General features: G+C 36.8%; 1 protein-coding gene across 1 annotated transcript; it reads right to left on the reverse strand.

Annotated features, from left to right (window-relative positions):
- Window positions 1-23,707: 23,707 nt before the first annotated feature.
- Window positions 23,708-120,582, reverse strand: FGF10 (fibroblast growth factor 10). Its single transcript, XM_040262463.1, has 3 exons — window positions 118,797-120,582; window positions 30,930-31,033; window positions 23,708-26,641 (listed from the first exon to the last, which is right to left on the reverse strand). Exons 1-3 carry the CDS (start codon window positions 119,119-119,121, stop codon window positions 26,444-26,446), a joined length of 627 nt encoding a protein of 208 aa, XP_040118397.1. The 5' UTR covers window positions 119,122-120,582; the 3' UTR covers window positions 23,708-26,443.
- Window positions 120,583-144,179: the final 23,597 nt, after the last annotated feature.

Raw genomic sequence — 144,179 nt, forward strand, 5'->3', positions numbered from 1 at the left:
ATATTTAAATTGGTGGCAGCATTTCTACTGACTCAATTATTTCTTTTCCCCTAGGAATTACTATTTATTTTCACTACTTTAATTGAAATGGTGAGTTAAACACATTTCCTTCTTTATTTAAATCATGTATATTAAATATAATAAAAAATACAAATGGGATCTATTCAAATGTTGAATATATAATATCTATTGGCTTCTCGGACTTTGTGGATGTTAAAACACCTGAAGATTATCTTCAAAATGTAAATTCAAAATATCAGCATTCTACACAATTTTTAATTAATCAAACAATAGTGAGGAAAGGTAATATACTATAATGTGATTGCATGAAAAAGGGAAAGAAGACGTGATTGCAAGGATCTTCCACAGGGATTTAATGTAAATATTTTAAAAATACTTTTTTGGTATGTAGTTTAAATGGACCCAGAACATGAAAAATCAGTTGTGGTGGAGGAATTAATAATAGAAAGTACTGCATATTTGAAGACGTGGAGGCGACAATATTCATGGCTCCTTCAGATTATTGTTCAGTCACTCAGATGTATCCAGCTGTCTGTGACTCCACGGACTGAAGGATGCCAGGCTTCCCTGTCCTTCACCATCTCCCAGAGTTTGCTCAAACTCATATCCATTGTGGAGAAGGCAATGGCACCCCACTCCAGTACTCTTGCCGGGAAAATCCCATGGGCGGAGGAGCCTAGTAGGCTGCAGTCCATGGGGTCGCTAAGAGTCGGACACGATTGAGTGACTTCACTTTCACTTTTCACTTTCATGCATTGGAGAAGGAAATGACCCACTCCAGTGTTCTTGCCTGGAGAATCCCAGGGATGGGGGAGCCTGGTGGGCTGCCTCTATGGGGTCGCACAGAGTCAGACACGACTGAAGTGACTTAGCAGTAGCAGCCGCATATCCATTGAGTCAGTGATGCCATCCAATCATCTCATCCTCTGCCATCCCCTTCTCCTCCTGCCTTTAATCTTTACCAGCACTAGAGTCTTTTCCAATAAGTTAACTATTCACATCAGGTGCCCAAAGTATTGGCGTTTGAGCTTCAGCATCAGTCCTTCCAATGAATATTCAGGACTGATTTCCTTTAGGATTGACTGGGTTGATTTCCTTGCAGTCCAAGGGACTCTCAAAAGTCTTCTCCAACACCACAGTTTGAAAGCATCAATTCTTTGGTGTTCAGCCTTATTTATGTTCCAACTCTCACATTAATACATGATGACTGGAAAAACTATAGCTCTGACTATATGGATGTTTGTTGACCAAGTAACGTCTATGGTTTTAAGGTGCTGTCTAGGTTTGTCATTGCTTTTCTTCCAATTAAAAGAGCAAATGTCTTTTAATTTCATAGCTGCAGTTACTGTCCACATTGATTTTGGAGCCCAAGAAAATAAAATCTATCACTATTTCCATTGTTTCCCTATCTATTTGCCATGAAGTGATGGAACAAGATACCATGATTTTAGTTTTTTGGATGTTGAATTTTAAGCCAGCCTCTTTCACCTCCATCAAGAGGATCTTTAGTTCCTCTTCGCTTTCTGCCATTAAGTGAGTCACTCAGTCGTGTCTGACTCTTTCAGACCCCGTGGATGGTAGCCTACCAGGCTCTTCCGTCCATGGGATTTTCCAGGCAAGAGTACTGGAGTCGATTGCTATTTCCTTCTCCATGGGATCTTCCCAACCCAGGAATCAAACCCAGGTCTCCCACATTGCAGGCAGACACTTTACCATCTGAGCCACCAGGGAAGCCCTTCTGTCATCAGGGTGGTGTCATTTCCATATCTGAGATTATTGACATTTCTCCCAGCAATCTTAGCTCCAGCTTGTGCTTCATCCAGCCTGGCATTTCACATGATGTACTCTGCGTATAAGTTAAATCAGCAGAGTAACAATATACAGCCTTAATGTACTCTTTTCCCAATTTTGAACCTGGTGTAACAGGCAAGTTTGGCCTGCTTCATTTTGTACTCCAAGGGGCACCTTCAGAATAAGTTCATTGTGGCTAGGACCTATGTTTGATTTAACAGGATATTAAGGATGATTCCATGTGGATATAGAGCAGAATATTATGACTGTTTTATATTATGATTTGTAAATATTTGTGTGATTACAAACTATATTTTTCTTAAATAACAATTAATAAATTAATCTTAAATTGCTTATCAAAATTTAAGAAGTTTAAGGGTAAGCTCATGTTACCTTTTCTAGTTAGAAACAAATATTCTAAAAAAAAAAAAAAAAAGAAACAAATATTCTTATAGATCCAGTATAAATGATAAGGAAAACTGAAGTTAAATAAGAAACATATTCTACTTTGTTTCTACTGAATCATTTATTAATACAACCTTAAGAGATTCAAAGCAACATTTTCCAAATAACATTAGTTTGGCTTTCAAAATTCTTAGTTCCCTAAGAAAAATAGATTTTGCTGTAATATTATTCACTGTTTGATAGAATTCACATAATGCTGTTTGACTCTTCATTTATTCACTAGTGTAAGAAATAGTTGTTGAGGACAGACCTTATGTCATGAATGACCTATATACATTGGAAGTGCTGATCTGTATTAATAACTGTGGAAATAATTTAATAAATAATTTTCCATGATTATTAATGGTAACAGTGCATTACCATAAATGCTAACAATGAGTTACCAAGACACAGATGGGTTGTTAAAATATTTTTTTAACGTTCTGCAAATACGAAGTGTTAGTGAAGGTATGTTGTGATGAGAACACTGTGGAAATGTAGTTATTACCATAGTGTGAAAACCAGTTAAGGAGTAAATGTTCATTTCCAAGCAATTCTGCTCTTAGGTGTGTGTATACTAGAAGATATGTTTACAGGAGCCAAAGACTGAAATAAATAAACAAATAAAACTAAGTCCTTTACTACTAGAATAACTAAATAAATAGTGATATCTTCATAGAACTATAGAACAATGGATATGAATTAATTGTGGCCAATTTATCAACATGGATGAATCTCAAACTGAAATTTGGGGGAAAAAGTAAAAAACTACATACAATTTGGTTCCTTTCATACATCAAAAGTAAGTTTATCTACACAATAAGTTGCTTGGAGATACATTTATATGTGGTGAAACTATTGGGAAAAATGAGGCCCTGATTACCCCAACATTCCTTTCTCTTAGTTTTTTTCTCTTCCTTCCTTTGGTGCTACTGTTATTCTTTTTGCCTTTCCTCTTTCTTTTCTTCTAATAATAGCCTGTTCAAATCTGACTTGTTTTTAATATCCTTTCACCATATTCCAGAATCTATCCAGACTTTTCTGTAATAAGTCTTTATACAATTATTTATCACATTATAACTTTTGCAAGATTATCTTGTTGCCTGTGGTTCATTTATTTATTTTTATTGCTAATTTCTCAAAGACAGAGATCATAAGGCCTTAATTTTGATTGCCTCAGAGCCTTCAGCAAAGGATAGAGAATATATACAAATGCTGATACATTTTTATTGAATTATATTTTGACTGAAAGTCACATATAAAATTATAAAACCCTTAAAGAAAGTCTCATAATGAAATTACAAGTGGGAAGAATTCTTTGTTGTGTGTCTTCAAAATTTTAAATATAAAGAGAATTATATCAGAGGTAAAGGTATGAAAGTTAAAATAGTGAAGATGGAATTAAGAAAAAGCATTCACAGTGTGTATCTATGCATGTGGGCATGACTTGTTAGAACTAAGTACAGAAATTTGACATGTGTTGTCTTTATTCTGAAATATTTATAAAAATCATTTAAAACCATGTATCCATCTTAGAGTTAAATTAAAACTAGATAATATAACCTGTAATTCTACTTAATTGGCCACTTATAAATTCTACAGTATGCTAATATTTTAAAAGCAAATACATTTTCAAGGTTTCACTGTCCATCTTCTTTCTCTGAGGGCACCTCACAATGTAAATGCTTATGACCAATGGGCAAAAGGCACTGGGGAAGGTTGACAGGGTCTGTTAGATATTAGGAAAGCTTAGTTTCTGTTTTACTTTTTCATTTAAAAGATATACCACACAGATAATTTTGTGCCTTGTATGCCCACTTTTGAAAGCCTTTGAATTAATCTAGTGATTGTCAATGGAGGATGGGGAGAGGAGGAATTACCCAAGAAAAAATTTCACAGTTGACATGCACATACCCCACCACTACCCTTGGTGAGAATTGTGATAGTAGATTGTAATGATCTTTTACTCATATACAGAGAAAAAGAAAGCTCCATAAATGTAAAGACAATTATCTATCTAGAACTGAAGATTATAAAATACAATAATTCCCCCCAAAGAATATATTTTTCTGTATTCTTTCAATTCCATTTCTTCTTCTCTCACTTATTAAATTATAGACTTTTGAAAAAATCTTGCAAAATTATATGTAGTCTATAATTCCAATACATGAGAAGAAATATCCACGTGAAAAGACTTGGGAAAAACAATATCAAAAAATGAAAGTGCTATGTCATAGAATTATGGATTTTGTCTATTATGAACTTTTCATTATAACTGTAAAGCCAGGCTGCCAACATCTGAACCGTCCATTACTTAATTTCTCAGAGCCTCTGTTTCATTCTAAAAAAACAAATGAGTTGAAGTAGTTGATGTTTAAGGTATTCAAGTGTTAACATTACAGTAAGTTGTATGTGTCTGAAAAATTTAGGGGCCCAGTTTTTCATTTGAAACAAACACTGGTCAAAAAAAAACAAAACAAAACTTGTAGATGTTCTCAGAATTCTTTTGATTTTGTATTTATTGAGCTAGGAGTTTGCATGTATTATTTCCAATCTTTATAACAATATTCAAGAACAGAATTACAACCCGTCTTTTATTACAAGTTAGTTGACATTCAGTTCAGTTCAGTTCAGTCACTCAGTCATGTCCAACTCTCTGCACCCCGTGGACTGCAGCACACCAGGCTTCCCTGTCCATCACCAACTCCTGGAGCTTACTTAAACTCATTTGCATTGAGTCAATGATGCCATATAACCATCCCATCCTCTGTCATCTCCTTCTCTTCACACCCTCAATCTTTCCCAGCCTCAGAGTCTTTTCAAATGAGTCAGATCTTTGCATTATGTGGCCAAAGTATTAGAGTTTCAGCTTTAGCATCAGTCCTTCCAATGAATATTCAGGACTGATCTCCTTTAGACTGGACTGGTTGGATCTCCTAGAGTCTCCAAGGGACTCTCAAGAGTCTTCTACAACACCACAGTTCAAAAGCATCAATTCTTGGATGCTCAACTTTCTTTATAGTCCATCTCTCACATCCATACATGAAAAACTGTGTCTTTGACTAGATCGACCTTTGTTAGCAAAGTAATGTCTCTGCTTTTTAATATGCTGTCTAGGTTGGTCATAGTTTTCCTTCCAAGGAGCAAGCATCTTTTAATTTCATGGCTGCAGTCACCATCTGCAGTGATTTTGGAGCCCAAGATAATAAAGTCTGTCACTGTTTCCATTGTTTCCCCATTTATTTGCCATGAAGTGATGGGGCAAGATGCCATGATCTTAGTTTTCTGAATGTTGAGCTTTAAGCCAACTTACACTCTCCTCTTTCACTTTCATCAAAGGCTCTTTAGTTCTTCTTCACTTTCTGTCATAAAGGTGGTGCCATCTACATATCTGTGGTTACTGATATTTTTCCCAGCAATCTTGATTCCAGTTTGTGCTTCATCCAGCCCAGCATTTCACATGATATACTCTGCATATAAGTTAAATAAGCAGGGTGACAATATGCAGTCTTGATGTACTCTTTTTCCAATTTGGAACCAGTTTGTTGTTCCATGTCTGGCTCTAAATGTTGCTTCTTGACCTGCATACAGATTTCTTAGGAGGCAGGTAAAGTGATCTGGTATTCCCATCACTTGAAGAATTTTCCACAATTTGTTATGATCCATACAGTCAAAGGCTTTGACATAGTCAGTAAAGCAGAAGTAGATGTTTTTCATCTTGATATTGAATTCAGCTAATAAATGACTGAGCAGGGATTTGACTATAGGTATGGCAGACTCTAATGTTTATATTCTCTCTACTACTTTGAGATTGTTGAGGCTAGTTCTTTAATTATGTGTATGTGGTCAGTTGTGTCTGACTCTTTGCAACTGCATGGATTATAGCCTACCAGGCTCCTCTATCCATGGAAGTTCCCAGGCAAGAATACTGGAGTGGATTGCCAGTATTCCAAGGGATCTTCCCAACCCATGGATTAAACCTGAGTCTCTTGTATCTCCTGCATTAGTAAGTGGGTTCTTAACCATTGCACCACTTGGAAAGTTCTTTAACAGGACTGTAAAATAGATAATGAAAAACTGTATTCTCTTACTTTATTTTGGATGTGTGTGTTGGCGGGGGGAATAATGAGAAGATGCAAAAAAATGGTAATGGTTTTCATCACTATACAGTATACAATTATATTCCTGAAAGGAATGAAAGATAGTTCTTTCTCAAACTTGGCTACTAAGTTTGGTTTTAGGCTGACCTGCATAGCAAGTAACATGAAAAATATTTCCTACAGGTGTTTTTATTTTCGTATATCTTTGTAAACTATTGTATATGTGTGTATACTCTCATATGTACTTATTTTTGAATCTGTAATTCTACATAGGTGGCAACAAATCTGTTGCATATTTCATGCTCAATTAAAAAGAAATCTTACATGATTTCCATGTATTATGGAAAGATAGGCATCTGTCCCCTATTTAATTATGTCCATCCTGATTATGTTAAATGTGTTCTGGCCCCCATTAAGAAAATATTCTAAATATACATGAAAAAAAACTTTGTTAAAAATGAATTCCCAGCAAGAAACAGAAGGGACTTAAACAAAGGAATTCTAAGGAAAGCTTAACAGAAATATCTCAAATCTGAATTCTTAGACTGAATAAAATAATAACCCTTCCCTTCACCTCTCATGACTAATCCATACCAAAATGCAAATGTAACTTGAAACCAATTGTTTTGGAGGCTTCAGTAGTTTTGGTTAATTTTTCCTTCCTGTTACTTTTCACTTTGAAACACCTTTTGGCTTTTGGAATCTGACTGGAGCTAGGAGGGGAAATGCCAAAATTCTATGGGGAAAGCTTGTTCTTGGGATAAATTAGACCTGACTTGAGGAAGTCAACTTTTGTTATAAAGTTTATGTTAAAAAAAACTCTGAAATTTCCAGGGGTTGAAAAAATGCAGAAATTGCAAATAATAAAACAAAATTTTAGTAATAATGCAAAAGTAGGAAATTGTCAGAAGCTCTATGAGGGTGAAGGGTGCAGTTTAAGCTTTAGAACTTAAAGCTTGGGTTCTCCACTTTGTTTACCATTAATTCTGCTATTGTGTTCAAACTTTTCCTCTGAATTGCCCCAACTTAAAAATACGAAGCAGTAAGATCTCTTCATGCTCAATCATTAAGGACATACAAGAATTTTCAGTTCAGTTCAGTTCAGTCACTCAGTCGTGTCCAACTCTGCGACCCCATGAATCGCAGCATGCCCTGTCTATCACCAACTCCCAGAGTTCACTCAAACTCATGTCCATTGGTCGGTGATGGCCTCCAGCCATCTCATCCTCTGTAGTCCCCTTCTCCTCCTGCCCCCAATCCCTCCCAGCATCCGGATCTTTTCCAATGAGTCAACTCTTTGCACGAGGTGGCCAAAGTACTGGAGTTTCAGTTTTAGCATCATTCCTTCCAAAGATCACCCAGGACTGATCTCCTTTAGAACGGACTAGTTGGATCTCCTTGTAGACCAAGGGACTCTTAAGAGTCTTCTCCAACACCACAGTTCAAAAGTATCAATTCTTCGGCACTCAGCTTTCTTCATAGTCCAACTCTCACATCCGTACATGACCACTGGAAAAACCATAGCCTTGACTAGATGCACCTTTGTTGGCAAAGTAATGTCTCTGCTTTTCAATATGCTATCTAGGTTGGTCATCACTTTCCTTCCAAGGAGTAAGCGTCTTTTAATTTCATGGCTGCAATCACCATCTGCAGTGATTTTGGAACCCCCCAAAATAAAGTCTGACCCTGTTTCCACTGTTTCCCTATCTATTTCCCATGAAGTGATGGGAACAGATGCCATGATCTTTGTTTTCTGAATGTTGAGCTTTAAGCCAACTTTTTCACTCTCCTCTTTCACTTTCATCAAGAGGCTTTTGAGTTTCTCTTCACTTTCTGCCATAAGGGTGGTGTCATCTGCATATCTGATTATTGATATTTCTCCGGGCAATCTTGATTCCAGCTTGTGTTTCTTCCAGCCCAGAGTTTCTCATGATGTCCTCTGCATATAAGTTAAATAAGCAGGGTGACAATATACAGCCTTGACGTACTCCTTTTCCTATTTGGAACCTGTTTGTTGCTCCATATACGTTTCTCAAGAGGCAGGTCAGGTGGTCTGGTATTCCTATCTCTTTCAGAATTTTCCACAGTTGATTGTTATCCACACAGTCAAAGGCTTTGGCATAGTCAATAAAGTAGAAATAGACATTTTTCTGGAACTCTCTTGCTTTTTCCATGATCCAGCAGATGTTGGCAATTTGATCTCTAGTTCCTCTGCCTTTTCTAAAACCAGCTTGAACATCTGGAAGTTCACGGTTCATGTATTGCTGAAGCCTGGCTTGGAAAATTTTGAGTTTTTGAATTTTGGGTTTTGAATTAAACCCATTAGCAAGGAGGAATTTTGGACTTCCTGATCCTATGTTGTGGGAAGCTTCCTCTAGGGTATATGTGTGGCTCAACCACTTATTTCCATCAAGTTTCTGCTTAAAGGTCACTTTTCAAAACGGTCTATCCTAACCACTCTGTATAAAATATTTCTGTATGTAGATTTATTTTTCTACATGGCACTCAATACAATCTAATATATCATATATTTAGTTCTTTGATTTCCATTGGAATTTAAGGTACATGAGCACAGATTATTTTCTTTTTTTTCCCTATTATATATCCAGAACTTAGACTAGCTCCTGGCATGTAGATTGCAAGCAAATATTTGCTGATGGAATGAAAAAAGTATATGCAGGTCAGGAAGCGACAGTTAGAACTGGACATAAAACAACAGACTTGTTCCAAATAGGATAAGGACTACGTCAAGGCTGTATACTGTCACCCTGCTTATTTAACTTATATGCAGAGTACATCATGAGAAACACTGGGCTGGAAGAAATACAAGCTGGAATCAAGCTTGCCAGGAGAAATATCAATAACCTCAGATATGCAGATGACACCACCCTTATGGCAGAAAGTGAAGAGGAACTCAAAAGCCTCCTGATGAAAGTGAAAGAGGAGAGTGAAAAAGTTGGCTTAAAGCTCAACATTCAGAAAACGAAGATCATGGCATCCGGTCCCATCACTGATTGGAAATAGATGGGGAAACAGTGGAAACAGTGTCAGACTTTATTTTTTTGGGCTCCAAAATCACTGTAGATGGTGATTGCATCCATGAAATTAAAAGATGCTTACTCCTTGGAAGGAAAGTTATGACCAACCTAGATAGCATATTAAAAAGCAGAAATATTGCTTTGCCAACAAAGGTCCATCTAGTCAAGGCTATGGTTTTTCCAGTGGTCATGTATGGATGTGAGAGTTGGACTATGAAGAAAGCTGAGTGCCGAAGAATTGATACTTTTGAACTGTGGTGTTGGAGAAGACTCTTGAGAGTCCCTTGGACTGCAAGGAGATCCAACCAGTCCATTCTATAGGAGACCAGTCCTGGGTGTTATTTGGAAGGACTGATGCTGAGGCTGAAACTCCAATACTTTGGCCACTTTATGCAAAGAGTTGACTCATTTGAAAAGACCCTGATGCTGGGAGGGATTGAGGGCAGGAGGAGAAGGGGACTACAGAGGATGAGATGGCTGAATGGCATCACCAACTCGATGCATATGAGTTTGGGTGAACTCCGGGAGTTGGTGATGGACAGGGAGGCCTGGCGCGCTGCAATTCATGGAGTTCAAAGAGTCGGACAGGACTGAGTGACTGAACTGAACTGAATGGGTTTAAGAAGCCTTGAGAACAATGTGCTGGGTAGGAGTGAGCATAAAGCAGAGTGATAAAAGACATGGTCAGGGTATGAGCAAGAAAAAGATATTCAATTTTGAGTCTAGAGTACATGCATATACAGGAAAGTAGTAACCAGCACATTGACTGAAATTTTTAGTATTCTACTGTGATTTAGGAGCACGGTTGAAGGGGATCTGGTACTTGAGTTTAGAACTTCAGTCTTCTCTTCATTAAATTTGTCAGGACCATTGGCAGGAATGTAGTTTAAAAAGAGGCAACTGAAACACACAGCAAGAGGTAGACAACTTGTTTAAACAAGAGAAGACAATTGGGAAACATTAATTCCAGCTTAATTAAGCTATATATTTTGAACAGTTCAATCAAAATTCCAAAATGATGCTTCTAATTCCTCTTCTCTTTCTGTTTCCTTCCCTAACATCCCTTCCTCTTTACCTCTCCTCACTTTCCATTTCCTCCCCTTCCAAAAGGTACATACTGTATGATTTCATTATATAGCATCCTTGAAATGATAGAATTATAGAGAAGGAAAGAATATAGATGAGAAAAAGTGAGTGTGGTTCTAAAAGGGCAAGAAGAAGGATGCATGTGGCAATGAGATGTTCTCTCATAGTGACTCTTAATTCCGGTATCACAGTTGTTATATTTTGTACTACAGTTTTGCAAGACACCCCATTCAGGAAAATTCAGTAAAGAGATACAGGTTATGTCTGTATTACATTTTCTACAACATCCAAGTGAATCTACATGTCTCTGGAAATAAAGTTTAAAATTTTTAAATAATGAGCATTATGATGCTAGGGAACAACTGACACTCTTCCTCTAGCATCTTCCTGTTAAGGCTGTCCTGACACCAAATATTCTATGCACGTTTTTTCCTAAATGCAATAAAGCAATATTATCCATGATTTAAATTCACTGGTAGTCTCCTAGGTAAGCAAGTTGTGATGTACCTATTTGAGAGTAGAAAAAACATCCAGAAGAACCAAAATAGTTTTTAGAGGAACAAGATAATCTGAAATTTATATAGAATAGAAAAGGGCCACAAGGTACCTTGAAACATTTTTGATGAAGAACTTAAACAGATCTCTGTTTCCCCCCTCTGTCTGCCAAAAGACCAGAAGCAAATGTGATTGTCCATTACACCAACTCTTCTCTAACACTTTCTGTTATCGGAATTTCTAATTTTTCCTAATTTGATGGGTGTGAAGTGGTTTCTTTTTGTTTTATTTTCTTAGAAAATCTTAGTTTTTTATATATCTGCATACTAAACCTCTCAATGCTATGTGCCACACATGTTTCTCCATCTGGAAAGTTGAAATTATGTGAAATAGTTTCTATGCTACACATTTTACCTTGCTTAAAATGTTGTTAAAACTTGCCTGAAACTATCAGGCATTCTAAACTTTTAATCATTACGATTGTGCTGCAGTTGTAGGAATAAACAAAAGTTTTAACAGAGGAAGGTAGTAAAAAAAAAAAAAAACAGACGCACACATATTTAAATTTTATTTATGATTAAAATGAGGATGTGTCTCAGTTTGCCTGGGACTATTCCTGAGACTTATGCCTATGGTCCAAGTATAATTGTTAATAATGTCCTTTTCAATTTCAAACACTTTTTGGTTTGGATGAAAAATATATAAAGTCGTCCTATGTAAGTAAGATAGGTGGACCTAGAAGTAAATAGAGATATCTTTGGCTATCCATATTAAAGAGAATAAAATTTTATCCATAGTTGACACTAGAAAAATATTCCATATGAACTGAAAATCTAAATATGAAAGAAATCTTCACAGTTATTAGAAATGATTATGAGAAAATCTTCACAGTATTATGAGAGAGACGAATTTCTTTAAAATGACATGAAAACACAAATCACATTAAAATAAAAAAAAATTCTTTTGAAGAAACTTTAGAGAGCAACTTGACAATGTGTGTAGAAGTTCAGAGATGCTCAAACCCACCACCAGATACACAGTGAAGAGATCTTTTGACTTTGTGCTCTAAGGCACATGTATGGCAACAGTTTGAGGATCGATAAATATGTTGTGGTATTTTCATAAAATGGAATGCCATGTAGCAAATAAAACAAATAATATACCAAATAAAACATTGCACAGAATTGTATAGGATGGGGATATTTGCCTTTTGAAATTGACTTGGTCACTTGTTTCTGTTAATACATCTGCATCCCAAGGTTGCTGAAGACAAATGCACATCTCATCAAACATTATTTTTGTGAAAGTGAGAAAAAGGGACATTGTATATTTTTATATTTTAAGATCTATTAGCAAACAGCCACTCAAGGATATCTTAGACATAACAAAGAGTGAGGTCTTCAAAAAATTCAAGGGCACATATTAGAACTTAAAACATTGCCAAAATTGCTAGCTTATTCTATGTTGAACTCATTAAGCAGTATTAAAATATAGTAGTTCATAAAGTATTTTAGAGCCCCCATAAAAGAAACATTGCACATATAAGGTGAATTAAATATATACTAAGTTTTCTCGGATCAAACTGTGAGTTGTACCATGTGACTACATCTAAGACTCGTTTTAATCTAAGTTTATTTTTACATCAAAAGGCTTTGTAATCCCTATGTCTATTTCTGGCTTTTGCTTATTGAAATATTTCCTCTAATCCATTAAATGAATAAATCCATTAAACTAATATTTACCCTTGGTCCCATGGAGGGTTGTGTATTTCCACTGGGCTTGAGGAGTCTTTCGATTTTTCATCTTTGGTTTCACTACGGGCCGCTGTAAGTTTACCTCAGTGTTAAAACTGCCTAAAGGAATTTCAGTCCTGAAGCAAATCATTTGCTTCCTGAAATTGGCAATTTGAATTTGAGGAACCAATCCAAGGACTAAAACTCAAGGATCTGGGTCAGTATCTAAGGTGAAGGGGAGTGGTAGTCTTGTTCTTCGCCAGTTCTCATTTTGCCTCTCCATCTCTGAGCTGAATATCTGTGTCACGTGTCCCCCTATTCCTCCTTCTCTTTTCCTGCCCCACAGATGGTCGAGTGGTAGAGTTAATGGGAGGGCCTTGGGGCAGGGATGATGGTGATGAGGTTTTCAGTAGAATAATTAAGGGCCTATTTCACTCAATTCTCATTGAAATACTTCATATTTCAATGAGAATTGGATTATATTGCTGATACTATGAATGGTTCTTTTTGAGACCAATTTGAATAATTTCTTTAAACATGTCTTCCATAGCCATAACCATACTCTGCATGTTCTGCGTTTCTTCAGAGGCATGCAGGGTGTGCTCATCAGAATATAAATATAAACTGACAAATACCAACATGCTAAATAACAGTGTGGAGTGCCCTTTGACTTGTGAGAAGCGCTGTACCTCATTTCTTTGACTGGATTTGCTGTGTGGTAATTGTTACGGAAACATCTGGTTACTGTCACATATTTTAGTATCCGATCTCATTGCATGACATTTTGTTCTGTGACATTCAGTTCCCACTTGGGACTTGGAACTGGAAACCTAAAATTAAGTTTCATTTCCAACATAATAATAGAGAATTGTCCCGGGTAATGATGTTTGAGGTTACAAGTAATGGAATTTCAACATAGCACATTGGAAAAAATAATAGTAAATTGTTATCAGTGATTTTCTTTACAAAGATACAAATACTTACACAGGTTCCAGAAACTGTTTGGAGGGGCTGCTCTGAAAATTTTCTTAGTCCTGAGGCTATAATCCTTGGCTTTTTGAACTCGTAGTAAATAGAAATGAACTGTCTTATGGTGAGGTTCATATACCTACATATCTCTCATTTACCCTTTATATGGACTTTTTTTTTCCTGTAAGGAAACATTTAGAAATATTCTTTTGGAAGAGTTTGGGTATATTTTTCTAAGCTTTAGGTTTTCCACAACAGAATTGTGTCTATCATCCTTTCTTTCTGCTGGTTCTTTCATAAAATAAAAAGACTTTAGACAAATTCCCATTTTGCCTCTTCTCAATTTTGGCAATTAGCTTAGTGCCCGTGTGCCTCTAGTTCATATCCTGGGCTTGATGAGAAACCCGTTCTTATGTTCCTATGCTGTTGACTCAAGCTGGTCCTAAACGTTGCTGCTTTCCTCCTCATTTTGTTCCTTGTAAGTGTTGTGAGCCCTTCACTATTGGACTTACTCGACTCACATGTTATTTAAGTTAAACTGATGCAACCATACTTCAGAAGAAGGAGTAGCTGGTTTGTTGATAGTTTTGTCACATAGTCTACACCTTGAAAACAAACAAAATGCGCTGACAGATGTTTTAGATCTAGTTGCAGAGAAAATAGACTCTGTGATGGAGATTTGCCTGTAGGGAGTTCACTGGGCAGTGTTCATGGGCCATCTTTGAGAGGTGAAGGAAGCAAGGTTAGCCAGAGGGGAAAAAAGTTGATCTGAGATGAAGTCACAACAAATGTTTCAGCTGATGACCCCACTGAATTATTCCAAATTGAGCAAGAGGACAAGACTTTTATACTTGCACTGAGCTGTCACTGAATATGGCTGCCACAGTAGAGGCATGCAACTTGCTTTCTGCAGCCGGGGAATGAGTGCCTAGGTACTGAGAAATGGATCATGGCAGTGCACCACTCATTCACTATGCAGGATTCTAAAAGCTGAATTGTCTTGGAAACAAAGATGATAGACGTATTTTCCCTCATTTCCCAATTATTTACAAAAGTATTAAGAATTTATCAGAAGATAAATGACTACACAGTGCAGAATATGTATGATAGTCTTATGTTTGTGTGTGTGTGTGTGTGCATGCCATGTTCCCTATACATTTAAGAGCTATCACTTTCATTTTCTAAGAAAATGAGGCTTTGATAGGGGGAAAAAAGTTCAAATATTGCTAAGCTATTGCTTTGGCCACCTGATGTGAAGAGCTGACTCATTGGAAAAAACCCTGATGCTGGGAAAGATTGAAGGCAGGAGGAGAAAGGGGTTACAGAGGACGAGATGGCTGGATGGCATCACCGACTCAATGGACCTGAGTTTGAGCAAGTTCTGGGAGATGGTGAAGCACAGGGAAGCCTGGCGTGCTGCAGTCCATGGGGTCACAAGGAGTCAGACACAGACTAAACAACAACATTGCTATGCTAAGACATATATAACTTTTCTAGACACTTATGCTCACAGTATGTATCCTTACTTCCAAATGAATATTTTAATACATCAATCCCTCTTGATTCTTAAACCAAACTTCCCACAGACAGTGTCATCTCCAAAACTGAAGTAAGACAGCTATGTCCATGCTTAAGTTATCTTGGCCTCCTTTGTTCTGATTCCTCAGATAGCCCATCTTTCCAGAGGAGAAAATTGTGATTTAAAACCAAACTACCTCCTCATGAGCTTGCCAAGGGCCTGGTAATCCACGGTGCTGAGAGAAGCATCATTTTGGTGTACATTGATGGTCTAGTCATTGGTCAGAAAATGATTTTCTGGGAAGAAAAAAATAATACTCAAACCGAGTCTGAAGTCCATGTAGTGAAGTAATCTCTTGAGTAAACATAGAGATTTTGAAGGTGACACAGACATTATTTACAGACACAAGGAAATTTTTTACAAATGTCCACAATTGACCAATAAGAGGGTAGAAAATCAACATATACTGAGTACTTATGACTTGCCAGTCATTATACAAAACAATTAACTAATATAGTAGCATTCAATTCTTACTACTGTCCCAAGTGTATGAATAATTATCCATATTTTTTGTTCACTCATTTTTATCTTAAATGAGGTAAATTTTGTACATTTACATTGCTAGAAAGTGGCAGATCCAGGATTAAAAAATGATCTCTTTGATTCAAAGGTACATGCTATTTCTCCCCAAAAAGTATGTATGAAGAGAGATGTGTCATTTAAAATAAAACATCTTACAATTTAATTTCTGAAAATAATTGAAATATAATATTGGGCTGTAAATGGTGTGGTTCTGATTTTAATTTTTTTTTTAATTTTGGTAACATGCCAATGTAATAGAGGGAAGCCCTGGAGTAGGAAATGGCAACCGACTACAGTATCTTTCCTTGGAGAATCCCCATGGTCAGAGGAGCCTGGTGGGCTTCAGGCCATGGGATCGCAGAGTCAGACACGACTGAAGTGACTGAGCACAATAAGAGTAATTTTGGAATCAGGAGACCTGCGTTCATTTCCTGGCAGTAAGCTCTGGGAAAGAAAATTAACTTCGACTTTATCATGTATAAAATTAGGACGTAAAAGTAGTATGTAAATGTAGAATTTAAGCTAAGTTACTACAGTCAATCCCTTCACAAAGCTTGAGCAAATCAGAACTATGATATGTCCCAGGACCCATCTGTGATGTTTTGAATATTAAGTACATGAATCACTGGGTTAGCACTGGGTTATCCCAGAGTGATTTTATCTCTGTAGCAGATGTCTATTTTGTTGAAGGCTGTTAGCTCCTTGCTTGTTTATTTACTAGTTGTACAAAAGACGACGGAAGTTCAGATGGTAAAGAAAGCAGGGTAAAATACTGAGCTCTGTAGAAATCCTGGATATTACTGGCTTCACTGGTAAGAGAGCAGAGAAGGGAGGATAAACAAATGAAAGAAGGGTTGGCAAGTGTGACTGTAGTTACAAAACATCCTTGTTGTTTTTTGGTGCATAACACAAGTAGTTCATTGTTTCATACATCATTGGTTCTAGAGATGGATTTACTAAAATTTTTGGAAATGGGACCCTTTATACACATCAGTCTTGTAGTTGCATACAAGTAGGATGACAAGAACAAATTCAGTCATGGATTTGGATTCAAAAGTTGATTCTGCAGTTCTACTGGGAAGATTAAGATTCAAAAATGGAAGCTAAGATTATAAATTAGAATGCATCTAGGTAACAACCTCTGGTGCAAACTGCTAGGATAGCATGAAACAGAAAGTCACTTGGATCAAAACATGCCCTGGAAGGAGGTAGGATCTGGATAAGAGAACAGCTGATTTCTAAGGTGAAGAATATCAGTAATGTAAATATAGTCTCCTAATGTTCTATTCTGAAGTGAGCAATATTCCTTTATAAATATAAATTTTGATATATTAGCCAATTCCATTATTTAATAGTCATATCTCCTTTACTGTTTAATTCCAATTTTTTTGAAATAAATATAATTATGTAGTTGTCAACTCATAAAATTTGTTATAAATTATCAGTAATTAATGCAGGCTAGTATAAATAGCTTTATATTTGTATGTACTAGTTTTTTATTGTCTCTTTAGTTATAAAGTGCCGATATAAATAATAAGAACTCCCAGTAGAATATCTATTCATCATTATAGTTTTGGCCTACATCAAGAGATGGGAATACCAGACCACCTGACCTGCCTCTTGAGAAATCTGTATGCAGGTCAGGAAGCAACAGTTAGAACTGGACATGGAACAACAGACTGGATCCAAATAGGAAAAGGAGTACGTCAAGGCTGTATATTGTCACCCTGCTTATTTAACTTATATGCAGAGTACATCACGAGAAATGCTGGGCTGGAAGAAGGACAAGCTGGAATCAAGCTTGCCAGGAGAAATATCAATAACCTCAGACATGCAGATGACATCACCCTTATGGCAGAAAGTGAAGAGGAACTGAAGAGCTTCTTGATGAAAGTGAAAGAGGAGAGTGAAAAAGTTGGCTTAAAGCTCAACATTCAGAAAACGAAGATCATGGCACCGGTCCCATCACTTCATGGGAAATAGATGGGGAAACAGTGGAAACAGTGTCAAAATTTATTTTTTGGGGCTCCAAAATCACTGCAGATGGTGACTGCAGCCATAATATTAAGAGACGCTACTCCTTGGAAGGAAAATTATGACCAACCTAGATAGCATATTCAAAAGCAGAGACATTACTTTGCCAACAAAGGTCCATCTAGTCAAGGCTATGGTTTTTCCAGTGGTCATGTATGGATGTGAGAGTTGGACTGTGAAGAAAGCTGAGCACCAAAGAATTGTTGCTTTTGAACTGTGGTGTCGGAGAAGACTCTTGAGAGTCCCTTGGACTGCAAGGAGATCCAACCAGTCCATTCTATAGGAGATCAGCCCTGGGTGTTCTTTGGAAGGAATGATGCTAAAGCTGAAACTCCAGTACTTTGGCCACCTCATGCAAAGAGTTGACTCATTGGAAAAGATCCTGATGCTGGGAGGGATTGGGGGCAGGAGGAGAAGGGGACGACAGAGGATGAGATGGCTGGATGGCATCACCAACTCGATGGACGTGAGTCTGAGTGAACTCCGGGAGTTGGTGATGGACAGGGAGGCCTGGCATGCCGCAATTCATGGGGTCGCAAAGAGTCGGACACAACTGAGCGACTGAACTGAACTGAACTGAAACTCATCTAAATTGCATATTGAGACTTAGATATAGTTATTTGATTTCTGTCATATTTGGGGTCATTGAGCAAACAATAAAATACATTTTTGGAGAAAAATGTGACATGATTCTGGGGCTATTACAAAAATCCATAGATTAAGTAAAGATTTACTAAGAAAAACTGTATATTGGATTTTGTGGTGATATGACTTAGGAGTTTGTTGTGATTGTATGATGTGAAGGTTAGAGTCAAACAATTCTGTTGTATTGTTATGATTCCCACATATGCCTGAGCACCTCCTAAACTTGAGTTCTATGGGTCTTAAGTTCAGACTATATTAGTTTCCTCTGGCTACCATAACGAAGTACCACTGTCTTGGTGTATTAAACAACAGAAATTTATTGTCTCACTGTGCTGAAGACTAGAAGTCTGAAATCAGGTACTGGCAGAGTTGATTCCTTCTGAAGACCATGAGAGAGAATAGCTTCTATGACCTCTTGGCAAAATTTGGTGTTTCTTGACTTGTAGACTCATCACCCCAGTCTCTGCCTTCATGTTCATACTGTGTTCTCCCTATGTGTGTGTGTTCAAGTTTCCTGTTTTTATCAGGATATCAGTCATATGGGTAGGTGTCCACCCTAGTCTGGTTTGACTTCATCTCAACTAATCATATCTGCAAGGACTCTACTTCCTAATAAAGCCACATTCTAAGATACAGGGACTTCAACCCTTCCTAGGGCCTATGTTTAAATTTTAATTTTTTTCCCAGTGGTAGGAATGAACAACTCCGATTTCTCAGAACTATTAATTTTTCACTAGGGAATATTTATAAGCATGGAAGAAATGTAACTTTAAAAACATAGAGGAATATAACAATAATTTCAGGTACTCAATTGCCTCCAATAATCTCTACTAATTTTACTGTAGAGTCTATACTCATTTGATACAGTTGAAGGAAGGGAAAGTCTCTCAGTCGTATCTGACTCTTTGCAACCCCATGGACTATAGCCTACCAGACTTCTCAGTCCTTGGGATTTTCCAGGCAAGAGTACTGGAGTGGGTTGCCATTTCCTTCTCCAGGGGATCTTCCTGACCCAGGAATCGAACCTGGGTCTCCAGCATTGTAGGCAGGCGTTTTACCCACTGAGCCACCAGGGAATAACATACAGTTGAAGTAGGTATTAGTTTAAAGTCCATACTTTGTAAGTCATAAACTTCTGCAGTTGAAATGTTGTGATTTGACTGTTTTTTTTAGGAGATCCTTGAGGCTGGAATGCAGAACTTTCCTAGGGTAGGATGCAGAGGAAGGATGGCAGATACTGACTTTAAAATACTAGTATTTAAAAAATAATAATAATACTTAATTTCATTTGTTTTCTTTAAGAAGGTAAGCTTTCATTGTGAAATGCATTTTATTTCAAATTTTCAATTTATCAGAAAAGCAAGTAAGATGTTTGAATATTTATTTGCAATACCATTTGTCAGTGTTTCTCTTTCATTTTTCCCAGCTGGAAATCTCCCAAATAAACAGACATTTTTATATAATTTTTATAGATATTGGCTAAATATCATTGTCTAAGATATTTATTGATCATGTCTCTGAAAAAAAAAAAAAGGTAGTAGAAAAGTCTAGTGTTTTGGAGAAGGAAATGGCAACCCACTCCAGTACTCTTGCCTGGAAAATCCCATGGAGGGAGAAGCCTGGTAGGCTACAGTCCATGGGGTTGCAAAGAGTCAGACACAACTGAGTGACTTCACTTTCACCTTTTATTCACTTAAAGTGTAATTTTTACTGCTTTTGTCCTTCACTTTTTAAATTTAAATTTAAAAATAAAGATACTTGACTAAAAAAAAGTCTACTGTTTAAATACCAGATGTTAAAATATTTATGATGTTGAGTTGATAAGTGACCCCTCACCTAAATGCCTCCTGTAGCCATAAAAAAAGTCTTTTTTGATTTATAACATCTTATGAAATACTGATTTTAATTTTCCATTCCTTGAAAGACCTCTCCATGAATATTTTCATTGTCAGCATTTTAAATTGACCCAGAAATGATCATTAAATAATTTCAAAAATTGTAAGATTATCTATGCATTTAAGATGTGTATAAGGTAATTAAAACTAAACTTTAGGAGGGTTAAGACCCTAGCGTAGTTGGTTATTCTACAACTAGGGTCACTGCCTAAGTTGTACAAAGGCATATGTTCAATTTACAGTTGTAATGAAGAACATGGGATGTTTTGATTCTTCATTTGCTGTTCTCCTCTCTAGAGGATACAGTTGCCTATATTAAATAATGAACACGGGCTCTTTTGTGGAGTATAATAAAAATGTGTAAGATAATACAGGCCACATGCATAGATGGTTGGTATAAGGCTTTTGTCTTTGTGTATGGAATTGTTGCTCTTATCATAGAACAGCCACTATCATGGAACAGCCACATGGAAATATTCAGTATTCGGCACTTAGGAATGAGACCAGCTCCTCTGATCTCATTAGTTTGATCACGATTATTCCATTTTAATGTGGTGTTTGTAAAGGTGTTTCCAGTAGATTGTGCATTTGCAAGAGCATTTTGTGTTTTATTATTTTCTAATTAGCAACAGAAAAGAGAAATTCATGTTATAAAGCTTTCGTTTCTCTTATATTGAATATACATAAAGCCTAATGAGAGATATAGAGCAGGTTTTTACTTTTGTCCTTTTTTATTTTACAATTTTTGAAAATTGAATGATATTTGAGTTTCAGATTTTCCTCTTCACATTGATATATTTGAAAATACTAGTACATACTCGGGATAAATATAAAGAAATATTTATAATGTCATGCTATTGTAATATAGACTGACACTTAGTATGAGAGCTATGTTTTGACTTAGTGCAAACTTGCAAAAGTGAAAGAGGAGAGTGAAAAAGTTGGCTTAAAGCTCAACATTCAGAAAACGAAGATCATGGCATCTGGTCCCATTACTTCATGGGAAATAGATGGGGAAACAGTGGAAAGAGGGTCAGACTTTATTTTGGGGGGCTCCAAAATCACTGTAGATGGTGGCTGCAGCCATGAAATTAAAAGACGCTTACTCCTTGGAAGGAAAGTTATGACCAACCTAGATAGCATATTGAAAAGCAGAGACATTACTTTGCCAACAAAGGTCTGTCTAGTCAAGGCTATGGTTTTTCCAGTGGTCATGTATGGGTGTGAGAGTTGGACTGTGAAGAATGCTGAGTGATGAAGAATTGATACTTTTGAAGTGTGGTGTTGGAGAAGACTCTTGAGAGTCCCTTGGACTGCAAGGAGATCCAACCAGTCCATTCTAAAGATCAGCCCTGGGTGTTCCTTGGAAGGAATGATGCTAACACTGAAACTCCAGTACTTTGGCCACCTCATGCAAAGAGTTGACTCATTGGGAAAGACTCTGATGCTGGGAGGGATTGGGGGCAGGAGGAAGAGGGGATGACAGAGGATGAGATGGCTGGATGGCATCATCAACTCAATGGACTTGAGTTTGAGTGAATTCTGGGAGTTGGTGATGGACAGGGAGGCCTGGCGTGCTGCAATTCATGGGGTCGCAAAGAGTCGGACACAACTGAACAACTGAACTGAACTGAACTGAACTGAAACTTGCATTCATCTCAGTGACCAGTTGCAGAATTATGGTTAGCATGCCTGTATTCAGGACTCTATTCTTGGCTTTGATACAAAAAAAAAAGAATGCTATTTCTCTCTTTAAAAAATGCCTTCAAAAATCTTGAGATCTCTCTATTTGAAGGAAAGGATGAAGCCTAGTTAGCGTTAGCAAATAATGCAAGATTAAGTCAGTAGTCTCATTTAGATAGATGACAGGGATGCCTGGCATGCTGAGATTCATGGGGTTGCAAAAAGTCGGAGACGACTGAGTGACTGAACTGAACTGAACTGAGCTAAGAATTGTTTCTGATTTTGTATATGCCCAGCACCACCCTCTATTGGCACACCGTTTTTCACCAGTTCCAGTAGAATGGGCTGCCAAAATCCACACCATGGAACTGTGGGACACGTGACTAAAGCTTGATCAATCATAGTGCCCATATGCCTTGTCCTACTGATTGCTCTAACGGTTAGTACCTTACCCAAACTTGGCATACCTTGGATGCTCCCATTTTGGAATCCTGAGAAAAAGAGATTTGCGATTTAGGGCTTTACAATTAGAAAGACATAAAATGGATACAGGCAGTAGTCAAGCAAATAAAACCAATCAGAGGTAAGAGGAAATGAGTGCCTAGGAGGAAGAGGACTTTAGTTGCTTCATCTCTCAGTTCTGGTGGAACAAAATTGCCCTTTTGTTTCCAGTATCTTTCCAAAATACCCCCATTTCCCCTTAAATCTTACTTTAAGTTAAAAAGTCTTGTCTAGTGAAACTGACAAGAATCCTTAATCAACAGGATACTTGTTCTCATGTAACTGTGTTACTACTTCTAATACTCTAGGTATCTCCTCTTAAATATTTCATGACTTCTACAAATAACTTTATTTAAACAAAGCTTAGATAAGCTAAAATCTTTGCTGATAAGGCAAAGGGAATTTTAATTTTTGCTGAATGATCATAAAACCTGAATTAAGAAACATCCAAATTATAAACTGTGTATATTAGTGATGATATATTTAAATGTGTCCATAACCTTGCTTGGAGCTTCCCTGGTGGCTCAAATGGTAAAGAATCTGCCTGCAATGTGGGAGATCAGGGTTCAATTCCTGGATCAGAAGGATATCCTGAAAAAGGGAAAGGCAACCCACTCCAGTATTCTTGCCTGGAGAATTTCATGGACAGAGGAGCCTGGTGGGCTACAGTCCATGGAGTCACAAAAAGTCACACAACTGAGAGACTAACACACACATGCACGCGCACACACACATACAACCTTGCTTGAATCCTGGCCCCAACTTGCAATATTATGTATTTTTTTCTCTCTACTTTTCAAATCAAACTCATTGGCTTACTCCATCCCCTTGAAATCAGATTTTGCAGGCTCCTGGCTTTCCTCCAAAAGTCTTTCATTGTTTCACAAGCCATCCTTGTTTTCAATTCATCCTTCTTTATCCACTGTGTAAACTAGGTGGACCTGAATACTTAGAAAAAATCGAAAAGCATTTGGTTGTTATTAGAGTAAGGATAGCTGACTCACACATGTAAAGCATTAAAGAAACCTTACAAATGTTTAAGTGACTTTTTTTTCTGTTGTTGTTTGGGGCTGTGGGGCATTTAACCACATCCTGCCAAGCACACAACACGTGAGCGTCTCTCTTAATTACCAGGTATAGTTTTAGGCTAATAAAACAAACAAGGACAATATTTTTATTTTCTTTACCCAGTATTTTTATTGATTTATTTAAATGTAACATACTATACACTGTTCAGCCTTTTGGGAGGTAGGAGGAGGGAGGGAATCTATATCTTTATGAGGAGTCTCCTTGAAATCAACACTCAGATGGATACACATTTGTGGCTGATGCACCTTGACGTTGCAGCCAGGGCTCACACTTCCTACAGAGGCAGAACTACCAAAATCATGATTTAAAAAAAAAAAAAAAATTCAGGACTAGAGCCGCTTTTCCTTCAGTAGCACAATCCAGCTGCAAGGGGACCAGAATTCTATCTCCATATCAAGCAAAGATGCCATTTTAAATGCAGGAGAATCTCACTACTCTTTACCAAACTGTTTCTCTCTTTTTTTCTGTCCATGTGTTTATTCTGGGGGTGAGACAGGGGAGAGGTATAGGAGATGTTTCCTATTTTTGGCTTCTGCAAGCTTTGATATATTTTGCTAGAAGCTGTTTTAGTGTTTTGAGTACTAAGATGATGACTGTTTACACATAGTCTCTTGGTAATCTAAATGGCTGTGTGAAATACGAATCCAGTTTGTGCCCTATTTGCTGTTACCATGGTCATCTAATACTATATTTGTCTCACCAAACATTTAATTTTGGTTGCGGGTGGTCCAGGTTCATGTGTCAGGGGCAATTATTATTTTAAAATAAAACAACAGAGATAGTCTAGTTCTCATAGGAATGCATTACCGTATAGCTTTCAGACTCAGTTACCAATTAAATTTTAACATACAGATTCCAACCACAAAATTAAACACTTTTAGAATCCCATTTGTCAAAAAGCAAGTTGGAAGCCAAGTACCATAAAATGCAAGTTTATCATAAGCCAAAACATTCTGCCTCAAATGCATTTCCTTTGAAATCCCAACTTGTTTAAGGAATGAGAAAAATATGATCTTTAATGGAATTACTTTATGGGAAAGTTTCTTAATAAAGCTGATTTTTCAATAACAGATTAACTGGAAGTGTTGGTTAAGCATCGACACAATTAAGTTATTAGAGAAAATGATAAAACACCAGACTTTCTAGAGCTTAAACTTTAGTAAAAAGACACATTTAGTAAGTCTTTCCTTTGTACCAAAATACTGTGTCAAATAATAAAAATAAACAGACCTTTTCAAAACAAGAAACATTAAGATAAAACTGCAGTATCGGTATAATCTTATAGTTATCACTTAAAGTATTTAGAACAAATAGTATTTTTCTACACTTTTAAAAATCACTACAGACACTGCAAATAAGGTTTAAGTATTTATTTAGTGGAATACAATGTGATGATGACTGGTATGCTTTTCTGTACTGTTTTCTATACCTGCTCTAACAAAATGAATTTCAATAAGGTTACATTATGGAACCTTCCAAAGCTGTTAAAATTTACAGAAAATAAGTTTTATTTGGTTTTGCAAAGACTAGATCATACCATTTGAACAGATTTCAGCATATAGTTACACATATACCAGGATATATTTGCTCAGTTTAAGCCCCTGTGGGGGAGGGGGGTTGCACTTCATACCAAATTCCTTGATAGTCCCTGTCGGGGAGATACACTATGTGAGACCTGTAAAGTGTTCTTATATAGGCAGACAGCCTCTTCATCATTTACCACTGGGACATATGGCAAAAAATCATTAGTAAATAATGAGCCTATGCTACTAAAACATATTTGACAATTAATTTTCTTTCTTTTACTGTACTTTTGGAGGCCCACTGATTTATTAAAAGAGAAGAATTTGGTTTTGTGGTCTGTTGCTTAGGAAAGGAAGCCTTAGGAGTGAGGTATGTTTTTAAACGATGGCAGATATCTCTCACTCAGGCCATGTCGTAGTATGGTCATGTTTACCGTTGATGGTTCTTATGGCAGAAGTGCAGATGAACTCAACAGACAGCGCATGGGGGATTCACACTCTTTCCCCAATTTTATCTCCTATTCTTGAAGTGTTTGCCAAGTTTTAAAAACACTTTGTCATGAGTATGCATGTGGTGTGCTAAAGAAACAGAAAAGGTAAAACAGAGAGCAGCTGCTGAGGATACTCTTTAAAACCCCAAAAGATATTTAACATCCTATTAAATAAATAACTTAGAAGGAAATAGAAAAGGATGAAGGCAGAATGCACAAGCATACCATTACTATTTGTTTGGTTAGAACAGTTTTACACTACCATGTTTATATTTTGTAATCCTATGTGATTCTTCCATGACGTCACGCGCAAAGCTCCTTTGGTTGTGCATATGATATGACCCAAGTGCTTTCCAGTAAATGCTTGCATGTCTTACTGCTCATTGAATCATTAGGCTTGAATGAGCAACGAAAGTCTTTGATATGAGTTCGTATTCCATAAATAACTTTCCCGAAGATCATTCAACAGATTGTTCCTTGTCCTTTAAGTTCTATCTCAGAGGATAAAAACAAAAACATAAACAAAAACTTAACCCCAAAACTCAGCCACAATATTGTTCACTTGGGAATAAATTCCATCCATTTTATCTGCTTATATTGTGATCACAAGGCAGGACACAGAACTAATTAAGAGAACATCATATGTCAGTAGGGAGTACAAAAACCTTCAAAGGCCTCCTTTCTTTCAAGCAAGCAGACATTTGCAGTGTGTCTTTGCCTCGTGAGTACTGTCTTCATAAAGAATACCAACTATGCCTCATACAGAGCCTTTGGTTATACTGCATCTGCAAACACTGTCTTCTTCTATGAGTGTACCACCATTGGAAGAAAATGAGCTGAGGTGTTTTTCCTTCGTGTTTTCTGTCCTCTTCTAGGAGCTCCTTTTCCATTCAATGCCACATACATTTGCCTCCCATTGTGCTGCCAGTTAAAAGATGCATAGGTATTGTATCCGTTTTCCTCTATCCTCTCCTTCAGCTTACAGTCATTATTAAATTCTTTCTGCAAGGGAAAAAGAAAATCTTTTATTTCTGTGGCGATGACACTTGGTTCCATTTTACACAAACCATCCAGAAAACTCCACTTCCTGGGTTTTATTTGCTTTTGTCATCTGTACATAAGTTGTGTACTTATACAAAACATCAACAACAGAAGAGTAAGACAAAAGGACAAAACATTCTACATTAGAAGGCACATGATTTACTTTAATCGATCATCATAACCACATTTGGGGCCCTTTTAAGGAGCTGATGTGCTTTGAGTATGACATGTTTAAGTGCCTAGAATGATTATTAAGAAACAAGCATTCTAGTAACAATGTTTATGATGAATGAATAATAAAGAATGTTATTATCATCCTTTTTTTTTTCAGAGTAATAATTGAGGTTCCATGGGAAAAACAGAATTACAGGGAAAAGGTAGGCTTATCAAGTTTGCAAATTTTATTTACCTATAAATCCACAATAAATATACATACATTGCTAAGAAAGCAGATCTTAATAGCTCATAATAGATCATAATAGCTCTAGATAAACAAGAGACCCTGGGAGTGGGGGATATCCTTTTCTTTTCCAAATACCAGATTTCTCAATTTTGTAAATTATTCACAATTTTCCATAATTTGGAATTTTGACCAATTTTATTCTGAGGTTTAGGAATAGTTGAACAGTAAGACACGAGACAACCTTGCTTTGTGAATTCCTGGGTCAGAGAAACTACAAATCTGTTGACTAGAACAGCTTATATAGTATAAGTCTGAAGACTTGAACCCTGAGAAATTTCACTTTATAGCCATAGTCCTTTGGCTTCATTTCAAATGGCAAAGTTTTTTTTAAGGGGATCTTTTGTGACAAAGATTGATATTCATTTTAGAAATCTGGATTGCAGAAATCCAGATTTTCTCTCAGGAGGGAATAGCAAAAAGGAGATACCTTACTAATTTCAAAACTCTGACTTTAGAAATATTCCTTTTCCTTTATACCCAATCTAAAGCAGTTAATAAGGAACTGGGGCTTTTTTCCTTCTGGATCTATCTTCTCTATGGAAACCAAGGGCATCTATATCTATCTATCTATCTATATATATGGAGACTATAGGCATCTTTCAGTTGAAACCTCTACTGCAGTTCAGTATTTCTCACTTCAGGACTTTTGGAAATTTTGACTATGTGTATATTTAAATAATTCAAGTTTTCTGCAGAGTAGATCCTAATTTTGAACATTATCAGAACCATAATGAGTAGGTATAGTTTAATGTTATCAGTTTAAGCTTTGTTTTCTGGAATCTATCCTCTATGCTTCTCCTCTATAAAGAATATTTAAATGTAATGTTCAAGTGATGACTTATTTGGCTGAAAGTAAGAAGAAAAGGTAAATTATTAAAGGTAAAGATTTTAACATAACAAAATATTATGCATTAGAGATGATCTGAATTCTTAATTTGAGTTTATTTTTTCTCTTAATTCATCCTAGTTTGTCTGAAACTATATGGATTTAAAAGCAAAAAGGATTTTTTTACATGAGCAATTATATTTTTTCAATAAAGAAGGTATAGTTTAGAGACTATGGAAGAATTTATATTTGAAATGGAGCTATATATAAAAAAGTATGAAGGGATGCTAAATTTATTTTTCCTTAAAAATTAATTTATTGAGAAATGTTTATGAAAGTGAATTATACTTGTATCAGACTCCTCATCTCTGGTGTTTAGACCATTGAATATTTAGACCATTGGTCAAATTTTTCTATCAGAATCTCTGGAGGAGACCTAGGAATCTATAGTTGTTTATAGCATTTAGGTAAATAATAAATATTAAAGGTTTTTTAAAAAATCTAGGCTAAAGCAAGATCTCAAAAGTAGAGTTTTGATAGTTTAAAAAAAGATTTTTAGATTTTCTCAGGATTACCTGGGAAATTTCTTCAGTTTTTAAATCATGCCCTATAAGCACTTATTCTATATAATTCAGTTTTATAAACTATCAGTATTTACTTAAGTCCATCAGTCAGGAGAAAACTCGATATACAATATGATACAATAGACACATTGATTAGAAGGCAAATAATGAAAATATACGGGAGATATATGTTTCCCAAAAGGGAATCAAGGAAAGTATTTAAGAGAATAGAATTTATAGAGTTGGTTTAATCAATCACTTTGGGCTTTTACCGAATTGCTATTTTCAAGAAGGCTATGGAATCAGTGGAAATTATCTGGAAAAAATACAGAGGAATTACAAGAGTTGTTACCTGATGAAAAGTGAAAATGCAAGTTAGTTGCTCAGTCATGTCTGACTTTTTGCAACCTTAGGGACTGTCACCTGCCAGGCTCTTCTGTCCATACAGAATTATATAGAACATGTACTCATGAATAATTTTGGTAGCTCCTAGTCCTATTTTACCCTGAATAAGACACTGAATTTTAGTAGATTTTTAATTTAGTTTTGAAAAAGCATACTTTTTCACTCTTCTTGGTGGTAATGCCAAATAGAAACAAACAGTGCACAATGGTTAGAGAAAGAGCTCATTTCTGAGACAGGCTAAAAGTGGAGTGTATTAGCTGTGATGAGTTAAACTACTTGGAGAGGTAGTTAGGTTTATGCATTGTACTATCTGTTTATTGTACGGTTCCAAGTGCTGAAAAAATCATGTGGGACAAGGCAAACCTTCTCCTCTCAAATTTCACAATCTAGTCTGAGAAGACAGTCAACAACAAGCACATTATTGAGAGAACTATCTGATAAATCCCATTGGAGATCATTAAAATGGTACGATGTGATAGAAAGCAACTGGGCATCTACGTTAGAAGTAGAGAATGAAATAAGTCACAGGCCTTAGAGCTCAAGAAGAGGCATAGACTCAGGGCATGAGCTGTGCTGGAACAGAAGAAAAAGTGGGGGGATGGAAGGAAAAGTATTAAATATTTTTATGACATTTGAAAGTCATTCATTTTTCCTTGATGTCACTTTTTAAAAGAAGTATACTTTATCAATTAAAAATCATTTCAATCTTTTATTGTAATTAAAAATTTTACACTTGCTCTCAATCTAAATTTTTATTAGGTTTTACTTTAAAGCATTGGTTTTTACTGTGTATTACTATGTCTTCAAAGAATATACACCTGGACCTCTTGCTCAGTAATTCTGATATAGTAGATTAAGAAGGGAAGGGACCTCTGCAGGTTTATTGAAAAGAAAAACAAGAATATCTCCAAAGTGGTTATGCTCTGAACCCCCAAATGGAGCCTCATTTTTAAATGGTCCATTAGTTTTCTAGGTTCAGTAGTAGAGCTACATACAATGAAAAACTTTAACTAAAATTTTTCTGACCCATTCACCCAAAAAGCATTTACTCTAATCAAAGAAATTGACCCAAAATATGCCTGATTCTCCAATTATAAGTGGGTTTTACAGGAATGAAATACAAAGCTATTGTATATCCAGACCAATGACAGGACCAATCTCCAATGATTCTCAAATTGGGGGTACCAATTGGTAAAACCTGGAAACTCAGAAATGCAAAGTCTTACAGACTTAATTGAATCAGAAAATCTGGGAATGTGTTTTAACAAATTCACTAGGTGATTCTGACACTCAAGTTTGAGAGCTGCTGGCCCTAGGCAGGCACTGCAGTCATCCTTATACTAATCAACAAAATAAGTTTATTTACACATTTTAAAGTAATATTCCCTGATACTTGCTATGGACCACAGGGGTGTATGTACCCAAAGCACTGGCTGGGTAACAGCTCCATCAGTGAATTAATAATTATTGTTCAGATAAATAAAATTCTGAGGTCGACTGAACAGCACAGAAAATTATGAATTTCTTGATTTGTCTCTCCATTTCAGATTTTAACAGAATACAAAACACTTATGCCCCTGTTTTATCTCTTGCTATAACACACAAACATACATAGCATGTGGTTTTCTGCTCAATCCAAGATCTTTATTTTCAATGATTCTTCAAGTTGTCTGCAGCAACCATGGCAATTTGGCCAAATGCTTCCGTGAGAGTCTGACTGGCTAGCTCAGAACATTTAGAATATTAGCATTCAAAATTTTGACTGATATGAGTGCCAGCCTGTGTGGTAGACTAATGAGTGAACAACAGAGGAGATTATAGAGTTGGAAGAGCTGCTTTGCCAGCCCTTGAAACTCTTGGTGACCAGCCCTTTGTGGTTCTATTTACTAGCGACAGAATGATAACAAAGCTATTTAATGTCTGGGGAAACACTGCAAAACTATGGTAATAATTTACTGAATTGGATTTTTCAATTAAAAGCAGAATACTTACCGAGCCATAGAGTTTCCCCTTCTTGTTCATGGCTAAATAATAGTTGCTGTTAATAGCTTTCACAGCAACAACTCCGATTTCCACTGAAGTTATCTCCAGGATACCTAAAACATACAATTTAAAAAGGCTGAACTTAAAGAGTCACATATACTTAATTGAAAGAAATAAAGGTCAGAAGAAGCTATTATTCATTTTTAATGGTTCCAAAATCAAAAAGATGGGAAGAGGGGCAGGAAACACACCTTTTTCACTGTGCCTAAAAACACAGTCACTATATGGGAAAAAAAAATGAATTCCCCTGCATTTTACTCTGAGCACATAGGGGAAAATATTGTTTTAATTAAAATACTTCCTTTGCTAACTCTGCATTTTCAACCCTATAAATATTGAAACAACTCTACTCATCTTAGCCTAGATTTCACAAAAAAAAATTATCAGAGCACACATCTGTACTATGGTATTAAACTAAATCTATAGCATATGTCAATAATATGTCAGATTTACTTCAATCTGTAAAAACACTGGTAAACTATTTCTTCTTTATAGGATTCAGATAAACTAAATCTCTTGGCTGCATTTAACTGATAAATTTATTTTTCACAAATGTGTTGACATTCTAAAATACAGAGAGACTAATCCCAATGTCCACATTGTCTTTAAAATAGCAGAATTAGTAGTCTGGGTTGGGAGAGAATCCATCAGTACTTTTGAAAGATTTAGTTTCCTTTTTTCTTAGAAAGAATGAAAAACTAAGGGAATTGGGAATTGATAGATAAGAGATCTTTTCTCCTAATACACAAGTCTTGGTTAGTGCATCTAAAGATAATTTCCTCTGAAAAGCTGGCACGTACACTATCTACTTAAAATGCTGCACTAGCTTAGGTAAAGAGACCCCAGGTACTATACCTGCTTCTTATTTTTGAACTCTTGGGAAAGCTGTCTCAGGGAAGAGAAGTACACTGTGATTAGCAAAGGCCTCTGAATCCAGACCGCATTTGAAACCTGGCTTTGCACTTAGTGAATGGCCACAGGAGAAGTCACTGAACTGCCTGTGTCTCAATTCCATTTGTAAAATGAGCAGCATATTAGTCCCGCCTTTCTAGTTTTATGAGGATTCAATGAGAGTACATATAAAACAATTAGAAATTGCCTAGAGCTCAGTGCTTTCTTAATTATTATAATAGGAAAGTTTTCCTCTAACAGTCACAGAGTTTGAAACTTCTTCTTCAACAGGTTAGGTAAATCCTGAATAAGACACACAAATTCCCACTGGCTTAGCCTATAAAATCAGAAAGCTGATATAAGTTAGCATGTATCCTGTACTTCCTATCATTAGAAACACCATCCTAAATGTGGTCAGCATATTGTGTGCTTATACTTTTCCCAAAAAGAAAGAGTGTCCTTTAGACACGGACACCTGTTTTTCTTTCTTCACATGCTGACAAGCCATGTTATGGCCAGTAGAAGGGCTTTCATGCCCTAGAGCAAAGCTGACATCACTAGAGAGACTTGCGCCAGACTACATGCCGTAGACCATTCTGTTCTTATATCCTATAGGAAGCCTGTGACCTAACACAGCACACCTTCTCATTGATAGAGTAAGACAGATTTCTTTTGGCAAGCTCAACAAGGAAAGAATGTGAAGAGTGAGGGAGACAGTATCTGTACTTTTGTTCTGTTTTGCTTTATTGAAGTGTAGTTGATTTTACAATGTCACATTATTTTCAAGTATTCAGCAAAGCAATTCATATAAATATGGTGTTGCAAAGAGTCAGATATGACTTAGCAACTGAACAACAACAATATATATGCATATATATGTGTGTGTGTGTGTTTCAGATTCTTTTCCATTATAGGTTATTTTGGGCTTCCCTAGTAGCTCAGACAGTAAAGAATCTGCCTGCAATGCAGGAGACTCGGGTTTGGGAAGATCCCCTAGAGTAGGAAATAACTACACATGTACATGTATGTTTTTCAGTTTCTTTTCCATTATAGGTTATTACAAGATATTAAATCAGTATCTGTATTTTTGATATCCCATTCCTTATGCTAGTAGTTGTCCTCAAGGGACAAACACATACATTTATTTGCACATGTTAAAAAGTACTTTATTTTACTTTATTTCTTTAATTTTCACAATGGTCGTCTAAGCAGGTTGGATTATTCTCAATTACAGATGAAAAACTGGATGAAGATACTGAAGTTTTATAACTTACACACAAGGTGAGAAAGTGACATAGGTCAATTATGAGGGACCCAATACCTATGTCCTCTCACTTTCAGATTGTTTTTGTCTCTATCTCTGACTGTGTTGCCTCTCCATCAGATTTCTTGCTTCTTTCCTGTTTCCAAAAGGGAATTCTGCTGGAAAAACAACTGACAAAATGACTCATCAAGATAACAGTCTTTAACAACTTAATAATGTGCTTTTCCTCCCAATGATTTGGCATGCCATGGACGATGATGTCTGAGTCTCAGGGAAAGAAATCTAATATGCTTTATTTCTGTCACAAGCAGAGGAGATAGAACAAGGCAATGATAGGAATCTGGGACAAATATTTAGGCTGCTATTTGTTTTACCTGCCAAAAAAGGCAAGTAAGTACTATCAGTAAATTATATGATAAGCCTTTTGTTGGCTTTTTAACTGGAAATTGTTAGAATGAAAAAAGTTGATTTCAGCAAAGAATTAAAGTTTTTAAATGAGAACAAGTAGAATTAAGCTCTAGTAACAGACTGAGTTGGCAGAAGCAAAAATGTTCTGGTGAAATAAATATTGGCAAATAAATCCTTGACTGATTATTTCTGAGAGTGCACTGCACTTGGTAGATTGTATTTATGCTCAGAAACTCTTGGGTTTCTTTCTGTTTTGCACAAAATAGGAACACAATATTCAAAGAATTCATCAATCAGTTAACCATTTTTCTTACTCTATAATCAGTTAGGGAGAGCTTGAAAAGCTTCAGTATGCTTCAAAATACAAAGAGGAAGACCTGGATGATTTAAGTTCTTTTGAGTTCTAAAAAAAACTTTTGGATACATCATATATCAGTAAGTCAGAATTCAATAATTTTGTGGGTAAAGGACAGTTCAGTTCAGTTCAGTTGCTCAGTTGTGTTCAACTCTTTGTGACCCCATGGACTGCAGCACACAAAGCCTCCCTGTCCATCACCAATTCCCAGCTCAAACTCATGTCCATTGAGTTGGTGATGCCATCCAACAATCTTATCCTCTATCGTCCCCTTCTCCTCCCACATTCAAACTTTCCCAGCATCAGGGTCTTTTCAAATGAGTCAGTTCTTCACATCAGGTGGCCAAAGTATTGGAGCTTCAGCTTCAGCATCAGTCCTTCCAATGAATATTCAGGACTGATCTCCTTTAGGATGGACTGCTTGGATCTCCTTGCAGTCCAAGGGACTCTCAAGAGTCTCGCCAACACCACAGCTCAAAAGTATCAATTCTTTGGTGCTCAGCTTTCTTTATAGTTCAACTCTCACATCCATACATGACTACTAGAAAAACCATAGCTTTGACTAGACAGACCTTTGTTGGCAAAGTAATGTCTCTGCTTTTGAATATGCTGTCTAGGTTGATCATTACATTTCTTCCAAGGAGCAAACATATTTTAATTTCATGGATGCAGTCACCATCTGCAGTACTTTTGGAGTTCCAAAAAATAGAGTCTGTCATTGTTTCCCCATCTATTTGCCATGAAGTGATGGAACTAGATGTCATGATCTTAGTTTTGTGAAAGTTGAGCTTTAAGTCAACTTTTTCACTCTCTTTCACTTTCATCAAGAGGCTTTTTAGTTCTTCTTCACTTTCTGCCATAAGGGTGATGTCATCTGCATATCTGAGGTCATTGATATTTCTCCTGGCAATCTTGATTCCAGCTTGTGCTTAAAGGATAATGACTTGTTATGAATTTCTTTGAATGTGCGAGTGAGTTTCTAAACTTTCAAGTCTAAAGGACTTGTCTATTTTTTAAGAAAGAATCTCTCCCATGTTCTCTGTTCTTTGTTAAGGATGATCAAGTTTGCCTACAAAATACTTTTGGAAAGTATTTTCCAGAGTTGTTGCATTAATAACTTATGGTTCTACAGGTGTATGCTTTAATGCAAAATTGAATGCCAACTGGACAGCCTCCTAGGGGAAAGTGAGAAACAAGGCAGGAAGCTGTAAGAAGTAAGGGTGGGGAGTTGTCAGAGTCAAGGTATCAACCATCTTCTACTGACTCTAAGGATTCTGGCAAATAGGAAATATTTTATCTGAAAATATGTAACAGTTTAAAGAATATATTCAGTTCAGTTCAGTCGCTCAGTCATGTCTGACTCTTTGCGACCCCATGAATTGCAGCACGCCAGGCCTCCCTGTTCATCACCAACTCCCGGAGTTCACTCAGACTAATGTCCATCGAGTCAGTGATGCCATCCAGCCATCTCATCCTTGGTTGTCCCCTTGTCCTCCTGCCCCCAATCCCTCCCAGCATCAGAATCTTTTCCAATGAGTCAACTCTTCGTATGAGGTGGCCAAAGTACTGGAGTTTCAGCTTTAGCATCATTCCTTCCAAAGAAATCCCAGGGTTGATCTCCTTCAGAATGGACTGGTTGGATCTCCTTGCAGTCCAAGGGACTCTCAAGAGTCTTTTCCAACACCACAGTTCAAAAGCATCAATAGAAAAAGCTAATTTTAAAGCAAATTCCTTCAAGTAAATAATAGCAACATATGGTTTATTTTGAGTGATATGTAAAATCTTAATCAAGTTTGATAATCTAAGAAGAGTTATTGTGACAAAAAAATTAGCTCCTATTAATTAGCGAATTCTACCTAATGGTGCAGCATCACTGTAGTAATGGGGAGGATTTTGAAAACTGATGAACTCCAAATGGAAATAATCTGGACATCATAATTTTCATGTAAATCAAGTTTTTTTTTTTTTAACTTTAGGGCAAGAGTTATGTTTTGATGAATCACTGAGTTTTCAGTCTCAGGATGCAGCCATTCAGAAACATTATTCCCAGTTTCTGTCTCTCATCCATCTCCAGAAAAGAAGCATCTAAGCTGTTTTTTCTCCAGCAGTTACAATTGACCAAGACTACTCTTTTTGGTCCATGATAATACACTAGCTATTGGCTAGATGGTAACTTTCTCCTTAAATAACTTTTCATGGGTGTAACAGGAAAGAAAAGTAAAAGTGATTTATTAATAACAGAATGGATATATACAAGGGGGCAGTGAAATGCAAAAAATGGATGCAAAATCTGATTATCCTCTCCTGGCTAAACAGAGCTTGCATATATAAATCAAGCCTGGAGATTATTTGAGTAAATTAACTCTGCTAGAATATTCAGTTCAGTTCAGTCTCTCAGTCCTGTCCGACTCTTTGCAATCCCATGGACTGTATCACGCCAGGCTTCCCTGCCCATCACTAACTCCTGGAGCTTGCTCAAACTCATGTCCATTGAGTTGGTGATGCCATCCAACCATCTTATCCTCTGCTAGCATGTACTAAGCACCCATGTGCAGGGCTTGTGATAGCTGTCACTATGGAGGATGAAAAGACAGATGAGACACAATCTTTACCTGCAAGGAGTTTTAAAACTGGTTAGGATAAAGATAGAAAAATTTAAGTAATTACAACACAAAGTAAATATGTTAAGTGCTCTATTAGAGATAAAATATGCTGCCTTGGTTTTTAGTAAAGAAGTCATCCTGAAGAAGATGGTTGGTATCTGAGATGAATCTTTCAGGGGGTAGGATTTTAATAGGTGGGAACTGAGAAGTTGAGGGGAACATTTTAGGGGGAGAAAAGTGAATGAGTAATGAAAGGCATGGAGGAGGGGAAAGAGCTCAGTGCGTACCTGAGCCGCTGTGGGCTCTCGCCACTGATTGCACTTTGTGGGGGACACTCAGTACATGTAAGGGTTCTGCTTGAGTAGAAGTGGTGCTCTCCTGGATGAGTAATGGACTTTTCAAAAAATGCTTTGTGAAATGTGGAAGGAGGTCAATAAATGTCAGAGACTTATGAATTCAGAATTAGTCATGTATAATTTTTTTCTAAACATTTTAACACAAAATAGATCATAATGCTGTATATGTAGTTTGATAGCTTTAGTCAGTGTGCTGAAACATGTCATGATTAGTATGTTACACAAATCCCATCCTCTCTAAACTAAATCTGTCTCTTTCTTTCCCATGAATTGTTTAGTGGCCCAGACAGATCTATTATATCCTACTACAGAAAAGCCTATAGACCTCCTTGGCTTGTTATCACATTTATACTGTATATCTCTGAGATTATGGGCCATACCCAATAGCATGGGCCTAACTGGCTCCAAATATGGTATTCAGTTTAGGATCACTCTGGGTCTATCTCCTTAATTGTGTATCTTACTCAAAGAATCATAGCAGTCATAGTGATCTTTTTAAAAAAAATTATTAGAAAAGTATATAGTTCATAATGTATGTTCAATATGTATTTATTGAATGAACAAATAAATCATAAGTGGTTAGTCCAGCACTGGCTGAGTAGATAAAATCTGGATATGTATTAAATATATTTTTTCTTTGACAGTAATCTTTGTAAAATCTTGAGATGAATTAGTAATTCCATATCCAAATAAAATGAAAATAAAAGAGGATGTGCCAAAATGTGTGCTTCAAAGGAAAAGTTGGCAAATTATAAAATATAAATGTTTAATATTACTTTTAGGCAAATTATAACAAACTCAACAATAAAAGTTGTTTTATCTATTTAGATACTTTTCTCCATATTCTAGCAAACACTTGATTATTAGATTTCAAAAGTATTTTAGACAGGCATACCATTTAGTCTGCACAAAGGGATTCACTTCCATATAGAATAATTTTCTTGATAACTAAAATTTCTTTTATAACTTTATAGAAAAAAAAACTTGGCCCCTATATCTTCATGTTCTTTCATTTCCTTCTTTATATATGGAGATCGTGTGTGTGTGTGTATGCGTGCGTGCTCAGTTTTGTCTGATTCTTTGAGACCCCGTGGACTGTAGCCTGCCAGGCTCCTCTTCCGTGGGATTCTCCAGGCAAGAATATTGGAGTGGGTTGCCATGCCCTTCTCCAGGGGATCTTCCTGACCCAGGGACTGAACCTGCATCTCTTATGTCTCCTGCATTGGCAGGCAGGTTCTTTACCACTAGCACCATGCCAGGCAGTGAACACTGGATAGATATTTACTGTCTGCTGAGTCAGAATGGTGCCAAGTTAACTAGTTTTCTACACCTGTAGTTCTAAAACTTGAGCATTTGCACCAGAATCATTTGGAAGTCTTGTTTAAACACATATATTTTGGATTTTTGATTTGGTAGATCTGGGGTTGCTGCTGCTAAGTCGCTTCAGTCATATCCGACTCTGTGCGACCCCAGAGACGGCAGCCCACCAGGCTCCCCTGTCCCTGGGATTCTCCAGGCAAGAACACTGGAGTGGGTTGCCATTTCCTTCTCCAAGGCACGAAAGTGAAAATTGGAAGTGAAGTCGCTCAGTCCTGTCCGACTCCCAGCGACCCCGTGGACTGCAGCCCACCAGGCTCCTCCATCCATGGGATTTTCCAGGCAAGAGTACTGGAGTGGGGTGCCATTGCCTTCTCTGAGATCTGGGGTAGGACCAGAAAATTTAAATTTCTAGCAATTTCCCAGGCAGTGCTGATTTTGCTGGTCCCAGGACCACACAGTGTTCTATATACTGCATTCAGACACAGAGCAGGACTCTGAGATATATATATATATATAAAGCACTGATAGAAACACATGCAGAGAAATAAAATTGCAAAATAATGGTAACAACTTAACATCAAAGCAAATTGTTAAAGAGTGTGGAAAGAAGTACTGGGTTTTTCTTTTGCTTGTTTTTGATAGGTGTGGGATTCAATGTCTGCATAAGTGAGATAATGTGGATTTAGAGTTTACAAATAAATATAGTATACTGTTGTCTGTGGCCAGTTTTTTGACTTATAACAACGTTATTAGCAGAATCTTTATTTTCTTCTCCTCAATAAGGGTATGGAATGCTGGTGGAAACTTAAGTGCCTTAAACTATTCCTAAATAAGTATTTTATAGGCATTTTCATAGGGTAATTGTGTTGACATTGGACACTCTAAGAATTAAATGATTGTATTGTTCCCTTAAAATTGTGCTGATGGCCATGAAATTGTTACAAATCTGTAGGGATCCCCTTGATCTCCCACCCTCTAGAATAATCTCACTACCTTTAAAGGGATGATACCAGAGTGGGCTGCTCATTGATCTAAAGCTGGTCCACCTTGTACTATATTAGACTCTGGCTGCCTTTTCAGCATAATGCAAAAGAGATATTTAGTTTCTCTATCAGCCACAGTTCTTTCAGATACCTCTGACATTCTTTTAGAATTGCAGACAGAAACAGGACCTACATTAGCAGAAAATCCTTACCACCCCTATGTAATATAATGAGATATACCTTTGCCAATTTGCTACAACACACAATGACCTTTTACATTCTCACCTGGTACTTCAAGTCAGAGGCTAAACTCTGACTAGCTTGGTCTGATTTATGAGTATGGTGGCAAATTCTAAAACATTTCTCAATTTAAAGCTATATTTTAATTGACTTATGCTGTAATTTAACCACTGTCACTGACCTCACATCAAAAGTATCAGAAATAATACAATCTAGACACTTTATTCCCTAGTTATAAATAAATTTGAAGTGTGTTAAAGATTCGTCTCATTATGGTATTTTTATTACAAATGAAACATGACTCTGAAGTTTTCCATATTGATCATAAGTCAATAAATATTTGCAGATGACCATCTAACGTGGCTCTTCATGACACTGTGCTAGATCAATAGATTTAGTAAACTTAATATTTTCTAAGTTTTTTCCTCACTATCAGAGGTTTTTTGGCCATTCTTTTAACTTTATTGAACTGTATCAGGACATGGATAATTATTAATATTTTGTGTTTTCAGATATTACCTTCTGTGTTCTTAGGGTAGATCGATAATGAGATAAATTACATGTTTCTAAGGATAAGAATTTATTTGAAATTCCTGAGTATTGTCCATAGTAAGTACTGATATAAATTAAACTAATTTGCAATATGAGGTAAAATAGTAAGCCTAGTAAGCCTAATTTTGCATGAAATAAAGACCTAGAAAAGCTTGTGTGCCCCTTGCTCTACTCCCAACTGCCAGTAATCCTGGAAAAAGAACACTGGAAATACTTACATGTTTGAGTCATTTGCTGTGACCCAAGATAATTGACACTGGATCCCATTTTACAATGGAATAAACGGTGGGAAATAGCATAAAACAGAAAGAGTTTAGAAAGGGAGACTGAAGATACTCTCAGGAAAATCCAGCACGATTCATTTGATTGGTAGGTAATACGGCCATAATAAGGCAAAGAGTAAATATGGAAAATATTTCTTCTTGAAAGGTAAACTTTATTTCTCTGTCAGAAAATATATATAAAGTTTATAAAGCTATTTATTTATTTTTTTCTTTAGTAAACTAATTCTTCCAAAAAATTCTAAAGTGTTAGAATCCCTGATTTCTTGCCTGGGCATCCAATCACATCCTACTTTGGCCCTACTCTATCTTGTCTCCTACATTCACATTTTGGGGAAAAGCCTGAGAGAAACCTCATGTGGTTTATGTCTCTTCACTGAGCATTGGAGGGAAGGAAAGTCCGTCATTCTGTGTAGAAATGGTGGTCTAAATACCAACCATATGAAAATAAAGGACAATCACTGCAATCTTACTACTGCTGGATAAATCTACAGACAATGCAAAATAATACTAGAAACATGTTATGCACTAGAAAAGGCCAGCCAACTCCCTAAATTAGATCTATTACAATAAGGAGGCTTCGGTAAGCATATCAAATGTGATATTCCCTTCTCTCACCTCCCAGATGAAGCATCATAGATTATTTTGAGAAATATTTTTGGTTCAAACAAAACTTCTGATTAGTTTAAAGATTTTAAAGCCTCAAAATTGGCTAAAACTACTAAATAACAAAGCTTCATGTCATTTGTTTTTGTGAGGAAAGTTCAGGTCATTTAAGGCTTAAGAAAAAGCTAGGTCTTAATAAATTGTAGACTCAGAGACGAGCTTGATGAAATCTAGAGATTGTCTGGTTTATCTCTTTCCCTTCTGTAATAGATGACACCAGGGGACCTAGGGATATACAGGGACTTATCCAAGCACCTCTAAAAGATTACTTAGAGCCTGAAATAAATAGTTAGTACAAGTTCTTTCTACTACAACATGAGGCTCCTATAAACATTTAAAAACTGTTGGCAGCCAGGCAAAAGTTTTCTATCTACTTAATGTTTTATAGACTAATTTATCTTACTCATTACACAGAAACAATACATTCTAGCTGAGCTTGACCGCTGCATTTTATTTATAAAGTAAGAAAAAATTTAAAAGCCAACATAAAGGATTAGAGGAATTGTTCCATGACATATTTTGCTAAATGATCACCATGTCAATATAGAAAATTACTCTAAAGTTATTCTTATAAAATGCCTATCACATTTACTAAATTTAATAATTTTCTTTAATACAACTAAATGTAATATCTAAATATCTTTTTTTCCTCAATATAATGAAAAGAATAAAATGGGTTAGTAGAGCACATCTTAATGTTGGATTTCTAGTAAGAAATAGTCTCACTTGATGTATTGAAGTGTTCACAAATTAGCTAAAACAGCCCTGAGTAACTTAAGCTACTTACTGTACAACAATTTTTAGAGTTCAAGCTCATGGATCACTTTGAACATGTATTTTGTAAATTAATAAAGCTTTTGTATGATATGGAATAGTATATAATGTTTCTTTATTCTTTCAAAGATTCCTCCCATAGTTACTTAGATAGTAGATAGTTATAATACTAAGAAATACAAACATGACTATTTAGTATGTACATTTTTATTTGATTATGCAAAAAAATTACCTATTTATAATACTTGTCAAATTAAAACATTGATTCATTTGTCATATATAAAATTATGCATATCTGTAACTCATCATACTGCAATAAAGAATTCTGGCTTCTGCTGAAAAGGGAAAGTTTAATCAAGATATTCAGGGAAGGTCATGGTTCTGTGGGTTTTGACCAAAAGGACTGGTTTATTTTGGTCATATACTAAGGTGGTGGTGGTGGTGGTATAGTCGCCAAGTCATGTGCGACTCTTGCGACCCCATGGACTGTAGCCTGCCAGGCTCCTCTGTCCATGGGGCTCTCTAGGCAAGAATACTGGAGTGGTTTGCTAATTCCTTCTCCATGTACTAAGGCTGAAGTGATTTTATCTCCAAAGTTCATGAAAATGCCCTGTTATTTTTCACACAACTGGCAAAGAAAACAGGTTTCTCTCAGGTTGGAAATAGAGGAAGACAGCGCCACACATTCATTACTAATCACTAGTAATGCACACAGCCAGTATTTTGCAAAGTACATTGAAAGGAATACTTGCATAAAAATCAATATAAGGGATTTCCTTGGTACTTAAAAAGAGTATTTTGAGACAGTATAAACATAAAAATGAGCATAAAAGTCAGACAGAACATGGGAAAAGCAACATTGGACTAGGAAGAGATGTTTTAAGAACAGATATACCTTCACCATGTTGAGGAGTAGATTATTACTCCTTTAGTGAGATGCATCTGATCATTGATATTAGAACCCAACATATATCCTCTCTTATTCTTTGTATTTATATATGTAAAATGAAATATTATGTAAGGTTTTTTAAACTCTACTTTTATTGTTTCACTGTCTTAAGTTAACAGACCATCTATAAAGGTATTACTAGACAGGATAAATTTTACCTGACGCATGATTTATGTTTTCCCATGGTTGACAAAGACCAGGGATTATCTTAATATACATCTTATTTTAAAACCAATGCTTAAATTGGTTTAAAATAGTATACTTTTGAGAAGGAACACACACCCTTTAAATGAAAACACTATCTGATCCAAGTTTGAAAGTGAAAACTGTCAGTTAAGGGAACATTAAATGTAGGTGCTGGTCCCAAATAATCAGCAGGACCTTGTAAGAGAGTTTTAAAAAATGTTGAGAGGCAAATAAGTAGACTAATATATAATGTGTGTATGTATAATATATATGCTTTTCAGACAAGTGTTGTTTCATAATCATCTTGATGCAAGTCTTAGTAAACCGTTCTGAATGAAGCACACTGAATGTTCAGTATTTAAGTGCAATTGATAGCTTATAACTACTATGTGCTTAAGTTTTCATGCATATAAGATATGCTTTCTTGTATCCAAATTACAGGGGACAAAAAAAGAGAGAAAATCAAAACTAAAAGTTAATAGAGAAAAACCACTGAATTAAAATTATTGTACTGACTTGATTTTGTATATTTTGCATTAAAATACATATCCAAACCATGCTAATTGCAAGTAGCTCATTTTATTCAATTAAATTTTATTCCAAATTGTTAAAATCTTTAAAAAATTGGAAAAAACATTCAAAGAAAAGTTAACTTAAACTTCTTTGTAGGGACTTCCCGGTGGTCCAATGGTTAAGACTCTGCATTGCCAATGCGGGGGGCATGAGTTCGCTCTCTGGTCAGGGAACTAAAATTCCACATGCTGCAAGGTGTGGCCAAAACTTGAAAAAAATAAATAACAGGTACATTTAAAAAAAAACAAAAAGCCTTCTTTGTAGTATCCTTCAGTTCAGCTAGATAAAATTCCATATATTATAGTTTGAAGAACTGTTTCTACTTGATGTTTATCTGTTGAAATCTGAAAACATTTCCCCCAAAATGAAGACTCATGATATTATTTAATTCATATACTAAATTGCAAGGAAGCATTTGAATGGATTTGCACAATTCTGACTAGCTTGTTTTGTCAAATAATTATTAAATTCAACAGAAATAAAATAATTTATAAAATTTATAGTGAGTAAAATTTTAGTGCATGGATATAGGTAGAGAAAAACAGAAGCTTAAAAAGACAATACAAATTTGAAAATAATTAGTCAAATTGTCATCAGATTGGCAAAACACATTTAGGTAAAGTGGTTGATTGTTATTTAAGCAAGACAGGTTAATAAATTACTGGAAACATCTATAAAGAATGATCAACATTCAACATTTTCATACCATTCAAATTCTATTGTAAATGTTTCTTCTCCCACTAATTTAAGAAGGTCAGAAAAAATAACATGATTGTAATATAACTTGATTTAGTACAAACCCTGAAATATTTCACTGTATATTATTCTTGGGAAATATTCAAAGTAAACCTTGTTTATTTGTTTTCATATAAGAATTTTTATAAATCATGTCCAAATAGATGTCAAATTTAGAGTCATGATTTATGAGGGCATATATTTGATGTTTCTATATTTTACCAAAATAGACTCAGAAATTCAAGTGCCATGAGATGATATATATTTCATAGTAACTGTTATTTAACAGATAAATGAATAGAAACATATATCTATCTTATATAAATAAACCAGTTAGAAAAACAATTTTTTAAATGTCAAAAAGCTAAAAACTAGCCATGCCCTTAAAAGCTTGAACATTTTGATTAAACTATGGCAGAATATGGACATGGAACTCAGGATTAGAACTCTTTTAGGAAATTTTCACATATGGATAGGTTACAGTCACCATGGAACTGGACTTATTTCTTTATGCATTTTGATACAAGGACTAGGCATGTCAAGGCGAAGTTCAGTATGCAGATAAGAACTATGGTGAAGAAAGAACTATAATGCCTTTGGCTGGAGGTAGGGAGAGCTTTAGCTTGCCTTTAATTTTTTGAAAGCATGACTCTTCTATTTCTCCAAATGGGCCACATCTGTACCGCCAGCACCTAGCCCATAACAGGTATCCAACATATAATCATGGAACAAATTAGTAATTTATCTGAAGGAACTCACGTGCAAAGTACCAGTTTCAACTTTGGCAAACTTATTTTTCTCTGGAAAGAGGAAAAGAAAGCTCTTCTCCATTGGCAAGTATTCTCTCTTTGAGCATGCCAACTCTCCATAGGTTACACAGGGGGGTAAAATCACAAGCCAGTTCATCTTCACCTTCCATGGCAGGAATATAGAGGAACACACCACCCTCTGCACCCCAACATCCTGCCCCAGTTTGTCTTCTAACCTCAGCATGGTCTCTATCCTGGAGACTGATTCCTCACATTATTTTTGGATGCACAATCACCAAAGTAAGGCACAGGTACCTTGAGGGACTAATTACCAAATGTAATCCTATGAAAATCACATCGACAAGTATTTGATGTTTTCTGTGTATGAAAGCCATCTACTGAACATAAAGAACCACTGTCAAGAGTAAAGTGGAATCTGAAGCCTAAATTGTTCTGCTCAATCTTTTCATACTAAATTTTATTTGCTTCAATCACAGCAAAGCCAAAGATTTCTGTTTTCTTTCCCTTCACAGGTGTACAATCATGGGAACCTATTTAAAAGTTAAAAAAAAAAAAAAAAGAATCCCTTTACCACAAAGTCCAATATCTCAGTTGATAACCTGGATGTTTTTTTTACCTCAAAAACTTGGTCAAGGATGTTAAGGTAATGAGGTCTGCTGCAAATGTCCAAACATAAACAATTGCTTGCTGACTCTAAAACCCTGAGTGTTTTCATCTTGAGTGCTTAACAGCCTTCTGGCTGGCTGTGATAGGAGATCCTATCTTTATTCTTCCAGCCAACAAAAAGCCGTCTCATCCCTCTTTGCTTCTCAGTCAACACTTGAAGTCTGGAGAGTTTGACAAAATCTTTAAGTTGAGAGTTAAAAGCTACTGAGAAGAGTACAACCATTTCATGCCCTTCCTCTTTCATCATCATCAGCTCCTCTTTTTATTGTTTCTGTAACCTGCCAGTTGACAAAAACAGCTGCTAATAATTATGTTTGTGGTACTAGGCTATGTGATCTAATTTCATAGACTTGTGCCATATGTCTTGTCCTGTTACACAAACTTGATTTTCAAAATGAGAGTTTCAGAGACATTTTCTTAGCTGTCTTCCCATTCACAAACTTCAAGGGATATACACACTATGATGTTAAATGGCTATGCTTGAAAATTATATTCATGGTTTTTTTCTTTCACCTTCATTCAACCCCCCCAAAATACTGGCAACCCTGCAGAGAGAGCAGTGTACTATTTTTTTGGAATATGATAGTTTTCTTTTTTTCAATTGCCCTGGCTAGCAATTGAGGTAGCAAGGTAGCATGTAAGGTAATCACATGAAAAGTCAGAAATATTTTTGACCTTTAAACTGAAGCAAAATATCGACACACTAACTTTTTTGGTAGACAAGATTTTCTGGCAAATTTATTATAGGCAGAAAAAATATATAATATATATATATCAGTTACTTGCTTTGCAAGATATTTTTTTCAGACAGATTCTTTACATTTCATTTATTTCTTACTACAACCTGAAAATTTCATCTATGCTAATAAATAATTTTTAAAAGTCTAAAAAGGAAAAAACACATAAGGGAAATTATTTCCAGTAGATTTTTATCCAGAATAACTTGACATATCTGAGGAACTGATATTATTGAAGATTTTGTTCTCACTGTTGGCAAATAAGTGCACTGGATTGATTTCTTATACGATTTGGACCATATCTAATTTTCATTGTTTGTTGAAGCAGGTCTCTTCTTAAAGGACTGACACATTTTGATCATTGGCTTTTAGCTTGATATCACTGTCTTCTACTTTGACACTACCAATCTAAACCAATACCCATAACCAATGATGATTCAAATGAAAAATATCACAAAAGGAGCATGTACCCAATATCAGAAACATTTGCTTTGACATTTATGGCTCAGATGTTCTAAGTAGTTCTGGCAAACTTACCATCTAGTAGTCTCCAACACAAAACAGCTGTTTTAGGTGGCAAAATCTTGTCAAGTTAAAGCACCCAACCCCTAAGAATGAATAATTGGCAAGATGTTGTTCCAATTCATCTTTAGTCTCTTCTGAATCTGGACAAACAACTGTAAATTTGCGCCAAATTCCTCTTCCTAAACTGGACAGCCTGGCTTCCCACGGAGACATAGAGTTTCAGAGCATTAGTGTCCCCAGGGTAACTGTCGGTACAAAGCTAGTCCAGGATAAGCCACATTAATAGCAGTTTCCTCTTGTCATTCTTATTTTTTTTAAATTCATGAGCTCATCCATAGGAGTTAAATGTTTCACATTTTTTTGCTCCTTCAATATTTATCTGATACTTATTCAAAAATGTAAGGTGCTTCACCCTTTAGTAAACAACTTTTCAACATTTCCCAGAATATTAGATTTTCAAAAGAAAGTTGGCTAAAAAAGCATTATAAACAAGGTGAAAGCAGACACTGGTAGTTGATACTTCTCTTTCTCAACATATGGCTTATGTTACAACTGAACATGTTCCCAGCTTTTATCTCTGGGAGCTGTGAAGTTGACTGCTTATAAGGTCTCACTGTCTAATTAATCCTTACTTAAAATTCACCTAAGTAAGTCTAACATGGATAGGAAGTTGGTTTCTGTTAGTTGTTCCACCTTTCACCCTACTACACATCTGGGAAATATTCAGTTAAAGATCAGGTCCAAGCCTTTTGGCATTAAGTACCTCAAAACATTAAGATATCACCAGCAATTTGTCTCTGCTTCAGAAAATTAAAAGCATATTTGAGATATAAACATGAGTATGCCACTAATATTACTGGGAATAATTGAAGGCTATTATTTTATTATAATGTGAAAAAGGATATTCTCAGATAAAATAGGTAAAGTAAGTGCAAATGGTAATATTAACCTCCTAAAATAATTGTATATATATTTTAATATGAATACTAAAATATAGTCTATTAAATGCTACCGATTTTATTTATGGTTTTTGTACTATTAATGGTAGAGAAAATACATATCCTATACAAATAGTACATAATTTGTTTATCCCTTAGGAAAATCAATATTACAATTTAAGTTGTTTAAATTACAGATTATGGATACTAGCTCACTTGATCAGACATCATCATTCTTTTGCTAAGATTATTTCCTTTTCAGTTCAGAATAGGAAGAACAAAACCTACGTAGGCCATTTACTTCAGAATCTGCTCCAATCTTAGCAGCTATGTTTTGGAGTCATATTCTGGATAATTTAAGTGAGCTTGTGGGTAACTCTCATCATAAACAATTATGACAAAGTTATAACAGTTGATTATGACATCATTTATATACTGTTGCTAAAAGTAAGAGAAGAGATGAGTAAGTCAGGATTCTTAAACATTTATTTGGGAGCTAGATTTAAATTTCTTTGACAAGGCTGATATTGAATAAGACTGGACATTCCTTAAAAAATGTATGCTGTTATTTTTGGAGTACTTTTATTGCTCCACTGAAACTCTGCTTCACCACGTTTTCTATCCTGGAACTTTGCTCAAAAACTTAACCTCTGCCTAAGAAACTGCTTGTATTATATCCATCAACATTCAACTGCTTATGCCTAACTATTTTAATGTGGTGTTGGTTTTTATTAAATAATTGCGTCGACACGTTAGAGAAAGAAAAAAGGAAGAGGAAATTGAAAATGTGGCTCTTTGTGCCTTTAATTGGAGATTCAGAAATTCTTCTCATGCAATTTCCATGTTTGGCTCAATGTTTTCTAAAAAAGCTATGACATTTAAAGCATTCTTTTAAAGGTCATTTTGAAGACATGTGAGACTGAGGGTGTTGTATGTGCAATTAGAGTTCCTCTTTCTGTAAAGCCTTTCCAGCTTATTAGATGAATGAGGATCCACCAGCTCAGTTTTCATCACCTTCTGTATCTTTGGGTCTGACATAATGTTGTTGATCCTATTTTGCATGCAAAAAACATATGGGATTGAGAATTAAAAACAGTTACCAACTAAGCTATAATAACATACATAACTAAAGACCACCAAGAGTAGAAATGATGCTAGCATCACATTAAAAGGAATGTGAAACTGTGCCATGAATATTATAGTTACTCAGTACTTAGTGAGTGGTTGATATTTACATGTGGACACTTATAGAACTGGAGCTGGAGACATCTATGCTGTGTTCTGATGGTAGTACAACTGAATATAAATAACTGAAGAAGAAAAAAAGACAAGTGCCTCCACTGCTATCCGCCCCCCTCTAAAGAAAACAACAGCAATATTAAACCCATCGTCTGCGTAAAGTACAAGTATGAACTTCATTTTACCATGGAATACTACAGAGATATGTTTTGCATCTCATTAAAATCTTGTTTTACTCTTGGTAGGGAGTCTGTTGGTAGTAGTTCCAGATTTGGCTTGGCAAATTGCGAGCTGTATGAATTTGAAAGAAGCAGTTAACCTCTTGGAGTATCCTTCCTCATCTGTAAAGTAAAGAGGTTGCCCCAGAGGTGATTATCAAAGCCTTTTCCAGCTTTATAGTCCTATAATCTATGAAAGAGAGCCAACATTACAATTTCGGATTTGGCACCTGATTTTATACTAGCTAGTGTCATAGAACTGCTTATTTCATTGATCTCACATGTTGAACGTCTCTATGTAATCTGGTTTGACTTGGTTGTTTTTCCTTTAAAGGAACTAGGCATACTGCCCCTTTGGCAACTACAGGTAGTTAAACTGTTAATCATGCTTGGGGAAATACATGTGGTGCCTAGTGGTGTGCATGTCTTACTGCCCTCTAGTGGGTGAAACCACATCTTCGCTCGGCTACCCATAAGATAGGCTAAAGAAAGAGCAGTTCAAGCTTTATGTAAATCACCTGAGGCTGGGAGCCAACTTCTGCATTACAAACTCCCAAGTGATTTCAATGCTGCCAGTCCTAGAACCACACTCTGAGTAGCAAGAGTTTAAGTGATTAGTGTTCTTTGACACATACTTGGTTGAAGTAAGGAAGGAAGTATGTTGAGAAAGAAGGACGAGGAAAAGGAGGAAGAAAGAGAAGGGCAGGAAGATAAGAAAAAAGGATGAAATCAGTCCACCAGACTGAAAGGTCTCATGTGGCAAAGCCACACTGCTCTTGATCTGGCCATCTCTAGAGAGTTTCTAAGTCTTAATATGATATTATATGCATTTGGGTTTACATAGTCTCCCTCCTAATATTTTATTGTATTTAGGTTAATTGGCAGAAAGTGAAGTCAGCAGATAGGCGTATTAAAAAAACAAGAACTAGTGGTACTTAAGTCAGGATTTTCAATTCTATAATTATGTGAAAACACATTAAAGTCAGTCTAGACAGAAAATAGTCACCATATTTATGTAATTTATTACAGAAGTAAGCTGTATTGATGGAACAATGAATACATATGGCAGATGAACTAAACTCTTGCATAGTGGGATTTCTTTCCAGAAAGCAGAGTGGTCTAAGTTTAGCAGCAAAAAAACTACTTATGTTCAAAGCACAGTGCTAGGTACTAAGAGTACAAGTTGGTGTTTTGTCCAAAAGTTCATTTCATAGAGAGGAAGAAAGAAAAATGAATATGTAACTATGATAAACTCCAACTTATAGTGTATCCCCTTGTACTGGACCCTAGGTTTAGAACACTGTGGTCATAAAGATTTATGGCTCCATTATATATCCTGTTGTACAAAAGAAGAAGCTAACATTGAAATAGCTAAGCATCAAGGTGCAAACTCTTATATGACATCAAATATGCAGGCTCTTAAGTACTAAGAGCATTTTATTGGTTTTCAAAATGTTAACTAACAGACTCCCTCTGTGTGATTTGCTTTCCATATTGTCAACAGCTGCCTCCTTACTCTTTTAGCAATGGAAGGAGATAATGCTGAGGCTGCCAGTTTGAATAATAAAAGATGTGTGTTGGATTCCACTATCTCTATGTTTGTGTTCTATGAGTGGGGCGTGTTATTGTTGGAAGAGGGAGGAGCTGGCAGGAGGAGGGAAGGCACAGCCTGACACTCTCATCTGTGTTTCAGCTCTGGTTTCCCACTCCATCAGAGCCTTCCTTCTCTTAGAGTAATTCTTCTCGGTCTCACTTTTTTTCAGAAACTAACGGTCAACTAGTACAAAAGGTGATTCTCATCTCCTGCTCTTTCAACTAGGGAATGCAGCCCAAAGCAGATGGTAAACTCCATTAAAGCTAAATACCAAAAGGGCACTATTTCCTTTCAATAATAGTAAATGTTACTTCAAGTTTTTTTTTTTTTTTTTTTACCAGTAGTTGGCTTTAGTAAACCTCAGTTGCTCAAAACTTTGTGATGCTCTAAATCATTTTTCTGAATGAAGACATAAATGCCTTATTGTTATGTCTACAACTTCAGTCTTTCCATCTTTGCCCACTTTAACTTGTTATCCTTGCATTCTAGAGGGAGAATCCATTTGAAAGATACTGCTTCCACCGGCCTTTCTTCAAGTGTGTTTGGAATATTCCTAGGCCGCCTCTATAAAAATTTCTTGAAATCCAGCAAGAACAGACATTTTCTGCCAATTCATTAAAAAGGAATGCTTGTCACTGCCTCACCCCAGCTACAAAGGGGAATGTGGTCATTTCATACAAAATGAACTGAATTCAGTAATGTGCTTATCAATAGACATGTTATTAGTGGTCATATTAAAGAATGTTAACAATTTAGCTTACACAGAATGACATAATAGTTAAATGAATTATCTGACTTTACACAACTGATGGTTAGCACAACTGAAATTCCAATGCAGATTTTTTTTTTCAATCCAGCTAAAATTCTTTCCACCAGCTTTAGAAAACAAAGGTGCTCTGCAGGGTAGCTACCATCTGAAGTGGCAATGCCAGGCATACAGGAGTGCTAATGCCTGGTATTGCTTAGTTGATTAGAAAATAAAGATGCGGTCATAAACAAACCAGAGAAAGCTCAGTGGAAATTGATCATAAATACTGGGGGTAAATAACTGTCTGTGAGAAAAATTACTATAGCAAAGAGGACCTTTCCTCACTTGAATCATTCTCACTTCAACACTCCCCCCTGTTAACAGTAGAAGATTTTTAATCATATAATATTGTATTTGGTTTAATTTAATCTCTTCCACATAGTTCCAGACTCAGAATTTAACTTCAACGTAAAGAATTATGAATAGCAAAGGGATAAGTTAAAGATCGAAATAGCTTGTATTTTTCTTACAATAAGTTATAAGAATATACCTATAGGTGGGACTATGTAGATCACAGCATGATAAGAATTATTCACAACAACAGTTGCTCACCAGAGATACTTATGCATTTTAATTATAAGAGGAAATGACCTACTCTATTTTCTCTTTAAGTAAGTACTATCCCACTCAAAGAGTTTCCAGATTTCTTTTTAGATCAAGAAGTGTTAAAAATGTTAATAATTGTAAAGCTTCCATTTGGCTGCATCTCCAATCCTGTTCCTAGCTAGTGTTCTCCTTAGTATATATCTTAGCACATAATAAAAACTCTCTTTTTGTATTAAGGATACTTTATCAAAATAAAATTTAAACAAAGGTCTTGGGAATTTTACTGTGAAGAAACATTCAGATTTTATGATCCCAGAGCTACAGGCTAAATATAACTTTTGGCATACTAAATTTATTCAGTGATCTACATCTTAAACATCATTAATAGAAGTCAATGAAGTTCTATTTAGATCACTATTTTAATTCATTGCATAACACAAGCTAAGCATGCAAAACAAATCCTCTATACAAATTTATATTGCAGTTAAGTTTTATGTTTATACTTTGCCTGTATGTTTAGCTTTAACGTACTGTTTTCTTCCCTATTTGCATATTGGAAAAGCACATATTGTGAAAATGGAAAAAATTCTGTAAATAAACACTATAGAATATTCTATATTACTTATGCATACCAATTTAGGAACTCATATAACTGTTCACACTCTTGAATACTGTCAGAATATAATGAATGTTAATAGTGATGAATGACTTCAGCATTAAAAATGACCCTCAAATGTCCTTAGGACCTATATTATTCATCACCTGATTCAAACTGAGGAGAGGGTCTATTTTTAATAAAATACTACCATTACTACCACTACTACTGTAAAACAACTTCTCCAATCCTAAAAATGGCTCTAATTTCTGCTGGTTATACTTGTGAAAGTTGTTAAATATTCTAAAACATGTTAACCAATTTTGTATTAATAATTCAAATTTATTTTGCAAAAAGAATATATCTCTGATGCCAAAATATGAAGAAACATAAAACTACAATTGAATCGTAAATAAACTACTAATTAGCTGATTTCAATAGTATAGTACAAGAAGATGCCATTATGATCAAATGAGAGTTATTTAGCAGTTCAAATACAGTTTGATATTAGGTAAACTAAACCTGCCTGAGTAGCAGGCAAATTTGGCCTTGGAGTACAGAATGAAGCAGGGCAAAGGTTAATAGAGTTTTGCCAAGAGAATGCATTGGTCATAGCAAACACCCTCTTCCAACAACACAAGAGAAGACTCTACACATGGACATCACCAGATGGCCAACACCAAAATCAGACTGATTATATTCTTTGCAGCCAAAGATGGAGAAGCTCTATACAGTCAGCAAAAACAAGACCGGAAGCTGACTATGGCTTGGATCATGAACCTCTTATTGCCAAATTCAGACTTATATTGGAGAAATATCAATAACCTCAGATATGAAGATGTTACCACCCTTATGCAGAAAGTGAAGAAGAACTAAAGAGCCTCTTGATGAAAGTGAAAGAGGAGAGTGAAAAAGTTGGCTTAAAGCTCTACATTCAGAAAACTAAGATCATGGCATTTGGTTCCCTCACTTCATGGAAAATAGATGGGAAAACAGTGGAAACAGTGGCTGGATTTATTTTTTTGGCCTCCAAAAGCACTGCAGATGGTGACTACAGCCATGAAATTAAAAGACGCTTACTCCTTGGAAGAAAAGTTATGACCAGCCTAAACAGGATATTAAAAAGCAGAGACATTACTTTGCCAACAAAGGTCCATCTAGTCAAGTCTATGGTTTTTCCAGTAGTCATGTATGGATGTGAGACTTGGACTATAAAGAAAGATGAGTGCCGAAGAATTGATGCTTTTGAACCGTGGTGTTGGAGAAGACTCTTGAGAGTCCCTTGGACTGCAAGGAGATCCAACCAGTCCATCCTAAAGATTAGTCCTGGGTGTTCATTGGAAGGACTGATGCTAAAGCTGAAACTCCAATACTCTGGCCACCTGATGCGAAGAGCTGACTCATTTGAAAAGACCCTGATGCTGGGAAAGATTGAGGGCAGGAGGAGAAGGGGAGGACAGAGGATGAGATGATTGGATGGCATCACCGACTCAATGGACATGAATTTAGGTAAACTCCAGGAGCAGATGATGGACAGGGAGGCCTGGCATGCTGTGGTTCATGGGGTTGCAAAGAGATGGACATGACTGAGTGACTGAACTGAACTGAAACTAAACCTGTTGAAGAACTAGTATTTACCATTAACTGAGAAGTTCAGGTCAATGCAACACAGAAAAATTAAACAAAGGATATGTTAGAAAGGATATGTATTGAAAAGAGTAAGCAACATCATCACTACTTTTGAACGATAGGATTAGCTAACTTAAACAACAAAACCTACTGAAAATCTTCATAGTTCTTTAATTTAGATCATTATAAAATATTTAAAATTAATAGTTTTTAAATATTCCAGCCACTATTTGAAAAGAAAATGAAAATAATCCCTTTGTAAAATCATAAGAAATAGAAAACAAGAAATAATCATAAGAGACATATACAGAAGCTATAAGAAAAGATAAAATTTTGAGAAGTATAAAGGAAAGATGAGTATTAAAGATAGAAATATTGTAAACATTTCAGTTTTTCATTTATTATACTTTTAAATTTTATACAATTTAACCACAATTTCAATGTTTTAATTTAGCAAAGTGGTCTTATGCTTCATTAAGAAAAATAAATAATTAAAAATAGTCAAATTTTACCTTTAAATATAAAATTTTGAGGAGAAAATTTTATTTTCAAATAAAATATATTTTATAGATACAATAATTTTCAAAATGTAAGTGGTACAATGAAATTGATAGATGGAATAAATGTCTCAGACACTAACTTCTGTATGTATAAAAATTTCCCTCTAAGAAGAGGAGACATGGACTTCCATTCAGAAACTCGGCAGGACCTTTTAACACTCTTCTATGTCCTCAAGAAGATGTCAGTTTTCCTAATTCTTCAAATTGTTAATTCTTGTTCTGCCCTCAACTAGATGGATTCACTAGTGTCGCCCCCCGCCCTCCCACCGAGGCTGAATACTCTTGAATTATGGCAACTCAGTATCTGTCAAAAGCTTATATAAGAGTATCAATGATTATGAGGGATATGGAATACATTCTTAGAAACATTTTAAAAACTATACTTGAATTAATCAAAAGCCATTGGCGTGAAATTAGCAAGTTAATACAACAAATTTCTTTTTGAGTATTGTTCTGTTTGTTATAAAGATACAGCAAAAATGTATTTCAGCATAGTACACAATATTCTTCTTATTGGTTTCATTGGGTGGATAATTTGTCATTTTTTAAAAATTTGTGATGTTTAAGGTAATTAGTTTTTTTAATATCTGTGAATTCTGATTTCCATAACACACTAAGCTTGTCTCTCTAACTTGAAAATCTAAGGGGCACTATTTATGGTCTACTCTCTGCATAGGTATAACATCTGAAGGCAGAAAATCTGTGTTAACTCATTCTTGAATCCTAAAGGAGATCAGTCCTGAGTGTTCATTGGAAGACCTGATGTTGAAGCTGAAACTCCATTAAGTTGGCTACGTGACACAAAGAGCTGACTCATTTGAAAAGATCCTGCTGCTGGGAAAGATTGAAGACGGGATGAGATGTTTGGATAGCATCACCACAGAGGATGAGATGGTTGGATAGCATCACCAACTCAATGGAGATGAGTCTGAGTGAACTCCGGGAGTTGGTGATGGACAGGGAGGTCTGGTGTGCTGCAGTCCATGGGGTCTCAAAGAGTCGGACATGACTGAGCACTGAACTGAACTGATTCTTGACTCTATCTATGATTTCATTTTTTTCTTTGCTTCATTTTACTTATTCTTTTTGACATTTTTTTACCTTTTATATTTCTTTGTAAATAATTTGAAATTACACAGTATAAAGAAAAATAACAGTATATCAAATATAGTTTGCAATTAAGATAGTATATAAATTAGAAATAGGCTCATTACATTTCTAATGGATAATTAGATAATTACCAATTTGGTAATTACTGATTTAGGCAAAAAGATGAATGATTGGATCTCTTTATCTTAAATCAATAATAAACTCCAAGTTAATGAAATATTACCTGTGAAGAACAATATCATAATCAGAAGTAAACTTATAGGAAAATAGTCTAATCTCAGGTTATAAGAAACATAAAACACATGGACAAACTCTCAAATTGAAAATTCTGAATTTGAATATTAAAAATTAATGATACTCTACATCAAAATACATAATAAAAATAAAAGATGTTAAAAAATAGAACATTTTCTACCACAGACTTGACAAGGGAAGTAACCTAAGTCTTTTAAGCACTCACAAAAATTGGTGAAAAAATAATAAACTAAAACAACAGAAAACTGAGCAAATGACATAAAAATACAACTTAAAGAAAAACACAGGTTTTAGGCAGTGGGCTTCCCAGGAGGTTTGGTGGTAAAGAAGCCACCTGCAAAGCAGGAAATGTGAGTTCAATCCCTGGGTTGGAACGATCTCCTGGAGAAGGAAATGGCAACCCACTCCAGTATTCTTGCCTGGAAAATCCCATGGACACAGAAGTCTGGTTGGCTACAGTCCATGGGGTCGCAAAAGAGTGAGACACAACTTAAGGACTAAACAACAACAACAGTTAATGAAATAAATCCAAATTAAAACAAGATAAAATACTTTGCTTATCAAATGAGCGAACATGAAAAGAGTATGATGATAGCCAGTATTGATGTGGATTTGGTGAAAATGCTGATAGGCCTCTGTGTGTGTGTGTGTGTGTGTGTGTGCGCGCGCGCGTGTGTGTGTGTGTGTGCGCACGCGCGCTCAGTCGTTCAGTAGTGTCCAACTCTGAGACCCCCACGGACTGTAGCCCGCCAGGCTCCTTTGTCCATGGGGATTCTCCAGGCAAGAATACAGGAGTGGGTTGCCATGCCTGTAAAGTGGAACATATTTAAAACAAGCAGCTTACTAGAATAACCTTCAACCTTTGCCTTTAACCAAATAATTTTAGTTTCAGAAATCTATGCTGAAGTAATGGTTGCTGCTGCTGCTGCTTCTAAGTTGCTTCAGTCGTGTCCGACTCTGTGCGACCCCATAGATGGCAGCCCACCAGGCTCCGCCATCCCTGGGATTCTCCAGGCAAGAACACTGGGGTGGGTTGCCGTTTACCTCTTCCAATTCATGAAAGTGAAAAGTGAAAGTGAAGTTGCTCAGTTGCAACCCCATGGACTGCAGCCCACCAGGCTCCTCTGTCCATGGGATTTTCCAGGCAAGAGTACTGGAGTGGGGTGCCATTGCCTTCTCCAGAAGTAATGGTTACAGTTGCCAAAATCAGATTTATGTGTTAAATATACATTGAAATTATTATATAACACTAACAAACTGAAAACAATCCAAATGTCCAACTAAAAGTGTTCATTAAGTCATTTTTCTAACTTAAAAGGATGTGTTTTATTTCCACTGGCAATCATAGAAAATGTCAGAAAAATGTTAGAGATACCATTACTTATTGATTTGAGGAATTGCTAATAATGTACTCTTTAAATATGGTACTGTAAGATCACAGTTCTATAAAAATGGTAATTTGGCATATAACATACAGTTATACATCAGAAAGGAGGAAGATAAGCTAAAATAACTGATTATTTCTGAGTGATGGCCTTATTGGTGATTTTTATTTTTCTTTAAAACCTGTATTTTCTACAACCAGTATTTAAAAGTTTTTCCCAAGCATAAAATCAATTTTCAGAAAAGATGACTTAATAGAGAGATACTAAAAGAAACAGAGATCATGAAGTTCCATGTAAACCCTGCAGAGTTCCTACAGTGGCAGGAGCTCCTGTCTGCCTTATAGGAGATACGGATCTTCATAGGAAGACAGGGTACAGACACCATACAGGCTGACAAAAGTCAGTCAGTATGGTCCAGTATGCTTAGCTTCCTAAGGCTTTGACATGTTTAAAAAATCAGCAGAGCTTCCCCTTCGCTTTCCCTCACTGCAGCACAAGTTCAAAGAAACATTTGTTATGAAGAGGCTAAATTGCAACAAAACCTCTCTCTAGCTTTGAATTACAATGTAAAGTTTATCCATAACTTTATTTATCAGACATGCCCCAACAGCTGAGTTAGAGTACTCTATTAATTTTCATTAACCACTTGTAATTTATGTGTTCTGTTTCAAGTATCAAAGACAAATAATAGAGATATTTTATTGTTCTTCAGGGAGGAATGCAAGAAGATAACATAGAGAATTAATGTAGAAATGAAAGCTATATTTAGGTTGAGATTATCTAACCAGCTACTTAATAATAAAGCATGTTAAAAACGTCAATTAGAATTTGGATAGATGTTCACGTAAAGCCAAATTAATGAATCTAATTTCCTGTTTTTTAGGACCAAGTATATTTAACTTTAAAAAGCCTCTTTCTGTTTACTATTTTCCTTTCAAAAAGTGACCCAAGAAAACAATAAACATGATTTAAATAAGGTATTTGAAAATTTCCAAAATATCTAGTCTCAAAACTGAGATTAAAATCCAAGCACATAGAACATTTTAAAAAAATAATTATTTTTATTTGAAGCTTGTACATCTAAGAGTCTACATGTTGCAAAGTGATGATCAAAATAGATAAATCATTTTAGAATTTAGTAATACAGTAAATGTAGATTGGCCCACCCTTCAAATATATCACACATAATTTGAGTAGTGTTTAACTTAAAGTACAAATCATTCTGTCCTTAAAATATATTAAATAAATGTGAGGTTGGGGAAAATAGAAAAACAAAACACAAAATAAAAGTTTAGTATAAGGCATTTTATTAGGAAAAGTATCTCTCTTTTATATGAATGGCTCGTGCTATGCTCTAGCAAGAGAATTTTCCATGTTGTGTATTTGCAAATGATCTAAAATGCAGGGATAACCTACTATCAACACTCTGCATGTGAAACTGTAACTTATTAGGCCCATGCTGAGAAATTCCACTGATTTCTTCCTTTTACACTTTGAAATTCATTGAAAGGTGGCCTCTTATATGAAAGATCTCCTCTCATCATTTGACCCCTATCTTTAATACCTTGTTTTCTGCTCTTTGCTCTTCAGCATCCCACTTTCTCACTTTGACTGCATTCTTCCCCTCTTACATACTACTTATTATTTTGAACAAAAGATTCTGCTCCAAGCCATCTGCTCCTATTCTTTTTACTCTCCTATCAACACCTATCTTTACCTCTGAAGACTTAGGTCTCCATTCTTACACACTGTTTAAAATAAGGTAAAACTTTTTCATTTCCCTTAACTTTACATGTCTTTCTCCAGTATTTGGTTGATAGGACAGAAAATGGTTGAGAAATCAGAATTCATGGGAAACTGGGAGTAAGAAGTTTTAGACTGTAGTCAGGCCTTTGCCACAGTTCACCAATTGCTAGTCTTGTCAAAGTAATCATAAAATTTTCCATTTCACACATATTCCTTGTGGCTCAGCTGGTAAAGAATCCACCTGCAATCCAGGAGACTTGGGTTCAACCCCCAGGTTGGGAAGATCCCCTGGAGAAGGGAAGGGCTATCCACTCCAGTATTCTGGCCTGGAGAATTCCACGGACTGTATAGTTCATGGGGTCACAAACAGCTGGACATGACTGAGCAACTTTCACTTTCACCAGTTCACACAATTAAGGAAGAGTGGCAATAAAAATGAGAAGGATATCTTTTCTTTTTACTTTTAAAAAAATTTTTATGTTTACTTTATTTTGCTTTACAATACTGTATTGGTTTTGCCATACATTGACATGAATCAGCTACCAGTGTACATGAGTTCCCAATCCTGAACCCCCCTCCCACCTCCCACTCCATATCATCTCTCTGGATCACCCCCGTGCACCAGTCCCAAGCATCCTGTATCCTGTATCGAACATAGACTGGCTATTCGTTTCTTACATGATAGTATACATGTTTCAATGCCATTCTCCCAAATCATCCCACTCTCTCCCTCTCCCACAGAGTCCAAAAGACTGTTCTGTACATCTGTGTCTCTTTTGCTGTCTCACATACAGGGTTATCAATACCATCTTTCTAAATTCCATATATATGTGTTAGTATACTGTATTGGTGTTTTTCTTTCTGGCTTACTTTACTCTGTATAATAGGCTCCAGTTTCATCCATCTCATTAGAACTGATTCAAATGTATTCTTTTTAATGGCTGAGTAACACTCCATTGTGTATATGTACCACAGCTTTCTTATCCATTCATCTCCTGATGGACATCTAAGTTGTTTCCATGTCCTGGCTATTATAAACTGCTGTGATGAACATTGGGGTACATGTGTCTCTTTCTGTTCTGGTTTCCTCAGTGTGTATGCCCAGCAGTGGGACTGCTGGGTCATAAGGCAGTTCTATTTGCAATTTTTTAAGGGATCTCCACACTGTTCTCCATAGTGGCTGTACTAGTTTGCATTCCCACCAACAGTGGAAGAGGGTTCCCTTTTCTCCACACCCTCTCCAGCATTTATTGCTTGTAGACTTTTGGATAGCTGCCATTCTGACTGGTGTGACATGGTACCTCATTGTGGTTTTGATTTGCATTTCTCTGATAATGAGTGATGTTGAGCATCTTTTCATGTGTTTGTTAGCCATCTGTATGTCTTCTTTGGAGAAATGTCTATTTAGTTCTTTGGCCCATTTTTTGATTGGGTTGTTTATTTTTCTGGAATTGAGCTGTATAAGTTGCTTGTATATTTTTGAGATTAGTTGTTTGTCAGTTGCTTCATTTGCTATTATGAGAAGGATATCTTAAAAATGGCAGTAGCAGTTCGAGACCAAAATAGTTCAGTTCAGTTTAGTCGCTCAGTCATGTCCGACTCTTTGTGACCCCATGAATTGCAGCAAGAGTAGGTGGCAGGAAAAAGCAGAAGTATGCATGAACGCAGAATTGGAAGGTGACATGAGAGTGATTCAAAGAACAGGAAAGATATACCTTAGATTTGTTTATTTTCCAATTTCATCAAGGATTACCTGAGGGTTATAAACTTGAGCAAGAGTTATTAACCTTTGAGGTCTACTCTCTATCCATACAGTACTCATCTTTTAGGTTGGTAATCTCCTTTAACTCTTTAAAAAAACATGCCTCATTCACCTAATATCAAAATATTATGAAACAATAAAATTTTGAAAGTTTAAGAACATATCATATACAGGCATTAAGACAAGGACTGTTAACCCCAGGACAGTTTGTTTATCACACTGGCTATAGGTATTAACTTTGTCAATGTGATAGTTTTTCTTTTTATTATTATAACAATATTAACATATTAATGCTAGCCTATAGAATTTACTTTATGACTGGAGAGTATCATAAACATGAAATTCATTTAGGCTCCAATGGAATAGCTGTCCTATTTCTAGGATTTAGGATCTACCATCTTGAGTAAATTCAAAAGTACAGAAAAGAAAACAGAATTAGAATACTAAACAAATTTAGTATTCTCCCTTACTGAAAAGGGAAAAGAAAATTTGGAAGGCAAAGGCAGGATCAGCCCAGGAAGAAGAAAATGTACTTCTGTATATAAATCCTAGAAGTTAATATGAGAATCATCCAAATGGGTTTATATGAAGATCTGAAATATATTGTCCATCTAACATGAGAAAAATTTATTCTAAACAGTTCTTCCTTTGCTCTTATTTTTCAGCATTTCTGGGTTCTGTATGATCTCTAAGGTTCCAGAGCAAAAGTTTGTACCTAAGTTCTAGGTGAAATAAATGGCAATAAATGTATATTAATATGATTGTTTTTGTTGTTGTTTAGTTGCTAAGTTGTGTCTGACTCTTTTGCAACCCCATGGACTGCCAGGCTCCTAGGTCCATGGGATTTCCCAGGCAAGAATACTGCAGTGGGTTGATATTTCCTACTCCAGGGATCTTCCTGACCCAGGGATCAAACTTGTTTCTTCTGCATTGGTAGGTGGACTCTTTACCACTGAGCTGCCAGGAAGCCCTTATTAATATCATAACTATTACGTAATGCTTTATAATGGAAGGTATCAATACTTTTTTCTATTTATATTATACAGATTCACTGAACATGTGTTCTTAGAAATTTAATATATGTAATACTAGGCTAGATTAAAATTGATTGGATTTAGCTTTTAAGGAATTCTTAGAAAGAAGCAAAAATTAAAAAAAAAAACTATGTCACTCAATTCTACTTCATTAGGTTATTGATATGATTTACCAAATAAATGAAAGATCAACAACATAGTTCATTATTTTACATATCCAGGCAGGTATATGAATTAATAACACAACATTTAGCAGAGTTTATAACTAAGTGAATTATTTTAAAACTCAAGATTTTGGACAAAACAATGAAAGCTCTATGATGTCCACATTACAGACCAACCCTGGTATAAGAGAATAATCTTGGAAGAGATTTCATACCATTATTAGAAGACCTAAATCGATGAGGGAACTCTTAGTGGTGGTCAGTACAGTCTGTATTTTGGAGGACTAGTTATAGGAGCCATTGTGGATGCTGAAATCTGCAGATGCTCAAGTCCCATAGTTGGCCCTGACAGTTGGAGCTGATTGTCCTGCCATTCATTATAGGACCCCAAAAGGAGAACAGAAACAAGTGTGAAGATGACCTGTGGTGACTGGGAGGAAATCATGGGATAGGGGATTGAACACAGAAATTAAAATCAGATAGACCTGTCAGCTTTTTATTATTTTGGGTGATATTAAACAACCCTACTTCACAGGGCGTACAGAACAGAATAAATTATTTAATGTATTCAAAGTGTTCAACAAATAATGGATATTATTTCAATATTCTAACTGATCTGGTGAAAGTGAAAGTGCTAGTTGCTCAGTTGAGTCCCACTCTTTGCAACCCCATGGACTGTGGCCCACCAGGCTCCTCTGTCCATGGGATTCTTCAGGCAGGAATACTGGAGTGGGTAGACATTCTCTTCTCCAGGGGATCTTCCCAACCTAGGGATCAGATCCAGGTCTCCTGCACTGCAGGCAGATTCTTTACCATCTGAGCCAATGGGGAAACTGATTCACTATTGCAAAACTATTTGGTGATGACAAAGGCAGATCTGGGAAAGCAGCCTGGTCTAAAATAGACTTTAAAAGCTAGGTTTGTATTTCTTGAAAATGAAAGTTGCTCAGTCATGTCTGACTCTTTGTGATCCCATGGACTATACAGTCCATGGAATTCTCCAGACTAGAATATTGGAGTGGGTAGCTGTTCTCTTCTCCAGGGGATCTTCTCAACCCAAGAAATGAACACAGGTCTCCTACATTGAAGGTAGATTCTTTACAAACAAAGCTAGTGGAGGTGATGGAATCCAGCTGAGATAATTCAAATACTAAAAGATGATACTGTGAAAGTGCTACACTCAACATGTCAGCAAATCTGGAAAACTCAGCAGTGGCTACAGGACTGGAAAAGGTCAGTTTTCATTCCAGTCCCAAAGAAAGGCAATGCCAAACAGTGTTCAAACTACAACACAATTGCAGTCATCTCACACACTAGCAAAGTAATGCCCTAAATTCTCAAACCTAGGCTTCAACAGTACCTAAACCATGAACTTCCAGATGTTCAAGCTGGATTTAAAAAAGACAGAGGAACCAGAAATCAAATTGTCAACATCCATTGGATTATCAAAAAAGCAAGAGAATTCCAGAAAAACATTTACTTCTGCTTCATTGACTACGCTAAAGCCTTTGACTATGTAGATCACAACACACTGTGGAAACTTCTGAAAGAAATGGAAATATTAGACCACCTTACCTGCCTCCTGAGAAAACTGTATGCAGGTCAAGAAACAACCGTTAGAACCAGACATGGAACAAGGACCGGTTCCAAATTGGGAAAGGAGTAGATCAAGGCTGTATATTGTCACCCTGCTTATTTAACTTATATGCATAGTATATCATGAGAAACGCTGGCCTGGATGAAGCACAAGCTGGAATCAAGACTGCTGGGAGAAATACCAATAACCTCAGATATGCAGATTTGACACCACCCTTATGGCAGAAAGCAAAGAGGAACTAAAGAGTCTCTTGATGAAAGTAAAAGAGGAGAGTGAAAAAGTTGGCTTAAAAAACTCAACATTCAAAAAACGAATTGTGGCATCTAGTCCCATCACTTCATGGCAAACAGATGGGGAACCAATGGAAACAGTGACAGATTTTATTTTCTTGGGTTCCAAAATCACTGCAGATGGTGACTGCAGCCGTGAAATTAAGAGACGCTTGCTCTTGGAAGAAAAACTATGACCAACCCAAACAGCACAGTCAAAAGCAGAGACATTACTTTTCTGACAAAGGTCCACATAGTCAAAGACAGTGGTTTTTCTAGTAGTCGTGTATGGATGTGAGAGTTGGACCATGAAGAAAGCTGAGCGCCGATGAATTGATGCTTTTGAATTGTGGTGTTGGAGAAGACTCTTGAGAGTCCCTTGGACTGCAGGAAGGTCAAACCAGTCCATCCTAAAGGAAATCAGTCCTGAATATCCATTGCAAGGATTGATACTGAAGCTGAAGCTCCAATAGTTTTGCTACCTGATGGCAAGTGCTGACTCATTAGAAAAGACCCTGATGCTGGGAAAGATTGAAGGCAGCAGGAGAAGGGGATGGCAGAGGATGAGATGGTTGGATAGCATTACTGACTCGATGGACATGAGTTTCAGCAAGCTGCAGGAGTTGGTGATGGACAGAGAAGCCTGAAGTGCTGCAGTCCACTGGGTAGTAGACTCAGAAAGACTGTGTGACTGAATGGATGTATTCCTTAATAATCCTATTATATCTTTATATGTGTGAATTTCGTTCTATTTCAAAGTTAGTGAACTTATACCTTCAGTTAATACTACCTTTAGTTATTCTTTAATTAATTGTCTCCTCTATAAAGTTATATTATTTTAGACTTAAAATTTACATTCATAAGCAGCACAGATAAATCAATGACCACCTATGAAGTAATACATAGGTATTATTTACTACAGGATACAAAGAAATGGAAGTCATATTCTAGCACATAGATCTTTTAATTCACCACTCTAATTCACTGAACATTGTATTGGGCACATTCTGGGAAAGGGCAAAAGAATCTGTGAAAAGTTCATAAATATTAGATATAGATGTCCATCTGTTATGTATAGTGAAAGTCATTCAGTCATGTCCAACTCTTTGTGACTCCATGGACTATAGAGCCCATGGAATTCTCCAGGCCAGAATACTGGCGTGGGTAGCCTTTCCCTTCTCCAGGGGATCTTCCCAACCCAAGGATCAACCCAGGTTTCCCACACTGCAGGCAGATTCTTTACCAGCTGGGTTATCAGGAAATAATATATAGGACTAACTAAATCGCATAAGCAAAAACTTCACTAGGAGTTCAAGAGAATGAGGATTTTGGATTTAGGAATCTTACAGAATGTTTTATGGGAAAAACAGAATCCATTATTCAGAGTATTTACTGACTGCTAGCTTTAGGTCAAACATTCTTGCAAAACACAGGCAGAAGGAGGGAGGCAAAAGACCCCTATGGTAAAGGAAATGAAAATATTATGAAATTCTTTACCACTTCACACAGGTTAAAGTTCATCTACATTTTTTTCAAATATCAATTATATACTTCGAGATATTTCAAGGATTTTAGGTTAGGGAATGTTTCTTAGAGGAGTTCAATGATGTCTGCAAATTTAATGACATCACTTTTTATTTTCTAAGAGTAAAACTGCTGCTGTGTGCAGACAAATCAAGGCAAGACTATGATCAAGGAATCAGAGGTGGAAAGATACAAATCCGGACATAGGGACAAACAGGATGAGCTAAGTTGGGTGGTCAGAAATCTGGGCAGAGAGCAAAGGGACAGCCAAAGAGAACAATAAGAGAGGTGAGCATGAAAACACAGGAAAGTTCTGAGGCTCAGGAAAGTGGCTTTCTCAGCCTAAGTATGTCAATACATTCCATTGTCATAGTCCAGCTTTGAGGCTTAACCAAACTTCATCCCTGCATTGTGATAAATTCAGGCAGATATGACAACATGTCCGGTTTAAGACAAACCATTAACAGAATAGCATTTGGAAAAACTGTACTTCACACTAGATTTGCTATAAAACTACAGGATATATGATTGGAAAAACTTAAAAATATTACATGAATGGTTTTTATTTCTTACTAAAACACACTAAAAATGACAGATTTAAGTTGAGTGATAATTTGGGTAAAAGTTCATTTTTTTTTCTTTTTAACAAAATTAGAGTTTTATAGGTTTTCTTTTTTTAAGTGACTTCCATCCCTGACTGACTTCTGCTCCTAGGGACAAATATTTTGTATTTTCAATACTTAGGATTGAGAGATTACAAGTTTTCCTCTAAGCTTTTCTTTGAAACATTTGCTAATAATAACAGTAAGTTTCAGCATTGTTCTGATTTTATGGTATGTGCTGGGTCAGTGGTTTCTAGGGGTCAGTAAAGGAAAGGAAGTTTTTGGACTTTCAAAGGATTTCATTTGAAAAATAACTTTTTGAATTTGGATAAAAGCACTCACATATTCCTAGCAACTTCCCTGATTCAGGCTACAGCAGTATATATAATTATTTACTGACTTCTTTTCATACTGTATATAATTTTGTCTGTTTAGTTGCTAAGTCGTGTCCAAATCTTTTGCGACCCCATGGACTGTAGCCCACCAGGTTCCTCTGAACATGGGATTTTCCAGGCAAGAATACTGGAGTGAGTTGTTTCCTTCTCCAGGGGATCTTCACCCAGGGATAGAACCCACATGTCCTGTGTCTCCTGTGTTGGCAGGCAGATTCTTTACCACAAAGCCACTTGGGAATTCCTAACTTCCCTCCAATCTGTGTGCCTAAAGAATTTCAGTTTTTATGGTCAATGATCATATTACACATTATCTATAACTTGAAAAAGCCTCATATTGAATGGATATACACTATTTTTCAAATACTTGTGAGTATTTTGCAGTGGTGAAAATTTATTTTAAAGCATACCTACTAGCTTTCTATCATTAGGTAGTTATAAGATTTCATGTGGGAGTCTAAAAATATAGTACCCTTAAACATAGTCTGCAAATGATAAAAGGTTGTGAATTACAATATATTATTTGATTACTGAAAAATAGTTAAGATAGAATAAGAAAATTTGATTTGAAGATATTTTGGAGAAAATAAGCAAAGTTAAAATGAACTAAGATTAAATTGTCTGAGAACATTAGATTTCAACCAGATTTTTTTGTTTGTTTGTTTGCTGTTGTTTAGTCACTAAGTCACGCCCAACTGTTTTGCAACCCCATGGGCTGTAGCCCGCCAGGCTTCTCTGTCCATGGGATGCTCCAGGCAAGAATACTGGAGTGGGTTGCCATTTCCTTCTCCAGGGGATCTTCCTGACGCAGGGGTGGAATCCATGTCTCCTGCATTGGTGGCGGATTCTTTACTGTTTAGCCACCGGGGAAGCCTTCTGTTTATAAGAATATTAATACATTAAAATTTTGCATTATCACTGAACTTCTATTCATGGTAACTAAAGTGAATAACCATTACCATCATCAAAAATTTCTGCCTCAGTACAGGATCATTGTCTATAGTGTGTTTGGGAATTTTTAATCTTCAAATAGTCCTTTGACTTCAAGCTTTTCTCCAATTTCTTTTCATTTTTTTTCCTTCTCAGCAGAACATAATCTGTCTCTATATACCCATTTTTCCACTTTTCATTCTCTTTCTCAGCTCAGTAAAACTGGATTTCTACTTGACATGCTTTCATCAGGTACCAACAGATTGAAAGTGAAAGTGAAGTCGCTCAGTCCTGTCCGATTCTTTGCGACCCTGTGGACTGTAGCCTACCAGGCTCCTCCCTCCATGGGATTCTCCAGGCAAGAATACTGGAGTGGGTTGCCATTTCCTTCTTCAGGGGATCTTCCCAACCCAGGGATCAATTGCAGGTCACCTCTGAGCCACCAGGGAAACCCTAGATTTCATGCTGCTAAATCCCAGTGGTCTCTTCTAGGCTCACCCCTCATCTGCATTTGAAATAACTGTTTCACACTTTCACACTTGTCTTCTAAGAATTCACTCCTGGATTTTTCTTCTATCTTTTTGGCACTCTTTCTAAGTCATTCTTGTAGTTTCTCCCCTTGCTTTACAGAATATGGAGATAACTGGGTTGACTTTGGACTCAGACCCAGCCAGGTATTCTATGCCATCTCCTTGGGGATCTCTCAGCTTCAGGACTTTAAGTTCCATACATGTGATGATGATGCTCAAACATACTTCTCCAGTGCTGACTTCTTTCCTAAGCTCATAAACCTCTAACTACTTGCCAGCTGCTCTTAAATTTTAATAGTGATCTGAATATCTCCAAAATTAAACAAACGATTTTTCCACCCAAAGCTGTTCCTTGCCCCCACGGATTTCTTCATCTCAGTACAAAGCAATACCAATCACTCTCTCTCATCTCTTCACCTTCCGCCCCCATTTACTGTCAAGCACAAAGAATTGTTTGTTCTTCCTCCAGATTGTGTCTGGATCCTACCGCTTCTCCACAGCTCTGTTGTTAGTGCAACCCAAGGCACTAACATTTTTTTCCATCAACATAATGCTTCCATTTCCCTCCAACTATTTCTTGTCCCCAAAATAAAGTGATTAAAATAACCATAAATCCCATCATGTCCTAATGTATATTAATTCCTTCATGGGCTTCCTCCTAAGTTAGAATGATTGTCAGGCTTCCCAGTATGGTCCTTGGGAACCACAGTCTACTTTTGAAACTTTTCCCACCACTCTCTCCTTCACACACCATCCTCCAGTCCTACTGGCTCTCTTTCTTGAAAATATTAATTTAATTCTTCAGGACTGTTGCACTTGCGTCCTCTGCCTGAGCTTTATTTCCCCTGATTTTGACATGGCTGACTTGATCCCATCATTCATGTTTCTGTACAAATCATAGATAAATACTTTTATATAAAGAAACTGCCTTGAGGTAGCTCCATCCTGAACTTTTTGCAGTGACAGAAACGTTTGATAATCTATATTGTCCAACATATTAATATAAGTGAGCACTTAACATGGGGCTACTGATATTCAGAAATGGAATAATACACTTTTCATTAATTAATCTATTAAGATAGCTATTTGTGGCTAGCAACTACGGTATTGAATAGTGCAGTTCTAGCACAGAACTTTGCTCTATTTTTTAAAATACAATTTCATATCATAGTATTATTTTTAAACTTATTGATATACTTTTGAGAAAATTTTTTCCTTCTATTCAGTGTAAGCTTCACAGAACAGGAACAATTGAGTCTGTTTGCTTCTCTGTACTCAAAGCCCGGAAGAGGGCCGAGCACATAGTAAGTACTCAAAAAGTATTTCTAGAAAACATAAATGAATGAATGGATGAAACCATCTCCTCTGTTTCTGGCTGAAGTTAGGCCTGTGGTATAGTATCTTTAGTTCAGACTATTGGTAATAGTGTCCTCCCTGGAACCCTCATTCTACTTCTGCCCCAACTTGAATCTCTCCTTCATGTCACTAAGCGATCACTTTGAATTACTTCTGTGATCGAGTGATGCACTCCTGAAAGTTCTTTCTGGTGCAGGTCACTATCATGAGCATCCCTTAATGATATGATGACTTCTACATACATGGCTCTCCCTGCCTCTCAGCTAACACTCAAGCAACATTGAGCAACTAGCAGTTTTCACATATCTTAGGCTGCTGTAAACAACCATTCCTTTTCAGGTTTGGCAAATCCTCATGTATCCTTCAAAAACCCAAAGAAATGTTTCGATTTGGGTGATGATTTGCCCACGGCACATGTTGATTTACCTATGGCAAATCTTCCTTCTCTTGCTGAGAAAAGCTCTTGTGTGTGTGTGTGTGTGTCTGTGTGTCTATCTATATTTAATACCTTATTGGTGGCTCAGGCTGTAAAAGCGTCTGCCTACAATGCAGGAGACCTGGGTTCAGTCTCTGGGTTGGGAAGATTTCCTGGAGAAGGAAATGGCAATGCACTCCAGTACTCTTGCCTGGAAAATCCCATGGATGGAGAAGCCTGGTAGGCTACAGTCCATGGGGTCTCAAAGAGTCGGACACGACTGAGCGACTTCACTCATGCTTTTATGGCTACATGAATATACGGTGCTTGGTTAGGGACTGTGGTTTACTTTTATAGCCTTAGCACAGAGCAAAATTCTAGCTGTAGCACTTAGTAAGTGCTCCACTGATGGTTGTTAATTAAATTCAGGGGATGTCTTTATAGTAGGATTCCATTGTACTGATGGGTGGGACTCAGTGGCTCTGACTCTAGGCTTTTGTTTTTCCCACAGAAAAGTAATTTCTTTCCTTCCATTTTTATTATATAGAACAATATGATTTTACGTATGTTAGGGCTGTATCATATTTTTCTTGAATGTAGAAGGTAAATATAGGAGTCTTCCATACAACCACTCTACAGTATGCCATTTTTTCTCAAGACTGTCAGATTTTGGTATAAAATGTATATAGAACCTGTCAAAGTGAAAATATTTTACAAATATGAGGATAGTTAACAGAATTCTACCTGCCTTGTAGCTGTACCATGGATGAAGTGGTTAGTAAGGCACGGATAGTCTTGCAACATTTCTTTAATAAAATGTGTGAACTATTCCAAAGGTGGGTCAGCAGTTAACTATTAAAAATGTAATTTTCTTATATGCAATCACTGGTGATAGAAGGATGAAATATTCTGTGAGTATTAAACAAAACTAATGCTAATAAAATGTACTATTGGAATAATCCTGCCACAGTGAAAGGAGATTTAGAGACAGAAAAAAGGACACTGTCTTACTCTGGTCAGGCTGCTAACAAAACATTACAGCTCTGGATGGCACATAAACAAGAAATTTGTTGCTCCCAGTATTGGCAGCTCGAAATCTGAGATCAGGGTGATGCCAGTGTGGTTGGATAGGGCCCTCTCTCCAGGTTACAAACTTCTCACTTCCTAACATAAGCTAGGGAATTTCTTATGATCCTTTTACAAGAGCACTAATCACAGTTATGAGGGTACCACCCTGATGACCCCATCACCTCCCAAAGGCCCTGCCTACTAATGCCATCACCTTAGGGGCTTAGGGTTTCAATATATGAATTTTGAGGGGATACATTCAGATCATAGCAAGCACTTAACATGGGATCTGTACTTCTCTAGTTTTGACACTAACTATGCATATTTGTGTTTGACCTATCCTCTGAATTGTAGAGAAAATTCAGCACAAATTTCTATCATTCCTGTCCCAGATAAGGTAGAACCTGTTATCCTTGCTTTTATCTCTGGAAGTTATTAGGAGTAGGTTGTGGATTTAGTCAATAAAAACACGGAATACTCAATTAAATCTGAATTTCAGATAAACAATGAATGACATTTTTTTAGTGTGTACACATCCTGTGCAATATTTAAGGCACATTTATACTAAATCACTCACTGTCTGTCTAAAATCCATATTTAACTGGGAGTTCTTATTTTATCTGACAGCCTTGCCTGGGGAGGAGGCTGGGTGGTGGTGACTTGTATTCTCCATGACCTATGGCTCTAAATTCTTGTTTGCACTAAACTCTCAATTGTATGTGCCCACTAAAAGTTTAACCACACCTTCCATTAGTCTTCTCTTCTCTATGCTCATATCACTCATGTAAGCTGTTTCACACTGTGAAACAGAATTTCATTTCTATAATGTTCCTCTAAACTCATTCAACACATTTGTGTATACTGCAGGCTTCACTTAACATTTGTATTTGCAGCTAGGGAGAGGATACAGATCTTAGTTTAAATACTTTAAGATTAAATAAAAGATGTATTTATTCTTCAGAATATTTTAATCACACTCTCTATCCGTCTCCTACATTCCACTATGACTGGTTGCTCACTAACTACTTGTCTCTATAGTCTTTTGTTTCCTCTTTTGTTTCACCTCCTCTTTGATTTCTTAAACCTTCTCTCCTGTCTTGCTACGCAGACCAGTAGGGATTTCTATTAAGTTCACATGCAATGTGATTTCACCATCTTATCTTTTTCACAATCACTTTACAGATTACTTTTTTGTGGCTATGGTATATGTATAAGTCAGAATCTTGTAGGAGTCTTAATAGTCATGAATATTTTTAATGATATGAAAAAGTATCCATAAAAAGACAAACTTATAACCAGGATAAAATATACTATGTACAGTATGATATCCATTAGGGATATCACATAATATAGAATTACAGAATCATAGATACAGAGAAAGGAATGAAAAAAAGCTAACCAAAACCAAACAGCAGTCACCTCTGGATTGTGAAATTATAAGTGATTATTATTTTAATACCTTCTTCGATATTTATAAAAATGTACATGCAATAACATTAGCGATAAGAAAATTATATACATGTATATATAAACATATGAATAACATACATATATGTAATGCAAAAGTGAGGATACATAATATATACATGCTCTTAAATTATATATAAGAAATACATTCAGTTTAAAATCATTAATAGAGATTTTTGAAAGAAGATTATTTTTAATTTTTCCATGGTTCATTACATGAAAAAAGTCATATATTTGTTTAGATACTGTAAGAGCTTATTAAATAACTATCATGATTTCTGAGTTTGATTCACGCTTTAGATGGGAGTGAAGTTTTTTGTTTTTATTTTTTTTTGCAAGAATGTTTTTACTAATTTATATGCTAAGAAAACTTGTTTACATTTGCACCATTAAGTAGCTTAGAAAATAATGCTAAATGAAAACTGTTGTATGTATAGTATAACTCCAAGAATTTAAAAGTATTTAAGTAAATATCCATTTGTTGAAATTAATCTTCTCAGGTCAAATTGCTTACTCCGGTTGTTACATTAATAAAAAAAATAAGCTACTTCAATTTAGCCCATGCTGAAACTTGAATTCTCTGATTTTAAATATTTTATTCTCTTTATCTTAAGATAATAACCTATCATTCAGTTCAATTCAGTCACTCAGTCGTGTCCAACTCTTTGTGATGACATGAACTGTAGCACGCCAGGCCTCCCTGTCCATCAACAACTCCTGGACTTCACCAAAACCCATGTTCATTGAGTCGGTGATGCCATCCAGCCATCTCATCCTTTGTCGTCCCCTTGTTCTCCTGCCCTCAATCTTTCCCAGCATCAGGGTATTTTCAAATGAGTCAGCTCTTCATATCAGGTGGCCAACGTATCTGAGTTTCAGCTTCAACATCAGTCCTTCCAATGAACACCCAGGGCTGATCTGCTTCAGAATGGACTGGTGGGACTCCGTGCAGTCCAACGGACTCTCAAGAGTCTTCTCCAACACCACAGTTCAAAAGCATCAATTCTTCAGCACAGCTTTCTTCACAGTCCAACTCTCACATCCATACATGACCACTGGAAAAACCATAGCCTTGACTAGACGGACCTTTGTTGGCCAAGTAATGTCCCTGCTTTTGAATATCCTGTCTAGGTTGGTCATAACTATCCTTCCAGGGAGTAAGCGTCTTTTAGTTTCATGGCAGCAATCACCATCTGCAGTGATTTTGGAGCCCAGGAAAATAAAGTCAGCCACTATTTCCACTGTTTCCCGATCTATTTGCCATGAAATGATGGGACTGGATGCCACGATCTTAGTTTTCTGAATGTTGAGCTTTAAGCCAACTTTTTCACTCTCCTCTTTCACTTCCATCAAGAAGCTCTTTAGTTCTTCTTCACTTTCTACTATGAGGGTGGTGTCATCTGCATATCTGAGGCTATTAATATTTCTCCTGGCAATCTTGATTCCAGCATGTGTTTCATCCAACCCAGCATTTCTCATGATGTACTCTGCATATAAGTTAAATAAGCAGGGTGACAATATACAGCCTTGATGTACTCCTTTTCCTATTTGGAACCAGTCTGTTGTTCCATGTCCAGTTCTAACTGTTGCTTCCTGACCTGCATACAGATTTCTCAAGAGGCAGGTCAGGTGGTCTGGTATTCCCAACTCTTTCAGAATTTTCCAGTTGATTGTGATCCACACAGTCAAAGGCTTTGGCATAGTCAATAAAGCAGAAATAGATGTTTTTCTGGAACTCTCTTGCTTTTTCCATGATCCAGCAGATGTTGGCCATTCAGATCTCTGGTTCCTCTGCCTTTTCTAAAACCAGCTTGAACATCTGGAAGTTCACGGTACATGTATTGCTGAAGCCTGGCTTGGAAAATTTTAAGCATCACTTTACTAGCATGTGAGATGAATGCAATTGTGCAGTAGTTTGAGCATTCTTTGGCATTGCCTTTCTTTGGAACTGGAATGAAAACTGACCTTTTCCAGTCCTCTGGCCACTGCTGAGTTTTCCAAATTTGCTGGCATATTGAGTGCAGCACTTTCATAGCATCATCTTTCAGGATTTGAAATAGCTCTGCTGGAATTCCATCACCTCCACTAGCTTTGTTCGTAATGATGCTTTCTAAGGCCCACTTGACTTCGCCTTCCAGCATGTCTGGCTCTAGGTGAGTGATCATACCATCATGATTATCTGGGTTTTGAAGGTCTTTTTTGTATAGTTCTTCTGTGTATTCTTGCCACCTCTTTTTAATATTTTCTGCTTCTGTTAGGTCCATAATATTTCTGCCCTTTATTGAGCCCATCTTTGCATGAAATGTTTCTTTGGTATCTCTAATTTTCTTGAAGTGATCTCTAGTCTTTCCCATTCCTTTTTTTCCCCTCTGTTTCTTTGCACTGATCACTGAGGAGGCTTTCTTGTCTCTCCTTGCTATTCTTTGGAACTCTGCATTCAAATGAGTATATCTTTGCTTTTCTCCTTTGGTTTTTGCTTCTCTTCTTTCCACAGCTATTTGTAAGGCTCCCTCAGACAGCCATTTTGCTTTTTTGCATTTCTTTTTTATTGGGGATTGTACAATGTCTGACACCTGTACAATGATCCCTTACTCCTATACAATGTTATGACCCTCCATCCATAGTTCATCAGGCACTGATGATCCTGTACAATGATCCCTGACTCCTGTACAATGTCACAAACCTCCATTCATAGTTCATCAGGCACTCTGTCTATCAGATCTAATCTCTTGAATCTATTTCTCACTTCCACTATATAATCATAAAGGATTTTATTTAGGTCATAACTGAATGGTCTAGTCGTTTTCCCTACTTTCTTCAATTTTAGTCTGAATTTGGCAATAAGGAGTTCATACTCTGAGCCACAGTCAACTCCTGGTCTTGTTTTGCTGACTGTATAGTGCTTTTCCATCTTTGGCTGCAAAGAATATAATCACTCTGATATCGGTGTTGACTATCTGGTGATGTCCATGTGTAGAGTCTTCTCTTGTGTTGTTGGAAGAGGGTGTTTGCTATGACCAGTGCATTCTCTTGGCAAAACTCTGTTAGCCTTTGCTCTGCTTCATTCTGTACTCCAAGGCCAAATTTGCCTGTTACTCCAGGTGTTTCTTGACTTCCTACTTTTGCATTCCAGTCCCCTATAAAGAAAAGGACATCTTTTTTGGGTGTTAGTTCTAAAAGGTCTTGTAGGTCTTCATAGAATCGTTCAACTTCAGTTTCTTCAGCATTACTGATCTGGATAGACTTGGATTACTGTGATATTGAATGGTTTGCCTTGGAAATGAACAGAGATCATTCTGTCATTTTTGAGATTGCATCCAAGTACTGCTTTCGGAATCTTTTGTTGATTGTGATGGCTACTCCATTTCTTCTAAGGGTTCCTTGCCTACAGTAGTAGATATAATGTCATCTGAGTTAAATTCACTCATTCCAGTCCATTTTAGTTCACTGATTCCTAAAATGTCGACGTTCATTCTTGCCATCTCCTGTTTGACCACTTCCAATTTGTCTTGATTCATGGACCTAACATTCCAGGTTTCTATACAATATTGCTCTTTATAGCATCGAACATTGCTTCTATCACGTCACATCCACAGCTGGGTGTTGTTTTTGCTTTGGCTCCATTTCTTCATTCTTCATTTTTTCTGGAGTTATTTCTCCAGTAGCATATTTCTACACTATTTCTCCAGTAGCATATTGGGCACCTACTGGCCTGGGGAGTTTATCATTCAGTGTCCTATGTCTTAACCCCATAAACAGTATGAAAAGGCAAAAAGATAGCTGAACAAGGCATGCTTTAAGGATGTGACAATTTGTAACAATATTCTTACATAAAAGAGTGGCTTAGTTTATCATCCACTAATAGATTAGAGTGTGATACATAGCTGGATAACAGATGAGTCAGTGATTTGTTCTTATACTTGAATGCTTAGAGACTATGCCCAATGAGATATATAGTCTCTGATTTATTTCAATTGATATCATCTAAACTTGTTTTTAAAGCTAGATGGTGTCTGAAGTATTTAAAAACAAAAATATTTGAAGAATTGAGAATTATAATTAAAACTTGAATTAGAAAATCACAAATACTGTGTGCACTTAATTAAACAGTTACATGCTGAAATAAGTGCCTCCCTTCTGAAAACAAATATGTAAAGTCTAGGCTAGGTTATCATTGGAATCTTATCTTCTCTAAGCAGGAAGCCTTCCAGGTTACCAATGGCTAAATTTCTATGCCATTTCTATTGATATTTTGCTATTACTAATAGTTTGGTATTTTGGAGGTACTAGGCTAAATAAGGCTTCCCTGGTGGCTCAGACAGTAAAGACTTTGCCTGCAATGCAGGAAAACCAGGTTCAGTCCCTGGGCTGGGAAGATCCCCTGGAGAAGGGAACAGCTACCTACTCCAGTATTCTTGCCTGGAGAATTCCATGGACAGAAGAGACTGGCAGCTACAGACCACGAGGTTGCAAAGAGTCAGACATGACTTAGCAACTAACACTCCGACTGAATAATGTAAATTTCCATTTTTGTGCATAAGATTTGGAGGAATAAAGTCAATAATCTATTATTCAACCAAATCAGTTCAGTTCAGTCACTCAGTCACGTCCAACTCTGTGACCCCATGAACTGCAGCACACCAGGCTTCCCTGTCCATCACCAACTCCCAGAGCTTGCTCAAACTCAAGTCCATTGAGTCAGTGATGCCTTCCAACCATCTCATCCTTCACACCCTTCTCCTCCTGCCTTCAGCCTTTCCCATCATCAGGATCTTTTTTTCACATCAGGTGGCTGAAGTATTGGAGCTTCAACTTTAGCATCAGTCCTTCCAATGAATGTTCAGGACAGATTTCCTTTAGGATTGACTGGTTTGATCTTCTTACAGTCCAAGGGACTCTCAAGAGTTTTCTACAACACCACAGCTCAAAAGCATCAATTCTTTGGTGCTCAGCTTTCTTTATGGCTCAACTCTCACATCCATGCATGACTACTGGAAAAACCATAGCTTTGACTAGACAGACCTTGTCAGCAAAGTAATGTCTCTGGTTTTTAATATGCTGTCTAGGTTGGTTATAGCTTTTTTTCCCAAAGAGCAAGCATCTTTTTGTTTCATGACTGCAGTCACCATCTGCAGTGATTTTGGAACCCAAGTAAATAAAGTCTGTCACTATTTCCTTTGTTTCCCCATCTGTTTGCCAAGAAGATTTAACCTAATAATGTGTACCAAAAGATATACAATGGGTATATTCCTTCTTTCAGCACACATCATTCATGTAGATACATAATTTAGAGCTAAATATTTATTGATTTGTCTTTTTTTAAACTCTAGGGTGTATAAGTCTTTTCTTTTTAGTTTAAATGTGAATTTTCCAAACCATGCTTTAGTACTAATTCAATTGTAAAAATTTAGAAGCTAGTGAGTGTTTGTAGAATCAATTAGTTTATTAATAGTGATTCCTTCTCAGTCTAAGCAGAGCCAAAATTTTTATAGTCCATGTAAGAAGAGTGCACTATGATACACTGACGTGTGGTACATAGGTGTTATTCTGCACTGGTTACAACATTGGGCTTGATAACACAGAGGACACCATGCTAGTGACCCATTTAGCAGGATGAGGGCTTTGGCTTTAAGTAGATTTTCTGAAGTTTCTGATGCAGAAGTGCTCAGTGTGCTGGAATCTATTGTCAGAACTCACAGGTTCAATAAAAGAACTACTTGTTTACAATGTAAAAGTTGCCACAGTGGAAACTCATGACTGACACTTCATGCCTCTATTCAACACCCACACGAAGGTGGCATAACTCTTTCCTGGGCTGAGGTACAAGCTAGGTTCTTCAGTTTTGGAAATAAAATATCAACTGTGCATTTCAGGAACTCTACCTGCCTCTTACTGAGCTCCTAACTGAACTTTGACTGAGATAACTGATTTTTGAAATCAGCAGTCTAAAGTCCCAAAGACCCACTACTGCAATAATCCAGATCAACAGGAGTATACCATTTGGACACAGCCCAGTAAAGTTTTAGGTTCTGCAATTATGGGAACCTGGGCCAGATGATCTCTCTGTGACTCCTTTTTGTCACCGTTAAAGTAGGGATATTGATAGTATTTAATGTAAAGATTTTTCTAAGGTTTAATTGAGTTAACATATATATCATGTGCTGAAGAAATGCATGTTATTTTGTTACTATTAAAAATAAAACTTTCAGACTTCTTACTTAGGCTTTTCACAAAACTGGATAATAGAGACTTTCTTAGAAAAAAATGTTTTGGATTTAAGAAAAAAATTTCTAATATGACATAGTGTCATGTATGGGTAGAATGAAACCACTTAACCTTAGTGATTTCATTTTTTGTATGTAGACAATACTACTCACCTCATAGAGATCTTGTGATGATTATAAATTAGATTATTCAGCTAAAGTATCTAGGTCTAGTCAATGCTCTCTTATCACTTATCAACAGTTTCCATACCTGTAATCTATCCTCTCTCTACAGTATTCACAAAAGAATCCAAAACTAAGAGGTATACTTACTGTCCAGATGACCTCTCTGTTATTGATGTTGGGTGGTGGTTGTTAGTTTCTGTTCTGTTTGTTTCACTTTGTTTTTTTGTTGAGAGCTATATGCTTTATATATTTTTTTCTTTATATTTTAATAGGCTTAGAGAGAAACGTTACATTCAATAGCAAGCCCAAGCATAGTTTCTAATAAAACAATAGCAACTAAGCCCTTATTATATAATTCCTATATATTTTTATTTCCTTATTTTAGTGGTTTTGTTTTGCATTTGTATTTTATTTTAAATTACCTCAAATCCTTTGGTAACTAGATAGAAATAATAAAAAAAATCCTTAGGATACTTTCCAAATATAATGAGAGCTTCTCAGATACCTTCTAAATTGGAAGATTCTGTTCATAAAATTGGATGTATCTGGAAAATTTTTCTCTAGCAGAAGAAGTTGGGGAGTGGGAACTTTGTGGAGGCTCTATAATCTCTTTCTATTAGCTTTAGGAATAAGCAAACTGTCTACTAAACCATCACTGGGGGAGAAAACAGTAACTTATCATGAAGAAAAAAGCTCTTATTTTTGTTGTTAGAATGCAGCTGAACTTGAAAGGGATACTTCTAGTTTACCCAGCTAGCTCATATGTTTCCATTTATGAAATAAAATGAAATTGTAACAAATGCACTTATTCCATAAATAATTTGAGGATTTTCCCCTCTATCTTTGTCTCTCATACTGGAGCAATAAGACCAAGTAATAACATAAAGAACAGGGTAAAATGGTGAATAACAAGCTATAGCTCTCTGGGATTCTTTTCTTAGTTTAGATGGATTAGAGTATGTTGAATTTCCTTTCTTATTTAATGTTAGAGTTTCCTTTTTCTTAGAAGAATACAAAAAAAAAAAAAAAGAAACAGACTGCTTAACAAAAAACATACAAGATTCTTAAATTGCATCTCCAGTAACATTTAAATCTTTTCAAGTAAAACTCTTAGTAGGTGACATGTTAAATGTCTATGTTCTCAGATGTTATATATTTTTCTTTAGCATACATGTTACCTAAATATTGTAATGAATGGCATTTCTCAGAATGGCTGAGGAAGGTACATTCTTAATTAGAAGTGCTTATTAAATACAAATTAAATATAATCTGTACTATATTATGCTTAAAATATCTTCCCTGACTCCAACTACCTCATACTAAAGGGAAGTTACAATTAATTTGTTCTTAAGTCTAATTGTATCTGAAGACCTTAGGAGCTCTCAAATTTTGCTCATTGTTATTGCAGAGCTGTAAACATCACCTAATGGATGAATCTAAACTTTTCATCCAGTTCAGAAGGTGTCCAAACAGACTCTGGTCTTCTTATAATATTAAAATAGCTAATAGTGGTAGTATGTTTGGTTGTAGCACCAGATTCTGTATGGAAATTTGTTGCATTAGAAAAGTTATAATGCAGCTGGCATTTTAATACTAAATCTGTGATGGATAAAACCCAGGGCTACTGGTTCGGCTACTGCCTGCCCTGAGTCACACTATCTCCTCTCCAAAACACATGTAAGACATTAACAATCCGATAATTAGTGCGCATTCCTGACTGCTCCTTAAAACCTCACTCCCAGATGCAGCTTTGGTCAGATCTTGGTTTTATTAGCTTTCATGAGTCACTACTCTTGTAAGACTAGTTCCCTTTTCCATTCATTAAGCTTTCTATCTGGCTAGGCAGTGTTGATGTAAACTCAAACCTTAAGAAGGCAATGACTTCATCCTCTTTGCATGTACCCGGTCTCCAAATTATGTGTCTATATAGTGCAGAACTATTGTTTCAATGGCATGAACAGGAAGACAGGACTTATAAGAACATTTACTTCACTTGTATTTAGAGTTGGAACCATGGAGGGTGGGAGACAATTGATTCAAGAAGCATAGCTATTGTCTGTTAAGACTCCTCAGGATGTGCAAAGCCTCATGTTACCAAAAGACTCTGATATATGTGGCCCCAATCTAACATTGCAAATGATCTAAAAGGGATATATTTATAGAAAAATCAAAGTATATTTCTTTTCTACATGGGATAAAAATGTCTTTATTGTAGACATAATAAAAGATTTAACAGAAAGAGAGGACAACTTACAAGGATCTGATATAAACAGAACCAAGTAGAACAGAAAATTTGCTGAGGACTCAAAAGTGTGGGATATTCTGGTATATAGTTACAATCTAGTGATACATTAAAATGGTACCATTTACCAAGAAAGTAGAGAATTAACAAGCATCTAAGATTCCTGAATTCAAAAACAAAGAATGACTTATCAGGTATTAGTGCACAAAGGAAGCAGAAAAACAAGGAGAGCCCAATGGCCCATATTTTTCTGTAATTCGTTTACAATACTAACATGAAAACAGTAAGTACAACATAGCAGAGAAGAGAAATCTTATATATGAATCAACGTGCCTATTTTGAGATTAGAGTGTGTTTATACTTAAAACATCATGATTCTGTTCTCTTAATCTGAATTTTATAGTAGGATAAATTGAGATAAATTATCTTATGTGGTACTTTTGAGCCAAATATTCAATGCACATCACTGCTTTCCCCAAGAGGCTTGTACCACTAATGCTTTAACAAGGGAATGCTAATCAGTGTCATAAAAGGGTGGGAGGTAAAACTATTACAATCTCCCCTAGGAAATCAATGATTGGAATCTAAAGATTTAATTTCATCTCCATTCCTAAACTTTTACCAACTCCATTCTGGCTCAGAGTCCAGGGGTCAGCCAACAAGAACAATAAAGAATATTCTTTGCCAACTTCATTTTAACAAATTTGAGAATCAAAATCAATTAGATAGATGACCATCAGCAATTCAGTTGAGCTTGGCCAACTACTCCCACTAAAAAGGAATTTTTCTCATGGGCAACATCTAGATAAGAGATCTCACCCTCTATTATCAGGAAAAGTTGAGTATGTTTCAGCTTATCAAAAAATCAACTCTATTTGGCCCCTTTGGGGGAGAGAATTAGACCCAAATTCAACTTAGATTTAAGTCTAAAGTAATTTTATTAGCTGATCTACCTAACACTTTATTACACAATACATTCAATGTTGTAAACATGATTTTTGGCAATCTCTTACTTTAGCTCAAGAACTGAGTTGGAAAACACTGGACAACATTTGGATAATGGCAATCTCATCTTGTCTCCCTTGGAGAGTAATAATGTAAACAAAATGAGCTCTTTACTAGCAGCCAAGTTCAGTGGAGTTTGTGTCTGTTCCTTTTCTAATATCAATGTCTCAGGGATATTTTCTGCGCATGTTTCGGGAGACAGAAATGTTCCATGTCTTTATTCACTAAGGAGATCTTATATGGCATTATCAACTGTTTCTCAGTCAGACTTTTCTAGTGAAAAGAGTTTCTCAAGAAAATCATTAATTTATCTGCTATTTTTAAAAGCAGTTCTAAAGTTCTCTGATACTTTAATGGAGGGAGTGTCCATGAAAAGGTGTCCAGGATGGTTTTAGTTGTTAGGAAGGGCAAGTGAGCCTTATCAAACTCATGCAATATTACTCAACTGCTACTCTGAAGAAGCAAGAATGAGGTGAGAGAGAAAAGAATTACACACTTCAGACTAACCAGGTGACCTTATAACCCTGTCCCTGCAATATACTTTGCTTTCACAAATCTAATGTTTCACTTCTTCCTGCTTCAACTGCCAAAAACTTTTTTAAAAAAGACTGTTACAAAGCAAAATAAAACATTAAGTGTGGGTAGGTGAGGGGTGCCATTTAGATTACTAACACTTACCTGTAATTTCCTAAGATTTTATGAAAAAACAAACATTCTAATGTAACTTGGAAACATGATGAGTTATTTTGGCTGGACAACAACAAATCTCTCAAGTTGGAGTAATTGGACATTAGACCTGAAAGGGGCCATAGACATAATCTATTTCAACCTCCTCATTTTACAGCTGAGGAAACCCAAACCCCCAAAGATCAAGTAATTGCATCTTCACACAGCTTACAAGTAGTGGGATAGGGCAGAAGCTATATCTTGTCATCTGTGTCTGTTCCTTTTCTCACTAGTTTACAGACATAAAAGTATTGATATATATGTGAATTGAAACAGTGAACTTGATATCAGGAAAGTGGGTGAAACTGAAAATTTCCAGTTGCAATTATGCTCAGAACAAAACTGTATAACATAGATCAAGTCATTTAACCATCTAACAGCCCACTTGGTTTCCTACTTTACCAAGTTAACAGGCACCTGAGGTTCAATAATGGCACAGTGGTAAAGAATCCACCTGCTAATGCAGGATACACGAGATGTGGGTTTGATTCCTGGGTTGGGAAGATTCCCTGGAGTAGGAAATGGCAACCTGTTCGAGTATTCCTACTTGGTAAATCCCATGGACAGAGGAGCCTGGCAGGCTGCAGTCCATGGGGTCACAAAGAGTCAGACAGGACAGAGCAACAGAGCACAGCACTGAGGTTTAGTGATATGCCCAAGGTCACATATCTCATTAAGGTGAAACCAGGATTCAAGCTCATCATCAAAGCCAGTGTCCTTGCTCTTAATCATATGGTATTTCACCTCTCTTATAAGGTGCTTAAGTAGCTCAATGACAAAGATGTCAATTGAAGGCAAAATTTTCCTGCTTGCTCAACATCTTGGTGGATATAGGTTTCTCTTTATAGCTAAGTACAGCACTTTCTTCCTTATAGAGTTATCAGGACCCTAAAGCCTCCTGAATTTTTTCTGCCATGGAGGTTCTTAGGAAGACCTGTAGTAATTATATATTTCCCTCCATTGACTTCAGAACTTATCATACCCACCAAATTATAAGATAATCAGATGGAGACTATATGAGGAAAAATGGAATTGGTGTATGCCAGAGGCTGAATGACTTCAAAAACAGGAGGCTTGGTGGAAGACAAAGGTATTTCCAGGTCAGCTTAGACTACTGGGCCCTCACTGATGGTTTGTTTTTTTTTTTTTTTTTTCCTTACCCTTCCTTTGTTTAAGACCTCAAAGAGTGTTACAGACAAGCGGATTGTGACTCACCGAGAATTAGGAGGCTTTTATATGGCAGAAGTTCCAATAGATAAGGCAGAACATACTCAAGGGAGATGATCTTTAACCTATGCTTGTTGGCTAATTTCTTTATAAAACTTCTGCAATTTAGAAAGGCTCTCAGCACTATACTATAAACTTTCATGTTTTAGTAATCACTGGAATGCTTTCCCTGTGTGCGGTGGCTTGGGGCACATAATCTTAAATTAAGAACTGTTCCTTGAGATGGAGACTTTCTATTCAAGATTTTGATCCCCTTGGCTCTTCATTATTTGGCTCAATAAAGCATACATTAAGCAAACAGGAAGGCTATTTGAGTCAGAAGCTCTAAAAAACAAAAGGACATTATTGAACACAGACAGCTAGCTGCCTTCTTGCTCTGCTAATAAAGGATCCCTCCAGATTGTTTATTTAGTGAGCACAGAGTGTCAACTGATGTAAATTGTCCTGGAAACTTTCAGATGTAATTAACCTCAGTAGCCTCATAAGGCAGTTTCACCTATAATCCACATCCCAGTCTGTACCCCCAGAAGAATCTCACAGTTAACTCACCCCAGGATTGCAACATTTCATGAAGACTTTGTGATTAAAGCCAGACATATAGACAGTAAGAAACCATGTGGTGTCTATTATCTCCACACATCAATTTTAATGGTGCATGCTCTCCCCATGACAACACTAAAAGTTAGTACATTTTATCTTAAATTGATATATCTATTTTTAAAGCCATGAAAAATGGAAGTTATATAATTAATAGGAGTAGCTCTCAAAAAATACAAAATTTCAGGCTGATGTTCTTCAAGAAAGACTGCTTTTGCATACATTTGTTTTCCATGTGATACAATGCACACAGCCCAAACCTCCAAACCTCAGTATGCACAAAGGCTCAAGGCTTCCACTGGTTGATGATGTGCAATTTCATTATACCCCAATGAGAGCCTCCTACTAAGGTTTGAAATCTTGTAAAGGTCAGGGTACTATCTTACACTGCTTTTGAACCATCGGCAGCAACTTGCAAAGTGTTTGTGTATATTTTATGTGCTAGTAGAATCTTAAGATCTTCTTCCTGCTATTGCTCCGGCTCAGTCTCTCAGTCATGTCCAACTCTTTCAGACTCCATGGACTGTAGCCCACCAGACTCCTCTGTCCTTGGAATTTTTCAGGCAAGAATACTGGAGTGGATTGCCATTTCTTTCTCTAGGAGATCTGCCTGATCCAGGGATCAAACCTGTGTCTCTTGTGTCTCCTGCATTGACAGGTAGATTCTTTAATACTTGCCACCTGCCAAGTCCAAGTATGCTCAGAACATGCACATTTTTACATAAAGGATCTTGTGATGAAAAATTATATTGAAACACACTGGCAAGATAGTAATGCAAAGATTAGATGCATATTCAAAGACACTGACATATGATATTCTGGATCTCCTAAGAAAATAATCCTTAATTATTCTATGTGGCATTGTATAGCTTTCCAAGGAAATCACAAAATCTTCCATATTATCTGGGAGAGGGGAAGTCTATATTAGATAAGGCCCTTTGGGGCCAGTCCTACAGACTGAATCAGAGGGAGAGTGTTGTTCACTGGACTTTTATGTAGAGACCTATCCAACGGCGCACATAATCATTTGCATACGGACACAGTTACTCTTTAATGGTTGGTTACTTTACCACTTATTTCCCAAGGTATCTTGTGTTGGATAAGCAGTGGTGGTCTAATTTGACTGGACTGGAAAATCTAATTCCATCTTGAAAACTTGTGGTCTACATTTAAGCCTATGATTGTTTAGAAAGTGCCACCTTCCTGGACTGAATCACCTCCTTGGAATACCTGGATGCTTTTATGAACCCTAGGTATTTCCCTCTTCAAATTATTCCCATCCTCACAATCCTGAAAACAATAAAAAGGCTTACAATGACTAGCATTCATTTGGTGGTTTGGATTATAGTGACATATCGTGACTTCATGGGACGATGTTTCTCAAAGACACATGTGGAGAATTTTGAAGTCCAGATGTTACAATTCATTGTTTCACTGTCAGCTCAGTTCAGTTGCTCAGCTGTGTCCCACTCTTTGCGACCCCAAGGACTGCAGTACACCAGGCCTCCCTGTCCATCACCAACTCTCAGAGTTTACTCAAACTCATGTCCATTGAGTCAGTGATGCCAATCTCATCCTCTGTCATCCCCTTCTACTCCTGTCTTCAATCTTTCCCAGCATCAGGGTCTTTTCCCAGTCAGTTCTTCACATAAGGTGGCCAAAGTATTGGAATTTCAGCTTCAGCATCAGTTCTTCCAATGAATATTCAGGACTGATTCCTTTAGGATTCACTAGTTGGATCACCTTGCAGTCCAAGGGACTCTCAAGAGTCTTCTCCAACACCATGGTTCAAAAGCATCAGTTCTTTGGTGCTCAGCTTTCTTTATAGTCCAACTCTCACATCCATACATGACTACTGAAAATACCATAGCTTTGACTAGACGGACCCTTGTAATGCTGTCTAGGTTGGTCATAACTTTTCTTCCAAGGAGCAAGTGTCTTTTAATTTCATGGCTGCAGTCACTATCTGCGGTGATTTTGGAGCCCAAGAAAATAAAGTCTGTCACTGTTTCCACTGTTTCCCCATCTATTTCATCCCCATGAAGTGATGGGACGAGATGCTATGATCTTAGCTTTCTGAATGTTGAGTTTTAAGCCAACTTTTTCACTCTCCTCTTTCACTTTCATCAAGAGGTTCTTTAGTTCTTCATTTTCTGCCACTATATAAAATGACATTATCTCCATCCTATGAAGATCATCTTTAATGAAAACAGATTCCATGTGTTTAAAATACTCCATCAAGAAAAGTGGTTTTGAAGGGTAAGACATTTAGTGTGTTGATTGAACTTTGCTACTTAGCTTCATATTTGAGTTTTCCTGATGCCTCTTGATATGCTCGTCCAGCTTTTCCTGCCAACCTCCCACTCTCCTTTCCCCATGGCAACTGCTCATTCTCCAATAAACATCTGTCCTTGATCCCTGATCATCCTGGCCACATTTCTTCTTGAGGCCACAGCCAATACCTTAAGGCCCTTGCCATCTCAGACATTTGTCTAGATTGGATATTTCCTTCAAAGAAAGAGCACCTTTTGAGTGTCTGCCTCTCTGGCTCCTTCATGCCTGCCTCTCTGTTGATTTCATATACCATTCCATTTGTACTTAGTAATTACGAATTTTTATAGGTACTTATTGCATTACAAACCTTGTCTTCTAATCTAGATGGAAGACTCTTTAGCGTGGGGGCTGGAATATTATGCTTCTTTACATTACACCTGCAATCATTATTATCACTGCCCCTAAAAGTAGCAAGACACCTCTAGCAACTCCATTACCAATTGACAGATTGTCAAAGAATATTAAAGCTATGACTTTCTTTAGAAAATATTCTGTCTTAATGATTTAGATCTTCTAAAGAGATCTGCTGCTGATGAAAAGATAGGTGCATTCCTAATTCTTCTTCCAACTTTTTCTGAATAAATGACCTCTTAGTTATCTCATTGGTCCAATACAGAATGCCCTGAAATGTCTATATTAAAAGGTACTTCATGGACTTACAAGCAATAATAAAAATTTTAAATGGAAAGGACTGCCTTGCAGAGGCAACTCTGTGTCAAGATTATTCTTCAGTGTTGAAATCTTGACTGGAATGATGACAATCAGAGTTTGCTAGTTCAGCTAAAAACAGCTTCTTCTGTCCCACAGAAGCTCTATGGGCCTTTTTAGCTTGTAGTTTATTGCTTTCTGAGTTCAATTTTTTTTTAAGTTGGAGAAATAACAGCTGAGATTTTTCAGACACTCACGAGAGACTTCTATTTTAATACTGAGGCATTTGAAGGCCACTCAAAGGGTCCACCCATCCCTCTCCTCCCCAGGGGCAGTGTCATAGATCTGAGAATCTGACAGTCTCCAAGAACTACTGGGTGCATGGAGACGACCCATAGTGTTAATTAGGAGAGTAAAACTTGGTGCATCACCCTGAAAACCCGATTGCGAGTAAGAGTTCCACTTCAGATGACTGTTCATCAAATAAGAATTTGGAAAGGGTCAAAGCATCCGGAATTATCTCTCCAGATAATAGCTCTGTTTAGGAGCTGAGCCAGGGAGGAGAGAGAAGTCTGTCTTACATAGTCTGGCAAGCCTTAGAAATGTTGGGCTTCTACAGATTCTTTGTGCCTTACAAACTCATTATTATGTTGCACTTAATAAATCTGCATTTGATATTTTCTGTAAGTTTACTTGAAATTTCACTAATTTTGGTTTGTCTGCTCAGCATTTTTGTAATTTCCACTTCCTAAGCACCTAGATACTATTTCTCATTCCCTTCATCTGAATTTTCAAAAAGTTTCTCAAATATACATAAATAATATATACACACAAAGCCACCTCCTATCACTCTCTCAGTTGCCCCTTTTACTAGAAAGGCGATCTGTATTTATTTTGTTCAAACAAATCCCTGGCTTGTATGCCTTCTGCTTCCATTCCCTTCAGGTCCCTTGAGAAGACTACAATCTCTAAAATACCTTAGTATCGCAGGTAATACACATAGAGAAAGGATAATTTTCCATAATGGTTAGATTTGTACAGATCAAGTTTGACATCAAGGCTCTGCTACTCACTGCCCTCATCTCACCAGTGATCCTTTAATTCTTCTGAAAAATGGGAAAATATCAACTCTTCCATGTTTTTGATAGAATTAACCTAGATATATGTAAAGTTCCTGTAAACCCAGAATACAACATAGTAGCTATTCTTATATTTCCTCATAGTTGATAATACTGATACTATTTAGCAGCCCATCTTGTAAATGTTTTGTTATATTCTCTATTGTAGGTAGAGATATCAGCATATCAATGAATACTATGTGCTAGAGGATAAATACAAAGGCATTTTTAATTTTCCTAGATATGACAAATTGTTTCGATGCTGTCTTCCCTTATGTGAGCTATTCTCCCTTTATAATGCCTCTAAAATGTTGGAGATATTCTATATAAGCTTTGTGCTTGTGTGCTCAGTTGCTTCAATCGTGTTTGACTGTTTGCAATCTTATGGATTGTAGCCCACCATGCTCCTCTGTCTATGGGATTCTCCAGGCAAGAATACTGGAGTGGTTGCCATTTCCTCCTTCAGGGGACCTTCCTGACCCAGGGATCGAACCGGCGTCTCTTATGTCTCCTGCATTGGCAGGCAGGTACTTTACCACTAATGCTATCATCCTCTGCTAAAGAGATACCCCCTCAAGAAAATGGAATTAACATTACTCATTTTCAAATGTTCCCACCCAAAATGCTCTCAGGCTGTGTTAACTATTCCCTCTTTTTTTTTTTTTCCACCTCCACTGCACTGTTCTTTTCACTGACTATATTATATGATTATGTGTTTATGTGTCTGTTTCTGGTTCTAGACTGTGAGTTCCATGTGGGAGAGAGAATAATGCCTAAATGTTGTTGTCCCCAAAATATTTCACAGGGTTTGGAATAATAGGTACTCACTAAATGTTTGTTGAATAATGAACGTACTCCCGAATAAGTGTGCTCTGTGAGTAAGTGTGCTCTGTGACTCTTCCAATTTTCCATGACAATATCAATTTTTCTGGACTTCATTTTGGGGAAAATCAATAGATAATGTGCCTAAAAATTAATGTTATAAAAATTTTTGTTTCACTTGCCTCAGATCTCTAAATGCCCATCATTTAATACACTATTAATACAGTTTTCAACTTGTAATACAAAAGATAATGGCTCTTCAAGTGAAAACTTTCACTAAATAACTGGTATATCTCAATTAAACATAATTCTTATTTAATAGCTAGTTGTGAATGTCACCAGGACACTTAGATAAGTAGAAATAATGAAATGGTTATTTAGCCTGCCTTGTTGTTCAGTCGCTCAGTCATGTCCAACTCTTTGAGACTCTATGGACTGCAGCATGCCAGGCTTCCCTGTCTTTTGCTGTCTCAAGGATATAAAATTAGTACTTTCAGTGAACCAGCGAGATTTAGCCAGTAGCCATTCTCTAAATCAATAGCATATTTTAAAATATAGATTGGAAGCATTTAAAGACATCTCAAATAAAGCTTGACGGCTCTAAATTCTGTGTGAGAACTTGGGGCAAAGCAAGTTTCACAGAGTTTGGAATTTCACACCAATTATCTTAAACACTCAAGGAGCACCTAAAAAAGATATTTGTTGAAAAGTGAAAAATGAATGTAAAAGGTTTGTCCACTTTAAATGTGATTTTCCAAAGAGGTCATTGACACTATATTTCTTCACTGATTCATCAGACCTCTTTACCATGTGAAGGAAGTAATTTTTGGCAATCTAATATTTGTCCATGTTATTAGAAAATTTATTATTAACTCAGAAGATAGAGCGTCACTGACTACATATTTACTTGAAATCACTCAAACGTATCTACACTTGCAGTCTATAGGAAATCTTTATTCTTTGCGCTTTTGTTAGTTATTTTCTAGGTCACCCTAGATAAATTTTTCCTTCACAGTTTGTCTCTTCAGCTCTTTCATATACCTACTTACACAAGTAAGATAGCCCTGGATCACATAGTAATGAGGCAAAAATTAGCAACTGGACTGCAGATGGTGACTGCAGCCATGAAATTAAAAGACGCTTACTCCTTGGAAGAAAAGTTATGACCAACCTAGATAGTATATTCAAAAGCAGAGACATTACTTTGCCAACTAAGGTCCGTCTAGTCAAGGCTATGGTTTTTCCTGTGGATGTGAGAGTTGGACTGTGAAGAAGGCTGAGCACTGAAGAATTGATGCTTTTGAACTGTGGTGTTGAAGACTCTTGAGAGTCCCTTGAACTGCAAGGAGATCCAACCAGTCCATTCTGAAGGAGATCAGCCCTGGGATTTCTTTGGAAGGAATGATGCTAAAGCTGAAACTCCAGTACTTTGGCCACCTCATACGAAGAGTTGACTCATTGGAGAAGACTTTGATGCTGGGAGGGATTGGGGGCAGGAGGAGAAGGGGACGACAGAGGATACGATGGCTGGATGGCATCACTGACTTGATGGACGTGATTCTGAGTGAACTCTGGGAGTTGGTGATGGACAGGGAGGCCTGGCGTGCTGCGATTCATGGGGTTGCAAAGAGTCAGACACGACTGAGCGACTGAGCTGAACTGAATAAACCCAACTTACTTTTGTTTGAATTGAATTGTAGAATTCACTGTATATTAATATGTCAGCAACTGATAGCTTCAGTGCCTTTGTGCGTGCTAAGTCACTTCAGTCACGTCTTACTCTTTGTGACCCTTTGGACTGTAGCTCACCAGTCTCCTCTGTCCATGGGCTTCTCTTCTTCAACCCACTGGAGTGGGTTGCCATGCCTTTCTCCAGGGATCTTCCTGAACCAGGGATCAAACCCATGTCTCTTGTGTCTCCCGCACTGGCTGATAGGTTCTTTATGACTAGTGCCACTGGGGAAACTAATAGTTTCAGAGAGTACTGCAAAATGGAAAGAACACTTCAGGGCTCAGATCTTGGCTCAAATCTTGGTTTTGGAGACTTTCTAAGTTCATCTGAGTTACATCTTCTTTTTTTTGTTGTTTAAACTTTTAAGAAAAACCATTTGAAGAAAAAAGAAGTTTACTGTGACTCTTTCTAAAGTAAAAGATGGAAAAATACTTTCAGATGGGAAGCTAAAGCCTTTAGAAATATTAAAGGAAGGTACAGGATTATATCCTCTGTGAATGGATAGGTGGTGGTGGTGGTGGCGGCTAAGTCGCTTCAGTCGTGTCCGACTCTGTGCGACCCCAGAGACGACAGCCCACCAGGCTCCCCTATCCCTGGTATTCTCCAGGCAAGAACACTGGAGTGGGTTGCCATTTCCTTCTCCAGAATGGATAGGTACTCATCATCAAAAGATGACAACTCAACAATCCTATCAACAGTAATAGAAAGATACACATCTAGGGAATTTCATGATACCTAACAGTAATTAAATGCAGTTATTCTCAAGATAGGATCAGGCTGTCAGTCTCCTAGCCCATGGACTATGACAATGACAATTTTTGATTGTCACAACTGGGAGAGGAGTATTACTGGTATCTAGTGGGAAGAGCTCACGGATGCTGCTGAGCATCCTACATCTCATTGGGCTGCTTCCCATAGCAAAGACTTAACCCAACCCAAAATGTCAGTAGTGCTGTGGCTAGGAAACCCTATTCCAGCAGAAATATAATAATGCAGTGGAAAGATTATTAATTAGTAACCACAGGAAGAGAATCCTAGCATAAGTACAATATGGTTAGTTTTTTCACATATATATCATAGACTACCACCCACCCTGCCTAATTCCAAAAGGTTTTCTGAAAACCAAATAAGATCATATATATACATACACACATATATATATCCTATAAAATAAATAAAGTATTTGAATGAATTCAGCCACAATATGAGTGAATCCTTTTGATTCAAGGAAATCAAGATAGAAATCTGGCAAAATAATCTTCGTGAAAGACTTTCAAATTGAAAATGTAAAGTTGCAGGATATGAAACCAACATAAAAAATCAGTTGCAGGAGGGGACAAATGTATACTTGTTGCTGATTCATGTTGATGCTTGGCAGAAACCAAAACAACACTGCAAAGCAATTTTCCTTCAATTAAAAATAAATAAATTTTTAAAAATTAGATGAATTTCTATACACTATCAACTGACTATCTGAAAAATAAAATGATTCCAATAAAAATAGTACCAAAAACAATAAAACATTTAAGAATAAATTTAACCAAGGAGAGGACTGAAAATGATAGAACATTAATGAAAGAGTTGAAGACACAAATAAATGGCAAATGTAAGGATTTTAAGTAGGTCATTGTAAAGATATTAAGTAGCTTACTAAGTTATCTCTCATGATCAATGAGAAACCAAGACAAAATGAGCTAAAGTTAAAGAACCAGAACTTTAAGATAAAACGTTAATATACGTTCAGGTATTATATCCAAACACTAGAATTGGCTATTAATGAGTGTTGTAGATTCTCTAATTAAGGTAATTATTGTTAAATACCAGTGTGGGAGTGAGATGTCTAAAATGACATAGAATGTGTTTTGTAGAATGAGACTGGAGATGACATAAATGACCTCAGAAAGCTTCTTCCATACCTCCAACCTCCACTCAGACTTTATAACCCAAGATAAGCTGTCAACAGGCTCTGGCTGATTGTCTTGTAGGATTCCAGACACTGCCACATTAGGAAGCTCTTCAATCAATTGACTCCCTTTTGCCTCTTGTGCTCCTTTCCTGGTGGTCAATCTAATTCTCAAGTAATTGGCCAAAATAAAAAGCTTTCTTTTTGTTACTTTCTTCCTTCTTCCTAAATCCTGATTCAGTAATGTTCTTTTAAAAATACATTTGGAAGGAAACTCAAAACCTTCTTCTTGCACCTCCCCCTTCTTGCTCCATAAAATTCCTACTGCACTGAGCCATGACTAACATGTACAGTATGCCTGCAATGAAAATTGTTTTTTTCCCCCAAATGTCCTAACTCCAGATTTTTATTTTATGACTGTAAGCCTTGATTAAGACATATGTTAAAAGTAAAAATCCATTTCATCCTAGGGAGTTTTCATCCCACTCCTAGGTTCCTTCCTTTGTCATTAAGGCACTTGATAGGAATATCTAACTTTACTAAATATTGAAGATAGTTTCAGCATGGAGAACCACAAACAGATAATGCTATTAAAAGGGGAAAATACACAAGATTAGAAGGAGGAAACTAACTACAGATATAACTAACCAAAATTGTGTGGGCTGTATATATCTGGACAATAAGAGATAACATTTGATGCTCCCTCAAAATTACAGAAATAAATGAGAAATATTAAAAGTAATATAGCTTGGGCATAACTGCCCACAGTTGGACAATTTCTGGAAGTGCAGAATCAATATAGAGTCTTCCCCTTCCTCCTATCACTATTATAGCAATCATCTTTGATTTGATCCGTTTGAAAACTGCTCTTCTATCACTCTGACCATAATATCTCCAGATTTTTGCTAACTGTAACAGTTCACTCTCCCACCTCTGTAACAATTATTTCCTATTTTGTCCTGCTTTAGTTTTTCCTTCCTCCCATAATGGAAACCAATTAGGACAATGAGGGCAAAAGGTTATATATACATCTGTCCCCCTTCAATTAACATCTTGGTTTATCTTTTATGCTTTGTTGAGAACAATGGAGAGAGGTGGGCAGAAATACCTCCTTGTACATATTTTCAATGTCAAAAAAAGGATTCTATATTTTGTACATATGTGACATCTGAAATGACTCAGACACGGCAACATTAAGGAAATCACTGCTTCTCAGTTTCACGTTTAATTGTCAGAGCCAGGAAAGAAGGAGGTGAAGAAAGAAGGCAGGACTTTCATGAGCTGACACTCTTTGAGGGACTGGTCTAGAGAAGGCATGGCTTTCATTATATTTAAGTGAATTAGTCTGTTTCCTTTAAACAGGAGAGATTAACAAGCCACCAAGGGCTTGCTGTGGGATTCTGACACTTTTAGTGGCTTGTGACATATGATTTGTGAGTATCAATTCGTCTTCAAAACCAGAAAGCAAATCTACCATTAGCATGAAGTATGTCAAAAGCTGATTCTAGGTTGGTTTGGTTGAAATTCATTAGGAAAGACATTTTATAAAATGAGAAAATAAATATTTTATTTGATTCAATATTTGGATCATTTTAAAGTTCTCCTTTGAGCTTAAAAATAGCTACATGTAGATATAGGAGTTTCATATGGATGACTTTCTTTAATAAAGAGAATACCTGAAGTCTTGTTCCTTTAATAAAGAGAATACTTCAAGTCTTGAACTTGGGAACTGTTGAGACATTAAGTAAAAGGGAAAAGATCAGCAATTCTAAATAAACCTCTCTTAATATTTTGATTTCTCAGTGAAAGAGAATGTCTTCAGGCAGTTTGGCATTGAGACAAATATTTCTGAAACTGCAAGAAAACAGAATAAATATTTTATTTTCATATGTGATAGATCAAAAGTATAATCTTTGATATTAAATGAATGATATAAAGAATTTTAAGCTGAAAGAATTGATAGAAAAAAAATGAACTCATAGTACAAAACTTTATTTTTGAAACATTTCCAGTTTATCATTCTTTAAAAATGTTACTCCTAGAAAAGTTCATATATTTTTTGATCTGTTTCTTATTTTAGTCATTGTAAAGACAAAAGTGATCACAGGCCAGATTTTTGCAGCTGCAGGTACAAATTTGGCCAGAGGAGATATTTTTTGGTCTTAATGCAGACAAAGTTGTCAAGGAGCATAAAATACTATATAAGGCTTTTCCAGCTATAAAATTTAATTTGCTGATGTCACACAATGTTGTTCACCTCTGCTTGATTAAAGGATTTCAAATGGGACTAGTTATAGTTTATATCTTATTGAAGAGTACAATGTTATAATGATTGAATATATGTGCATGACAGCCACTCTACTAGAGTTCAAAGCCTAGTTCCACCACTTATTAACCATAATACTTCGGTGATGTTACTCAGTCTCTAAGTGGCTTCAGATTTTTTCACCTGTAAATTGGGATAACACTAGTATCCACATCTTACAGTTGTTTGAAGATTAAATGAGTACACATGTGGAGAAATATCAATAACCTCAGATATGCAGATGACACCACCCTTATGGCAGAAAGTGAAGAGGAACTAAAAAGCCTCTTGATGAAAGTGAAAGAGGAGAGTGAAAAAGTTGGCTTAAAGCTCAACATTCAGAAAACGAAGATCATGGCATCCGGTCCCATCACTTCATGGGAAATAGATGGGGAAACAGTGGAAACAGTGTCAGACTTTATTTTGGGGGGCTCCAAAATCACTGAAGATGGTGATTGCAGCCATGAAATTAAAAGACGCTTACCTCTTGGAAGAAAAGTTATGACCAACCTAGATAGCATATTCAAAAGCAGAGACATTACTTTGCCAACTAAGGTCCGTCTAGTCAAGGCTATGGTTTTTCCTGTGGATGTGAGAGTTGGACTGTGAAGAAGGCTGAGCACTGAAGAATTGATGCTTTTGAACTGTGGTGTTGGAGAAGACTCTTGAGAGTCCCTTGGACTGCAAGGAGATCCAATCAGTCCATTCTGAAAGAGATCAGCCCTGGGATTACTTTGGAAGGAATGATGCTAAAGCTGAAACTCCAGTACTTTGGCCACTTCATGCGAAGAGTTGACTCATTGGAAAAGACTCTGATGCTGGGAGGGATTGGGGGCAGGAGGAGAAGGGGACGACAGAGGATCAGATGGCTGGATGACATCACTGACTCGATGGACGTGAGTCTGAGTGAATTCTGGGAGTTGGTGATGAACAGGGAGGCCTGGCGTGCTGCGATTCACATGGGGTTGCAAAGAATCGGACACGACTGAGCTACTGAACTGAACTGATGTGGAGTACTTAAGACTAGGTATTCATTATCATTACCTGCTATTATGATTTTATCTCATTCTAATAACAAAACTGAAATGATATCTAAAACCATGGAGCTTGATATCAATAGTTGACGATATTCACCCAGTTTGCATCAATCATTCAATGTGGCCTAATAAAATCCCTGTTACATTAAAAAACAAAAAACCTTTACCTGTTTTTTCAATGGATTCTGCTGATGTCCAATATCATTTGTAAAAAAGCACGATGATGTCATATGAAGAAACCATACATTAATCAAAACTGAACTACCTCACAACATTTTCCATGGTCAAATAGAAAAATAAAGATTTTTATGTAGTCAGATTTTTAAAATATTACTGAATGCTTCATTTATTTTTAATGAAAAATAAAATGAAATTAATGAAACTTAAGTTCTAATTGTTCTCTTTCTAGTATTCAACTCTGCTCCATCAAAAAAATTCAGTTACTAGTTAAAAACATCGTTAGTTTGATTAAAATGTTAGTCACTGAATAAAGACATGAAACGGTAAGGAGCTCTAGAACAATTGCCTTTATTCTATAATCACTGTCACCATAAAAGAAAATAATATGACAATTGATGGTAAATAAAATCAGCAGTGCTCAATTTCAGATTCTTTAATAGTTTAAATAATTTGATGCCTTCTTTTGAGCACAAAACATTACGGCAAAAATGCCTTGGGCCAATTGCTTCATATAGCACAACAGGATATAACAAATAATATCAAACCCCAGGAAGTCTTTTTGGATTGTGAAAAGCCTAACCACACTAGTTTAGGTTGCTCAGAACAATAGCCATCTCAAACCAATAAACTGTGGTCAGTGTCAGTAGTTATACACTGTTAAGCTTGGCTGAACATATTCTGATTAATCTTATTAAATTACTTTGAAGCCTCCAGTACAAAGAAAAAATACCAAAAAAAAAAAGGAAAAAATACTGGAGGAAAAAAAAGATGTGTTGATGGCTGTGCCAGGTATTCTCACTCTTTATTGACAATTCCAGATTTATATTCTCTGTGACTTAGCGGAAGACATTCAATTTACATTCTATATGGACTGGAAATCTGGTCCAAGGTGTCTTTTATGATATAAAGAAGTGTAACTGATGCCTGGAGGAAATCTAAAGTTTGCATACTCTGGAACATCCCAAGTGGGCACAGTCTCTTTTACTGTAGTGCCAGTCTTAGATATACGAAGAGAGGGTCACATACAGGAACTGATATAAATGTACTTTCCACAGCTGAAAGAAAAATTTCCTCCCGATAAAGAGAGAAGTTCCTCTCAGTAACACAGAAGACTTTAAGGAGCTATGTATGTTTGAATGATCATTCCTGAGGAAACTACAGAATCTCATCAATATTCCCTTTTCACGTTTCAGCTTTGCAAGCTGTGCTACAAACTCAAATAATTACTTTGAGGGCTAGTTTTCTGCCAAGACTCTTAGGATTAAAGGTGCTTGTGAACAAATTCCTGTGGCTTTAAAAAAAAAAAACAAAACAAGTGAGAAGGAGCCCTGAATCTCTAAACGTTTGTTTACTCAGTTGTCATTTGGTGTAGCCTCCCCAGCTCTCCCTCATAAACAGTAGTGGCAGAGCATTCTGCATGGTGCGAACCCAGACAGCTTTACATGGGCATAGGGTCTTCTTCTCTTCCCTCACCCCACATGTAGCATACACATAGCTCATACACTTCCTGTAGTGAACTGAAAACTGACTAACTTCAGATCTATCAGAAAATCTACCAACCAAGGGGGATTTAACATTAGCATATGTCTTAACTTTGAAAATACTTTCTCTTTACAGAATACATTATTGCTTCTTTCTGAGAAGATGTGCAAAAATGAGAAACATGCAGACATGGAATATGCCCACGAGATTCATTCCGGCAAAATTTTCAGATTATCCAAAACTCAAAACACCTTGACCTTTCATTCCTCACCTCTACACTAGGCATAATGTCACACTTAATTTTTTTGTTTCTTAGAGGTTCACTGACATTAAGAATTGCTTGGGGATGTTTATTAAAGTTCAAATTCCTGGGTATCTTCTCTTATCCATCCCCTCTTCTCTTGTGCAGTATTTCTGGAATAAGACTCATAAATTGCCTTTTGAGCAAACATCTGGTTCATTCTCATCATGTGGTCCATAGGCCCAGCTTTGAAAAATACCTAGCATTGTCTATTGTTATTAGCTGTTGAAACTGGGCCTCATCTTTTGCTTCAAACCTCTTTTCTAAGGATTTATTAAACGGTATCTTATTTTCATTAAGAGAATTGGGTAGAGAATGGATTTCAAATCATAACTTACAACTGTCTCTGTGGCCATTCTATTGCTACCAAAGCTTAAGAAGACTGTTGTCAATTTATATGGATCTGTATTATTTGCTTGGTTTCAGAGACTACAAGTAAAAATCTTTGCTGCCAAGGCTAAAGGGATTGATCCTCCCCTTTAGCATACTCACTGTGCTCAAGAAAGTCCTGGGTCAGATCTTATCCCCAGTTTTCATGCACTAGTGCCCTATTCCTAATTGTACGCACCATTTCCATTTCACCATTATTACCTCTCTTCTCAAATTACCGTAACCCCAGTTAACAATGCTTCCCTGGTGGCTCAGAAGGTAAAAAATCTGCCTGCAATGCAGGAGACCCACATTCAATCCCTGGATCAGGAAGATCCTCTGGAGCAGGGAATAGCTACTCACTCCAATATTCTTGCCTGGGAAATCCTGTAGACAGAGGATCCTGGCTGACTACAGTCCATGGAGTCACAAAGAATCAGACACGACTGAGCGACTAACACTTATTCATGTATTCAGTTAGCCATGAGTACTAAGGATAAAAAGGAGTAAGCTCCATAACCTCTAAATTAGGAGATGCCACGGTCAGCTTCCACTTGGAAAAAGTCCCATTATCCTAATCAATCAATTTGATTCAGTCGCTCAGTCATGTCTGACTCTTTGTGACCCCATGGACTGCAGCACAACAGGTTTCCTTGTCCATCACCAAATCCCACAGCTTGCTCAAACTCAGTCTATCAAGTTGGAATTACCCTCAAACCATCTCATCCTCTGTCATCCCCTTCTCCTCCTGCCTTCAGTCTTTCCCAGCATCAGGGTCTTTTCAAATGAGTCAGTTATTCACATCAGATGGCCAAAGTATTGGAGCTTCAGCAATGAATATTCAGGACTGATTTCCTTTATGATTGACTGGTTGGATCTCCTTGCAGTCCAAGGGACTTTCAAGAGTCTTCTCCAACACCACAACTCAAAAGCATCAATTCTTCAGTGCTCAGCTTTCTTTATGGTCCATCTCTCACATCCATACATGACTACTGGAAACCACAGCTTTGACTAGACAGACATTTGTTGGCAAAATAGTCTCTGCTTTTTAATATGCTTTTTAGGTTGGTCATAACTTTTCTTCCAAGGAGCAAGCATCTTTTAATTTCATGGCTATAGACGCCATCTGCAGTGATTTTGGAGCCCAAGAAAATAGAGTCTTGTCACTGTTTCCATTTGTTTCCCTGTCTATTTGCCATGAAGTGATGAGACCGGATGCCATGGTCTTCGTGTTTTGAATGTTGACAATAAAACATGTATCTATTGTCTACCACTTCATAGGGCTTCCCTTGTGGCTCAGCTGGTAAAGAATCCACCCACAATGCAGGAGATCTGGGTTTGATCCCTGAGTTGGGAAGATCCCCTGGAAAGGAAAGGCTACCCACTCCAGTATTCTGGCCTGCAGAATTCCATGGACTGTATAATCATGGGGTCCAAAGAGTTGGACACAACTGAGTGACTAAATATCATTTCATAGCTTCTATTATTGTGACAGAAATTAATTTTCTGGAAGATGAAATGCCAATTTTGGCATCATATGTTCCCAGGCCTTAAAATTTCAAGATATAGAAACAATCATGATAATAAATTTAGAGTTATACTATTATGGAAACATTTTGAGATGTGAGAGGCTTAAACATGGGCTGTTATATGAATTCTATCCACAGTGAAAGAGGATAGATGATGCAGGGTATAGTTTCAAGGAGAACACAAGTTTAGTATGTTCAACATATTGACACATTGAAATATTTCATAAAGTACCACTTGCTTACATGTTAATTACATGAGATGGTTGGATGGCATCACTGACTCAATGGACAGGAGTTTGAGTAAACTCTGGGAATTGGTGATGGACAAGGAGGCCTGGAATGCTGCAGTCCATGGGGTTGCAAGGAGTCGGACACAACTGAGGTACTGAACTGAACTGAACTGATCCATTTATAAAAACAGATCTTCTATTATCCTTAACTGTAAGCCGGGAAGGTTCTCATGGGTTTAGCAAGCATCTTCAGGACACTAGCTCTTGGACCAGTGAGGAGGATGAAAACATTCTTTAATCCAGATTGAATTTATAACCCAATGGAAAAACAGGCCAACAGTATAGCCTAGTTCTGCATCAAACATTCAAAGCTCTTCTTTGCCTTTGGTAGTTCCCAGCAGTCAAAGTACTAGATGCAAATAAACTATATTTTTAAAACAATGTTTTATAAATATATAGTCATTTAAACTTGTCATCAATTTAGATTCAACTAAAATTTGGAGTTCCATTATAAGCCTAATACTTTGCTTGATATAATAATTTATGTAAATTATTACATAAATAATTTAGATAAATTATTTTAATCTTCATTGATCAGTTGAATCATGAGACTCTCGGAAACGTATTTCAGTCACACAGCTAGTAAGTGGTGGATGAAATGTTGTACTTTACATCTATTTGAGTCAATGTTTAGTGCTTTCTATTATAAAATACTCTTTTTGTCAAATCACCATTAGTTTGGGCCACATAAATCTGTCAGAGTTTACTATATGATTTTTCCAGTGCTGCTGGAATAAGTCAGCACAAAGTTGGTGACTTAAAACAACAAAAATTGTTCTCTCACAGTTCTGGGAGCCAGAAGTCCATTATCAGTTTCACTAGAATGAAATCAAGATGTTAGTGGAATCATATTCCCTCTTTAGGCTCTTCAGACAGAAACCATCCTTACCTGTTCAAGCTTCTTGAGGCCTATTTCTTGGCTCACGGCCTTTCCTCTATCTTAAAGGCAACAGTATAGTATCTTCAGATCTCTCTCTGTTTCCATCATCAAATCACCCTCTACATTCTGTGTGTATGTCATCTCCCTATGAGTCTATCTTATAAAGACATTCGTGATGGTATTTAGGACCTACTTGGATAATCTAGGATAATTTCAGTCTCCTCATCTCAAGATTTTTCATCTAATCACATTTTTAAAAATTTATAAAATTCACAGGTTTCAGTGATTAGGTCCTGATATTTGCGTTGGTCATTATTCAGCATACTGTAATACCTTCTGGACAGTCCAAATTTACATCCATTTCACATGTAAAGTATACTCACTCTACCCCAACACCTCCCCAACTTCCACATATCACAGCATGAATTTTAGTCTGAAATCTCATTTAAATATGATGAGCTTAAAAATCCCACATCTCATCACCAAACTAATCTAAATTAAGTATCCATGAGACTCTAGGTATGATTCTGAAATCTAGAAAATAAAATATCTATGCCCAAAATACAATAGTGGGACAGGCAAAGCACTAGTGTTATAGTCATTCTGATTACATAAAAAGGGAAAGGTAAAAATGGAAGGAAGAAAAGGGTCGAGTCCCACCTAATTTCAAAATTCAGCAGAGCAAATTCCATTAGGTTTCAAGACTTGGGATTAGTCCTTTGTGGCTTGAAGGTTCTGTGTCTGTACTTGTGATTCTGTCTTCTAAGCCCAAGGCTCTGCCCTCACCATGATCCTTCCTTTCTTAAAAGCTACTATGTGTTTGTAGCTGAATGGTTTTACCAGCCTGCTTGTAGAATCTGAGGAGTCTGACAGCTTCCCTTCATTTGGTCTTATTTCAGTTTTTTCAGTCCAAGCAGGCAGTGTTTCTGCTGACATAACATTCTCAAAAACTCTGTGGGTCTCCTGTGTATTTGTCACGGCATTCATGTAAATAAACAAAAGGGTCCTCCCCAGATCTTTGAAATCCTCTATTCCTGGCTTCTGTTATGATGGCTAAGGGAACTCATGTCACATGCACTAGCATAAGGCTATTCAGTCACACCATTAGCCTTTTCTTAAACTACTTTTCTTTTTTTAATATAAATATATTTATTTTAATTGGAGGTTAATTACTTTACAATATTGTATTGGTTTTGCTATACATCAACATGAATCCACCACAGGTATACACGTGTTCCCCATCCTGAACCCCTCTCCCTCCTCTATTTTTCAAATACTGAATCATTTAATTTAGCATCTTTTGCCATCTGGATAGACTGATTGGTTCCATTTCACTTAATAGTTCTTTCTTCACTTTATCTCTCTCCTCTCACATTTTACTGTAAACCATGAGAAGAAACCAGATGGCACCTTCAACACTTTTGTTAGAAACTTTCTCATTTATATTTCTAAGTTCACCACTTACAGCTTTCCACACAACTCTAAGACACAGTTTACGTTAAATATCTGCCACTGTATGACATGAATTGTCTTTCCTCTGGTTCCCAATAACATGCTCCTTATTTCCTCTATCTCTCACCAGAAGCAGTTTTAATATTTACATTTCTACCAACATTCTGTGAAGATACATATATTCTCTAAGATGATACAGGCTTTCTCTACTATGCTCTTCACTTGCTTTGGAGTCTCACCAAAGGGCTTTTAATATCTATATTTCTACCAATGCTACATTTAAAGCAATCAAGGCTTTTTCTATCACATGACTCAAAACTCTTCCAGTTCATACTCATTACCCAATTTCAAAGTCTTTTGCACGATTTTAGGTTTTTGTTACAGCAGCACCCCATTCTGCAATATCAAAATTTGTGTTGATTTCTTGTAGCTGCTGTAACAAGCTGCTATAACAAGTAGCTGCTGTAAATTTGGTGTCTTAATAGAAATTTACTCTTTCATAGTTCTGGAGGCTAGAAGCCTAATATTAGCTTCACTGGAGCTAAGTCAAAGTATTAGTGGGGTCAAGCTCCTTCCATGCGCTTTAGAGGAGAAATCTGTCTTTCTCCTCTTCCAGGTCTATAGCCACATCCCTTGGCTCTTGGCTCCTTCATCTGTCTTCACAGCCAGAGCACTGTATCTTTAAATATCTCTTTCTGTGCTTCCATCATCAAAGTGCCTTCTGCTGTCTATGTGTGTCTAATCTCCCTGTCTCCTTGTACAATAACAAGTGATAGCATTTAGGACCAACTTTGATAACGCAGGATAATTTCCTCATCTCAAGATCCTTAACTTTATTACATCCGCAAAATTTTATCATATAAATGTAACATTCACATACTCCACGGATTAGGACCTGATATCTTTGGGTGGCTGTTATTCAGCATACTGTATTTATTATCTCTCCTAAAATAAATATGTTCTTAGCATCTGGTCCTTAATCTAGGAAATGGTCAGACAAAAATATTTTAATAATTGTATTTAGTTTAATACCCTCATTTCACAGATTAAGTTTCTGAGGCCAAGATAAAGTAAATGATGTGCCTAAGATTGCATAGCAAATGTTTTGACATAGCCAAGACTATGAACCATATCCCTTTACTCCCATTCTTTTGCAGTACATTCTTCTTCTCTAAATGAATTACCAAGAATTGCTCATTGCTTGTCACCAAATTACCCCAGAACACAAATACAACTCTGAAGCCATTAATAACTATCCCACAGTCAGCATCAGTTTTAAAAGTGTAAATTTATCATACATATCCACTGAACATAGTCAATAGTAAACTTAGGCAAATTGGAAAAAGATGGGAAGCAACCTATTTCAAGGATTACACAAACTTGCATTCAGAAGTTTGTGTGAATGTATGCACTTAACACTTAGTTAAGTAATCATGCCTCATTTAGTGTCTAAGTTCTCAGAACTGCAGAACTTAGAACCCTATGGAATTTAGAAGATAATTTACTTCAACTATATTTTTCAAGTAGGTAATATGTTAATCATGCTTTCCAGACCATGTGATGAAACCAAAGAAAGGCTTAAGTATATTGACTCAAGGACATGCAGTTAGAAAAATAATTTTATCTAATAAATGTTAATGAGAAGACCCATTATACACTAGACAGTATATTAAGGGTTTGTATGCAAAGGTCAGTGTGAGGCCTATAGTGCTCACCCTCAACAAGTTTTCTGTGTATAAGGAAACTAGATGGGTAAATTAATCAAGTATGAGATTGTGTTAAAATACTAAATACAGGGTGTCTGGGAGTACAGGTTTTGCAGAAACAATAGAGTGGTCAGAAAGGTTTCCTAGAGCTGACATCTAACTGGGACCTAAAAGAAAGGGGACTAGGGCAGGAACACCACTCTAATCAGACTCAGGAGTGTGTGCAAAGGCTTCATGTGAAGAATAAGGCATGTTCTGGAACTAAAATCAACTCAGTATGTCTATAATGGGGCATGTATTAAGAAATGAGGTGGGGCTGGGGGGCTCCATAAGCAACAATCTTGAAGGCCTAAGATGCCATGCAAAGAAATTAAGATATGATTCTGAGAACACTGTGAACAAATGGAAGTGTTTGAGAGGGAAATGGCTTGTGTAGATTTGCGCTTTACACAAACCAGAATGGCTAAGACTAGGGTGACTTTGTAATGAAGTACTTTGAGAGTGAACAAGAGTGCTGTTAATAACATGCCAGAACAAGAGGCACACACTGAGACTGGGCCAGGCCAATCAGGATGGAAGGTCACTTCCAAGACTGTCCTATGTTTAAACCCTGACTCACTTCTTCTAACAATATAACTTCGGTCTGGCACCATAACTTTTAGACTCAAGTCTGTCATTGAAGATAGTAAGGTGGCTCAGTTGGTAAAGAGTCTGCCCGCAATGAGGAAGACCCAGGTTTGATCTCTGGGTTGGGAAGATCCCCTGGAGAAGAAAATGGCAACCCACTCCAGTATTCTTGCTGGAGAATTCCATGGACGGAGGAGCCTGGTGGGCTACAGTCCATGGGATCACAAAGATTCAGACACGACTGAGTGACTAACACTAAAAATAAATAAATATTTATTTATCTATTGAACCATGACTTTTATGTTATCTTTCCTTTGTCTTTTGGGTGGCCTAACCTACATTAACTTGAAGGTTGAAGATTTTTAAATTTTTTTCCCAAAATCATAATCATGATATACTTTATTAATAAAGTCCTGTAATTGAAAAAAAAAAAAAAAAGAGCTTCCCAGGTGGTTCAGTGGTAGAGAATCCTCCTGCCAGTACAGGAGTCTCAGGTTCGATCCCTGGGTCAAGAAGATCTCCTGGAGAAGGAAATAGCAACCCACTCCAGTATTCTTGCCTAGGAAATCCCATAGCCAGAGGATCCTGGCGGGCTATCTAGTCCATGGGGTCATGAAAGAGTCAGACACAACTTAGCAACTAAACAATAACAAAAAAGATACTATGGGGGTAACCGTGACCCATTTCACAGAATTTTCCTGAGAATCAATTAATGAAAACATTAAAATTCTGTATAAACTATAAAGTGAAGTAAGGTGGTAAAAAGTGAATGTGAAAGTGAAGTCACTCAGTCATGTCCGACTCTTTTTGACCCCATGGATTATAGCTCCTCTGTCCATGGAACTCAGACAAGAGTACTGGAGTGGGTTGCCATTTCCTTCTCCAGGGGATCTTCCTGACCCAGGGATAGAACCCAGGTCTCCTTCACTGCAGGCAGATGCTTTACCATCTGAGCCACCTGGGAAACCTGAAGGAAGGTATGATACAGCTTTTCTGTTTAATTTTTTATTATCCTATGACTTAGAGATCTTTCCAGAAAATGGGATAATTAAAAGCAACACAGTAGTCATAGCATAAAATAGTAATGGGAGCCAACATTTTTGAGCTCTTAAAATATACTGATCCTATGTCGAGTTTACGTTTATAGTCTCATATGTAAATTTACAGACATCCTTCCAACAGTGATGAGGTAGGTGATATGATTATTCTCACTTAACAGCTGCACAGATCAAGTCCCTCCTTGGAGTTCTTTGTCAAGGCCATGGCTGAAGCTTCACAGTTTCAGAACCCAGATTCTGCATCAGTAAGTTTGTCTGCAAAGCTCATGATCTTAATAGTGGGTGCAGTTGCATATATGCTGTCAGTATCCTGCTCCTTTAGAAATACTTAAGTTTACTCTTCTGCAAGAAAAAAAGCTGTAGTCAATTTTATTTTCCTGCCTAACGCCCAAACCAAGTAACTCTAAGACAATTTAGAACAGCAACGAGAAAAAATATACAGGTAGAGCAAGTAACATTGAGGGTTCAGTAGTTCCCTTTGGAGTAAGGACTAAGGACTTCCCTGGTGGCTCAGACGGTAAGGCATCTGCCTACAATGCAGGAGACCTGGGTTTGATCCCTGGGTGGGGAAGATCCTCTGGAGAAGGAAATGGCAACCCACTCCAGTACTCTTGTCTGGAAAATTCCATGGACGGAGGAGCCTGGTTAAGTGTGTGTGGTTGCAAAGAGTCAGACACGACTGTACGACTTCACCTTACCTTACCTTAGAGCAAAATTGAGGGTTCAGTAGTTCCCTTTGGGAATCTGCTGTGAAATTGCAAAAATCTCTTCCCAGGGGTGGGTATAAGTCAAGAAGTTCTGCAGGAGAAGCTATTTTGAATTTTTAAATAGCGATCATTTAGCAAATCAGGAATGCTAAAGATGATGCCATTTGGTGTAGATAAGAACTGCTTTTTCCTGTGCATGAGCACATGCTAAGTCGCTTCAGTGTCCAACTCTTCGTGAACCCATGGACTGCAGCCCACTTGGCTCTTCTGTCCATGGGATTCTCCAGGCAAGATTACTGGAGTGGGTTGCTATGCCCTCCTCCAGGAACTTTTTCCTGTACCTAGTACAAAAGTTCTTTCCTGGAGAATCCCAGGGACGGGGGAACCTGGTGGGCTGCTGTCTATGGGGTCGCATAGAGTTGGACACGACTGAAGCGACTTAGCAGCAGCAGCAGCAGTACAAAAGTAGTTCAGAGCTTTCTTTTTTTTTTTTTTTGGCAGATTAATTTACTGTTTTGATATTTTTAGGTTGTGTCAATTGTACTACAATTCATACTCTTTTCATATATCTCTGCTTTCTGTTTTTTTTTTCTTTACCTCAAAAAATAAAACAAATATAAAATAGAGAAGGCCAATTTTAACTGCAAACTATGTAAATGTAATATTTTAGCAGAAAACCTAGTCCTCAAATCTAAGGATCTCTACATATTTCCCTCTCCCATGATGGTACACTCTGGCATATTTTGCTTGTATATCATAAGATACCCACTGATTTGCAAATTCTGCTCCACCCCATTGACCTACCTGCCTGTTATTTTCTAAAAGTCTCATGTCAGGTTATGTGACCACATGGTTCCATGCCTTCTTTTAGGATATTTCTTACTCTGGCTTTCTTATCTAGTCTATCTGGAGTTCCTTTCTCTCAGTGCGACACTCCCCATGTCATTCATCCCTCCCTAGTTACAGGCTACTGTTTACTTAAGTTCCACCCTGCTTCTTTGGAATTTAGTGTAAGCTGCCTTGTGTTACCTTCTAACTGTCTGTGAAGATCTCCTGTTTCCCCCTCTAGATTGCAAACCCTTTGAGGGTATGAGTCAAAAAGGTCACAGGCATGGGATAAGAAATAGAAACCTAACTACAGAATTTCCTGAGAGCTGAGCATCTGGGATTATCCTGATTCAAAACCACATCATAACTTAAAATATAAGATTTATTGTGAAATATTTAAGAACTGAGTCACTTACTTTTCCATTTAATGCAGCCATCTGTCTTCTTCTAATCTTTATGGTTACCTGTTTTGTCCCTACTGTCTTTGCTATTGGTTTCCTTTTGTTTGTTCTCTTTTATTGTTGTGTCCTTGAACACAACTGTTACCTTCTTTACTCTTTATTTTTAGCTCTTCACTCTCTTCTCAAGTTATCTTCAATTTTATTTTTAAATTTTATTTATTTATTTTATTTTTGTCTGCAGTGGGTCTTTTTTCTCAAGTTGCAGAGAGTAGGCTCAGTAGTTGTAGCTCACAGGCTCTCGAACTTGGACTCACAGACTTAGTAGCCCTGGGGCAAGTGGAATCTTCCTGGACCAGGGATAGAACCCATGTTCTTGCATTGGCAGATGGATTCTTAATCACTGGACTCCTAGAGTCCTCTCCAATTTTCAAATGTCTGTTGGTCTCTTAATGTGCCTAGTTTCTTAATGAACCAGACTTCTAGGCTTTTCCCCAATCTTCAGAACATTATGGATACTACAATTCCAAATCTTAAATTACTTCAGATGTTCTAAGATTTCTGCTTTTAAAAAATTCCAAGTGCATCCCTCATCCCTTCTTCTTTCTTCTATTCTATTATTTAGCTCTCATTTCATCAAATAATCTGCTTGTTGCTTTCCTGATACTTACCCTTGCAATAAGAGGATGCATCATACTTTTTCTTTATATAGTACTCATTTGATGAGGGCACCATTAAGCTCTTACAAATACCAGCTTTTCCAATCTTCTCACTAAACCCTGGGCTCAGTGTGCATTTTCTGTACTTCTTGTAGGAGGCACCAAACTCTCTCCATGCTTTACCCATCTTCCTACCTCTCACCTTCAACAGGCTTCGGCTTCTCTAGCCTGGAATAGGTACCAACTGTTTTCTGTTAGAGTAGCATGCTTTCCATACAATTACCCCAATTTTTCATCATATATCTGTTTTTTCTTTTTCTTTTTTTTGGATACTGTCTGTAAAGTGAAGCTCTGCAAGAGCAAAACTATCTTTGTTCAGCATGTATTTAAGTGTCCGATAGTATCTGACACAATGCAGGCACTTAAGACATTTCTGTTGAATGAATGAGTGATCGCATTTCATCTTTACTATGGAGAAAAGAGGTAGGTATTGTTACTACCCTTGTTCTACTGATAACAACTTGCCCAAGTGATACGCTATTGTCTGGCAGTTTGGAGCCTCAAATGCACCCACTTCTGTGTCTACAAAGCTTACTTTTGATCCAGGCCCATAGTTGTAATCATTTTTAATCAAAGCCCACACTTTTAACCCCTCTACCCTTTTGCCTCTTTAACAGGAACTCAGATTTAGCCTTCCTTACTCTGATATCATGGCTGCGATTACTTCTGTGGGATTCCTTTTAGATCGCAGGTTCTCATTTCAGTTAATTTAACATCCAGTCGAACGCCAGGGATTGGGTTATATTTCCCTCACACCTTTCTTGTCATGTCAGCCCTTTTGCAGTGCTACTCATTAGCTTGATCTCCTTCCTGAGAGTTCAAAACCCTTGTCTTCATCACTCCAGCAAACCATCTCCTCTTCCTTTCACAGTCTGTGTCTAAATGCTCTGTGGACTCTCTGCTTTTCCTCTGGCTTCTAACATTCTAATTATATGTTCTTTACCATCCCTTTTGATTCAGCTTTAAAGCATTTATGTAGTTTCATTCGCCAACTTCTTATGTAGTTTCATTCGTCAACTTCTTAATCTTAGGGATTAATATCCCTAGCACTTTTTCTTTTCATATTTCATATTTGAGGAATCACATCCTTCTACAGAGACATTCCAAAAAGTGCCCTAGAAATCTGGTAGTCTGGCATGCTGCAGTTGATGGGGACCCAAAGAGTTGGACACGACTTACCGACTGAACAACAACCTTGTTAATCACTGTTATTAATCACACTGTAAATATACCTCACTTCGAAACATAAATAGTATATAAATTAGTGTCATGTTTCCTCATGTTGCAGAATATTAATTTGTCTTTTAATAATTCTATCAGTAAATCAAAGCTATTTAGGCTCTGGGAATCCATCTATCTATATCTGCCTATCTATATAATTTGAAACTAATTGTAGAAAGAAGCTTGGCTTTTAATTATTATTATAGTAACAAATCAATCTAACATATGTAAATAGCCAGATTCTGCATATAATAAAAATAAATCTAATTCAGCAATCAGTGCCAAAATTTCTTTCTTGAGAGAAGTATGTGAATACACATATGCTATGAATTTAAATTTTAGCTCCTATCAGTTTCTCAGTATCTTTCTAATAAAGCTATGTGCATTTTTACATTTGGTCAACCCGAAATACAAATGCACATACATCTTACATTTTTCTTCTTTGATAACCAGTATTAAAATGAGAACATGGGTTTCATTTTAGAGAGCTACAATTGGCAGGGTTATACAGAGGCACTTTATAATTTAAGTAAAATTCTGGAATTTGGAAATATTAAAGACATCCCCAAGGGGCTTTCCAGATGACGCTAATAATAATGAACTGATTTGTCAACGCAGGAGATGTCAGAGATGCAGGTTCAATCCCTGGGTCGGAAAGATCTCCTGGAGGGAGAGCATGGCAACCCATTACAGTATTCTTGCCTGGAGAATCAGTAGAAAAGAGGAGCCTGGCAGGCTACAGTTAATAGGGTCACAGAGTCAGACACTACTGAAGCGATTTAGCACACATGCATACGCACAAAGACCTCCAAAATAGCATTCAGCTTTTTGAAGTAAATGATGATTAAAATATAAGTAATATTTGATTTCCTAAATCATCTTTACTTTCTCTTATAGAAGTCCAGACAAAAGGAAAAGGTTCACAAAATTGACAAAGTATTTAGTAAATGTTGCATATACTAAAACAATTTTCAGAAGATAGGTAAAATGAATATTTAGGGAGTATTACTGGAACAGAATATTTAACCTGAAGGGAAAATGCAGATTGATGACTTAGTAACCAGACAATTACCATCCATTCTCAGAAATGGTTTGCTCACTTCACTAATGGCAAAGCTATAAGAAACTGGCCTGAGTGCTGGGATAATGGAGAGTTTATTGGAGATTCAGGAAGAAGAGGCACCTGCTAGAGTAGGTGGAGTTTGCATTGCTGAAGACTTTTATGCATAGAATATAAACTGCATGTTTTAGATGTTATACATCCAAAAATGACTAGGCTACTGGCTCTAAACATAACACAGGATGCTAAGGAATGATGATGGATGACTTTCCCTTGCTTCAGTGAAAAATAAGGGGTTTAGAAACCAGGGAAAAGGGGGAAAAAAAGAAAACTAAAGAAGGAGGAGAAAATAGTGAAGTAGTGAAAGGATGATAATGCATCAAGGATTCACACTACTGATATTTCAGATATATAACTGCCTCAATATAGAAACACTAGAAAGCAGTTGATGGGCCTTGAATTGTAGACTCTATGAAAATGTCAAGATATCTTCAAACAAGGGCAGTGCCTCAAAAAAAAGTTAAGGATGAGCTAACATACATTTATTAACATATTAATATATGTTGATCAGAAAACATGTCAACATAAGGTTCTTGAAAGAAAATAATAATGATCATAGAAAAATACCTGTTAAAAAATTCTTAAGTTTGCCATTATGATTATTTAATTAGAATTTATTTTTAAAGTTCTTAAATTTTGCTATTTAGAATTAAGTTCCAGTTAGCCCACACTATTCATAATTAAGCTGTAGTGAAATTATTAGGTTATATTTAGTTGACAGTTACTTGAAGTTGGGGATATATTGACTTAACCAATACTTTACCTCATCTATTATGGTTAGTTAAATGATTCATTAATATCTTAATGTCATCGTTCATTGTAGGAAGCATGCTAAACATTTGAAAATTCCTCATTAATGATAACACACATAGTGACAGATTAGATATAGGTAGAGGTAGACAGGTCTAGGTTGAGGAATTATTAGGTGAATTATAAAATGAGGCAATGCTTTACTGCCAGCACCATGAATCTATCAAATGGTAATTGGATGCACGTGTTAGCAGCAGTAAAAAGTCACTGTCCAGTTGTCCACCTTACATGGGAATCTACTCTGAGTGTCGTCTTTGATTTATTGTTCCAATTAGAACATGGCGTTCAAAGAAAAGAACACAACTGACCTGATTTAAAAGGAAGGGGACCTTTAAAGCCATTATTTTTTGAGTGACCTGGCTCCCATTTAGATATCCGGGAACATTCTATTTGTGCAAAATCTGACTAAATCAATACTTGGTTTTAAACTAATTCTGTAAAACATCAACACTTTTTGTTTATTAATTGGGTATCAGAGTGTCACTGGTGGCTTCCCAAGAAGCTGGTATATATTCTTACACTGATCTTAAAGGCACGTTTCTAGGTTATCATTTGTTATAACTGACTGACTAGCACAGGTAGAAGTAAAAGGCACTGACAAAAAAGAGTGCCGATTATGAAAAGCAAGTGCTTTTGGTATGCAAAACCAAGCAACAAGTACCATTTTTCAAAGGGCAAATGTAAATGATCTTAATACTTTGCAATATACATGAAAAATTAAGATACTTCTGCATAAAACAACTTAAGACAAAATGAGGTTCATTACTTTTCTAGATTGTAATAAAACGGTGTTAAAATTACAGTAACATAAATTGTATGCCCAATTTTACTGGAAAATTAAAGGAGAACTTTAATTTCTGGGAGGGAAATGCTAATATTTTACTTACATTAAGCAAACATCAACTATTAATCCTGACAAATGTTGGAATAGTAGTACTAAAAATGTCATCTGAATTACTCTTCATTGCTAAGTTCACAGAATTAATGTTAAGATAGATTAAAATCACTTTGAACTAATACACATGTATGACTCTTCCTTCTGAAGCATAATAAAGAAATATCATTTGTACTCAATTTTGGATAAGCATACAGACATTTAAGGCTTAGGAGAGATGGAGATATTCATACACAGCTCATAAACGTGAGGAATATTAGCTCCATTTCAAATGAGCCTTCAACTTTTTTCCAACATTTTGGCTTGTGGAAAGTCAGACATTTGAATAATAAATGGGGTTTGCCTCTGAACATTAAGGTAATTGTATAGGAATTTAAAATGCCCATTCAGGTTCTACCATAAATTTATTAAAAATGAAGAAATCACCTGGATTGAGGCTTTTCTCTCTAAATTGAGTAGTAAAAAATACAGAAGAAAAATGCATGCAGTGGGGTTTCTTTCACTGTATAAAACACAATTCTTCTTTTAAGTTCTGTGCTTAAACAATACATTGAAAAGACTTATTTTTAAAGAATGATACATACTTTTTTGGTACTAGATTACTAAACTACCCAAAAACCTAGAGATTGAGGTCTCTAAATTCTCATACTCCTTTATTAGCATGTGATTTCTGCCAACTGTTCTCTTGAGTTTCTTCTAGTAGATGGTTATAAATTAGGTTTATAAAGAGGAAACTCTCTGTAATTGTGCATTTTTAACGGGCTTATGATAAATCCATCAAAGTGGAGGGTCCATATGGTAGGAATGCAGTAAAGGTAACAGGACAGTGTCATGTAAACATTAAATAGTGCCTTCCACCTTCATAAATCCTCAATCCTCATGACTAAATGCCACCAGTTGTAAATTATGCAACCAAATTTTAGAAAAAAACTACAGCCTAAATAAGTTATCAGTGGAAATCATAAGCTGTGTATGTTTTCTTCCCAGAAAACTGTTACATATTTATTAGGAGATAATATTCAAGTCCTTATTTTCCTCAAAAATGATATCCTTAACCTTATTTAACTTCTTAAAATAAGCAAGAACACTGGAGTGGGTTGCCATGCCCTTCTCCAGGGGATCTTTCCAAGCCAAGGATTGAACCCAGGTCTCCTGCATTGCAGGCGGATTCTTAACTGTTTGAGCCATCAGGAAAGCCTACAAAATAAGCTCTAATCCTGATTAAAAAGTCATAACATAAACCTTGATTGAGTACAGGGCAATAATCTATCATTTCTATGCGGTGAAGTACCTTTGATTTGTAGTCGTTTTAAAACTTTAGGTCTCTAAGATTTGCTCCTATTAGAGTCATACATCAGGCTTTCTTCAGAAGTTTCTTCAACAGCCCAATTTCACACTTGTATTTACAATCAAATTGTTTTATTACATGTGGAAACCATGAAACATTTGGTCCTCAGCTGTAAACTATTACTATATTTATGATATTCATGGATTTTTCTTAGTCATGTATTTCTAATGCCTTCTGTGAGATGGATGTATGTGCATATTGTGTACCCTAAACAATTATATTCTCAAACATAATATTAAAAGTGATATTTCACACAGAGTATGCACTAACATGGTCTGATACTATGTTGCCACCTGCAATGATAACTTTAACATAGTTCATTCTGCTCCACTGAAATTTTACTTATCTTTCAATTTCTTTCTGATGAAAAACTGGTGTACATAGCAAGAAGCAATTAAGGATATGGATAATTTGTTTTTCAGAGTTTCCTGTGGCATCTACTTCTGATATATTGACATCAAAGTTGCCAGTAGTAGAGAGGTAGAAGAAATGTCATAAAACGAAATCAACTTTGGCTTGAATCTGGCTCCGTCAATTTCCAGTCGAACGGCCTTGGGCAATTTATTTTTCTTGAGGGTTAGTTTTCATATTTGCAAAATGTGGATTTATCTAAATCATAGAATGATTATGAGTGTCAAATGAGGTATATATTTAAGAAACAGGGCAGAGCCTGCATACTCAGTGCACACTGATTTCTCTAATATCTTCCATACTCCTTTCCTGAAAGTACCAATTAGTGGTATGGCTTTCCATTTTGAAAATATCTATCTTCGACTCTCTCAAGTTTAGGGATGCATTTTCTTTTCACTAGGCTCCTATTGTCTATAAGTGACAATCATGGGAGTAACCCACAGCTGTTTTACTCACATCCAGAAATAAGACCGTCAGTCCCAGTTGCAAGGGCACCTAACAGCTGTATCCAGCCTTTCTAGTAGGCCAGAACTGGAGCTGAGTGGTAATGTTTCAAGGGCAAAGCTCTAGATGTAAAGAATGATAAAACAAACCTAAATGAGCCTGAGCATATCTAGTGACAGATACACCACAGCTATTCTAAATTATTCAGGCTTTCTCAGACTTCTAGCAGGAGAAACATAATTCATCACTGTTCCCTTTATTCTACTCTCACATAATGGCAAAGGAGCAAACAAAAATTACCCCATCACTAAAAAATTATAATAGTCACTTGAAATGGAGAAGAGTTTCTCTAGCATATGTATTATTTTTAGAACCATCCGATTTCTGGGAGCCAACTTTGGAAGTAGAAGCTAAAAATGATTTTGCAGTGCTAATGGGTGATTTCCTTACTTCTCTTTTGTTAGCATTTTGCTGGCAGAAAGCCAGTGAAACAGTCATTTAATTACTCAGGACATTACAAACATGTAGCCTGTGAGATAAGCTGTTACTGTATTTTAGCAGCAATAATACTAGGGTCAAAAGTAACAAAGAAAATTAAGCTTCAAATAATAATAAGCTTCAAATAAGCAAACCTTAAAAGAACAGCTTTGTACATTGAGAATAATTAATAACTTGTTTAGGAAAATGTTACTGAAATGTGGTTTTGGACAAGGAACACCAGAGGTTAGATACCCTAATATTTAACAGGCTACCATTTGGTGGGCTGGCTGGCTGATTACCCTGTAGGCATGGCAAAGTTTGTTCTCATGTAATTATGCAACATTTAGACAATATCTTAATGATACCATGTAGTTCAGCTGAATCAGTCCAGCTGGAAATTGTAGCAGCATTCTGATTACCCAGCCACATGTGAAATTAAAGCTTTTTCAACCTCTACTATTCACTTGTTATGTTTTGATACAGATGTTCTTGGAAAGCTTAAATTATTTATGGTTTGCCATTAACAGAGCAGGCTCCACCTCCTTTCATTTCAACCATTGATTAGGATTGCATTACTATATAAGATATTATAATTTTAACAAGGACTATCAGTTATAATTTGTCACATGGAAGACGTATTAGTGTCCCTTAGACAGGGTGAAAATTTTCCACTTGTTTTTATGTGATAGAAATCATATACTTTTCTCTTTGCAGATAATTCTTACTGTAAAAATATATTTTAATGTGCACCCTGGAAACCATCTTACTAAATGGTTAATCACACAGTGTACATTATTTTAGAAAATAGTAATTTAAGACACATAAACTACTATAATTGGTCCTTATATCACATTATAAAGACACTTAAAATACAGCAATAACATTGTTATTTGTAAAAAAGTTTTGCTCAAGAATAACACTCTGAAATTTTATTATATTTCTTTTGAATTATTTCCATGAAGTAAAAATACAAAGAAAGATTTCAGTCCCTGTCCCAGCTTACTCTTCAGTAAGTGTTGGACCACTTCTTCCCCATCATCCTACCTGGATGGTACCATAACTATTTTGTTTTAGAAGTGAATAAAAATATTAAAAATTTAATCAATAACCTAATATCTATATATCATATCTAGTAAATTCCTGTAACAAATTATAGCAAAAAGAGTCATCATAACTGACTTTATTTCAGTTATTTCTAATGAATAAAAGCAGGAAAAATATAGATACGTAGTGGAGTACAGGTTCATCTCTGGTGATAAACATAAGATGGAATACTTTAAAACACTTATACAAATATTTTTATTACTTGTAAACATATTGCTAATTTTAGGACATGGAAGTAGCAGCTGAGGAGGAACATAAGTTAATTTTGAATGTGACTCCGCAAATAAGAAAAATAAGTCTTACTCTTGTAAATCTTTATTTTAAAAAGATAATGCTAAGTTTTGATTAACTGTCTTTCCCATTAATACCAGATACTTTCTGGGCTAAGGAATCTGAAATCTATGACTCTCATATTTAAGTTAGCTAGCAAATATTAATATATGCTTGGAATTCCCAAACAATTGACACAAAAAAGTCCCTTGAAAAGGTGACTTGGAAGCACCATGGAGATAACGCTAAATGGTCATTAAAGATGTTTAAAGTCATTGTCTACTGTCTTCAGTGTGCCATTACATAGCCTCCAGATCCTTTCAAATTGCAATCAATAGAGGATGAATAAGTCTCACCACTTGAAAGTAAGCAGGAAAGGAAGCCAACAGTGTAATCTGGCTTTGCTGGGCTGATTCAAGAAGAGACACAATGTCCACCCCTCCTCTTCTAATTCTTTCTCCCCCTACCCAGCCCACATCCCTGCAAGAAAGAAAGAAGAGAAACAGCTAAGGAAGGAAAGAAAGAAAGAAGGAAGGAGAAAGGAGAAAGGAAAAAAGGCAAGAAATCAAAGGATGGGGGCATACTTTGTACTGAGGAGGAAACCTCATCCTACAGGATAAACTATAACCATGGAAACAGACTTATGACTTTTACTTTGAAAATAAAAGAATGACAATGAAATTTGTGTGAGGTCTGTGTGACTCCAGTCCCAGATGTTTATAGCACTGTAGTACTATGCCTCTGCAATATGAGAGGTTTCAGAAGAAACGAGTACAACAGGACACCACAAAGCAGCGCATATGCTATTGACAATGCAGACATGAGCATCATGTTACCAAGAGAGAAGGCAGGCAGAAGACAAATAGCAGCGGTGGTGCCTGCAAAGCTAACTTCATGGACTGCAATCACTCAAACCAACAAGAGGGACCAGCGACAACAACAAAAAATCAAAACCAGAAAAATGTTTTCCTCCTGTCTACACTGGTGGTGGGGTAAAGAGAAAGGGGGGAGGGGAGAGACAGTGAATTTGACTTTTCTCTCTTAAATAAAGTTCCCATTAAGTCCCTACAATTGACAGCGGATAATTATTTTCAGCTTGAGGAAACTGTCCTGAAACTCTTAATATGATTGCCAGCGAAAAGAACAAAATGTGTTTACTTGAGCCATTTCCAGAAGGGAGGGAAAGGAGACCTTGGGGTGAGGTGGGGAAGGACGATGGAGCAGAGAGAGGCATCTATGCACTGAGGGAACTCTTGGGCGCCCTGCGTGGTCCCGCGAATGGCAAGCCAAGGAGACAGGGCAGATGGGGTAGCAAAGAGAGTGGGGGTGTTGAGGGAGCGCGCAGTGGGGAGGGGGTGCGAAGCACAATGTATACACGGGGCGGGGGGTGATTTAGTGTGAAAGTATTCCACTTAATCATTTTACAGGAGTTGGGGACGTAAATATTTAGCTGGCCACATCTGGAACAGATTTTACCCCCCTTGTGGGGTGGGGGTGGATAATTGGAAGGAGGGGAACACGCATTTGTTACTTACTGTACGGGCAGTTCTCCTTCTTGGTACCGCTGACCTTCCCGTTCTCAATCTTGAGAAAGTACTTGGTGAAAGAGAATAGCTTTCTCCAGCGGACATCTCCTTGGAGGTGATTGTAGCTCCGCACATGCCTCCCCGCACTGGAAGGCAAGGAGACGGACGAGGAGGAAGAAGAGGAGTTGGTGGCCCCTGGTGACACCATGTCCTGATCGAGGACTTGGCAGGTGACAGGGACGGAAGACACCAAGAAGAGCAACAAGAAGCAGCAGCAGCAGCCGGACAGGTGGGGAAAGGCTGAGGCACAATGTGTCAGAATCCATTTCCACATTGTACTGAAACTCTCGGCACTGGAAATTGTCTCATCAGAAGGAACATACTGGAAGGGTAAGACCTGGTGCGAGGCAAGGAGACAGCTGGAGGTGGCGGCCACTGGTTAGCTCCCTCTGGGCTCGGATCTGGCCAGAAGTGAAAGCACCAACATCCATAACTCCGCGGAAGGGCCGGCTGCCTCTCCTCGCTCCTTTCTCGGATCCGCTGCCGCGCGCGCGCCCCTGGGTCTCCTGGTGAATGTGGACGTGGGTGGCCGCAGTAGCAGGAGCTGGTGGTGGTGGTGGTGGTGTGGGTCAGTCTCCCTCCTCACTCCCCCAGGAGTTTACTTTGTTCTCTTCTTCACTCCTTTCTTCACCATGTTAAATGCAGGGGAAAAAAAAAAAAGTCTGAAAAACAGATGACAGCACGGTGAACAAAACCCAAAAGGGCTGGGGTGGGAGGCTGGGGGCGCTATCTGCGCCCCGGTGCGGTTGGCAGTGTCCGCACCAGCCCCCGTTCGCTAGCCAGCTCTGAAAGTGTGTCCCTCGCAGTTGTCAGAACCGGAGGCGGCTGCCGGGGTAGCCGTTGTTTTCTTCCCCCTGTTGCTTTCTCTTTTTGGTGGTGCCTGTTGATTTGAAGCCTCCAGAAAGTCACTTCTTGTTTGGGGTGGCGGGGGGGATGGCGGTTGGTGTTTTGTTTGGCCCTCTTTCCCTCCCCCCCGCACCCCCCTTCCTTTGGAAAGCCCGCTTGTAAACAGGTTGAAGCCTGGAGTCTAAATGTCAGTGATTCTAAGCCAGAGGTGGGCTCTGCCTCCGCTGGTCAAACCTCATTTGCAGGGGTGGAGAAGCGGAGGTGGGGGGGGTGGCGGGGGGGTAGGAGGGAGGGGGTCAAACGGCGGTGGGACATCTGAAACCTTCGGCTGCTGGGAACGCCAAGAAGAGGGAGGGGGAAGGGGCTGGGAGAGCGGGGGAGAGCAGGGGAGCCGGGAGAAGGGAGCGTGATGCCTTTGCCCGGAGCTCGGGGGCTGCGGGACCCTGCCCTGCCCCCGGGGCCGCCGCAGCCTGCAGCCTCCGCCAGCGCCTCCAGCTCGGGCTAATTGCAGCGAAAGCGTCCCTGTGCTCGGCGCGCGGGTGACCGGTGTGAGCTGTATCCTCGCGCTTTCCGAATGTTGCTGCCTTCCAGTCTGAACCAGTCTCCTCTGGGGAGCCCCTTTCTCACTTGTTTTCCACCGTACGATTTTTTTATTTTTTTTATTTTTTTGGCAGTGAAGTACTTGAGAGCCACCTGGAGCCTGGTGCTTGGCTGACTTTTTTTTTTTTTTTCCCTTCGCTCCCAGGAGGGGAGGGGTGAGGGAGAAAGCAGAAGATGCTGAGGATAAACCTTTTAAAGCAGCAGATTATAAACTGGTGGGGCAAGCAGAGAAAAGGAAGACATAATTAGCTTCCTTTCCTCCTCTTCTGCCAGCTTCCAAGGAGGTCTCTTGCTTTAATGAATCTCTGATTTCTCGCTTCCGTTGCTGAAGTAAAAAGTTCACACTTTGGCCCTCTCTGCCTTTTAAGCTCAGGGAGATTTATCACCACCCTTAAAAGTCTCCCCTCTCAGCGCAAATGAAATCAGGAACCGAAATGACCGATTTCTAATTGCTCACAAGGGTCATTTACAGAATAACGCGTGCACTTCAAAGCGAATTCGCCTTTATTGAGATTGCGAAGATTTAACCTTACGATTTGGCAGAATATTCTGTTTTGGTAGGCAATTTCCTTTGCACTTTGCCATGAAGGGGTATTTTTTTTTCTTCTGGCTTCAATTTTAATGTTTAAAAGGCTCTATTTTACAATATAACTGCACCACCAGTCACCCTCTTTTTTTTTTTACTCACCACCACTCTTCATCGCTGACAGACTTGCTCATGTCTCAGGTACAGACGGAATCAAGTCCTAGACTAGGAAGCCTTTGCCAAGGATTAAGAGGCACAAAGAAGGAGCTACTGTGATAATCCTTTCAAATCTGAGTGAGAATTCCTGGAGATTCTCTTCAAGAACGACTCTAAACTAGGGAGAGCTTGACCGGGAGGAGCCACTGAAGATAAATCATATAAAGTATTTATGTGAGGCAGGTGGACACATGGAATTGCCAATATTTTATGGTTTTTGACCTTCAGAAGCGGCAATTTCATATGGTTCAACCTAATTTTTAGGCAGTTATTTTAAGAGGGAGAATCACTTCAAGATGAACTTGGGAGTTTGACTTCTGTAACTGTAATTTGGAGAGAATTAATCAGGCGAGCTTGTGTATATACTACAAACCACAGCCCCTACAATGTGCGTTTGGTCTCGGTCTACATTGAACAGGAGCAAATGCAAAGGGAAGAAAATCTAGCTTTGGAAATGGGATTTAGGTATATTGCAAATCATTGTTTGGTGACCTGATAAATGACTTTACACACATGCTCTTCTATTTTCCTGTGCATTCAGGGTCTTTGAAACAGAACATTTTAATACTAGAATCAGGATTTTAATTGCATTATTTAAAAAAAAAAACACTACAATGCTTATTTAGAAGACTTTAGCAATGTGGTGGACACAGTAGATTTTCATATTTAATATAATTAGCTCTGATGTCTGTAGCTCTTAATTAGAGAGTTAAGCAAATAAAGAGCCTGTATCCAACAGGTCTGGTTCTTTCATTGAAGCTTGGATATTAAAAAAAAAAAAAAAAAAAAGCTCATGGTACTAATTTCAATGTTCTAGTTCACAGTTTTATACCTGAGCTGAAAAAAAATGCCTGAAAAAAAAAGCCTAATGTTGCTGAGGAACTAGAGTTTCAGTCCAGTTGTTCAGCAGAATCCAAATGTTTGAATGCACAACTAATTAAAACTACACTTTTTTAACAGTTATGTTTGATGAAACCATACAATAAAGATCCTGTCATGAAAAGTTACAAAACACAGGAAGTTATTATTTTGAGGTTTCTCTACACTGGACATCAACAATATTGGTGCCAGCTTAAGAGCTTTTTTTTTTTTTCTTAAACTGACAATAGACATCTCCCCCCACCCCACCTCCAATCTCAAAATAGTCTCTGTGTCTCTCTGTCTCTTTCACACAGGCAGCACACATACAGACATCTTTCAAGTTTCTTATCCAGCAGAAGAGGCTGTTCAAACCTTTAAGCTAGAACTTTGTGTTTTTATTCTGTCTTAAGTGGGAAAAACACATCTTGAAAACTCCATATTAAAACCTGGTTGCAGCAGGTGCAGTGTTTAAAAGTTCTAGAGCCCTTTCGCAGCTCTTCTGTACATCGTGATGACAGGAAGGGCATTTAGGAAACAGCCCAAAGGAAAAGCTGACATAGCTTTTTAGATTATATCTCGTTCTTCTTTCTCTTTTCTGTACAGCCTTTCTTTTATAGCACAGTCGAATCCCTAAATAGTCCACTGCTTTGCATTGTTAGGTCACCTCTTAGGTTAGCTGGAGAAAGCCTGAGAAAATTTCCCCAGGAAAGATGCACTATTTAACGGAATTCAATCTCTCCCAACAGATTTGAATCACTAACATAAATGTATGAATGTAGATTATATCTCTGTAATGAGGCCCGAATCATTCTCAGTTACTTCAAAGGACTGAAATTCTACCTTCCTTTTTTAGCATCAATAATCAGGTCTTAATGGATTCCTTTATTAATTGTTTCTCTGCAAGGATTGAAAAGGACAGTACAAGCTTCAGAATAGTGGTACCAACTAATTCTAAAAGGCTGTTTTTCTCTTTTTTCCAACCTCTGGAAGGCATGCTTTATTTTTGTGCCCTAAAAATATCCAGTAATGTTAAACTAAATCTTTATTGGGGGAAATAGATGTGGCCTTTTGTTAAACATGATGTCTTGAGAAATTATGGAGGCTTTTAAAAGCAAGACTATGGCAGCAGCCATTGAGGAATCCTAAAATGTGGTTACTTAACCTCAGAGAAGCAGCTTGTGTGTTTGCTTCCAGATCCTTCAGTAGCTATTCTGTTGACACAGTTTACATTTTAAGTGTGTATTTCCTGAATTCTTTATGTTGCCTGGCACTATCTGTGGTTCACTTACAAGATGTGTGTTCTATTATGTGTGATGTTATTGGCAATGTCAGTAAGCTGCTGCAAATAATACTAAGGCAGGTCAAAAGTCAGAAAGGCTGTTTTACAGAATAGACATGTGCAGGCCTCATTTCTAAAGTCTGCCGTGCAGCCCTTATGAGTATGTGCTCCAGCCCATTTTTTATTTTGGGTACAGAAGATGCCAGTTTAAGGTATGACGGGGCTTGTGATCTCTTAGGTTGCAGCTAGAGATGGTGTTAATAGTCATGATATTGGGGACAGATAAAATAGTGATATGTTGTTTTTAACTAGGAATTTCAGGTGAAAGGAAAAGAAGTCTTACCTCATGGAAAGTCATATAGTACTGCAGAGCCAGTGGGACTCTTAGCAGGGGTTTGACTCTGATATTCATTTTATAGGTGAATGAACATTGATGCCCAAGTCACTTAGTGGTAGAACAGAGTTTGGAGCCCAGGTGCTAGGTTATATGCTGTTGTCCTAATTTTTTGGTAACACCTGTTTTGTCTATTTTCTCTTTCCTCCTCTCTGTTCTTCTCCTTATCATTGACCACTCATCACTCTAATTTCTGAGATGCCAGCAAGGAAGTGATAAAAAGGACTAGGAGGCTTTACTTATGAAAGCCAGTATTTCTTTGTTATAATAGATTAGCCAGAGAAAAATAATAAAATAGTTTAGTATTGAATTAAAGAATACCTGTTGTTTAGTCAAATAAATATTCATATATATATAGCTATATATATATATTATATATATATAGGCAAGGGGGCTATTTTATCTAAGTCTGTGAAATGAACACAAATGGAAGGCAATGTACATATGTATTTCTAGAATATTCAAGGATATTTTAAAATATAAAATCTAAATTTATAAGTTATCCTCCAAAATATTTTGGCATCTTTTAGAAAAGTAGATTTACAATTTGATTTTGCTTTCTGTATTCTAATATTAAATTTCCAGAAAGCAGTATGATATTTCAAAGCATAGGTATTGGCTTAAACAATTTTTTTTTAAGTTTGAAACTAAGGTAGATTTCCTATTCCCTAGCTCAGTCTGCTGTCTATGGGGTCGCACAGAGTTGGAAGTGACTGAAGCGACTTAGCAGCAGCAGCAGCAGCAGCTTTCAAATAGACTTAATGATCTCTTATTGAGAATAAAAAAAAATGGCCAAGATGGTAAAAAGGATCTTTAGAAGGAAAAAATATTCTATATAAGGATGTTTAAATCATATACTAAACCTCCAAAAATTCCTGGAAATTGAACTCTGCAGCTTGGCAGCAAATACAACAAACATATTTCCACCACGCTGCTGTCTGTCTCCTCCCAGCTGATGGTAAACAGAACCTTCCTTTGACAAAGCTGTGAAGTCTCTGCAAAGTTCTGTTTGTTTTCTGTGTTCTCAGCTGTCCCTTTGTCGAGCCATGCCTCTTTCCACTTCAGGCTCTCTAGGTTTCTTAGTCCTGTATCCTACATCAAAATCTTAACCATGCTGATCGCAGTCATTTATGTTTGTGAATCAATTGGCAGGTCATAGTGTTTTCTTTAAAGTTGCAGTGTTTTGTAACAACAGACATTTATAGTATCTTCATTTCTTCCTTCTTTCACTAATTGGTATTTATTCAACTAATGTTTATTGGTACCTATTGTTTGCCGGCTGGATGGCACACATCCTACGTGTTGCAGGATTTTGCCAATAAATTAGACAGAGCAGCTTACCCTGTGAAGAGCATGAATGAATGATTGGATGAACGAATGATTTTAGGCACTTTTTTACTGGTGGACAAAACAGGGTTATTTTAGGACTCAGACAGCAAATGAAGAGAATGAAAAGAGAAAGAAGAGCCCCTGAAATTGCTTTCTGGTTGTTTTACTCCTTAAAAGAGGAGCCAAAGGAAACCCTAACCTGTATTCTCGACTGGATGGGAGAGCCAGACTCCATCTTTGGCTGTTTTATGGTCCTGGCACAATCGCTCGCAGTGTCGCCTGCTCTCTGGGGTTTTGGCTGGGTCCTTTCCACTAGCTAAACCCGACTCAAATTCCTTTCCTTCTGTCCTTAAACTCCTGGTTGTATATTTTGTGCTTTCTAGTGCATCATTTTAGTTACTTCCCAATAAGAGTTCCCTATTCTATCTGCTACCTTGTGTTCCTCACATTAAAATATGAAAGAAAAAAAGTGAATGTGTGAAAGTGTTAGTCGTGTCTGACTCTTTATGACCCCATGGACTGTAGCTGGCCAGGTCCTCTGCCCATGGGATTTCCAGGCAGGAATATTGAAGTGGGTTACCATTTCCTCTTTCAGGGGATCTTCCCGACCCAGGGATCAAACACGCATCTCCTGTGTTTCCTGTGTTGACAGGTGGATTCTTTATTATTGAATCACCTCGGAAATCCCACATATACCTCTGCAACTAGTTATTTTGTTCATATGGATCAGTCAGGGTAAATTTTGTGTCTTAATCAGGACACTGACTACGGTATAAATCTTCTGTAGTAAGTAACCAGTGCAGAATACTGTGGGTTTTGTATATATGCAAACATCAATAGGGGACTGTAATTTAATACAAATTATGTTGAGAAGCATTTGCTTGATGTGCTATATTTCTTGAACTGTATGAAAAGTAATGAGACATGTAATCTGCCTTTAAGAAGGGTAGCATCTAGTATTGAGTTCTGGTTGATTATTGCAGAAGTTTTTTGATTTGGTGAATGATTTTGAAGTTCCAAATTAAAGAGTAGAATGTTTTGGTTACCAAGTGTGCAATAAAATTGTTGTTGTTCAGTCCCTTAGTCGTGTCCAGTTCTTTGCAACCGCATGGACTGTAGCACTCCAGGCTTCCCTGTCCTTTACCATCTCCTGGAGTTTGCTCAAATTCATGTCCATTGAGTAGGTGATGCCATCTAACCATCTCTCCCTCATTGTCCCTTTCTCTTCCTGCCTTTAATCTTTCCCAGCACCAGGGTCTTTTCCAATGAGTTGGCTCTTCACATCAGGTGGCCAAAATGTTGGAGCTTCAGTATTGGAACTTTCACATAAATAACTTTAGAAAAGGAATTCAGTAAAGTATAAATTATGTAAATGATATGTATTTGTGGAAAGCTGTATTAAAAGATCTATATAAAATTAACTTTCTTCTTTTTAGTTTTGCTATGAAAATTTGAATGTTTTCTAATACAGATTTTTACTAAACTTTTACGTTAATTTTTGTGAGTAAATTTGTTGTACTGACTGACCTTTGCTTATGGTTTACTACAGAAAGGAAAGAAGGGAAATTAGTATTATTGTTTTCTGGCCTACTTTGTTTTTATATAACGATAATTCTTTAAGAGTAGAGATATAGGCAACCTTGAAATATACAGTTGGGCATAAAAGCTGGGTAAGGCAAAAAAACTTCCAATATAAAATACATATACAGATAATTTTGTGGGTTGATCACTGTTTAGATAATTCCAGAAATTTCACAGAAGTGTAACTTCTTAAAAAAATCAATATAGCCTAGATTTATGGAGCTCAGCTCAAGGATTTGTCTTTTAACCTCTCACCTTATCACCCTGAAAATGATAAAACTTTGAAACGTTATAGCTGGAAAAGACTTTAACTTCTTTAGGTCTTTGCCTTACAGATTAAAAAAAAATGAAGAAAAAAAGAAGGCCTGAGATGATGAAGCAACCTGTCCAAGATGACAGTAATAAGCTAGTACATATGTTTGCTCCCTGGGCCGAGAAGATCCTTATAGAAGGAAATGGTAACTCGCTCTAGTATTCTTGTCTGGGGAATTCCATGGACAGAGGAGCCTGGTGGGCTACACTTGCAAAGTGTCTGGCACAATTGAGTGCATGCATGTGTGTGCACACACACACATGCGTGCACACACACACACACACACACAGTTATACACTGAAGGTAGCAAACTGCAAGAATTTCAGCATTCACAACCTTAACGGGTGTAATGCCCTTGCAGGAAGAATAAGGGCCCCTGCTGAGGCTGTGGAACAGCGAAGGAGAAAAGGAACATTTCAGAATCTCCAAGGCATTTAGCAAGTCCTTTGGAGATTTGGAGAATTCTCAGATTTTATTCCAACGTGTGCCTTTAGAAAAGCATGCCCTTGTGGTTGAGATCATATGAGGTTACCTCTAAATTAAGAAAGCTTCTACATAAATCCTACCTAAGGGATAAACAGTTGGAATGAATTTCAAATTATGTCATTTTAAACTAATTTCTGCCTAAGAATCTATAAAGGCTTATTCTTGTCTATGTCATTCTGGCTTTTATATTTCTATTCAGTTAATCATTGAGGAACCCCTTAGAAGAAATGGAGTAGCCATCATAGTCTACAAAAGAGTCTGAAATGCAGTACTTGGATGCAATCTCAAAAACGACAGAATGAGCTGTTTGTTTCCAATGCAAACCATTTAATATCACAGTAATCCAAGTCTATTCCCCAATCAGTAATGCTGAAGAAGCTGAAATTGCATGGTTATATGAAGACTTACAGGACCTTTTAGAACACCCCCAAAAGATGTCCTTTTTATTATAGGAGACTGGAATGCAAAAGTAGGAAGTCAAGAAACACCTGGAGTAACAGGCAAATTTGGCCTTGGAGTACAGAATGTAGCAGGGCAAAGGCTAATAGAGTTCTGCCAAGAGAACGCACTGGTCATAGCAAACACCCTCTTCCAACAACACAAGAGAAGACTCTACACATGGACATCATCAGATGGTCAACACCGAAATCAGATTGATTACATTCTTTGCAGCCAAAGATGGAGAAGCTCTATACAGTCAGCAAAAACAAGACTGAAGCTGTCTGTGGCTCAGATCACAAACTCCTTATTGCCAAATTCAGACTGATATTGAAGAAAGAAGGGAAACCCACTAGACCATTCAGGTATGACCTATATCAAATCCCTTATGACTATATAATGGAAGTGAGAAATAGATTTAAGGGACTAGATCTGATAGACAGAGTGTGTGATGAACTATGGACAGAGGTCTGTGACATTGTACAGGAGACAAATCCCCAAAAAAAGAAATGTAAAAAAGCAAAATGGCTGTCTGAGGAGGCCTTACAAATAGCTGTGAAAAGAAGAGAAGCAAAAAGCAAAAGAGAAAAGGAAAGATATATGCATTTGAATGCAGAGTTCCAAAGAAGAGCAAGGAGATAAGAAAGACTTGCCCAGTGATCAGTGCAAAGTAATAGAGGAAAACAATAAAATGAGAAAGACTAGAGATCTCTTCAAGAAAATTAGAGATATGAAGGGAACATTTCATGCAAAGATGGGCTGAATAAAGGTGAAAAATGGTATGGACTTAACAGAAGCAGAAGATATTAAGAGGAAGTGGCAAGAATACACAGAAGAACTGTACAAAAAAGATCTTCATGACCCAGATAATCATGGTGTGTGATCACTCACACTCACCTAGAGCCAGACATCCTAGAATGTGAAGTCAAGTGGGCCTTAGGAAGCATCACTATGTGGAGGTGGTGGAATTCCAGTTGAGGTAATTTCAAATCCTAAAAGATGATGCTGTGAAAGTGCTGCACTCAACATGTTAGCAAATCTGGAAAACTCAGCAGTGGCCACAGGACAGGAAATGGTCAGTTTTCATTCCAATCCCAAAGGAAGCCAATGCCAAAGAATGCTCAGACTACAACACAATTGCACTTGTTTCATACCCTAGTAAAGTTATGCTCAAAATTCTCCAAGCCAAGCTTCAGCAATATGTGAACTGTGAACTTCTAGATGTTCAAGCTGGTTTTAGAAAAGGCAGAGGAAACAGAAATCAAATTGCCAACATGCGCTGGATCTTCTAAAAAGCAAGAGAGTTCCAGAAAACATCTATTTCTGCTTTATTGACTATGCCAAAGTCTTTGACTCTGTGGATCACAATAAACTGTGGAAAATTCTGAAAGAGATGGGAATGCCAGACCACCTGACCTGCCTCTTGAGAAACCTATATGCAGGTCAGGAAGCAACAGTTATAACTGGACATAGAACAACAGACTGGTTCCAAATCGGGAAAAGAAACGTCGAGGCTGTATATTGTTACCCTGCTTATTTAACTTCTATGCAGAGTACATCATGAGAAATGCTGGGCTGAAGGAAACACAAGCTGGACTCAAGATTGCCGGGAGAAATATCAATAACCTCAGATATGCAGATGTCACCACCCTTATGGCAGAAAGTGAAGAAGAACTAAAGAGCCTCTTGATGAAAGTGAAAGAGGAGAGTGAAAAAGTTGGCTTAAAGCTCAACATTCAGAAAACAAAGATCATGGCATTCGGTCCCATCACGTCATGGCAAATAGATGGGGAAACAATGGAAACAGTGGCTGACTTTATTTTGGGGGGGGCTCCAAAATCACTGCAGATGGTGGTTGCAGCCATGAAATTAAAAGACGCTTACTCCTTGGAAGGAAAGTGATGACCAACCTAGACAGCATTTTAAAAAGCAGAGACATTACTTTGTCAAGAAAGGTCTGTCTAGTCAAGGCTATGGTTTTTCCAATAATCATGTATAGAGGTGAGAGTTGGACTATAAAGAAAGCTGAGCCCTGAAGAATTGATGCTTTTGGGCTGTGGTGTTGGAGAAGACTCTTGAGAGTCCCTTGGACTGCAAGAAGGTCTAATCAGTCCATCTTAAAGGAGTTCAATCCTGGGTGTTCATTGGAAGGACTGATGTTGAAGCTGAAACTCCAATACTTTGGCCACCTAATGCGAAGAGTTATCTCATTTGAAAAGACCCTGGCACTGGGAAGGATTGAGGGCAGGAGGAGAAGGGGACAACAGAGGATGAAATGGTTGGATGGCATCACCGACTCAATGGACATGGGTTTGGGTAGACTCTGGCAGTTGGTGATGGACAGAGAGGCCTGGCATGCTGCCGTTGATGGTGTCGCAAAGAATCGGACATGACTGAGCAATTGAACTGAAATGAATCATTGAAAGTTTGAATATTTTGGCTTGATATATTTAAATTTTATGGGCAGAGAGAAAATTAAGCTCATTTGGGCATGGATTAAGCTATGCTCTTCTTACTTTATAGCATTAGGTAGCAACATTTTCTGGTTTTATGTATTTATCTGGTATTGTTTTTACTATTTTACCTATATTTGCCATGGTCAAAAATGGAGAAATATATGAGAAATATTTTAATCCCATATTTTCTTCCATTAGAAGCTTAATTTTGGAAAATTACATTAGTCATTCCCTCATTCCTGTCATTTTACACACACACACACACACACACACACACCCCTTTAAGTATTTCTTATTAGCTGTCTAGTATTGTTTTGAATTATTGGAAAATAAAACCTGCCAGGTCATTTAAAATTGATTAGAAAATATTTTTTAACCTCAAAGCATGAGTTAGTTAGGAAGATGACCAAGAATTAAAGTGACTCATTTTCATTAATTTCTCTTTTCTTTTAGTTTTATTGAGAAATAACTGACATGCGTCTCTGTATAAATTTAACTTTTCTGTGTATTATACAATGTTAGCTATAGTCATCATAGTGTGTTTACACATTTATTTTGTAACTAGAAGTTTATGCCTTTTGACTACCATCTTCCAAATACATAAACAACTTTTGTGGCATCTAGTTCAGTGTTTACCTATAACATTATTATTTATATGAATTAGTACTAGATTCTGTGTATTAGAGAACAATTTCTAGGTTGACAGAAATAAAACTAGTTTAAAAATTGCTTAGTGGAGCAGAGAAAGTAGTCTGTTGTAATTGGAAAGAAACTATGAATATTTGGTTTATCAAAGAAAGTTAAACATATCAGTAATAAAAACTGTAGACAAACTGAGTTCTTTGTCACCAGTGAATAAGACAGCAGAGGAAGTAGAAAGGAGTATTAATCTTAGAAGTATATGTTGAAGTCCAGGAGGGTGGAGAAACCTGCCCAAATGACAGGATTCCCACACAATCTGTGAATAGAAAAAAGCACTGAGTCCCCAGATTGAGTGCTTTGAACCTCAGAAATGCCAGTTAGCAAAGTTTGAGGGTATCTGTTAGGAAGATCTGAGAGGTAAGGAAGTTGGTACATTGCAGTATGTTTTTTTGTATTTTTTTCTTTTAGATACCTGCTTTTATTATTTCTTCCAGAAATTCAAGGTTCTGAATGTAGGCTCAAATGAAAGCATGTCCTCTGCTTCTTTAGGCCTTTTCATTTTTTAAATTTGTTTATTTATTTTTGACTGTGCTGGGTCTTCCTTGCTTTGCAGACATTTCTCTAGGTGCAGTGAACACGACTACTCTGTTGCAGTGTGGGGCCTTCTCAGTTGCAGTGGTTTCTCACTGCCAAGCACAGGCTCTAGGGCACACAGGCTTCGGAAGTTGCAGCACAGACTCAACAGTTGTGGCATCTGGGCTTAGCTGCTCTGTGGCAGGTGGGATCTTCCCGGATCGGGTATTGAATCCGTGTCTCCTGTGTTGGCAGGTGGATTCTTTACCACATAACCACCAGGAAAGCCCTGTTTATTCCTTTTCTCAATGTGGATGTTCGTTCTGCACAACTGCCTCTTCGGCTTCTTTCTTGACATTGTAGCAGTAAATGTAAAAAGAACTTTCCCCCCTAACTTTTGGGCTGTGCTTTGTGTGGCAAGTCATCCTTCTCCTTTTTCTCTTGGGTGCAGAGATCTGACTCCTGAGCTGGCTTTATGCCAAGATGAAAAATAATTTGCTTATTTTGCTTAGAAATTTAAGCCTGGGTGACAGCACATAGATTTTACATAATTAGCAGAAAATCAAACTTTCAAGCTACTTGAGGACATTCCTAGTGAGCAACTGAAAACTTCCAAAGATGAGGATTCTTACCACAAGGCCCCAATCTGACCACTGAAGATCTGAGTGAAGTGAAAGTGAAGTCGCTCAGTCATGCCTAACTCTTCGTGACCCCATGGACTGCAGCCTACCAGGCTCCTCTGTCCATGGGATTTTCCAGGCAAGAGTACTGGAGTGGGGTGCCATTGCCTTCTCCAGCATGAGACTAAATCATGTTTTCAGAGAACAAAGGGGGACCTAGGGGAAAAAATGTCCCTATTTGCTCATTGCTTCTTAGTTAGAATTTAAGTAACAAACACTGCTGCCATTTTCAACTTCACTTTCGTATTTTGAGTTTGAATTGAGTTGTTTGAGTTGAAATTTTTGTTAATGTACTTTTAAATTAAGTAGAAATTTAAATTAGAACAAACATGGAAAACCTAAGGACAGGATCTCCCATTATCAAAATCCAAAAGGAAGTTGACTATGATGTTAAAAAATCATAACTTTCCCCATAAGCAAAGCCAGTGGGGAAAAGTGACTAGTTTATCCTTTGGTAAATAAGCAAGGGAAATGAAATACAGACAGCAAGGAAGCCACATATTTGGTAAAGATAGAAACCTCAGATTTTTTTCTTAAATAAAGCAACTTCCAGATTTAGCAATATAAAGTATAATTAGTTTTGGTATGTAGGAACATTTTATTGATAAACACTACCCTTTAAGGCCTACTGAAAATATACAAGGCTATATCCACATGACAGCAGATAGATGTTTTAGGAAGAAATTAATTGTTGTATAAAGTTTGGGGAGCCAGTTTCATTTGCATCATTTTTTGTCTTAAAAATATTTGCTTTTGTCATTTGGAAGGAATCTTTATTTTTTCTTTTTTCCCCTGTTTGAATCATCTTTATTACCAAGTAAATTTTCCAAAGCCATTCTGCCCAGTGACTACTAGGGAAAGTTGGAAATCTATGCCTGACATTATGTTGGTTGATGGGGAAAAAGAGAGCTCTATATACTTCACCTTCCACTAGGAAAGAGCAGAAGCTGAAAGTAAAGAAGGGATGAGGGGAAGGTGAAGTATTTTGTCTCACAGGCTGCTCCCAACTAGGGCCCAGTGATGGGGGGTAGAGAGTCCAACCACTGGGGCCCAGTGATGGCGGATGGAGAGAGCTCAGCTACTCGACTGTTTGGCATGCAAATGGAAGGGGCTGTGATCCAGATGCCAGCCTTTCATCAAAGCAGCCACAAGACCAAAAGCCTGAACCTTGGCACTTTCCTCTTTGGTGGCCAGAAGTTGAGGATGCACTGTTCTCACGTCTAAGGGTGTGTGATGTTCCAGTGGATGGGAGCTGGGAGCTTAGGTAGGAACTCAACAGCAGGCAGTGGCTGCTCCTTTGGTGCACATTTTCCACAAGGAGAACCACTTTAACATCCCTTACATAATGATCATTATTCTCTTGTAGTGTTTCACTTTCAGCATTATTGTATAGATATTACTAGAGTTAGTAAAAGTAACATGCTTTTATTTAAAAGAGAGTGAATCTTTTACCAGGCCATTTTGAATGAATTTTCATTTAGAAAAGTCTTAAAAATATATAGAATGAGAGAATAATGTGATTTAAATTGGGCAATGTATGGAAATTCAAATCAGTCTTTGCCTCAGCAGATGTTGTGTATGCTATGTGCTGTTGAATGTTATTTGGGGTTTATTTTCTCACAGAGGTGTATTTCCTGAAACTGTCTCTTGAAGGAAAATATACAATTTCTCAGCCTTTGCATTTGAGACTTCCATGTTGCTGGAGGCTGCCCAAGTCTGTTGAGATGGAAGCTAAATATAGAATGGCAATTGCTTTTTAATGTCTTTTAATTGTGTATGAGTGTGCTCAGTCCTGTCCAACTCTTTGCAATTCCATGGCCAGTACCCCACCAGGCTTCTCTGTCCATGGAGTTTTCTGGGCAAGAATACTGGAGTGGGTAGCCATTCCCTTCTCCAGGGGATCTCCCCAACCCAGAGATCAAACCCATGTCTTTTGTGTCTTCTTCACTGGCAGGCAGATTCTTTACCACTGCACCACCTGGGAAGCCCCGTGTTTTAATTATCTCGGCTAATAGTATCTTCTACAACATTCATGTAAGGGGAAAGAATAATTCAGAATATTTTTCAGGCTTTTGTACATTATTACATTTATAATTGTAATCACTATAATTATTACATTTGCAGATGAATAAGAAAAGAGGGAAGGGCACTAGACCGGGAAGTTAGGAAATCTAGATTATATTTCTAGTTCTGACACTAATAATTTTGAGGCCTAGGACTAATATTTAAGCAAAAAAGTAGATGCCCTTCAGCTTTAAAATTCCCTACAGTGGGACCTGGAATAAAGAAGCATGTATTTAACCAGTAATGCATTATGGCACTAGGAGGAATGTATAGCATTTAACATTGAAAGCCTGTCCTTGTCACTTGAATTATCTGTGGAATCATGGAATGGTAGAACTTAAGGCCCACTTAATATCAAACTCTATTTTCATTTTTCACCCTATAGTTGCACAGTAGGCGACTATGGTCTAGAAAGGAAAAATTACTTGCCCAAGATTATCCAGCTAATTAGTGACAGAACTTGTAGAAGCTGTGTGCCCCAACGTTCCAATATTCTTTTCTTTATACCCATCTATTGAAGCAATGGAATGTAAAATTGCTGTTTTCAGAAAGATAGTATGTAATAGAGTGAGGAATATAGTGAATAAATGTAGATAAAGGGAAACTCTGACAAAATAGATTTTTAGAAATATCTCATGCAAGTTACTATAAAAATACTTTAGCATAAATCTAGCTACTTAGGATGGGAAGGAGTTGGCAATCAAGTCCGTGATACTTGATTAAAGATAAAAAAATCAAGAGTAACTGTAGGTTACCTTGATGGGATAAGACAACTGTTTGGTTACTTATTTATAATTCTAATATTTTAGAATCCTCAATGACACTGAAATTATCTACAGTTGAAATTTCTTAGCCATTAATTCTCAGAAATTAATAACAATAATTAATGACTAATGAAATTAATTAGTTCTCAGAAATTAATTGACAAGAAATTATCAATGAAAGAATGAATAAGCAGAAAAAATGATATAATCTTTTATCAGGTGATTTCTAGGAATTTACCTCCAAAAAATAATCCTTGGCCTTCACTTTCATCTGTGGAAAAATGACTTAAGTTTTAATCTCTCTCTCTCTCTTGAACTAACTAGATTTCAGCCTTGTGTGTTTGGGTCTTGTCTCCTTTAGAATACTTCTTTAAACATAGAAGTTTGCTTTTATCATTACTTTGTGGTTTTTAAGATGCTCTAGTTTTGCTTTTTTATTTTTGAGAAAACTTAAAGGCTTTTTATAAAATCTTAGTCTAATGATTTTTCTTTATCCATTGATTTTCTCAATATGATTATATACTATTCTCTATACCTCCCTTAAAATGGCCTCCTTATTTCTTTTATATACATACTTAGTGGTTTCATATGTTGAATTCTTAACACTAATCTCACTCTCATTTAAGTGGTTCTTCAGTTAGCTGGAAACAAAACTGGTTTTTGCATTATGAATTTCCCAATCCCATTTTCATAAAGTTACCTAGTAATTAATTTAGCACCACATTGCACAAGTCTGGGCCCCATCATTCCTTTGTTAGTCTATATGAAAATTGTCTCCTGATATTTTGCAATTCATTTGCAATGCTGAGATTTATGTAGCAGACACTTACTGGCTGCCTATCTAAGAACTATTGCCAGCTTTTCTCTTTGTGACATAGTTGCTAATTTATTTGGTAAATCCACCCTCCTCCTCAGGGTCATGTAACTCACTGAATCAAACATAATATACTATTGGTTTTGTCTTTGATTGGTTTTAGGGTGAGCATGTGCCATAGTATTGATAAATAAAGAGATGCCTTTTTTCTTATGCCAGCCAGTGTCATAGGCAGATGAGGTCTCTGGAACAATGGCATTTTGTGTCTAGGAAGGGAGGAGTAGACCACAGTAAGGAACCATCTGCAATGACTGAAAGTCTGATGGAAAACCACAGGCTTTCTAGTCTGAAACACCAATATACAGAGTGATGACCTTAACCATTGAAAAGTGAGGGGCAATTCTGGAAAATGAAGAGCCAGAGAATGATAGTCCTGAGTTTTCTGTATAAGCACTACATAACTATCTGGCTAACCACTGAAACATGAATGTGTGGAACAGGTCTTGGTTAAAGATAAAATAACTCAGCTGAGATTTGAGCTATTGAAGAACTTTTACTTTTAATCCAATCAATTAATTAGTCAGAGGAGTGTAATAGAATCCACAGCATATTATTCCTAATGTCTAGTATATAACCCCAAATCACTGAACTTGTGAAAAATTAGGAAAATAGGACCCTTTCTCAAGACAAAGAACAACTAGCGGATACCCAGATAATCCAAAATTATCTATACTATGTTGAAATTAGCACAGAAGGAATTTCAGGAATTAATGAAGCAAATTAAAGTAAACAGAAATATACTCACAGTGACTAAAAAAGGTTAAAAAGCATAGAGATAAAAACATTAAAAAGAAAAAAAAACATAGAAATTCTGGAGCTGAAAACTATATCTTTAATTAAAATGTCACTTAATAATAAAATGGAGATTTCAAGGAAAATTATCAGTGAGGCTGAAGTAGGTCAAGGGAAATTATCTAAAGAATATAGAGAAAAATACTTTAAAAACATAAAAGAGACTCTGGTGCTCATAGAATAATATTATTAGTTCTGATGTATGTGTAATTGGCATCCCTAAGAAGAGGAAGGAGAAAATATGGCAGGAAGAAGGAGGAGGCAGAGGATAACAAGGAGGAGGAGGGAGAAATAGTGGCTGAAATTATAAAAGACACAATTTATAGATGTGCAGCAGTTCAGTGACTTATATAAACAATAGCCTTAGATCTGTTAAGTAGATTGAGTTATTTTAGAAAATTTTATCACAGAGTAAACTGCATAAATTCAGAGAGTTTCACTGATAAATTCTAAGAAATATTAATAAAAAATAACCCAATATTACACTAAACATTTCATGAAAAAGAGGGCAAATTTCTCCAAAATTATGATGAGACAAATAAAAAGTCTGATCAAGGGTGGGAGGGAAGGAAACTAAAGACAAATATTCCTTGTGAGTATAAAGACAAAAATAACTAACAAAATATTAGCATGAAATATTAGCATGAAAGGTACATTAAGTCTTGTGTAAGCAGAGTTTATCTTAGAAATGTCCATCTTAACATTTAAAATCTATTTTATTAACTATATTAACAAATTAAAGAAAGAAACCCATTTCAATAAATACAGAGAAAACATTAGAGAAAATTCAGCACCCATTTATGACAAACATTCCCAGCAGATTAGGAATAGAAGAGAATTTCCTTAATCTAATAAAGGACACATAAAAATATGCAACTAATATTATACACAATGGTAAAATATTAAATATTTTCTCCCAAATATTAGAAACAAGGCAAATATACCCACAGTCACCATTTGAATTAAATGTTCTTTAAAAGTCAGTCATTGGAGTAAAACAAGAAATAAAAATTTCAAGATATAAAGATCGGATAGAAAGAAATAAAATTGCCTTTAATTCATGGGTGTTATGATTATATAGGATATCTAAAGAATATACAAAAATATGAGAAACAATAACTAAATTTGACAGTGATGCAAGATACAAACTTGATTTAAAAAGAGAAAAGACCTATTGTATTTTACATACTAGCTATAAAAAGTTGAAAAATAAAGTATTAAAAAATTGCATTTGCAATCATATCACAATACACATAATACTTGAGGATGAATTAAGCAGTAAATGTTTATTTACGTATCTGCAAGAGATATCTGCACTTAAAATGACAAAACATTCTTGAGAGAAATTAAGAAGATCTATATAAAGAGACACCCATGTTTATGAATTGGAAGACTCAGTATTTTTAAGGTATTAATTCCCCTAAAATTGATGTTTAGATTCAACGCAATCACAATCATAATCTTAGCAGATTTATTTGTAAAAATGTGTAAATGATTTTGAAATATACGTAGCAATGCAAAACCATTTAAAACATCTAAGACACTCTTCAAGAAGAACAAATTTGATGATTTAAAGACTTACTATAATTTTGGATAATCAAGACAGCATGGGGCAGACAAAAAGGTTAAAAATGAAACAATAGAAATCTCAGAAATAGATCCATACTTGTATGGTAATTTGATTTTCAACAAAGTTATATAAGCAATCCAGTGGTAAATTAAAATATTTTCAACAAAAGATGTAATAACTATGTGTCCAGATTAAAAATAAAAGAAACTTAGTTGAGATTGAGAGTTTTCAGTCCAGCATGTAAGCAATTTAGAAGTCACCACTCAGTCCTAACAACAAGTAAAAAGCTGAAGAAACTGAAAAATCAGCAATTTTTCTTAGATTTGTTAGAGATTATGAGGTCACAGTCCAAACCACTACCCCAAATAAAGAAGAGATAGGCAGATACACAGTCACAATTTATGGAAGCAGAAATCCATTATCAGAAATCTCTACAGGAATAAGTGCCTGGGTAGAAAAATATAAACTGTAATTGACAAATTGCTGGATGCTCAGTGTGGATAACTGTGAGAGTTAAAAACTCCATGGGGACCCAGCTATAGGAGTCCTCCCACATTTCTGGAAGAAGTTTTACTTTCAGGAGTTCCACCAGGTCCTCAGAGTAAATTTTGGAAAGAAACCATATGCTTCTGCAGAGAGAAGAAAAAAGAACCATTTTGAAAGAAGCCAGAGCATTCTGGTTTATTAATGTGGACTTCTCATTGAGAAAAATCATTAATATTTTATCAGAGCCTAATGTTCTGGGTTTTATCATAATCTAATCTACCCAGGGATAAGGAAATATCTAACTCTAGCTAGCTCTAGCCTTCCAGGTAGGAGAAGGGAAACACCCAGATCAGTTTTCCTCTATCTGTTCTGTCCCATCTAAGAGCAGGGTGCTGTGGAAGTTAAAAGTAATGATAAAGTTCACAGTGTGGTGGCATGGATTCACCAAAAGAAATCAGAATTATAGAATGCTTCTCACCTCCACACACAGAGGGAACTTCCAAATTTTGATAAAGAACATCTACCAAAAACTTATAGCTAACATCATTCTTAATGATGAGAAACTTGAAGCTTTTCCATTAAGATCAGGAACAAGGCAAGAATGTCCCCTACTACTGCTTTTCAGCATTGTACTATCAGTTCTAGCTAGTGTAGTAAGACAAAAATAAATAAATAAGTAAGTAAAATGCATACAGATTAGAAAGAAATAAAACTGTCTTTGTTGATAACATGATTGGCTATGTAGAAAATCTGAAAAATCAACAACAGGAAAAAATCAGCTCATGGAGATTATAAGCATTTAAAGCAAGGTTGCAGGATAAAAGATTAATATACAAAAGTCAATTGCTTTTCATATACCAGGAATGAAAAAGTGACATTTGAAATTAAAGCACATAAAGCATCTCCCAAATAAAATACTTAGCTATAAATCTAGCAAAATATAGGCAACATCTATATAAGAGGAAATCTACAAAATGATTGTGAATGAAAACAAAGAACTTAATATATGGAGTCATCTTCCATGTTCATGGATGGAAAGACTCAGCACTGTCAGGATGTCAGTTTCCCCCACTTGACCTATAGATTATATGCAATTTCAATCAAAATCTGAGCACACTGTTTTGTAGATACCAAGACGTTGTAAGGTTTATATAAAGAGGCAAAAGATCCAGAAGAAGCAACACAATATTGAAGAATAAAACAAAGTTGGAGGACTGACTCTACCTGACTTCAAGACTTTTTATAAAGCTAACGGTAATCAAGACAGTGTGGTATTGGTGAAAGAAAAGACAATATATCAATGGGGCAGAACAGAGGGTCCAGAGATAGACCGAAATAAAATAAATATAGTCAACTAATCTTTGACAAATAAGCCAAGTCAGTCAAATAGAGTAAAGATGGTCTTTTTAAACAAATGGCGCTAGAACAGCTGGATAAACACATGCAATTTAAAGTCAGCAAAATATTCTGAGACATTTTATTAAAAAAAAAAATATGAAAAGACCAAGCATGTGAAAAGATATTCAACATCATCAGGCATCAGTGAGATAAAATTTAAACCTGATTTCTGAAATTAACTGTGAAATATATCAAATACAGGATAGCTGAATGATTGGAAGGGATGAGAAAAGAGATGGAAGCATATGTGATAAAGCAAGTAGAGTAAAATATTAATGCTCAAATGTAGGTGATAAATACTCAGTGTTTACTGCAAAATTCTTTTCGCTTTGTTGTATGCTAAACTTTTTCATAATGAAATCTTGGGAAATGTAAGGACAAAAATGCAATGATAAGAATTTAACACAAAAATTGTTTTGCATTAAATTATAAGATATCCAAAGTGATCTAGAATATATAAATTATACACTTTATTTAAATGTAGTAAATGCTATAAGAGAATAAAGTAGGAAATAATATAAGGGTTAGGATGTGAGGGATGATTAACAATTTTAAATAAGATTGTAATAAAGTACATTCTGAATTCCTGATCTGTCTTAAAAAGAATTACCCTAGATTGTAAGGTAACAAAGTTAAAACAGACCATTTTGGCATCTAGGGCCATGGTCTGGAAAAATAAATAATAGCTTGGACTAAAAGTTGTAATACTAAAGTTAGTGAGTGAGAAGTGGATATTTCCCAGATACATATTAAACTATGATTATCATGATTTGCTCTATGTGTAGCATGGAAGAAAGAGCATAGTCAAGGGCAGCACTAAGTTTTTTGTGTTGAGCAAATGGAAAAATTAAGGAGAAGGAGAAAGAGGGGAGTGTTGCTGAGGTAAAAATGTCCTTGAGTAGGACGTGAGATTCAGTGCATGAATACATTGGATTTAGAAAGGAGAATGAAGACATCATTTATATTGAGAAGGAGGATGTGATATATGATACAGATCCTGAACAACTATAAATCTTAAATCTCTTTGAAGCAGTTTGTAAAGGTTCACCTCTGGGTACTTTTAGTGAATATTTTCTCAGGAAAATGGGATGAAAGTTTATCAACTGAATTTCTTTTAAACTTTGAGTGTTAGAAGTCAACATACTCTTTGAGCCAGGAATCTCACTTTTAGGTATCTGTGGGATTACCTGGTGGCTCAGTACTAATCTGCCAGCCAATGCAGGAGACATGGGTTTGGTACCTGGGTCAGGAAGATCCCTTGGAGGAGGAAATGGCAACCCACTCTAGTATTCTTGCCTGGAAAATCCCATGGACAGGGGAGCCTGGGGGACAGAGGAGCTACAGTCCATGGCATCGCAAAGAGTCAGAAGCAACAGGTTGCATGCAATGTTATAGAAATAGCCATTGTTGTTCAGTTGCTCAGTTGTGACAGACTTTTGCAGCCCCATGGACTGTAGACCACCAAGCGCCTCTGTCCATAAGATTTTCCCAACAAGAATGTTGGAATGGATTGCTATTTCCTTCTCTAGGGAATCTCCCTGATCCAGGTATCAAACTGTGTCTTCTGCATTGTAGGCAGATTCTTTGCCCCTGAACCACCAAGGAAGCCCAATAGATTAAAAAAAAAAAATACTTGCATATAATACAAATACAGATACAGATACAAAATATTTTAATGTAGTATTGTTTATAGAAACATCTTTAATGTTCATCATTCATAGGATAGTAATTATCCATGTTATGAACATTTTCTCTTAGTCTGGTACAATGCAAGTGTATGAAAAGCAGTTTTCTCACCCTGGAACAGGGTAACTCTGAGGTATAGACTCTCTTCCAGAGATCCCTGGTGGAGTCAAGTTGCATCTGTCCTCTAGGGGCAAAGTCTTTGCTGAAACTGGATTCTTGCTTGACTTCTCCCCTCCCTGTCCTGTTTTCCCACTCCCTTACTGGTCTTTTCTGGGAGTATTTTCTTCATAAATCACTTGCACATGTATTCTTGTCACTGAATCTATTTCAAGGAAATCTGATCTAAAAAAGGTATACTAAAAAAATACTACTTTTAAATTCTCAACCTGTCATAATTAAACCTTCACTTTTTAGGCTTCTGTCTTTATATCCAACAACAAATTAAACTGTTCTAAAAGGGGCTTGATGACTTTGAGTTCTGTTAAGGTTCTTAGATTTTATATAAATTTGCTGTTAATATTTGCTCATCGTCCAGCAATGACTTCAGTGTTTAAAATTCAAAACTCTATTTGAAAATTGAGGCAATAAAGAATATGTTTAGGAAGAGCCAAAATCTATCAGCTTTTTTTCAAATGAAGTTACATTTGTTACCACTTATTTTACATTCCTAAGCATCTTCTCTGGTAAAATTAATTTCTATACTTAGATAATTTTTAAAGCCAATTTGTTACTGTCTGTTCTTTCAAGGTCCTTTAAACATACTGGTTTGTCCACGTTATACCCCATCTTGAACAAGAATAGCCTTAGATCTTGGTCATTACCTCCCAGTTCTTAATTCTGTCCCATTGTTTCTTGGTGTGGCCTTGCCTGGATTCTTGGCTATCTTCACTTTGATGATCAGGTTTTTGGGGTTTGACAGCACATTTGGACACATTTCTGCCAATTGACCCTTGGCATCTCTTCTTGGAACACAAGTAATGTTTGGATTCTGGCGCCAGGCATAACAGATACAAGCAAAGACCGTTCTATCTTCTGAGGCAGCCCCTCAAACTCCAGCCAGCTGGGCCAGGTCCGTTCAGGCTTTCCTTCAGAGAGGAGGCTTGGACACTTGCCGCTTATTGACTTTCCCAAATATCCTTGCTTAACCAGTGCTCTGAAGCCTGAGTTTCATGAGTCTTGGACTATTGCCTATGGTCATTATTTTAAAATATATTATCCTTATTTTTCAACCTTATTTTTAGTTGTTTCTCTAATCTTAAAAATACTTATAATCTATTTATATTTGTTCTAATCTTAACTTCTGACTTGATTTTAAGAGAAGATCTATGTCAGTGAGGGGCTTCCCTGGTGGCTCAGAGGGTAAAGCGTCTGCCTGCAATGCAGAAGACCTGGGTCCGATCCCTGGGTCGGGAAGAGCCCCTCGAGAAGGAAATGACAACCCACTCCAGTTCTCTTGCCTGGAAAATCCCATAAACAGAGAAGCCTGGTAGACTACAGTCGATGGGGTCACAAAGAGTCGGACATGACTGAGAGACTTCACTTCTATGTCAGTGAAATTGGGCTATATAGCCTCTAAGAATTTTTGAGTTCCAAGATGTACTTTTAACATTTTAGTGAAAGAGACTTTGTAATCAATTGAACAGTTAGCATCTACCATAAGGTGGTTTGCAGTCTATATAAAGAATATTGTGTCTGGTTTATAAAGTGACAAGTCACCCTTTCTCTGAGCCTCAGAGCTATGCGTTTTTGATGAACAAACAAAATTTTCTGAGTCTTAGCTCAAATTTTATCTCTCACATAGAATTCTTTCTTTAGCACCTATGCCTACTACATTCCAATTAATATTCAGTTTCATCTCAAATCTCAAGCAAAGATTCCAGAAGAATCAGAGTTGAGGTATAACGTACAACTGATAGGGAGTCTTTATCAACTTGATTACCAGAACATACATGTTTTTGAGGATTAATGAGTTTACTTGAGGGTGGAATACTGTACTTTATCCATAGTGTTAAATTCATAAGTGCAAATAATGGTTCAGTAGAAGTCCCCAAAAGCCAAGATACAAGGAGAACTTTGAACCCTTGCAGAAGTTTTCAGATTCAGCATCATGGACTGAAGAGTAGACTAGAATGGCAGTTCTCAGTACGGCGTGGCACTCAGCCCTCAAATGAGTCCCAATCTAACTACCCTGGAAGCATGTGTAGAGCCTGGGGATGTGAAAGGCTGCCTGTGTTGATTGGAACAGCTATTCCACCGTGTTCCGAAACACTATGACCTGTGGAAGCAGTGACAGATTTTATTTTCTTGAGCTCTAAGGGTCAAAACATTTGAGTTCCTGAATGGACAGATGGGAAATTAGAAACAGCAATATCCAAGTGCTAACATTAATGTGACCTAGGATATGTCATAGAGTGGTTAGGCATGTACGCTTTGTATTATGCTATCCTATAAATAGGCATAAAGCAGGCATTCAACAAG

This window comes from Oryx dammah, unplaced genomic scaffold (genome assembly GCF_014754425.2).
Source record: "Oryx dammah isolate SB20612 unplaced genomic scaffold, SCBI_Odam_1.1 HiC_scaffold_20, whole genome shotgun sequence".
NCBI classification, from domain to species: domain Eukaryota; kingdom Metazoa; phylum Chordata; class Mammalia; order Artiodactyla; family Bovidae; genus Oryx; species Oryx dammah.

Excerpts from the sequence above, each read along its gene's own strand:
- FGF10 (XM_040262463.1), bottom strand. The coding sequence starts at position 119,121 with ATGTGGAAATGGATTCTGACACATTGTGCCTCAGCCTTTCCCCACCTG. Across the intron at positions 31,034-118,796 it reads GAAGGAGAACTGCCCGTACA|GTATCCTGGAGATAACTTCA; the intron begins GTAAGTAACAAA and ends TGTATGTTTTAG. Across the intron at positions 26,642-30,929 it reads AGGGGAAACTCTATGGCTCG|AAAGAATTTAATAATGACTG; the intron begins GTAAGTATTCTG and ends TTTCCCTTGCAG.